The 123,234-nt window shown below is 44.2% G+C and overlaps 2 protein-coding genes and 1 pseudogene across 4 annotated transcripts; 1 reads left to right on the top strand and 2 right to left on the bottom strand.

The window, feature by feature from the left end:
* Positions 1-2,052: 2,052 nt before the first annotated feature.
* PTS (6-pyruvoyltetrahydropterin synthase) lies at positions 2,053-19,596 on the top strand. Of its 2 annotated transcripts, XM_049109974.1 has the most exons (7): positions 2,053-2,196; positions 3,593-3,672; positions 4,924-4,946; positions 5,324-5,380; positions 7,929-7,999; positions 17,258-17,404; positions 17,958-19,596. In XM_049109974.1, the coding sequence occupies exons 1-6, from the start codon at positions 2,093-2,095 to the stop codon at positions 17,382-17,384; spliced, it is 462 nt and encodes a 153-aa protein (XP_048965931.1). In that variant the 5' UTR covers positions 2,053-2,092; the 3' UTR covers positions 17,385-17,404; positions 17,958-19,596. The 2 variants fall into 2 exon arrangements, with proteins under 2 accessions (XP_048965931.1, XP_025321311.1); XM_025465526.3 differs by lacking the exons at positions 17,258-17,404; positions 17,958-19,596 and adding an exon at positions 8,189-9,173.
* On the bottom strand, positions 18,112-65,882 carry PLET1 (placenta expressed transcript 1). Of its 2 annotated transcripts, none has more exons than XR_007410687.1 (4): positions 64,708-65,882; positions 25,369-25,570; positions 22,983-23,044; positions 18,112-20,559 (listed from the first exon to the last, which is right to left on the bottom strand). XR_007410687.1 is itself a non-coding variant. In XM_025465524.3 (4 exons), exons 1-4 carry the CDS (start codon positions 30,347-30,349, stop codon positions 20,273-20,275), a joined length of 834 nt encoding a protein of 277 aa, XP_025321309.2. In that variant the 3' UTR covers positions 18,112-20,272. The 2 variants fall into 2 exon arrangements, 1 of the variants encoding a protein (XP_025321309.2); XM_025465524.3 differs by lacking the exon at positions 64,708-65,882 and adding an exon at positions 30,067-30,349.
* On the bottom strand, positions 31,611-32,513 carry LOC118354784 (folate receptor alpha-like; annotated as a pseudogene).
* Positions 65,883-123,234: the final 57,352 nt, after the last annotated feature.

Genomic DNA, 123,234 nt, shown 5'->3' with positions numbered 1-123,234 from the left:
TCTATAAACTCCATCCTAATCACAGGGAGTGAAGTTCAAGCATATAAAGGTTAGCAGTACAATCATAAGGTTTGGACCCAAAGGTGCCTAAATTCTGCCATGGTTCTGCCAGCTATGAGGTTCTTGATGGAGAAGACAAAAAAGGATCAATGACATTTTGTAATAGCCTATGCCTGATAATCCAGTGCAGAGAGTTTAGGTAAATTGAGTGAGCATTTGACTAGGCTTCAAAGCCTCTGCAGGGCCTCTTCCCCTCTCATCACTCAGCAGTGTCTAGAGACTCAAGGAAAGGGAGTATGTGATGTACAAGGAAGAAGGAAAGGGACCTCTCCAGTGACTTTCTGTTAACTAATTACATCTGCAAAGACCCTTTCCCAAATAAAGTCATATTTTGAGTTACTGGAGGCTCAACACATTAATCTGGGGGGGGGGGCATTACTGAGCTCATAACAGTATCACTAAGGGTGAATTTAGTACCTTTAATAAAAACATTTAGAGAAAGAGCTCTGCAAATGTAATGCCATACTACAGTAACTGAATAACAGCAATTTATCATAAGTTCTTTCAGGTTTGTATTTTTTATTCTTTTTTTTTTAATTTTTATTTATTTATGATCATCACACACACACACACAGAGGCAGAGGCAGAAGCAGAAGCAGGCTCCACACACCGGGAGCCTGACATTGGATTCGATCCCAGGTCTCCAGGATCATGCCCTGGGCCAAAGGCAGCGGCCAAACCACCGCGCCACCCAGGGACCCCTGTACTTTTCATTCTTAAGACTCCATTCAAAATGAGTCAAGTATTCTATCCTAGATGTGGTCAACGCCCAGGAAATACTGTTTTATTGTAGGATCTTGGATGAGTAATTCACTTATCTGGGCCCGTGTTTTCCCATTGGTGAGAGGACTGAACTAGGTAGTGTCTCTCTCAGATATTTCCGAAGTTCATCCCTCGAGGTGAACTCGAGGTGGGGGAGAGAATAAAAATATCTGAAAAGGTGTTAAGAAAGGTTGCTCCATGGCAATACTTTTTTTTTTTTTTTAAGATTTTATTTATTTATTCATGAGAGACGCAGAAAGAGAAAGGAGAGAGGCAGAGACACAGGGAAAGGGAGCAGCGGGCTCCATGCAGGGAGCCCAGTGTGGGACTCGATCTAGGGACTCCAGGGTCCCGCCCTGAGCTGAAGGCAGGCTTAACGGCGGAGCCACCCAGGTGTCCCATGCAGAGTATGTAGCAGCAGACAGGAAACATTTGAGAGAAATCACCTTTTGGAGGCTGTACGCCTGCCACTCTCATGATTTAATCTGTCCTTCCCAGTACCTGGACCCCTGCCAGCCTCATGGTTAGCTACTGGGTAAGTATTTAGTGAGGGAATGAATGGAGAAAACAGGGGGCCTAAGACTGGGAACTGCAGGTAGTGTGGATACTGCTCATAAGTAAGTGTGAGGAAACTGAGCTCCGTTCACTGCAGAGGTGTCCACAGAGGGCCGAGGATGGCTAGGGTGTGTGTGTGTGTGTGTGTGTGTTCATGACTGGGTGTGTTCACACACAAATGGCTTCATGTGTGTGGATGACCAGGAAAGCTCGAGAATTTCCCCTAGTAAGAAGAATCTTCACAAACAGTCCAAAGGTAGTATCATTCCCGAAAGCCAAGTGGTCCCACATGTGCCCTGAAATTCCCGCTCCCTTTATGCTGAGTAGTTTGGATCTGGGGCTCATCTCAGATTACGCAGCCAGTGGCGGTGATTGTAACGGGGCTTCCTGGAAGGCAGTGGCAAGAGCACCTCAGAGAGGCCCCTCCAGTGTCCAGAGTACCCAGGCTGACCCTCCTGGCCCCGAGTGGCCTAAAGCCGAGCAGTCCTAAGGAAAGCCATCCCTACCACCTCTTCTGACCTCGGGGAGGTTTGCCCGGCTGAGCCCGACTCCAGGGAGCCAACAGACGCTCGCTTTACTGCCTCCAGGCCAGCAGGGGGGGCCAGCTGCAGCGCCGAGCCGAGAGAGCGGCCCAGGGCGCCGGCCGCACTGCGCAGCCGCGGGCAGGCCGCCCCCCCTCTCCCCCCCTCCGCCGTCACCGCGGGAAGGCGAGGCGATGAGCGGGGAGGGCGGCGGCGGCGGCGGCGGCGGCGGCGGGGGGCGCCGCAGGGCGCGAGTGTCCCGCCTCGTCTCCTTCAGCGCCACCCACCGACTCCACAGGTGTGGGGCGGGGCCCGGGGGGGCGGGGCCCGTGGGCACCTGGAGGGCCGGCGACGGCGACGGCTGCGGGGCCGAGCGGAGGCGGCGGGGCGCGGCCGTCCCCGGGACCTCAGGGCCCCCGGGTCTGCGTCCCTCCCGGCACGGGTCCTTTCCGGAGGCAGCCCTGGGCGCAGGGAGCCCCAGACGAGCTGTTGCGAGGGCGCTGTGGCCTCTCGCTCGGCTCCCCGTCGCGGAACGAGGAGCATCCCCAGCAAGGCCCCCCGTTCCTTCCCTGGGCAGGTAGTGGTGCCCGGGGCGCGGCCGCCCCGCCTTGTGTGGGGGCGCGTCCTCCGCAGCTTCGGGAAGGGTTCGGCGAAGTCACGTGGTGCCGAAGCCTCTGAGCAGACGTGGGCGAGCCGGAGGGAGCGGGGGACCGGAGCAAGAGTCCCAGGAGGGCGTGCCAGAGCAGGGCCTTCCCACCTAGGCTTCACTGAGGATGCGTGGTTGATGGGACAGGTGCAGACATAAACATTCACTAGGAAGACTGTTTTCTGTGGGAATCCCTGGGTGCTCGGGCGTTTAGCGCCGCCTGCAGCCCGGGGCGTGACCCTGGAGACCTGGGATGAGTCCCGCGTCGGGCGCCCCACACGGAGCCTGCCTGCTTCTCCCTCCGCCTGTGTCTCTGCCTCTTTCTCTCTGTCCCTCTGAATAAATAAATGCCATCTTTAAAAAAGAAAATTGTTTTCTGTCCAGAACTACAGCTGAGTATTGTGATTTTTAAAAGTGTCCCCTAATTTGAATCCCGCTCTTGGGATTGGCGAAGTGGCCAACGGGCAGTGGTTAAGGCCTGATAGTGCGAGATGGTGAAAGAGGAGAGGTAGTGGGTCATGTGATTAGTTTTCAGGAGAAACGCGATTTTTAAAAAAGATTTTATTTATTCGTGAGAGAGGCAGAGAGACAGAGGGAGAAGCAGGCTCCTCGTGGCAGGGAGCCGCATGCAGGCAGGATTCGATTCCAGGACCCCGGGATGATGACCTGAGTCGAAGGCAGACGTTCAACCACTGAGCCGCCCAGGTGCCTCAATGCAAGGTTGTTAAAGAGGAGATGTAGTAGGTCACGGAACTATTTTTCAGGAGAGGGACTTGAGCATCTAGATGAGTTGGAGTCTTGCCATAGAACAAGGGTGTGGGCTTGGTTGATGCTCATTTGTGCTGTACAGTAGCCCAATTAGGGGGCATACACTGGTTCCTGACAGCTGAACAATGAAGTCCAGTTGATTTATGACTCTCCCTTTGGTGAGCTAAGGTAATAATAAATTGTGAAGCTTTTCAAAGGCAAGAGCAAATAAACATAGGGAACAGAGAAGGTGTCTGAACTTGTGTCATGTAAATTTTTTTTTCTTTTTTTTTTTGGTCAGCAAATCTCTGAGTAATGAAGAAAACTTGAAACTGTTTGGGAAATGCAACAATCCAAATGGCCATGGGCACAATTATAAAGGTGAGAGAAAAACTGATGAAATTTTAGCCCTTCCAATGAGGATGAAAGTATGATCAGCAAATACGGTTTTAATAAGTAAGAAACTTTACGGACAAAGCATATTTGAGCCTTAAATGAGAAGTTACCTGGAAGTTCAGAATGAAAAAAAAATCTGTTACCTTGGTTGGATGTGTCTTAAATTTTACCTTGCAAGTATCTGCTCTGTTAGAGATAATGAATGGTTTAAACAGGTTTTTCTTCCCCCTTGGCCTTAGTGTGCATAATGAGATTCTTTTGGCACCGTACTTCCTTCTAATTAGGTATTGCTGAGGCTAATGTTAAAATTAGATTGTATTAAAAAATTAGATTGTATTCTTTGAGTAAATAATGACTGACAAAAGGGAGATATTGGCTAGGAATAGCTGTATGGCAGGAAAATAGGTTGGATCTAATACTGGCAGCAGTGTTCCAAGAAAATAATTTATGCGACTATAAGAGACTTGATTCTTTGAGATAAAGCTGATATCTCAAAAGAACAGCCCTGTAAGCTATAGAGTATCAACAGCGTATAGTTCAGTAGAGTAAAAAGATTCAAAAGGTATCGGAAGATCAGAATTTCTAGTTTAGTTACTGCCTCTTACGTGATCTATGATATTTATCATTCTTAGTTTGCTCACTTATCACATAATACCTAATGGTGTTTGTATAAAGCTGGAAAGCATATATAAAGGTCACTAATTTGTAAAATGCTCCCATCATCATTTTTCAAGTGCTTCAGACAAGCACTTTGTTAACTTACAAAGCATCACCTTAAACGGTATATAGGTCCTGTGAGAAAAAGGATCAGAGTTTTAGGTCAGTCGTGGTTTTCCTTGCTGAGAAAGGTGTTGCCCACTATTGGGCCATCTCCGTGTGTTGCTAGATGTCTTCCTGTGCATTTTCTACTTTTGCAGGCAGTGATCAAGCAGCATCTCACTATCTAGTGGACATTCCTACGTAGTGCATCAAATTCATAAGCACAGTGTACACCCTTTCTGGCTTTGGCTGGGCTCCTCTGCCTAAACAAAGCTCCTGCTAAGCTTCTCTGTCTTGGCCAAGTCTTGCTTTGGTTGATAAAAAGATCTGAACCAAAGGAACTGCTGTTTTAGGGAAAATATAAATAGAACATTGCAGGGCAGAGATCTAATACTTAATTTATGTTGTTAACTTGTGTTTGGCTGTTTTCTGTTGAAAGTCATGTGGTTTTTTGGTATTCTGTTTTCTTTCCCATAGTTGTGGTGACAGTGCATGGAGAGGTACGTGCTGAAAATAGCTGTGTGATTTGTGCAGATTGCTGGGCTCTTTCAGCCAACGTGATGGATTCTGTGTTGAAAAATTCTGTTCAAATCAATATTGCTTCAGTGTTGGCCTTTGTGTGTGGTGAGCTGCTGGCATTCCAGGCCTTTCCTTTCCCAGAGGGTTATCTGTAATGTGCTATCTGTGGACAGGTTGAAGAGCAGCACCATGAAAGGGGCTCCTGGAGCACCAGGTGTTTCCATACTGAGATCAATGTCCCGGGAATGAAGGCAGATGTGGGCACAATTTCTGCACATTGTATAGCTTTTAATAATTTAACAGAGGTTTAAATATGAAGATAATATTAGATTAACATTCACCTTTGTTTATTCTTTAGATTGATCCTGTTACAGGAATGGTTATGAACTTGACCGACCTCAAAGAATATATGGAGGTAACGTCATGGTGGATGTTTATTATGTATGGTCCTCTAAGTATATTGGATGGCCCCCTTATCACTCCCCAACCAAGTATCTGCAGAGGTTCCATGACCTTGTGAGTGGAATTGGGTATGGGAGTAGGGAAGTAGTTGGAGGAACCATTCTCATGTTTTTCTAAAGGTGTTTGGGTGATTTAAAGGAAAGAAAAGTCCTGGAAAGTCCCAGTTGTATTGCAATGATGGGAATAGCAGTAACAGGCTCATCTTGTATTTCTTGCTGGCGTATCTCAATTTCCTCTGTGTAACAGATTCTGCCTTTCTTTCAAGACACAGCTTTTCCCTTGAAGCTTTCTTTTCCTTCTCTGGATTTTCCTTATGCCTTTGATCATAGATCTTTAACACTACCCTGTGTTATTCACTCTAGTTTTAAATTCACTGAGGCAGTTCACCATAGGGATGACATAGAAGAAGGAATTCAAAGACTTGCTGACTGTATCATAGAAATCCTGCCTGGTCAGAGACCTTAGAGATTATCTTTTTTTTTTTTTTTTTTCCTTAGAGATTATCTAAACCAATTTTTTCATTCCATAGATTAAGACTAAGAGAGGCGGAAGAGTTAACTGACTTGCCTTAGGTTGTGTGGTGAGTCTTTTACAAAGTTGGGAGTGGACTTCCTTCTGTCCAGCTCTGTTTTTATGATTCCATCATTTTACCTATTTGTTCATTTCTTCACTTTAACTCTATTCCTTTCTCTCTCTCTCTCTTTTTTTTTAAGATTTTATTTATTTTATATGACAGCACAAATGGGGAGCAGCAGGCAGAGGGAGAGGGAGAAGCAGGGCCCCATGAGGCAGGGAGCTAGATTCAGGGCTTGATCCCAGGACCCTGACCATGACCTGAGCCCAAGGCAGACCCTGAATTGACTGAGCCACCCAGGCATCCCCTCTGCTCCTTACTCTTGTTTTAGAATCTGACATTTGTCTCATAAAAATGCTATTAATGATCATTACTGCTTCCATGGTACTTATCATCTGTATATTCAGCAAGGTTGTCCACTCTGTATCAGTCTTCGGGCTAAGTATCAGGAGTACACAGATGAGTGTGACAAAGTCCTTCCCCACAGAGTGCTTTTTCTAAGAGGCAAACAGTAATAAATGGTCAGTAAGGTTCGGCTGAATAAATGAATAAGGAGGGCACCTGGGTGGCTCAGTCGGTTGGGTGAAATGACTCTTGATTTTAGCTCAGGTCGTGGTCTCAGGGAGCTGGGATTGGCCCTGCATTGGATTCTGCATTCAGCAGAGAGTCTGCTTCAGGATTCTCTCTCCCTTTGGTTCTTCCCCTGCTCACACACTCTTCTCTCACGTAATTAAATAAATCTTTAAAAAAAGAACAAATGAATAAAAGATTCAGTGTATTCCAAGTACTTTAGGAAAGCTATGAAGACAGAATTTTTACATTTATTGGGGACATAAAATATATATGGACACAGTGCTGTACAATACAAGACAACAGTATAGGAAGTATGAGGTGTCCCATGCATGCATATGACCACATGCTAGAGGAGAGGTTCTCTGGAGAGGACTCTTCCCCACTTTGTGTGTCTGAGGGACACCATGCAGCCCCATCAGTAACAGTGACTCATTGTGGCTTAGATAGTTAAATCAGAAGGAGCCTGTGAAAGAAGCATTGACAGAAAAGTTGGGACCCAAACTGGATTTGAAGAGAAAACAGGTATTTTCTTGATTTCCATGTAGAACAGCCTTTCATTTGATTTGTTTTACAGGCTATTTAAGACTTAACTCTTAAAAAAAAAAAAAAAAAAAAAAAAAAAAGACTTAACTCTTTTTATATGGTTCTGGTTTTGCTCAAAAAATGATTACCATTATTATTAATGTACCATTCTGGGATCAATACCACTGGAAAATTAGATTGTTTTTCAAATGTATAGATTTTGTACAATAGCTAAAAGTAAAAAGTTAGAATAAGGCAGTTACTGCCCTTGCCACTAACAAGGGAAAACACTGTGTTAATATATATAAGCATTAGGAAACAATGGTCTCCGCAGATTTACATTTTTTTCCTCCCAAGTGTCCAAGACCATTCTTAAATTACTCCTCATAGCAGAAATTTAGAACTGCTTACGTAATTTTACTTAGTCTGCTTTGTAAAATATACTACTCACTGGACCCTAATGACATTGTGGCTCTGTGCAGAAGGGAAGACTGTATGGAGAAGTGTTTTTGGTAACTTTTGGGACAGCCAGTCACAAGGTGTTAAACTCAGTTCTGAATCATAGTGGCTGGTTCCAAGAAAGCTCCAGTGAATCCTCCTGTACTTGTTAGTTTCTTACCTCTTTGCGTTTGTTAATAAAGAGAAGTAGTCATGGTGGACATCTGGGCCTTGCTTTATTTTTCAACTTTAAGCGTTGAGACAAGGAGGAAGTTCTTAAAAGTATTGAGTTAGTGGCTAACTGATGAGGTAAGGTTTAGGGGTGAAGATAGAACACTTTGGAATTTGAGTCTGAAAGGGAATGAGTGGTATCCTTCCTTTGTTTTATCTATAGGAGGCAATTATGAAGCCCCTTGATCACAAGAATCTGGATCTGGATGTACCATACTTTGCAGATGTGGTAAGGTGAGTCTGATCATCTTGCCTTATGTACATAGTAAGAAAGAAGAATTGCTGTTAACATTTTATCTGACTGCTGCATAATTTCTGAAGTTTTAATATTCTCTTTTAACATCTAGAATTTCTGTTCTCTATAAATATCAAAAGTGAAATTTTGTATATTTGTCTTTGATCTTCTTTCTTTTTTTCCTACAGCACAACAGAAAATGTAGCTGTATATATCTGGGAAAACCTCCAGAAATTTCTTCCTCTGGGAGTTCTTTATAAAGTAAAAGTATATGAAACTGACAATAATATTGTTGTCTATAAAGGAGAGTAGCTTTTAGGAGATAATACTGTAGAAAGACTAATTTCTTTCTATTTGAAAAAGGTCTTCATCCCCCTGGACTATTAAGTCATCACATACTTGTTATGCCTTCACAACTGTGTTCTAGAGTGCCCGATTGATTGAAATCATTGTGTGTAGGACCTGTTGTAATTGAAATCTATCTTAAAACCAAACTTGTAAAACATTCTGATTATCATTTAGAGAGTCTTTTATCTATAGATTAAAAATCACTTCATTTTCAGTAAAATGTTGTGGTGTGGAGTTTGAAAGCAAAATAGATCAATTTTTGTTTTTCCGTTATCTCATTTTTAATACTCATTTTTTTGGTATAATATAAATGGCAGAAATGTTTATAAGACTTATAGTAGGTGAAACTTAAAAATACAGGTGACCACAGAGTCCAGAAACTGACAACATATACTTCTTCCTTGATTACTTCTCAGATATGTAAGGGCACAAGTTTATTCAGTGAAAATGAGACACACAGATCACCTTGGCAATGTGTTGTAGGTGGATATACAAGGATTGATGAAAATACTGCTTTAAGTGAAATTGTTGACTGCAGTTTTGCATATCTTATTGAACTATGAATTGCTAGTGAGGAACAGCATGTTCATTGAACATTTGTTGGAATATCATTGGACTATTATGTATATTTGTGTATGTTTCCAGACCTTATGGCCACCTGAACAATTTTAATTCAGAAAACTGAAGAATAGTCACATATACTAAATCTTATTAAATAATGAAAAGGATATATTATACTGTAATGCATCTCTTATATACAGTTTTTCCTAATTGACCTCATTTTGTTCTGATCATTAAACTTCTACCTGCTTAAGTTGAACTGTATTCTTGGCATCTGGTATCTTTTCTTCATGAGTAAATCCACAAGAATATATTTGCTTGGTTTGCCCAAAGAATTGTTCCTTCCTGTGTACTCATTCGTATTCTAAACTTCTTAAACATAGGGTTTTATTTTTCTCTCCACATAGCAGCTAGTACACAATAGATTTTCAGAATGTTGCTGCCTGAAAATAGTAAAAAGACTTGTGCGGTGATTACTATACTAGAAAATTTTTCAAAGGAGTGTGCTGTAATTTTCGAGAGTTAGGGGGTGCCTGGGTGGCTCAGTTGGTTAAGCATCTGTTTTCAACAATGATTCATCATGATCCTGGAGTCCCTGGCTTACATCCCTTCTCTGAACCCTACGTTGTCTAGCTCCCTGCTTAGCAGGGAGTCTGCTTTTCCCTCTGCCCTTCACCCCACTTGTGCTTTCTCTCTTTCAAGTAAATAAGTAAAAAAAAATTTAAAAATTTAAAAAAATATTTTGGAGATTTAGTAATGCAGGAATTTTATAATAAATTTTGGTAATAGTGCAGTGGCCACTTAATTAAATTTGAATGTGTTTTAGTAGTCAGACACAACTTTTGTTATGTATGCATGTTTATTCTATATTGATTACTTAAAAGACAGGATTTTTAGTTCCCACAGATACCATGCAAGGTGCATATTATTCCCATTTTACAGATGAGAAAATTAAAATTAAGAGGGTTTAACCACTTGCCTAAGATCAGCCAGCAAATAAAGAGCAAACTGAGGGTTTGACACTCAGGGTCTGTCTGACTCCTAAACACAGACTCTAAACAAAGGGTAATAGGATAGTGTGTGTATATTTGAGGATTTTTTAAAAAAGATTTTTATTTATTTATATGACAGAGAGCACAAGCAGAGGGAGTAGCAGAGGGAGAGGGAAAAGCAGATTCCCCACTGAGCAGGGAGCCAGACATGGGGCTTTATCCCAGGACCCTGCGATCATGACCTGAGCTGAAGGCAGATGCTTCACCTACTGAGCTACCCAGGTGCCCCAAGGATTTTTTTTAATCTAATTTTGTAGATCTGATATAGAAATCATTAGAAAAACGTTATTTTTCTTAGTAGCATGGAAATTCCAGGTGTTTGCTGTTCATAAATTGCTTTGAGAGAACATTTTTTTTTTCTACTTGTTCTCCTTAGAAAAGTGAGAAATCTGTCTATCAAACGGAGAGAATGAGTAAAGATATTATGTAGGTGATTTTTTTTTTAAAGATTGTATTTATTTATTCATGAGACACACACACACACAGAGAGAGAGAGAGAGAGAGAGAGAGAAGCAGAGACACAGGCAGAGGGAGAAGCAGGCTCCATGCAGGGAGCCTGATGTGGGACTCGATCCTGGGTCCCCAGGATCAGGCCCTGGGCTGAAGGCAATGCTAAACCACTGAACCACCCAGGCTGCCGCTGTAGGTGATTTTTTATGTCTTCCTAGAACCTGCTGTCAGAGACCCTAATTGAGCTGTATTGATAACTATTGCTTTACCTTCTTGTGTTCTCACTACCCTAAATTTCTTGTGGGCAGAGTCTTTATTCTAAGCAGAGTATCCAGTAATTTTTTTTGTTGATTAAATAAATGAATGGCATATTGATAGAAACTGTTGAAATTTTGTGGTCCCCTATACATAATAGGCACTTGGTAAATGTTTCTAGAATAGAATAATGTGAGAGTTTCGAGGCTTGAATTCTGGTCCTCATAACTGTTCAGGTATTGTCCCTCTCGTCTTAGAGCCTTAGTTTCTTCATAAAATGAATGCTTGGACCTGATGCTTTCCAAAGTTGCTTCTGCCTGTTGTCAGATTTTATATCTTTGTGATTTTAAATACTAAAGGAGTACATATTAAATTAGACAAGGAAGAAGGTGGGGTATCATGGGGGTGATGAGGTTTGGAAAAGCTTAGTAGAGAAGGTCAGTCCTGAATGGTCCTTGAAGTGATGGGGTAGGGAGGGTGGCCTTGGGAGTTCAGGAGAAAGGAAGGAATACGTACTGGATGGGTACAGTTCCTTCATGAGGATGCTTGTGGGAATGGACCAAGTATATTTGGGGCAGAGCAAATAGATTTATTTTAATAGAAGGGTGATGAGATGCAAGCAGGCTAGGAAATATAGGATGGGGACAGTCTGGAGGCCTTGAGTATCAGTTTGGTTCTTAACCTCTGAGAAATAAGGAGCTGTTGAAATTTGTTTGCTTTTTAAGGAGGATCACTGGCTGGACCCAGGGAAGTAATGAAATCAGTTGCAAAGCCATTATGGGGATCCAGATGTGAGGTGATGGTGGCTAGAACTGTCAGGGCTCAGGCAGTGGAGCGGCAGGGAAGGAGGGCAGAGCTAACACGGCAGTGCCTGCAGTGGCCTCAGGCATTTTGCTCAGTACTTTTTATATTACCTCACGTTATCCTTATGGTCACTCTGCAAGGGGAGTGGGCTAGTTATCTACTGCTACACAGCATATTACCCCAACATCGTGGCTCAAAACTGCACATTTATCATTATTATCACAGTTGGAATGTGCCAGAAGTCTGGATGAGTCCCTGCTGGGACCTCTGGCCCAGGATCACTGACAGGCTGCAGTCATCTATCCCCAGGCTGGATTAGGAAGGGTCAGCTGCCAGCTCATGGGATTGTTGACAGGGTTCAGTTCCTTGTGGGGTTGTTGGTCTGAGCCCTCAGTTCCTCCCTCCCTTTCTTGCCACAGGGGCCCCTGCATAGAACAGCTTACAACAGGGCAGTTTGCTTCCTCAGAGTGAGCAGGCAAAGGGCAGGGAAAGGGAGTGATAGTGAGCACGCGCCCCAGCACTGCGGAGGCCACAGTCTTGTGACCTAATCACATTTCTAGATTTTGTCCCTTAGAAGCAACTCACTAAATCCACCCCACACTCTAGGGAAGGTGCAAAGTGTTGCGAGGACCGCAGGAGAGGTGGCTGGGGAGGTAAGTATGGGGAGGGGGCGCTGTCATGCCCTCCCCCCCCCCCCCCCCCCCCCCCCCCCCCCCCGCCACCACAGGGGATTAAAACTCATTTCCTTTTACAGGAGTGAAATATCCGAGCAGCAGTGGTTGTTTCCAATGAGCATGGTGGGTTTTGTGGGTAGATACACAGATCTTTAAAGCATGGCATTCTTGAAATTAAAACCCTCTCTAAGGTGAGAAATTGAGAAAAATTATATTGACCATATCACTGTGAACAGAATGACCAGAACTCAGCTGTCACTTAGTCTGAACTGGATGTAGTCACTACCAGTGGGTTATAGAAACGGCCAGAATACGATCAGTTGTATATGTGTGGCTACTCATAGACTAGATCTATGGTAAGTGTCCATTTTTTTTTTTTTTTTTTACATTCCAAACTTTTATATTCCTTCTGGAAATAGAATTATTTTAAAGGTGGGAAACAGATTGTGCTCGTTTCACTTTTGTTATGTCTGGGATATTTCTAGTCTCTCTTGCACACAGAAAAATCATTGTTAGTTTCACGCAGTTTAACTTTATAGCAAGATTCTGTTGCAAGACACTTTTGGAAACTGTCCCAGATAAACACTCTCTCCACATAGCTGCAGAGAGAACTGCTATCACCACAAAAGAAAAAGTAGGGGGGGTGGTTTGTGTGCTGGAAGGAGTTTCAAAGCGGCAGTTAGGCTTTCAAGTAGCTCATCAGTTGATTTGCTTCCTTCAGAATCTGTCCCCCAAATCCCACTGGCATTCTGTCACTATCAAGACAGGAATATTAATCATTAAAAAAAAAAACAAAAAAAAAAGCACTGACCTTTTTTTTTTTCTTTCTTTTTTCCTTTTTTTTTTTTTTTTCCCCCGGTTGGCTAAAGAAATGACATCCCAGGCTTGTATACTTCAAGATGCCCAAGAAACAAATCCTCAGCATGTCAGCCCAAGTTCACCTTCAAGCAGCCAGTTTATTAATGAAAACTCCCAATTTAGTGAAAGTATGAACTCAGTATAAAAATCCTTTTCACTTTTCACAAATATCACTGTGGCTGATGACAACCTGAAGAAATAGAAGGGCTAGTGTTGTGATTCACCTCTTAAAGGTTTACTTTGCCTGCAGAGAGAACCTTTGGGTAGCGAGGTGCTACACGGACATCTCAAAGTTAACATTTCCTAAAACGAAATCCCAATTTCCTCCTTTAGATTTTATTCTTTGCCAGTCTTCCCTGAAAATGCTGCTACCATCCATTTTTTTTTCAAGCCAGAAATCTGGGTATTGTCCTGGATTCCTACCAGTTATTTCTAATCATCAGAAAGTTCTATTGGTTCTGCTTCTAAATATGCAATGTTAGAGATGCCTGGGTGGCTCAGTGGTTGAGTGTCTGCCTTCAGTTCAGGTCCTGATCCCAGGTCTAGGGATCGAGTCTCGCATGGGGCTCCCTTCTATGCCCCTCCTAAGCACAAGGAATCCGCTTCTCCCTCTGCCTATGTCTCTGCTTCTCTCTCTCTGTGTCTCTCATGAATAAATAAATAAAATGTTTTAAAAAAATGCAGTGTTGGGGCACCTGGGTGGCTGAGTGGTTGAGTGTTTGCCTTTTGCTCAGGTTGTGATCCTGGGGTCTTGGGATCGAGTTTTACATTGGGCTCCCCACAGGGAGCCTGCTTCTCCCTTGCCTATGTCTCTGCCTCTCTCTCTCTCTCTCTGTGTGTCTCTCATGAATACATAAATAAAATCTTTTAAAAAATAAAATATGCAATGATTTTTGTCTATCTCTCCATTTTCAGTGTCATTGCCCCCAGCCAAACTGCCCTTGTTTCTTGCCTGGATTATTGACATGGCCTCTTTGCTGGTCTCCTGCTTGCCCTTTGGTTCTCTTCCATATTTCTTTAGTTCTCTCTTCCCTCCTATTACCGGTTGAAAGCTTTCTCTTGATTTTAAAACAGAACCGAAACTTTATGCTTCATATGACCCAGCCACTGGTTCTCCACAGCCTCCATCTGGAGAGCTGGTCACACTGGCCTTTTTTCAAGTCCTAAAGCACATCAGTTTCATTCCTACCTCAAGATCTATGTATTTTCTGCCCTTCTGCCTGGAATGCTGCCCCCTCACCCCCACCTCCCACCTCTTTATAAAACCGATCATTCTCAGATCCCAGCCAAAAGATCCCCCTCTTGCAGAAGCCTTCCTTGGCCACCTTGTTATTTTCTGTTGTAATTCCTATATACTCCCCTTTCTCGCAGTCTCAAAACTTTTACCTATATTTCCTTTTGTCTCATTTATTTGCTTACTGGTTTACTGTCTTTCCTGATCATGGAGATGTCACATTGCCTTATTACTCTCGTTTAGCCAGAACCTAGCCTAGAGCCCCACTACCCAGCAAGTGCTGAATAATTAGTTATTGAATGTGTGAAATCGCCTGCCATCTCCAAAGAACAGGTTGAACCTGGTTAGGTAAACATTTTGAGATTTAATACTGAAATTTCGAGGATACTTCCCATAGGTGTTATTCTTTATGTATTTCCATTTAGAAGACAACCACCACAAAATAAGAATAAAACCCCCTAAGTATTTCTCCAGACTTGGTTATATGACTGATTTTATCTTCCTGGAGATTTTCTATTTCCATTTGTGAGTAAGAATTACTTTAGTCCTCAACTACTACCTTAACTAAAGACAAGCCAGCTTTCTGAATCAAGGATCTTTTAGTAAATTTGTATCCTCATGGCCACACCATCATTTGGTAGCTGCCCTTAGGTGCTCACGGACAAGGTACTCCCTTTAATGGCAGGATAAACCATAAAGATTGGTGGGAAGATTAGTGGGGAGTAGGTTTGCCCCAGGCAGAGAGAGCCTCAGCTGGTATCACAAACAATGCTTTTTATCATTCCATCTGGTTGGCTCCTAAAAGCAGGATTTTTTGCAGAGTGTAGAACTAAATAGATCTGTGGCAACACTGGTCAAGGCTCCATTCTCCATTCTAGAAAACTATTTAGAAAAGGAAAAAAAAAAGTATGCAACTGAACCAGATTGTGGGGTATAATGTTTTCCATCCTCATGGAGATTGTGTTGTTAACCAAATTAAGGTTGTTGGTATTGATTGGCTTAACATTATGCTCACCACTCTGTGTCCAGCATCTCCATCACTATGGCTCTGTGAGGTGGGAGGAGGCTCCAGTCCACTGAGAAATCTGGGGTCTAAGGGGATGAAGGGTCTTATTCAAAGTTACTCATTAGGTGGAAGAGCTGGGATTTGAACCAAAATTTGTTTGGCTTGAAAAAAAAAAAAAAAAAGGAAAGGAAAGAAAAGAAATAGAGAAAGGAGAAAAAGACTCAATTAACAATTAAAAAATTTTCCCAAGCTCTTTAAATGTACTATCTACATATTTTGTTCCTTTAGCCAAAGGCTTTTTGAATTTGTTGAACTCAAGCATCTGAACCTAAAGTCTATTTTTACATACAGGTTTTATGCATATGCATATATAAATGTGTGGGTTTTTGCAGAAGTTATTCCCCACTTCTATCAGGTATATATATTTAACTTCATTCTATCTATATACACGGACATAATGTATATAAAAGCAGGGTGGGGGGGGGTGGTCCATATGTCCCAGTTTCACTGCTGAGCTGCAGTCAAAGAAATACATTTCAGCCATCAGAAGTAAAATAATTCTTATTTTCACTTGTATGCCTTGAAGGACATGAAGAGGTAACCGGTTTGTAACCTAGAGCAGCTCTTGGGAAATCCCTTAGCCTCCGCTCGGCCTGCAGAGGCTCCCTTCCATCTCAGCCCCCACAATACTCATCCCGAACTTGGCTTCTCTCTTTCTTCTCCACCCTCTCTCTTAACTATTATGTAGAAGAATTAAACCCCTCACCAACAGTTTAGTTTCTCTGTAGAAAGGAACAGACCCAGCACACAAGGAGGCATTTTACTTAGAAGCTTGAAGGGTGGCGATGGGGCTGTGGAGAAAGACTGGAAAGTTGGACATGAACCATTTCTTGTAAGAGTTACACGTTAGTGGGGACCTAGTGGGGCACCTGGGTGGCTCAGTAGTTGAGCATCTGCCTTTGGCTCAGGTTGTGATCCTGGGGTCCTGGGATTGAGTCCTGCATTGGGCTCCCTGTAGGAAGCCTTCTTCACCTTCTGCCTATGTCTCTGCCTCTTTCTGTGTGTCTCTCATGGATAAATAAAATATTAAAAAAAAAAAGAGTTACATGTTCGTACTTATAATCCTTGTAATAGGTACCATTTTATTTGCACATATTTATATGGGTACAATACTTGGCTTTCTTGCACATCAGTATATCATTTGTGATGCCCTTTTAGGCATTAGATAATTATATATGCTTAGTTTGTGCCAGGTACTGTTCCACATGCTTTTTTTTTTTAAATTAATAAATTATTTATTTATTTATTTTTTATTTATTTATGATAGTCACAGAGAGAGAGAGAGAGAGAGAGAGAGAGGGGAGAGGGAGGCAGACACAGGAAGAGGGAGAAGCAGGCTCCATGCACCGGGAGCCCGACGTGGGATTCGATCCTGGGTCTCCAGGATCGCGCCCTGGGCCAAAGGCAGGCGCTAAACTGCTGCGCCACCCAGGGATCCCCTCCACATGTTTTATATGTATTAACTGACTTAATCTCCACAAGGGCCTGTGGGTAGCTACTATATTTCTCCCTAATTTACAGATGGAGAAACTGAGTCGCACAGAAGGTAAGTAATGTGTACAAGGTCCCACAACTAATAAAGGGTAAAATTAAATGAATTAAACTCAGGTGGTCTGTCCTCAGAGTTTATTTTCTTTTTTTTTTTTTCAGAGTTTATTTTCTAAGACAATTGCCAAACTGCCCCTTGTGTGAAATAATAAAGTTTTTTTTTACTTCATTATTAATATTTTTAAACATTTATTTTCAAAACTAATGTGGAGGTTGATAGATAGTAAGATGACATCTGCGTGTTCTGCCTGTTGTGAACGTTTTCCCTGCTCTGCATGGTTGGTGTGATAGCTGGACCACTAGCTGGGCTCAGACTCCTTCTGCTGTGTGAAGGTCTTCAAGGTACCAGGATTTGGAAGACAGCAGTTTCCTTTCTTTTTTTTTTTTTTTTTTTTTTTTTTTTGCAGTTTCCTTTCCTACTTCCTCAGCACAGAAGCTCACTTCCCTTCAATGGATGGGCGGTTGCTGTTTCCAACTAAGGATAAGCCCACGTTGAATTTCACAAAACATGAAGCCGCAAACAAGAAAACGTAAAAGTGGAAGAACAAGGTTGGGTAAGTGAGTGTGGGAGTGGAAATAGTCCATCTTTTGTTCACCTCTTTCTTCTCTGCACCAGGTGCAGCCCTGTGAGTTTCCTTGAAGATCCTATATGTCTGTTTCCTTGTGGTTGGTCACCTTCTCATCAGTGAGGATCAGGATTAGCCTGTTCCTAGATGGTGAATGTCCATACTTGTCTATCCCTCTACTCTGGTTCTGCTGGCCACTCACTGGATTCTCTCAAGAAAGAGCAAGGACGGCAGATGCCAGGAAGCCCTGCCACTTCAGTCTGACCTCCTGAGCGCAGGGGAGATAACATTGTTGAATACGACACTGTTTCTTTTTTCTTTTTTTCTTTAAGATTTATTTATTTGAGAGAAAGAATGAGAGAGAGAGAAAGCATGAGTTGGCGGGGGAAGGAGAAGACTCCCCACTGAGCAGGGAGCCCAACGTGGGGCTCGATCCCAGGACCTGAGATCATAACCTGAGCTGAAGGCAGACACTTAACTGACTAAGCCATCCTGGCACCCAAACACTCTCTGAGCCTGGCTTTCACGTCTTCCTCCACAGGGCTCCCAGCAGCCTCTGCTCATCAATCACACATGGCATCGAGCCGCACTGCCTTACCACCTCTGACTCAACTTTGAGAACTAGGTGTGGATGTGACAGAGAAATCAAAATGGAGACCCACCCACAAGAGGGCTCAGATGCCACCTAGACCAACCCTGTATGGAACAGATGAGAAACCGGAGCAGAAGGTCCCCCTTCTTTCTGAGCAGGAGAGCTGGAACTTCACATGTTCCCCGCCTGTGAATCCAATGGCCTTGTGTAACTGCCTCTGTGCTGCATTGTCTGCATTCAGCTCCCCAGATTTCTTTGAGTCTCAAAGTTTCCAGCTTGAGAGTGTTTTTACTGAGGCCCCAATAGTTGTCCCAACTTCTACACTGAACCTGAGATGTAGCCAGGCTGAGCCATGATGGATAAATATGAAGCTTGTCCCTTGCTTTTGGGTCAGGGCTCACTGCAGCTTATCTCAGAGGTGGCAGCAGGGAGTGGGTGTGGAGGAGCACTGCTGGAGCTTGTGTCCATGAGTAACACCTGTACCCTGTCCTTATCATAGGACCCTGGGGGGCAGGTTTTCCTGGGGGGTGCTGGGGGATGCAGAAGCCACGCAGGGGGCCCTTCAGGTATCCTGGTTAATGCTGCAGGCTCTGAAGTGGTCACAACCCAGCCTCACCACTTACTGAGCAACTCTGGACAAATGATTTCTCTGTCTCTGCCTGAGTGTCCTCATCTGTAAAACAGCTATATCTTCTAGGATTGTCCTGACGATTAAATGGGATGATGCACTCAAAGCGCTTAGCACAGTGCCTGGCAGTACTAATAACAGCTACCAAATGATGTCATAGAAAATGGCAGGATGAGGCGCTCCAGGAATCTGTCACTCCACCGCAGCAACCTTTAAGCTGGTAAAGACTGTCAGAGTGAACTTTCTCAGCAGTCTAGGATCTAAGAAAAGAAAACTTCCAGCTATTAGAGGAATGCTTAATGAGGAAAGAAGCTGCTAAATTTTGAAATTTAAGAAAATCTGTCAGGCTTGCTACTGAGATAACAGAAAAGCGATGTCAATGACCACACTCAACAAGGAATGCAGTCTGCACGAAATAGTTGAGAAAAGTCAAGCAACAAGCAGCAGCATGTCCTGGAGAGGAGGCTGAGCCCGATTGCCAGAACCACCATGTTATAACCTTTAACACGTCCAGTTCTTAACAAAAATTAAAGACCCGCACGTAGGAAAGTGTGACCTATTCACAGGGAAGAAGAAGAAGTTGACAGAACCTGCCCCCAAAGAAGACTCGTTCCTGGATGTTGGCATCCTGGAATTCAGCATAATTATTAAAATAAAACTGTTGCCTATTACCAGGATATTACTGGAAATCTCACACTTCTGTTAGTTTTACATTGTATTATGAGTGCTCTAAATATTTTGCCCATTTCTTAGTGGGAATTACCATTAGGGGAAAAATGACCAGTTTATACTGAGGAAAAGTAAAATTGGTAAAACTCTACCCTTAGATCTGGCTTTGAAAATATACACTCCCACCATTCTTTTAATTTTTTTTAAATGTTCACATACATGAATAAAATTAGACACCAGGTTGTACTTTAAGTTAGAGTAATCACTCATTAAAGACATACTTGAATTTAACACATTCATTATTCTTGTTTGAAGTATAGCTTATTTGGTACGCCATAGGAAATAATCTATTTATACCATAATATTTCCCTATGGTTGGTTGCTCAGACATGGTACATTCCTGTTTTCTAGCCCTTCACATACTACTGGTATGACCAATAACATCAAGGCTAATCAAGGCTAATCATTTTTCCTTCCCTTGTTGGGTGACATGAGACACAGAAGGTCTGTGTAGCCTGAGTGGGGTTGGTCAGAAATCTGAGGTCATCTTGAAAGTGAAGAAAGGTTTTTTTTTTTTTTTTTTATCCCTCAGAGACTCAGGTGTAGAGGAATATTTGACAGTGAACAAAAGTTTACACTGACCATGGAATTGGCTGTCAGCTTGTGATACCGAGAGTCGGAATTCTGGGTTACACCCAGACCAGGTCTAAGTAGTTAACAAAAAGCCTAATTAATGTTCTGAGAGATCCAGTTGAACATCTGTGTGCCCTGAGTCCACCAGTGAGTGGACTAGCTACCCTCTCCACCAAGTGACCTCCAGGTCTCTGTTTTGGTCCAAAGCAGTGGCAGTAGAGTTGTACATTTGAGAATGTAGAGTCTTCATTTGCACACCTATCAGAGCACTGGCTTGAGACTGAACGTAGGAGGATGCAGTGGGCGCAGGACCAATTATTCTCCTAGCTTCCTTCTAGGAGAGGAGTTTGCTGGTGAGAAAGACTAGGAGGATCTGAATGGCACTTGTGATGGGGCAGAGGAAGGTTCTGTTGGCCAAGTTGGTTGTTCTTGGGATCGGGTGTGGGGTTGTCTTGGTTGTGGAGATGTGTTCTGTTGTTGGAGTTGATTGTAGGGTTGTCGTGGTTGTGGAGATGTGTTTTGTTATCGGGGTTGAGTGTGGGGTTGTTGTGGAGATATGTTTTGTTGTTGGGGTTGGATGTGAGGTTGTCCTGGTTGTTGAAATCTGGGAGGTGGTTGTGCCTGGAAAACAAAACAAAACAAAACACAATGGCATTAGGACCTCTTTTGGAGGGGGAGACACTAGAGAAAGGAGGCTAATCTGACAAAAGGCCAGAGCCAGAAATTCATGAGCAAACTTCAGTCAACACGTCTCAGTGGCCAAGTGTATGTAAAAGAGGAGGAAAACTAGGGAGTACAGAACGTCAAGGAAGAAAAAACAAATAAGAAACACTCTCTACCCTTAAGGTCTATCCAATCCTATGGGGGGGGGGAGGAGTTTATACAACTACTGAATTTATTGTTGGGTGGTTAGTCTGTCCTCAAATGTCTTCATGTCCTTAATGTTATATTAGATCAATCAGTGCAAATATGATCCAGAATGGCACAGATTTTTCCTTACTAATTTCAAAGGTTGCACATAAAGTTGATAAGAACTAGATATCATCCAGACCTGAGGACAGCTACCCCCACTCTAAAGCAGGTGCTTGGAGGCCCCATCCAGACCCCTGAATCTCTTTCTTTTTTTTTTTTTAAAGATTTTATTTATTTATTCATGAGAGACACAGAGAGAGAGAGAGAGAGAGGCAGAGACACAGGCAGAGGGAGAAGCAGGCTCCATGCAGGGAGCCTGACGTGGGACTCGATCCTGGGTCTCCAGGGTCATACCCTGGGCTGAAGGCGGCGTTAAACCGCTGAGCCACCCAGGCTGCCCCCTGAATCTCTTTCTATGGTTTCAGAGGCACTGCTTATTGTCCTGTGCAGGGGTCTGACCATCCTTTGGTTTTCTGAGGTTGCCTTGCAGAGAGTTGGAGAGAACCAGGCCAGGGGCTGATCCTGGAAAAACTGGAGCTTTGTTATGATGCCTCCAAGAGTATGTGGATCAAAGAGAACTATATGGAAAGAGGAGAGAGAAGTCCCATGATTTGCTCAGGCCCAGGCACTCTACCCTGGCGGGAGGGTGCCTACCAGTTACGAGGCATTGTTTTAACTCATTTAGTGTTTCCCAGGGCAGATGTTTCACCAATATCCCACTGAGCCACAGAGTCTGAACACAACTCCTTCCTTCCTTCCTTTTTTTTTTTTTTTAAACTGGATTTTATTAGTGTGGACCTAAGGAATCCTGATTGGAAACAAACATTTTTTTTTTTCTTTCTTAGCATTTACATGAGTATTCATCTTGAAAATGTCCTTCAGGAAGAAAATAACACCCCAGTCTTTTCACAGAGGGAAACCACCAAGGAAGCCATGAAGGCATTCACGTAATAGTTTCCTTAGGCAGAAACACTTTAAAATTTATTGTTGAAAATAGATATCCCTTGTGACTGTATTTGCAGTGTATGGCCAGCAGGAAGATGGGCAGCATGCTGCACGTATTTCAGTACTGGGGGGCTCCCAAGGAAGATCTGTTATCTGGACATTGAGAAAGACCAATGTTTCTTGTTCTTGATTGAACTTTGTATTTAAAAACTTCATTAAGAATAAAAGATTATTGGGGCACCTGGGTGGCCTAGTTGGTTACGTGTCTCCCTTGGCTCACGTCATGATCTCAGGGTCCTAGGATCGAGTCCTGCTTCAGGCTTCCCTGCTGAGTGGGGAGTCAGCTTCTCTGTCTACCCTTCTGCCCCTATTCCTACTCTCCTACTCTCTCTCTCTCTCTCTTTCTCCCCCCCTCAAGTAAATAAATGAATATTTAAAAATGATTGCCTTTATAATTTTGATGTAAGTCTAAGAAAAGTGAGAGGAAAGTGTAAGATGTGGGCTATGAGTCCTAGTTTCTCCATTTACTTTCTTTGTGGTTTCAGACGAGTTACCGGTCTTTCCTGGACCTCAGTTTCTTGAATTTGTTTCAGCTCCCTAGAAGGAGGCAAGAGAGAAGGAAGACAACAGAGAAGGGAGGAGAAGGACAAGGAACTTCAGGATAATTGGAAGTTGGGGACGACAACTTATGAAAGGTCAGTGGAAATCCCTTGTGGTAGTGGTGGTGGCCAGAGGCTACTCTGAGAACTAAGGAAAGTATGAGCATTTCTACACTATTAAGGCTTCTTTGTGCAAATCTCCCCTTCTTCCCCTTGAGCCCCTTGGTTAGAGTCTGCTATACCTAGGAAGGCTTTGTGCGAATGGGAATTCTTTGTGGAAATTAAAGGGCTGACTCTTTTATCCATCTATGTGGTATTGGACATAACGGCTCCTGAGGCAGCAGGAGTCTGGAGCCACAGGTGGCTGTGAGAATTAGAGGCCCCTAGGAATTGGCAAAAAATCTTGGGAATGGCTTTTGTTTCCTACAGGGTGTAGGATAAAGGGTCGAGCTGTCTTCTGTAGGTCTCAGGTATTAGGAAACTCAACTGACATCTGGATAACACATGATTAGAAGATTCTTCTGGGGCCCTCATCAAGTAATTTTCCAGGCTGACAGAAATGTGTAAATAGACCACAGAAGAACTTACCTTTTCTTTCTAGTTGCAGAGAAGAAAATGTAGCCACATCATAGAAATTAATAGCGAAGGCTCTGTGGAGGGTAAATCAATGAGAGATAATGGTGAGGCTCTCAGTTGTGGAACTCCCAAGTCTAGCTCCCTTTTCTGCCTTCCCAGAGGATCCCAACCTTAGTGTTCTCTCAAGCATAATCAACAGATCATTGTTGGTCTGGTCAATATTGTCTTGACTAAGATCCTCCGTGGTCTTGCTCCAGTCAAGCTCTTGTCCATCACCCACCCCCCACCATCTTCAGCATCTGAACTCCCCACAGGCTGGAACGCACACCTGGTCACTGTTCAAGCCAATTCCACCCATTGTCTCCGGCCTGGTCCCATCTGCCTATATACTCAACAGTGGCCTTTGTGAAGCCATATCTCCCTGTTGTCATTAACCCAGATGGAGCTCCATTAGAGAGACATGCCCCTCAACTGCACTGCCTTGCTGTGAGCCAATCCTGCCACAGCAGGAGGACAGGTTCTATTGTTAGCAATGCCTGATGCATAGGAGGTGCTTAATGTTCATTAAACAATCTGTACAGCTTTTTGTGCTGTTCTTAGATCAGTGGTTCTGTTATTATTTCAGTCTCTTGTTCATACTTTGAACAGTTGACTAATGAGAGTGCTCCAGCCACAAGTCAGTCACCGTGCTTGGTGCCGAGGGGACATGGGTGGAGGAGACAGGCAGGGTTCTCACCCTTGTGGCACTTTACCGTCTCTTCAGAGAGACAGACTTGAAACAAAACAATCAATAAACAAGTTAAATAATTAGATCCCAATTGTGATATGTGTTATGACAAAGCAGTGGAAGCTATGAGAGTGAAAACAGGAAGCTGGAACTTGACCTGGTTTTAGGGAATGCTTTCTTGAGGAGTGATGTTCAACATCTGCAATTATTTCCATAGAGACCCTGCCTACCCAAAACTCACTGTGGAGCCCTGTGGGCAGGAGCCTCTTCACATCCCATTGGGCCCCCCACCCCAGCACAGTGAGCTCCCTGCTCTCTGTTCTCCCATCGTACATGCTGCTCCCCTTTCCTCTTAGGCGTAGGGACCAAACCAGAGAGGCCAGTGCAGTTTAAGAGAGGTCTGGAGACTGCACTGTGGGTGGGAATGTGCTGTTTCTGTGGCAGGTTGTCACAGTTGGGCCTTTTATCTGTTGTAGCATGGAGTGTGAAGGCTTTAAGGAGGTAAGAGAAAGCAAAGTCATAGCCTGGACTAATTTTTGCTGGCTTCGAAGAGGCTGCTGTCCTCCTGAGTCTGGAATGTAGCAGCTCCCTTAGATTTCCACTTTCCGAAGTCACTGTGGGCAAAATTACCTCTCTAGGGCCAGCTATGTCCAACCAGGCCTTTGGCAGGAGAAGGCAGGATGGCTTGATAGCATCATCACCACCAGTGTCCACAGAGACCCAGGGGACACGACCAGGGTACATGGCTTGACCTGCCCTTTCAGTACAAAGTGGCAGTCTGAAAGTGTGAGGGCCTCTCAACATGGACACCTGAAGTAACCTGGATAACATTGCTAGCTGAGAGGAACGTCTTTTTGTTCAAGTGTAATGCAAGCCCCCAGGTGGCTTCACTTCACAATCTGAGCATGTCCATTTTGTATGACACTAGGAAGCCAGTTTTATGACACAATCATCACACTTGGTGTTTCCAAAATGAATCTGTATTTTAAAAAATGATTCTCCAGAATTTGAAGCAAGCAGCATGGCTAGTGACAAAGATCTTTGCTTAAACTTTTGTCAGGCTCTAGAACCTTCTCAAGCCTATCTGTGCACTTGCTTGTAAAATCCAGTTTTAGTAGGAACACTGCTAAGTTAGTTGAGCAAGTACCTTTCACCCTTTACCCCGAATACCTAGTCCTTCCTCCTCTACCACTCCCAGGGAATACCTGAGGGCCCTGGCCTGCTATCTGCAAGAATCCTGTTAGGTCAGTTTAGCCAGAATCCCCCTTATAAGGCCTTAACTGTCTCCTCTCAGTGACTCCCACCCTGCTTCTTGGCTATAATTCCCACTTGCCCACATTGTATTCAGAATTGAGCCTGGTCCTATCCTGAAGTCTCTTTCCCCAAATAAGTTTTGTTTTCATTTGTTTCTTTGCCTGTTTGGCTTTAACCACCGTACAGCTGTGACCAGAGCTTTCTGTCTATGATGAGTCTGCCTGGGGGTTTGTGCATGTGTGTGAACTCCTGTAGGTAGAAGGTAGGACAGAGAAAAGGCAGAAAAGGAATTCAGCTACTAAATTCTCTACATCATGTCTAGGGTGTTTTGAGTTGTCCAAGGTCAGTGTAAAACTGCATAAACCCCATCTGCAGTTGTAAAAGCCCAAAGTAAATCACATAGAGATAGATTCTTACTGTAGCGTGATTGTGGTTATGTTCGTGGAGTTAGGAGATACCCAGCTTGCTGTGAAGAGCTCGTCACTCGGGTTCTCCAGGTGATACAGGACACTGTTGTTGCAAAGCTCATCTACTTTTTCCCAGAGGCCTAGTGAGTTGTTGTTCTCATCCACTGCTCGCAGGACCACAGAGGTGATGTTGGCATTCACAGGAACCCACACTAGGGGGAAAGGGTAAGGAACCAATCAGCCATCTGTGCAGTCAGACAGGATGAGGATAGTGAAATCAAACATCAGTGTGAAAAAGGAAGTTACCAATAGCGTTGTACATATAGTATCCCATTTTATTTTATTTTATTAAAGATTTTATTTATTTATTCATTAGAGACACACACACAGAGGCAGAGACACAGGTAGAGGGAGAAGCAGGCTTCATGCAGGGAGCCCAACGTGGGACTTGATTATGGGTCTCCAGGATCATGCTCTGGGCATTGTATCCCATTTTAAATGAAGTTGAAGAAAAAAGTCTGGAAGGAAGTATAAGATCTTACTATGGTGATTTCTTGGTAGTGGGATTATCCATTATTTTTATTTTCTTCCTTGTGCATTTTTGTGTTCTCCAAATTTTCTCCAGTAAAAGGTAAACAAAAGAAGACATGTGCGCCTGCTCTGGTTTTGTTGTGTCACAGGGGTGAGATCCTGGCTGGCTCTTAACCTCCAGAGCCAGGTTCCTGTCTGCCAGATGAAGGGGACAGCCTGTTCTGCCCTTCTCTCAGGGGGAGTGGAGTATGGGAAGAGGTGGGCTCAATGCATGGGAAAGGATCAAGTGGGCCCCCCGGGAAGTGTGTCATGACATAAAGGGACCGATAGTGCCAAGTCAAAGCAGAGTCCATTTCCTGGTCCCAGAAACACTGATGCCCTTGGCCTCTGTTGTTGAGCATGAGGGAATGGGTGGGGTCTCTGAGCCTCAGTACCTGTCATATAATCCTAGGGCTTCCTGACCTTCCCCAGTCAGGTGAGTCTTTCTGCTGACTTAGCCTAGGGTATGGTCACAGAGACCTCATTCACACTGGCTGATTCCAGTATTCTGATGTGTAACACAGAGGGAACTTCAAGAGGACACTTCATTCAGTCTGTCCATTTCCTTCATTAGAAGATCCCTTCTGGAAGAATTTCTCAGTGCTAAAGGGTTATTCTCCAGGGCCCTGTCAGCCACCCAAAATTCATTCAAAGATTCTTTTTACAAAGCAAAGAAAATCGAGCAGGTAGCACAGTAGGATCAGCCAGTTCTAAATAAGAATTTTAGCTCTCCCACTTAGGAGAGGTCATTTCATCCCTCAGCTTTTGTTTCCTTATTGTTCATTACTCACTCCACAAGTGTATATCTAATGCCCACTCTGCAGCAGGTCTGGTCCTAGGTCTGGGGATGATGACATCCCTCATTATAAGGAGATCACACTACCTTATCTTACAGCATTCCTGGGAGGAGCACAGAGAAGAGTGTAAGACTTTAACACATGATGGGTGTCAGATGAATTGCGATTGTTATTTATCTATTTATTTTTTAGCACAAAACATTTCTGTTCTGTTTGTGCCAATCAAGGTAGGCTGAGCCAAACCCCACTGGCCCTGACTTGCCCAGTGAGAAGCTGACAGTTCTAGATGTGTGCACAATGGTGAGATGGATGGTGCTCAGTGGTGCTGGCCTGCAGAGAGCACCAAGTCTGTCAGTCCTCCCACGGGCAAACTCTTGTCTCGCCATTTTTTCTGCTCTCCTTCTTGCCTTCTGGATTCCAGCTTCCTCTTTTCCCTCCTAGGCATCTGTCACTTGGATTTCTGGCCTCTACCTTCTCTCTTCAGGACATAGCCAGATCAGATTCCATGCACAGCACTTCCATCAGGACACAGTACTCTCCAGAACTTTCAAAGTGCCTGTCTTTCTAAAGAATCTAGACATTTCTGCCTTGTTCACTTCTGTTGATTATAATACCCAACACATGGCTTTTATGACCCTCCTAGCCTAACGGACTGTGCTTTTCGCACTTCTGCTCTAGGGGCAGCCAGCCCTCCTCTGGTTCTGCAGATGTACCTGGCCCACACCAGCCAGCCCCTGGCCTTTTCATGTCTGGAATCCTGCCTTATCACACATTCCATCCCTGCTTGCTCTCCAGGACCCTGCCTATGTTCCACCTCTGGGCCAGTTCAGCCTCCCTTCCTCTCACTCCTGAAACATTTACATTTGTTATTGTAGAGTTGAGTACTTAATTACATTCTATCTGTACTATATACTGTGGTTTCATCCATGTCAATATGTGGCCAGCCAAACACTGGAGACCTGGAAGGCACTAAATAACTACTCATGGATTAATTTAAAAAGTTGTGTGCCCAGTATTATACAATGCCCTTAAAGATGAAGGTTCAAGAAAAAGGCAAGCAGGTTATAGCCATCTTGCCCACGGAGGCGGATGCTTGCCCAGCACAAGCTTAATATAAATGTCACTGTGTCGCGGGTTTCTTTCACTGATATCAAGACAGACCCAGGGAACCTCTTCTAAGATCCTGCCTGAGCTGCACTTGTGCCGTGGAATGTGACAAACCATTTATGCATGACTTACCAATGTAGACACAAACCCTGAAATTAAAAAAATTTCAAAATCAAAATAAAGAGAAGCAGTTGGTTTCTGTGGGTCTTTACCCAGTCTCTCCAAAAGTCTCGAGTCCCAGTGCTGTCCTGCAATGACACTCGTACGAGGCAATCATGAAGCCTGTTATGTAGTATAATCCTAGGTGTGGAGTCTGGCACTTCACATCTCCGTGAGTGTAGGATTTTGACTCTCAAATCACTCACACAGTGATTCAGTTTATCATAGAGCTTTAGCACATTTCTGTTCTGAGATGAAGTCAGATGAAGTTTGGAGAAGTGCCTGGCACGAAGTAGGCATTCAATGAACCAGAGTTGGTCTCCTCCTCCTTTCCCTTTCTCTCTACTCTACCCAACCCCTCTGTAAATGTTTGATTTTCCCCTCACCCAGCATGTTCCCTTTCAAGGAGTCTTATGGATCCTCTCTTGACTGTTCATTCTCCTATCTTGCTACTTTCAGAAGGCCCCCATTCTACATATCTCCCCCACAGCATCTTCACAAGATGGGTTTCTTTTCCTTCCATTTCAACAGCAAAATCCCTCACCTTGTGTTATGTTATCTTACGTCCCAAGTCTGTGATCTCTTTTGTAGCAGTCCCTCTGACAACCCCCAGGTCCTTCTTTGTGTGCGAGGTCACACCTATGCTTTTTTGTCCTCATCTTGAATTATAAGGTTATCCTCCCTGGCTTGGTAGGACAAGATCCACTGCCTGTGGAAGTGGGTGGGATACAGTGACCCAAGTCACAACTGAAGCCCTTAGTGACAGACCCCATGAAGAAAAGAAAGAAGGACAAGCTGGGACAAGTGTGTGAAAACAGACAATAGTTGTTCTCCTGCCCCAAGTCTGGAATCTATGGTTCATGGGTGTGGACATCACCCTGGTGCTCTAGGAGAACAAGATGACACAGTAGTGAGACAGCAGGCTCTGAAGCTAGACAGCCTGGCTGAACAGAGCTGGACAAATCTCAGCTGTTACTTAGGTTCAGATATTAACAATGCTACCCACTACGGCCTGGGTAGAACTTTAACTCCCTTATGCTGCAGTTCTCATCTGAGAAAACAATAGCATTTACCCAGAGAACAGCATCCAGCACGTAGTAAGGAGTCTCAGCTCCCATTACCATAAGTGAGGGGCATAGAGTATCTATGGGCCAGGTATCTGAAACTAGACAGCTCTGGTTCATATCCCAACTCCATCCCGTAAGGAACTCTGTGACCTGAGCAAGTGACTAGCACTTCTACCTCTGTTTTCTCATCTGTGAAACCGGAATAACCATGGTATGTTATATGCCTAACAGGTTATCACGAGACCTAAATGCATGAATACATGTAATCATATTAAATGTTATTATGAAAGTAATCAGAAAGCACCTGTCTTGACTTACAGGTGTGGCTGATCCCAGATGGGATATTCGTAAAATGTTCCGAGGCACTTCGAAGAAAAGCCTTGGATTGGGAAGAAAAGACCGAGATTTAGGAGCTAGCTCTGCCCCTTATTAGCAGGGGAACCCTGAGCCTAACTTCTAACCTAACTTCTAACCTAACCTAACTTCTAACCTAACTTCTCTCAGCTGCAGGGCTGCTCATAAACAAGGTGTGAGAGGAACACTTTCCCTCCCTAGCTCACTAGAGTTTCCACCCACACACTAAAGGCAAACAGTGCCTCCCCGTGTTGTGCAACATACCATCATCCATGGTGGCATTGTTTTATCACATGGATGTGAACAGACCACACACTTTGGTGGACTTATTATCCCTGAAAACAATAAAAATGCCCACTTTATTTAAGTGTGAGAATTTGCCGCAGGTGTGCTCTTACTGGGGCTCAGTTAACCTGGGTATCAGGACTTAATGACTCCCAGCTCAGATTTGCACAGAGAACAGAGCAGAAACAGTTCCACCCAGCAAACTCTCTCACACATATTCCCTTTCTTTGTTTCTATCTCCATTTCCCATCTGGGTCAAAAACATATGTTTTGTATGATTGAGAGCAGGAGTGGAGGGGGAGTGCTCTGAAATTCTAGTTAACTCCCCTCAGAAGACAAAGGACAACAAAGAGAATGGCTTCTCCTCACCTGTGTAGTTTGTGTTGCTTTCGTAGACATCTGAATTGGCCATGATGCCTTGGCCAGTGGTGGTGACCTCACTGAAGAGCATGCAGCTGTCAATGTCATCTGCAGAGCTGGCCGAAGAACACAACAGTCCGAAGCATAGAAACAGCCTGAGTGGCAGCAGCGTGGAGCTAAGGACTGCCATGGTCTTGACCTGTTTGGAAACTGCTGGGCCCGGTACTGGGTAATACCTGTGACTCTGCAGCTGTTTATATGCTCCAGGGCTGGAGCGTCTGTGTGAAGTCATACATGCAAATCTCCTTCCCACTCCTCCCTAAAATGAACTGGTGTCTGGAATTTGGTGCAGGATATCACCCAGGAGTGAATCTCATGGTACTCGTCAGCATGACCCTTTACAATTCCAGTTTTGCTCAAGAAGGGGAAGGTACTGATCATGGTTCTATTTTGCATCTCATTCATCTCAGCATCTGCTATTTGAAGAAAGCTGTTGAGAAAAGGCTTAGTGCTGGCAAAGTGAAATTCAGAGTTGAGTAATCACATACTTGGCCCATTTAGAAGCACCACACTACTCCCTGTAGGGAATTTAGGCATAAAAGCTCTATTTTCTTGGAATATTACGTATCCTTTTCTAGCTCTCCTTTATTGAACATGTCTCCAATCCCAGTTTCTTTTGTGACTAGCATAAAATGTAGGAAGACTGTGCCTTTGGATTTATATTTATTTTTTGGAAATAAACAGCTTTGATCCACCTTGCCCTTGACACATTCTTCCATAGCACCATAGTACAAGGAAACTACTTAAAGAATTAGAAAATATGTTTTCTTGTATCTCTCCTCTGATTTTTATGATTTACTCACTGAAGGAGTATTATGTGAGTAGAAAGGAAACCAAAACAATGGAGAATGGAATCAAGATGATATTTATAAATGTTTCCTCAAGAGAAGCACATACAGAATGGTAGAACAAGGGCCTCTGAAAAATCTCCTCCTCCAGAAAAGCAATGAGAACAAAAACAGTCAAAATAAACTTTTTCAGAACTCTGGAAATTAAGCAAAGGTTTACAAAAATCTGACAAGCATTTTTTAAAGAAAAATGGCTGAATCTCATTGAACACAATGAGCATGGTGGCATTGTAACTTGGCTTATTTACACCCCTCTCACTACACCTCTGCACTAGCCTTAGAAACCAACAGCCTTGCCACTATGGGAGCCATGCAGACTGGCAAACTAGCAGCAAAGGGAAGGGGTCAGAATGGGCTTGGAGTGCTCCAAAAAGCCTCATTTCCAAAGGATTGTCACTATGTGACGTGTCTGGAAATTGCCTATAAATCTGAATTCTCAGGTTTTATTAGCTGACTACCAAGTGGACTCAGCAGAGCCTTCAGTGCTCCACACATGGAAAAGAAGATAGACTTCTTTAGAATTATTATTATTTTTTTCATGGTGGGTGCCTGGTTTATTCAACTCTCAGAGCTCCATCCCTGGCCAACGAACAGAAGTAAATAGCTAGGAGCTGTGGGGCCCAAACAGAGCGGAGCTGTGCAGGTATCAGGAGATAAAAGGAGCTCAGCTAAGTAGCTAGAGCAGCATCAGGGCCAGGCGGAGCAGGAGAGGCCCAAGCACACAGTGCCCAGCCTCACTCATGGCCCCAGCATAGAACCTCACCACTTCCTCGTTGGGGTTGCCCTGGGCCAGGTCGAACCACATCTGGATGCAGCGGCCACTCCCTCAGCTGTAGTTGCTGACTTTGTAGGAGTGACTCCAGATTTCACTGCACAGAGCAGTAGATGTGGGGAAGTAGAAATGGAAGGGATGGCAGGCAGCTCTCTCTGGACACTGGTTATACCCTGAGGTCCAGTTCCAGCCCTTTTGCCAGTTGCTCTTGCTGGTGTAGGAGGTGCGGCAGTCCTGCCACCATTGCTTGCAGTCCTCTCTGCACAGGGTTATGTGCAGGATGTGCTCCTTGTGCCAGCCCTGGGTTCACCTTCTGAATCCAGAGCCCCAGGTTGGGGGAACACTCATATAGGCAGGTGTCCTGGATGAAGTCCTTTTTGCAGGCATTGATTTGCAATGGTTCCAGTTGAATCTGTACAGGTAGGAAATATCCTTATGGGCTTCCTGGCTGGTGTTGGTGAAGCAGCAGGAATTCTTCTTCCAGGGGCTGCACTGCTTATGCAGCTCGTCCTCTGGGCTTGGCTTTTCCTTGTGGTGCTTTGTGTCCATACAGACATTGAGAAGCTCAGTTCTGGGCCATGCTGTCCGTACTGCGGCCACCCCCACCAGAAGGAACAGCATCTGCGTTGTCACCAGGTGGCCCATGTCAGTCTCTGAAAGAAGAGCTGTGGTCTGGGAGAGGAAGTGGTTTCTGGTCTGGCTCAGGCTTCTGCTCCACTCTACAGTTCCCCTTGCCCTCCTCCAGGGCACAGCTGAGGTTTAGTGGCTTGAATCCTGTGACAGGCAGGGAGGGTTAAGGCCTCAGAAGACTTCAGCAGGTGAAGGGCCATCAGACCCCCTCAGGCCTCTCTTCTGGCTTTATCCTTTAGAATTAATTTATAAAAGTCACTAAACAGACAATAGCAGCAGCAGCAGTGGCCACCGCAGCAAACAATAATAACCAACAGAAACTACAATAAACCCTGGGAAGGAGAGGTATTGCACATCCAGAATGACTACATTATATTTTTTAAATGTCCAGTTTCAACAAAAGATTACAAGACATGCAAAGGAACAGGAAACTATGGTCAATACACAGGAAAACCTCCCAATCAATAGGAATCGTCCTCGAGGAAAACTGGATATTAGACCTAGTAGACAAAGATGTTATCTCAAATATTATAAATATATTCAAAGAAGTAAAAGAAAGCAGGTCTAAAGAGTAAAAAGAAAGTATGAGAATAATGTTTCACCCAATAAAGAATATTAATGAAGAGATAAAAATGATTTAAAAAAACAAATAGAAATTCTACTGTGGAAAAGTATGATGACTAAAATGAAAATTTCCGTAGAAGGGCTTAACAAAAGATTTTAGCCAGCAAGAGAAAGTATCAGCAAACTTGAAGATTTTCAATAAAAATATAGAATAAATTTATCAAAATAAATGTAAGACTTCTATACTGAAAACTATGACACAGGACCCAAAATAGCCAAAATGGTCTTGAAAAAACAACAATAACAACAAAGTTGGAAGGCTCACACTGACTGAAATTTCAGAACTTACTACTAAGCTGTAATAATCAAGATAGCATGGTACTGGTGTAAGGATAGACATATATAAATCAATGGACTAGAGTGAAGAGTCCAGAAATAAACTCATACGTTTAGAATTAATTGATTTTTTTGATAAGGCTGCCAAGACAATTTGATGGGGGGTGGGGAGAATAGTCTTTTCAACAAATGGTGCTGGAACAACTGGATATCCACATGCAGAGAAATGAAATTGAACCCCCAAATCATACTATGTAGAAAATTAACTCAAGGTGGGGTCAAAAACCTAAATGTAAGAGCTTAAACTATAAAACTCAGGGGAAAAAACAGGTAAAAAAAAAAAAAAAAAAAAAAAAAAAAAGAATGCCTGAAGTACAAGCAACCAAAGAAAAAATAGGTAAATTGGATTTCATCAAAACTAAAGCTTTCATTCTTCAAAGAACGCTATCAAGAAAGTAAAAAGACTACCCAAATAATGGGAGAAAATGTTTGCAAATCATCTGTCTGATAAGGGCCTACTACCCAGAATATATAAAGAACACTTACAATTCTTTTTTTTTTAACACTTACAATTCAACAATAAAAAGACAAGTATCATAATTTAAAAATGGGCAATGAATACTTTCTCCAAAGAAGATAAATACAAAAGATGCTCAGCATTATTAGTTATTAGGAAAATGCAAATAAAACCTCAAAGAGAATACCACTTCACAGCTACTAGGATGGCTAATTGACAGATAATAACTGTTGGTAAGGATATAGAAAAATTGTAACCTTCATGCATTGCTGGTGGGAAGGTAGCCAATTTGGAAAACAGTTTGGCAATCCTTCAAAAAATTAAACATAGAATTACTATTATAGGAACCAGCAACTCTACTCCTAGGTATATACTCAAGAGAATTGAAAATGTATGTCTGCACAAAAACTTGTACATAAATGTTTATAGGAGCATTATTCCTAAAGCCAATAGGTGGAAACAACCCAAGTATCCATTAATTCTTGAATGGATACAAAATTATGATATATCCAACAATGGACAGCTATAAAAAGGAACAAAGTATTGATAGATGCTACAACATGGATAAGCCTTGAAAACGTTATACTAAGTGAAAGAAGCTAGATACAAAGGATCACAAATGGTATGAAAGCACTTATATGAAATATCCAGAAGAGGCAAACTGACAGAGACCAAGTATTTTCCAGGGATGGGTGTACGTGTGTGTGTGTGTTTGTGTGTACATGCACGCACATGCGTGCAGATTTGTGGTTTCTTTTTGGGTTGATGGAAGTGCTCTGGAATTAGATAGTTGTGACAGTTCATAACTGTGTGACTATACTAAAAACCACTAAACAATTTTATGGTATGGGAATACATCTGAGTAAAAGTTTTTACTTATATACTATTATATGTAAGCAAGTTGGGGGTAGTAAAAGGAATGCAGCAAAACTTTAATATTAGATCCTGTTTAATTTGGGAGAGTTTTAACCTATCTGGCTTTTAGTTTCCACTTCTGAAAATTGGGGCATTAATACCAATCTTACATATTTTTATGTATGTTCAATGAGAAATACATGTAAACTGTTTTGGAGGATGAGATGGGTCTGGCACATAGTAGCTGTATAACACATGTTCACATGTTGATTTGTTCCCTCCCTTCTGACTTTCCTTCCTTCTTTCACACCAGATTAAGGCAGTAGGTCAGAAGAAGAGAAAATATAGGAGCTTTGCTGTTGATATGGACATCACAGTGTAAACCTCCTTGTGAACTGGGGGCAGAGGATTGGGACAGAAGAGAAAAGTGGTAAAGCAGAATTGTTCCATTCATTTACTGCATTGTGGAGCTCAGCCCTAAAGATGGCCCATATGAACTCACCAACGTTGCTTCTGGGAGGAGGGAGCTGCCAACAGGGACATATGTTGACAAAACAAAATTAATCTTTGATTGCTTCCAGAAAGGACTTCAGTTTTCTTGAGAATAGGAGACCACAAGAAAACTAGTTAAAAAAACAAACAAACATGTATTTGGACTTTGCAATATTCCTCTACCTGTTTCTCTCCAATTTTGGACTCTAGTTCCTGGAAATTCACACTCTTTGAAAACTGCATAGGTGATTCTAGGACAGTGCTTTTAAATCTTGAATGTGCATTCAAATCATGTGGAGCATCTTGCAAACATGCAGTTTCTGATTATTTTGATTCAGTGGGACCAATGTGGGGCCTGAGACTTCTCATTTATAACAGGATCCCAGAGGATACTAAGATGTAGCTAATCCCTGGAGCTCACCTTGCAAAGCTCACCTTGATCTGAGTAAACCAGGTTGGGACTGAATGTCAGACTAGTTACTAAAGTCAGAAAAGCTGGGCTCTGTGACTGTGCTGGGTACTCCGAAGTTTCCAGTTGGCCTAGAGCTTGTATGCTGAGACTTCATGATGCAGAAAGTGGTGGGCACTTCCAATCTCTGTCTCTCTAGGAAGTACAGCTTTCAGACAGCAGAGAGCAGCTGGTCTTCCTAAGGTCGGAGTCTAAAGAGAAGTTCCCTGAAATTCCCCAGGAGCAACCACTGGTGAATGCAGGGATCAGGAACCTGAGGCACCGTGGCTGGTTTTTGATCTAATCTCCCAAGTGTGTCAGAGGTGAGGGATGCAGCACTGCCACAGGTTTTAGAGTCACAGAAGCCCCCATTTGAATCCTGCCCCTCATGTCGTGACCTTGGACTGTCTTTAACCTGTTCTGAACCTCAATTCTTTAAGTCATATTATGGAGTTAACAATACAAACCTTGCAAGATTGTCTCAAGGTTTTTTTGTTTTGTTTTGTTTTGTTTTAGATTGTATCAAAGTTTAAGAGAGAACAAAGGTTACATGCCTGCCATCGTCTGCCTTCAGTAAATGGTGGTTCTTAGCAACCCCGGGCAGAGCAGGGTGCAAATCTAAGAGAAGGGGCCTCCAGGGAGAGGGAGAGGGCTGGAGAATGTTTACAGCATCTCCTTTGTTTGTCCATGGTGGATACTTACGACAACACGTTGACTTTGGGACTAATTGAGTTGTACTCTTTGCTTTTTTATATTTTTAATTTTTTATTATTATTTTTAATAATATTTTATTTACTTATTCATGAGAAACAGAGAGAGAGAGGCAGAGACACAGGCAGAGGGAGAAGCAGGCTCCATGCAGGGAGCCTGACGTGGGACTCAATCTCCGGTCTCCAGGATCAGGCTCTGGGCTGAAGGCGGTGCTAAACCACTGAGCCATCTGGGCTGCCCCTCTTTGCTTTCAACAGGGTGTTGGGTATTGCACTTTTGAGGATTCCATAGGGTGAATCCTTATGCCTTAGAGGACAATCAGGCAGCCAGCAGTTTAGAAGATATAGCTCATCTTTCTCATTCTCCAAGGCTTAGAAATTCTCAGGGAGATAACACACTATATTGTATATGACATTAAGAATTTTCAAACTGTGGGTGACGGGCACTGAGGGGGGCACTTGATGGGATGAGCACTGGGTGTCTGCTATATATTGGCAAATTGAACTCCAATAAAAAATAAAATAAAATAAAAAAAGAATTTTCAAACTGAACTGGCTCTAAGAGGTCACTTTATTTTATTTTCTAAAGATTTTATTTATTCGTGAAAGACAGAGAGAGAGGCAAAGACATAGGCAGAGGGAGAAGCAGGCTCCCTGTGGGGAGCCTGATGTGGGACTCAATCCCAGGACCCCGGGATCATGACCTGAGCCAAAGGCAGATGCTCAGCCACTGAGCCACCCAGGCATCCCTAAGAGATCACTTTAATCAAACTTCCTCATTTATGTCTGAGAAAACTGAATACAGAAAGGTGAAACTTTCCTAAGGCTATAGCCATACTTAGTGCCAGTGTCAGGGCTGAGACCACACTGCCCACCTCTTCGCCCCAGCCAGGTGTTTTCTTCACTGTACAGTTTTACTACCGATTACATGCCTGCACCTACTTAGCATTTGAGATTCAGAAGGACCAAAGTCAAGGTATAATACATTTTAATTTTAATATTTATTACATTATAATAATTAAAAACATTACCTAATTTTAATTTTAGTAGTAAATTAACATTAATAGGCATGTGTACTTTGTGATATATTTGGGACTCTTACTAGTCTGTTTGCATTTTATAGAACTATAGAGATAAATGTACTCTTGCCATAATTAATTGTTATCCTTTCCTTGTTGGTTACATTGGTAGCTTCATTTAGTCCTAAATTGTGTGTCGGTGGCACAGTTGGGTTAGCACAGTGCTTTACCCACATTGTCTCATTTGCATCTTTGATCAGGAAACTAGGATTGGGGGGCACTAAGTCAACCGTCTAATGTCACACAGCTTTAGGGGAAAATACCCTGTCTTATAGTCATTCATTGTGACTCCAGGCTGATGACAGTTCTTTTGTTTTCATGGAATAGGAGGATGAGAACAAAATGGTGAGATTTTGAAAGAGAATATAAAAATTTATCAATTTAAGGGCTCGCCTTTTCTTCCAACATTATAGTTTTCTGACATTTTGTTATTAAAATGTCCTTTCTGTTGTGAAATTATGGTCATTGTAGATTGTAGGTTGTAAATCCCTCCTTTCATCTATTTGTTTTTTTTAATGTCCTTATTTGGCAAATTTAAAAAATTAAAATTGGGATCCCTGGGTGGCGCAGCGGTTTGGCGCCTGCCTTTGGCCCAGGGCGCGATCCTGGAGACCCGGGATCGAATCCCACATCGGGCTCCCGGTGCATGGAGCCTGCTTCTCCCTCTGCCTGTGTCTCTGCCTCTCTCTCTCTCTCTCTATGTGACTATCATAAATAAATAAAATTTAAAAAAAAATTAAAATTAACACACTTTCTATGTCCCTGATATCCAGAATCTGGAGACCAGGGATCTACAAAGATTTACTTTGTGTAGGAACATCCAGAAATGTCTTGTGTTACTGTGGCAAGAAGCAGGGATTACTGGCATTTAAGTAGGAGCTGGTGTTCAAAGACCTCTTTCTCAATAAGTGTGATATTGAATCTTTTTTTTTTTCTGTTCTCTAATTAGGTTTCCAGAACTTACACACAACTGAATGTATGTACCCTTTGACCACCATCTTCCTTTTTCTTCTACCTCTGAGACCCTGGGAAACATCATTCTGATGTCTGCTACTATTTTTTTTAAAGATTTTATTTAAAAAAATAAAGATTTTATTTTATTTATTCATGAGAGACACAGAGAGAAAGAGAGAGGCAGAGACACAGGCAGAGGGAGAAGCAGGATCCATGTAGGGAGCCCGACATGGGACTTGATCCCGGGTCTTCAGGATCACACTCTGGGCTGAAGGCGGTGCTAAACTGCTGAGACACTGGGGCTGCCCTGTCTGCTACTATTAATTCAACTCTTATTTTATATTTAGATTCCACATATAAGTGAGATCATGAAGTCTTTATTTTTCTGTGGGTGGCTTATTTCATTTAGCATAATGTCCTCTAATTTTATTCATGTCACAAATGGCAGGATTTCCATCCTTTTTAAGGGCTGAATAATATTTCAGTGTTTGTCTATGTATGAGTATATGTGTATATATATACACATGAAATCCATATATTCATATGTATGTGTATATATCACAATTTCTTTACCCATTTATCCATTTCTTTATCCATTTTGCTGTTTCCCTATCTTGGTGACTCTGAATAATGAACATGGGAGTCCAGATATCTCAAGGAAAGTGATTTTATTTCCTTTGGATGTATACCCAGAAGTGGGATTGCTGGATCATTTGATAGCCATATTTTTAATGTTTTTGACAAACCTCCACATTGTCTCCTAATGGCTGTGTCAGTTTACCATTAGCATACATTTATTTATTTACTGACACACCTCCATGTTGTTTCTCCTGATGATTGTGTTGTTTACCATTAACATTTATTTATTTATAGGGATCCCTGGGTCCCTGTATAGGCACAGCGGTTTAGCGCCTGCCTTTGGCCTGGGGCGCAATCCTGGAGACCCGGGATCGAATCCCATGTAGGGCTCCCGATGCATGGAGCCTGCTTCTTCCTCTGCCTGTGTCTCTGCCTCTCTCTCTCTCTCTGTGTGACTATCATAAATTTAAAAAAAAAATTGTTTGTTTGTTTATTTATTTATTTATTTATTTATTTATTTATTTATTTAAAGGTGGGGGAAGAGCAGAGGGAGAGGGACAAGCAGACTCCATGCTGAGCACAGAGCCTGATGTAGGGCTTGATCCCTCAACCCCTTGAGATCATGAAATCAAGAGTTGGATGCTTAACCAGTGAGCCACCCAGGTGCCCCATCATTAACTTTTAAATGTTGCCAGGAGGTATTTTCTTTTTTCTTTCTTGTATTGAAGTGTAATTAATGTACAGTGTTATATTAATTTTAGGTGTACAATATAACAATTCAGCAATTCTGTATATTACTGAGTACTCATAAGGGAGTTGAACCTTTTAAACTCCTCCTTCTAACATTAACATTTGTAGTCACTCCAAAAATCCAAAATCAGTTACATTCATTTTTAGGCAGAAAAAGAAGTGTCGAGGATCCTCAGCATCTGGTCATAGAGTGGGTTGGTGGGTGAGGAAGTGAAATGAGACTAGAGAAGTCAGGGATCAGTGCTTCCCAATCCCCAAACAGAAGAGGAAGAGGAAAAGGGATCCCCAGGAGAGGGAGGAGGTGTGTTTGGACAGCCCCTTCACTGCCCAGCTAGTGGGAGTTCCTCCCTGGAGAGACAAGAGCTCTCTTCCTGAGAGGAAGTATCCTGCCAGGTGCCCTAGTCAGAAACCCCTGGAGACAAATGGCTTTCCTTAGTTCCTCTTAGCTACACTTTGGCACATCTTTGGAGGCTCTGGCATTTTACCAAGAAATTCAAATGCCGACTGTTTAACTGGACAGTTTAATTGTGAAAACATACAGGACACTTTAATCAGTGGGACATGAGCTGAACTCCCAGAAGGGGCAATGGACCAGTGTGGTGGGTGGACTGACAGGATGCAGCAGAGGCAGCTCTCCAGGGGCAAAGTCACTACTTATGGGAATCCCCTTACATCCAGTTCTTTAAAAGAAGATTGATTTTCTATTATCCTACTTTGTTCATGTAGGATTTAAGGTAACTTACAGAAATGCCTCTGCCTTTGCCTCGGGTCATGATCCTGGTGTCCTGGGGTCTTGGGGTCCTGGGATGGAGCCCCACGTCAGGCTCCCCACTCCATGGGGGCCGGCTTCTCCCTCTCCCTCTGCCTGCTGCTCCCCCTGCTTGTGCTCTCTCTATGTCAAATAAATAAATAAAATCCTTAAAAAGAAAATAATTGTTTCATTATTTGAGTCATAGAAGCGTCTTTTAATTCATTTAATTCCCTTAGATGCTATTGACTTCTGCCATTAATCATGAACAGTGATTTTGTTTCCTTTTGGTGTTGATTTGATAGAATGCACTAGCATTTAAATATCACTACTGTATACTATGGTGTCTTCTCTTTTCTAAAAACCAAACAAATGAACCTCCTGATAACAAATAGGCTCTATTTCTAGCCTTGTATACAAATATAATTTTGTCACTTATGTAATTTGTTGATACATTAATTTCAGAGTTCTTTGTAGCCCTGTTTCCTGAGACTATGAGAAATTCCAGCTTACTAAAGAATATGTCTTTCAGTTGAGAATTATCACTTCAAAGATTTTTAAAAAAATAACATGTAAAGGCTATTTTTTAAACTTTTTTTAGTTTTTTATTTTTATTTAAAAAATATTTTATTTATTTATTTATGAGAGACACAGAGAGAGAGAGAGAGAGAGAAGCAGAGACACAGGCAGAGGGAGAAGCAGGCTCATGCAGGAAGCCCGACGTGGGACTCGATCCTGGGTCTCCAGGATCATACCCTGGGCCAAAGGCAGGCACTAAAGCACTGAGCCACTCAGGCTGCCCTAAACTTTTTTTAAATAAAAGTTTTATTGTATAAAAATAGAACTACCATGTACACAGGGAAAAGAGCACAAAAATTTAACTGATACAGAACAACTGAAAGACATAATTATCCATTGTTGTTTGTAATTACTTTTCAATTTCTTAAACAGCTCCCCTCAACTCTTTTTTTTTTTTTTTTTTTTAGTATTTTTGCCAATTTTTCAGTTGAAACAGCATCAAGTTTTCAAAAAATTAAGAGCCTCAGGGAAGGGACCAGCTTTCAAGATAACAAAAGTGACACCGAGAGTCTCCTCCTAACAGGGACCAATTCTATATAAAAATTTCTTAAGCGTAACTATTGAGTCTTGTGGAGTAGTCTATGTATCTCAGAGACCATCAGGGATGAATTAGAACACTGACATAAATGGTCCATTTTGGAGAGAGGACAAACAAAATAGCTGCATTTCCTTGTCAGATGAACTCATGCAAGGAAACCAGGGAGAAGCTCAGAAAATATAGGCAATGGCTGCTCAAAAAGAATTAGGAAGGCATTCTAAATGCCACATATTGTTAACAGTGTGCAAGTTAATGCAATCAGAGGGAGAAAACAGGAAACTTTTTAATAATAGCTGGGTACAGGTCTTGAGAATTCAAGAAAACAATCAATAGTAGACAAAGGAGCCAAAAGTCTCCTCAGTTGACCTAGAGCCCAAGGACCTAGATAGTCTTCCTAATGGCTCCAAATAGTCAAGGAAATCTATTGTTGCCAAAAGCATCAAAGCAATCCTGATTTTTAAAAAGCCAGACAGAATTTTCTGCTTCTCCTCCAAGATCGATTACCTTTGAATGAAAAACACACCAGGAAGCAAGACAAAAACAAAAACAAAAAACCAAAAACCAAAAAACAAACCCAAGCACCAAACCCACAGAAACAAACAAACAAAACCCCCCACTGATGCTAAAGAGAAGCCGTTTTTTACTCACATTTCCAATTAGAGTAACAATACTTTTGCTTTTTTTCTACATATGAACAATCCTAGGACATTCCCCTGAAAAGTAGATGTGTAAAGGCTATTTTTAAGTGATCATTGAAATTCAAACAAAACAGGACACCTGGGTGGCTCAGTGGTTGAGCATCTGCCTTGGGCTCAGGGCGTGATTCTGTGATCCCGAGATCTGGGATCAAGGCCTTCATCAGGCTCCTGTAGGGAGTCTGCTTCTCTCTCTGCCTGTGTCTGCCTCTCTGTGTGTCTCTCATGAATAAGTAAATAAATCTTTAAAAAAAAGTCTTGAAATTCAAACATAAAATCTAAAAATTCTAATGGAACTTGTGGATCCTAAGAATACACTAGATGCCATTGGGAGATATACTTATTTATTTAAATTATTTATAATGTGTTGATTATTAATAAGTAATATCATATTTTAAGAACTGATACAAATACTACTGTTTTATTTTTTGGCACCAATAAAATTATATAAAAGGTAATATGTTAACTTTTTTATGAATACATTTTTGGGTATGCACAATATATATTCTCCAAGCCAGAGATTTTGATCCAGCTGGTATACAGTAGGGTCAGATATCTGCATTTTGAAAGTTCTGTAGGATTGAGAGGTGCTCTGCTGGATGGTGTGGAGAAAACAAAAATAAATCAGGTATCAGGGCCTGGTAAGAAGTAACTTTTTTTTTAAAAAAAAGATTTATTTATTTATTTTGAGCAGGAGACAGGGTGTGCACATGTGTGCAAGCAGGAGGAAGGGAGAGAGGAAGACACTCAAGACTCCCTACTGGGCCTCAATCCCAGGATACTGAGATCATCCCAAGCTGAAACCAAGAGTTGGATGCTTAACTGACAGAGCCAGCCAGGTGCCCCAGAAGTGACTATTTTTGAGCTCTCTTGAGACTTAACTTCGTGAGATAGTTTCTTTCTAACTGTTGTATTGAATTCTCACGACAATCCTGAGCAAGGAAACTTCACCTCCATTTGATAGAAACTAAGATTTGGCAATATTAAGTGAATTGACCAGAAGCTAGTAAGTAAATGAGCTGAGATATAAAAATATTTATGTCTACACCATCTTGTTACAAAAAGTGATTTGGGGCTATGAGCAGGGATTTGAACCCAGGCCTTTGTTTTGGCTGTGTATGGGTTCCCACCAGCCTATGACATCCCACTATGAAAGATTCTATAAGCAGAAAGTGATTTGGTTCAGGCATAACAGGAACATTGCCTTGATCTTCTGAAATTGATGCTCTGGTGCTTTTATTTTATAAGTAATTCTCAGGAACTCTCATATTTATTAACTATGAGTAATAAGGGTGCTCTTTTATTGTAGGTAGAACTATGCTTTCCAGCTGTTTTACTTTGAGGGAATAAGTACTATCATTTTTATTTGCTTACTCCAGAACAATAGTTGCCACCTGGGGGTGATTTTGCCACCTAGGGGCATTTGGTCATGTCTGGAGGCATTTTTGCTTGTCACAGCTGATGGTGGTGGGATTGCTACTTACATCTAGTGAGTAGAAGCTAGGGGTGTTGCAGAATACCTGTGATGCACAAGACAGCCACCATGATAAAGAATTATTCAGCCCCAGATGCCAGTAGTGGTGAGGTCATGAAACCCTGCTCTAGAGGAAAGGAATTATCTGGTATGTAGAATATTAATGGTTTTTTTTTAAAATTTTTTATTTATTTATGATAGTCACACAGAGAGAGAGAAGGAGAGGCAGAGACACAGGCAGAGGGAGAAGCAGGCTCCATGCACCGGGAGCCCGACGTGGGACTCGATCCCGGGTCTCCAGGATCACGCCCTGGGCCAGAGGCAGGAGCCAAACCGCTGCGCCACCCAGGGATCCCCTAGAATATTAATGGTTTTAATAATAACAAATAGATGCTATTTATTAAACATCCACGGTGTTCTTGGAATCACTTCCAAAGGAACCTTAAAAATGATTTCTAACCTCAGAAAGCTTCTACACCAATGGGAAATCAAGAGAGTTCTGAGAATTTGAGCTTCTACCAAAAGGGAAAAATCAGGGGCTCCTGGGTGGCTCAGTCAGTTGGGCATTCACCTCTTGATCTCAGCTGAGGTCTTGATCTTGTGGGTTGATGCCCACTCTGGGCATGGAGTCTACTAAAAAAAAATTAAAAAAAATTTTTTTTTGTAAAAGGAAAAATCATAGTCCAAACAATGAGAAGGAGGGAAGATGCCCCTTCTGTGTGGGCAGGTAAGAGCAGGATCTCTGAAGTCAGGAAGAAAGATCTGTGTTGTGTATCTGCTTCTCTGTTGGTTATCCACATGATCTCAAACCAATATATTGAACTGCTCTATTCTCTGGTTTATAAAATGGGGATAATGGTAGTACTTATTATAAGGTTGTTGGAAGCTTTTTAATGAGATGGTACATGTAAAGCGCAGTGTTTGGCATAGAGAAAGCACTCATTAAATTCTTATTTTACTTCTTATTTATTAGAGAGATTCCACTGAGGTGGTGCCTGGGAGCTGTTCACACCTCCTCCAAAGGGGAATTCCAAGGATCCCAGGCTTCACCGCCTCCTTGAGCAATGATAGGTGAGTCAGGGCTGCAAGAGCTTCACTCTGGCTCCAGGACACAGCCTGTCCAGCTGGTAATGAGCTGTCCATTGCAGCTGAGCTGAGATGAAGCTGGGCTTGGTTGGCTAAGGGGAAGCAAGAAAGGAAGATAACAAATTCTTTTTTCTTGTGAAACTTTATAAACTGAAGGCCTTTATCTGTAGAGGAGCAGCAGAGTATGGAGCAGATGTGTTAATGTCTCTATTTGTGAATAAAAACTATGATTTAGAGCTGCAGCTGCTCTAGCTTCCTTCCCCAGGCAGGAAATAAGCTCTCCTAGTCCTAGAACCCTTTAGGGGTGCGGGGAGGTTGGCTGGGCCCCCAGAGATTAGGGTGAAAACAGAGGGTGGGGGAGTTCTTGCCTTGGACACCTGCCAGATTCTCTACTAATGAGGTCATTCTGGCTCTTCACCTTTGTTTGACAGGGAGTTTACCAGAGAAGGGCACCCTATCTTTATCCTTTGTTACCTATACCCTTGCTGCCTTTTCCTGTGTTTTGTCAACACGGGATGGTATTTTTAGTTTTGTTTTGCTGATATCATTGCAACCCTGTGTCCTTGTGCCTTCCTTGTCTGGGGCAATCATCTTCTAGGTGAGGAGTTCCAGAGGAAGGTGTGCAGGGATCGCCATGTATGATGTGTGCAGGTGTGGTACCATTAGCTGGATCTAACAATCTCCTCTTTTGTTGTGCAGTGATTCTGTGGGTTCTGGGCTTGAGCTTTCCTTGGCTTGTCTTGTGTCTCTCTTGGCAGCTTTTGTTGACTGCCTTCTGTGTTTCAAGTTGTAGGGGAAGGCCGCTGGACAGTAGGTGGGTGAGACTAGGGACCTCCCAGGAGAGGCTGAGGGACATGGCAGCTCTATTTCACACAGATCCATATTGATTTGTCTTCTCATATCCTTTGGATAGTCCATGTCTTGTATACTAGGAACTTCCCGGAGGCTTGTTTCCAAGAGAGGGGCTTGTTTCTAAGAGAGGACTGACAAAATGGTTGCAAAGCACAGTTGTGAGTATTTGTGGGAACATCAGCTGCCTCAGGTGCAGCATGTAGAATTAGCTAGCAGGCTGCTCAGGCCTGGCACTGCCAGCAGTTTATAATATCAGGACTCCACATACAGCCAGCAATGCTAGGACTTTAAGTCCATAATCTTCTGCCTCCCAAAATCTTGCCCACCATCATTTCCTTAGATTGCTCATGTACACTGTCATCCTTAGGTGATGAACTGACATACCATTCTCATTTTTTAAAAGATTTTATTTATTTATTTGATAGAGAAAGAGAGGGAGAGAGAGGGCACAAGCAAGGGTAGTGCAGAGAGAGGGAGAAGCAGACTTCCTGCTGAGCAGAGAGCCTAACATGGGGCTTGATCCCAGGACCCCGAGATCATGACATGAGCCAAAGGCAGACACTTCACCGACTGAACCAGCCAGGTGCCCCTGACATGTCATTCTCATTTGTTTCTATGCTTAGCTTGTGTTATCCAGATTGTGTTTCAAAGAGCATAGGCCTTAGAATTGATTTAAAGTCACTACTCTCCCATCTACTAGTATATAACTTGCTGAGTCTGAGTTTCTTCATTTGTAATACTTGCCTTGTTGCCCTACTGTGGCAATCAATTCAATGATTATTTTCTGAGTGCTTACTATGTATCAGGCAATGTGCTCAGCACTGGGGCCTGGGGGAGGGGGCACAAAGCCTAGTACCCAGTACTTGATTCCTGTTTTTGAATTTGGTTTAGTGTTGGGGGGTAGGCCTATAAGCAGATAGTTTCAAGACAGTGGGCAAATGCTAAGACAGAGGTAGGCTTAGGTATGCATTGGAGTACAAAGGAAAGACAGGAGTGCTTTTTGGAGTAAATGGAGGACGAGACATTTTGAAGGATGAGGGGTGGTTGGGGTGGGAGTTTCTGGATGAGAGGAATGTGGAGGTAAGAAACAGCATGGAGGGAGCAGGGAATTATGGAAACGTAGTGCTCAGGACAAGGGGTGACACAGATGATGCTGGGGAGTGACTAGGAAGGAGTCAAGTCACCAAAGCCTTGTAGGTCATGTCAAGAATTTAAGACTCTATCCTACAGGCAATAGGGTTTTGAAGCAGGAGAGTGACGTGGCCAGATCTGAGTTTAGATCAGTCACTTTAGTGACTATGTGGGGAGTGCATGTGGGATTGAAAAATCTGGAATCAATCCAATCAGGAGGCTGTTGTAATAGTCCAGGTGAGTGATGATGAGCTATCACAAAGTAGTCATGAGGTGTAGGATATAGAAGGGAGGGGGCAGAATTTAAATATTAAGGCAATGAAAAGGGCAGATTTAGAGATAGTTTGCTGGGGAGAGGGTGGAGTTAGGATGACTCCAGGTGTCTGGCTTTACTGGATGGGAGGATGATGATCCCATTGACTAACATGGGGATCACTGGAGGAGCAGTTTTGGGGCGAGGGTGGAGATAGTGAGTTAGGTCTCATTTGAGATGCCTGTGGTGTATCCCAATGAAGACGTCTAGCATAGAGTTGTATATACAAACCTGATGTTGGGGGAAGAAAAGCCAGACTATGATAGAGACTCACTATCTGATGATAGCCAAAACACCAATGATGGAAGCTTTTGTCCAGGAGCATTGTGTGCAATGCAAAAAGCAGTAGTTTAAGGACTGATTGGCAGGGAATCCCAATGCTTAAGTGGTGGTTGGAAGAGGACTCCAAGATGGAGACCCATGCTGACAGAGAGAGAGAGAGAGAGGCATGACAGTCACAAAGGAGTAGATGGTTTCAAGAAAGATTAAGCACTAGGGTCAAATGAAGCAGTAAGAAAAGTCTAGAAATTGTCCACTGGATTTTGGCAATGGGAAGGAATTGGTTTTTTGCTGGAATGTGGTAAGTAGGGGATCAGAAGCTGCAATGGAATGAGTTGGGGAGAGGAGGAGAGGCAGTGATGAGAGCAAGTAGAGGTTTCAGTAGAGAAAAAAGGAGGGAGATAAGATTGGGTTGGAAAGACCCAGGGGAAGAAAGGTTTCTGTTTATTTTTAAACGTTGCAAAACTGGAGTGTATTTATAGGCTAAGAGGTAGGAAACAGTAGAGAAGGAGGTGTTGGAAGGTAAGGGTGAAAGCTGAGGGAGACAGGTGCCAAGGCTGGGGAACACAGATGGAGGGACTGGCCTGGGGCAGGAGGAATAACCCTCATCCTGGGAGACTGGAGACAAGGAAAAGGAGGAGTGTGGAGACTGATGAGGATGTAGTAGGGACAGGAAGGTAAAGCAGCTCTCATTTTATGGCTTCAGTTTTCTCATCAAGATAAGAAGAGGTGTTGTCCACCAAGACTGAGGGGGCTTTGGGGTTGGGTGGAGGGATTTGAAGAGGGATCTAGCAATTGGAACAGTTCCTAAGGAGAGTGGGGAGATGGCAGGCAAAGCACAAGTCTAAGGATTCTCAATTTGCAGCACTCTGAACCCAGTTGAGTGTGGAGACCATGGTGCTATGGTAGAATTGTGTGCTTTTCCGAAAAATGAGATTGAAGGTAGGTGCTTGCGAGGGTATGGTTCAGGTGGTCAGCTGTGAGGTCTGGGCTGGGCAGGCAGCAAATGAAGGACTCAGGGGACCAGGGATGCCTGTGATGCTGAGGAGCAAATAGAGTAGGAGTGAGAACAGGAAAGAGCCACACAGTAAATGGAATGCTGTTTGGGGCTGGACTATTAGACTTTGAGATTTCTTATAAGGGGCAGTTCTGACAACTGGATGTGGGGAACCCAGGGGGAATGGAGATGAGGAGGTTTGTGAGCTGTGAGACTGCAGCATGGAATGAGTTATGGACATCCAAGTTACTTAGCCAGGTGGTAGATGTAAGGGACAGAGGGAAGCTATTAGCCTTCAGTGATGGGGTTGGAGGCCGTTAGAGCCATGGGGCGGAGTCTCAATAGCAGAGACTTCAATTGGAAGGGGAAGAGTTAAGATTTTGAAATGGCACTGGGGAGTATAGAGGACAGCACTCCCTTGATCTGGTGCCAGTGGGGAGTGGGATATTGAACAATCTCCATGGAAGGTTATAAGGAAGCAGTCAGGCTGGAGTTGGTGTAGTTTGTGCTCTGTCTGGGGAGTGGTGGGGCTCAAATCTGAGCTTTCACCATACTTTAGGTCCTGGGGGGAGAGGGAGCACTTTTAACCAATGAGACCTCCACCTCCAGAGGGGCCACCTGTCTCTAATTTACCCAAGGTGCCAAGGAGGCTAGTGGTGGACTTGGGAATTGGTATCATAGGGTAAGGTTATAGGGAAAGGACTGAAGGTGTAAGGGAGCTTAGTAGGCTTTGGGGGCTTTGAGTGGCACAGAGGAAATGTTCTGAGAGAGGGAAGCAGAGAGATAGGGCAAGGGAAGGTGGAGGAGCACTGAGGTGTTGTGAGGAGGAGGGATGACTGGAGGGGCTTTCAATGCCAAGAGTGGATTGACTGCCTCTGAGGCATTAATAGACAGTGATTTCAAGGATCCAGATGGAAGCCACTAGCCTCCTGGGGCGAGGATGGAGCTTCCCAAGGATCTTGTCTGGATATACCACTGTGGTCTTTGGCATCTGCATCACTGTCACAGGATGCTTATAAAAATGCATGTTCCTGCAATTTTACTCAGCTCCAGATGCTTATTCTGAAGCATCTCCAGTTTGAAAACTCCCATCTGGGAGTCTTGGTGGTCTTGCATGCAGAGGGCCTGGTGGCACACAGTGACGTCTCAGAGATACAGCACCACACACAGGGCCTGTCTGGTCAATGAGTGTCACACATGCTTGGACCCCTGGGTGACCTCTGGAAGGGTGTGTGGGCACACAGAGTTTTGTTACTGGCTGATGTACATGCCAATATGCTGGGGCGAGGAGCAAATATGGCTTCAATTTTTCCTCCTAGTACCTCTCACTCACGCTTCTGGGAAACCCCAGGCCCCCTTCTTGCTCTGGTCTCCTCCTTTCTTCTTCCACTGGCCTCTAACTCTTACCTGTCCACCGGCCTCCCTCAGGGAGTTGTGGTATGTCTGAGGCTGGGATGGTGGTGAGAAGAGAGAAGGTGGCAGAGAGAAGGTGGTGCCAATGGCCACCCCTCACATCCTTCAAGTGCATTAACACTTTATTAACAGTCTACACCTTTTATCCATGTTGTTTTAGGAGTGGGTGGAGGGGACAAGGAAGGAAAGGTGTAAGGGGATGAAGAGCCCTGGCCACCTTGGCACCTGACTCTTCTTTACGCTTCAGGCTGATCCCAGTCCTACTGTGGGGGCCACCCCTCTCCAGCCCTCTGGCCCTCACTAATCCAAAACACTCTTGAAACTGGAATCAGAATCTGAGTTTGTTCAGGGAAGCAAATGTTCGTTTAGCTGAGCTGGCCTTAGATACTTTGGGCAACACAGAGAAGACACATGAGTGTACGGTCAAGGGGAACCTTGGGGATACGTCTGTAGTATTGGCGTTGTGCGATGTGCCTTAGAAGAAAAGAGAAGGGAGACAGACCAAGCAGGGGCTGAGTGTGGATCTGCAGTGAGCAGATTAAAGGGAAGAAGGGCCCAGAGGGCCCAGCAGAAGGGTAGTTAGTGGTAGAGGAATTGAGTCTCATGTGGACTCTTGTCGGTGGGGGGGCAGGTTCTCAAGCCAGGCACTCAGGTGTGCTGGGAGATGATCATGAGGTTTGCAGGGTCCCAGAAGGGCAGGAAGGGGATGTAAGCATCAGTAAGGTATGCGAAACTAGAAAACAAACAGACCCCAAACCCTTGAACCTCCCTACAGGTGGGGCCACGTCGATGAATCTGGCAGGTAAGAATCCTAGAATTCCGACAGTTGAAGGTGGTGTGGTGGTTTAGTTACTCAAACCAACATGTTGGTACAGTTCATGTAACTTTAACATCTAGTCCTATAACCTTGTACATGAGTGCCTGCCTGTATTTATGATACGCTCAGGTGTGTGTTGGACCAACTTGGGGGCAGGGGTGGGTAGTGGGCAGAGAGCTCGGCAGCCTGTGGCTGTTTTATAACACTGAATAATTGTGAAGGAATTATGAAATCCTTCATTGATGTGACATGACAGGCCTATGAGTAATCCACCATACCTGCCCTCCAGGGCTCTCAGGTGATCCAGGATATAAGGCTTGTGAACAAGTAACAATAGTTCAAGACTGACCCAAAAAGCCACACTGGATGTGGGAAAGCAGCCCCATGAAATAACAGGGGAGGGAGGCTAATAGCTTAATAGGCTTAATAGCCCAAACACCTTGTATGTTGGTTGTCTCCCTTCCCAGCTAGCTTGCAGGTTCTTGGAGGATAAATACTATACCTTCTTTTGTGTTTCCCACGACTCACTGTATGCCTTGGTACTCAATATCTGCTCGCTCTTATTAATTTTTATGCCTGCAGGGTTTGCAACATGCTCTGCATATGTTAGGTACATGGTTTTTTTTAAATGACTACAATTAATTTTCTCTGCCTTTCTTACCATTCCTCCACTTCTCTCCCATCTCCCAAGGGTTTATTTTTTTTCTTTCAAGGGTTTATATAATAAATGCTTATTAAAATGAATCACCAAATTGTCAATGACATTAGAAGTTCAACTTCACTGATAAGAAATTTCATTTATTACATCGGCAGAGATTAACAAAAGTAAGATAATTTTCCACATTAATGAGGTCTCAGGTAGACGACACTTTTATAAATTATTGCAGGGAGAACAATTGTTCAGTTTTGGTGTGTGTGTGGGGAAAGGCAACCTGATACTATTTGTCAATAGCTTTAAGAAGGCAGATATTCTTCCGTCTAGATGTTCAGTCTCTACAAATTTACCCTAAGGAGATAATTACCACTGAGTGGAAAGAAGATAATCATAGCATTTTTTGTGAGAGTGAACACTGAGAACTTCTGATAGGCTCACCAGTGAGGGACTGTGCGATTAGTGCCTCGAAGCAACTTATAATAACATGGCACAAAAGCATTTGAAAAATGAGATGAGAGCATGTTAAAACAGAATTAAGGGGGGGTGGGGGCGGGAAGAATCACACACACACAAAACCCAGCTCAGAGAGCTAGTTTGGTAGGATTTCTGGAATTCTGTTTTTTTTTTTTTTTCCTAGCTATATGACCCCAGGCAGCTCTCTTGACCTTTGTGTGTTCAGCCTTCTTTTCTGTAAAATGAGGACGATGCAGTCTGCCCTGTAAGGATGGGTGATGTGTATGGGGAGCACTTGTTTCTGAGCCTGTGTATCAGCCAGATGCTCAGTTAGTAGTGGATAGTATCACCCAATTTTTGTTGAAATAAATAAATAAAATGTATATTTGCACAGTAAAAGAAAGGCCAGTACTTTTCTTACATAGAAAAGTTAGCAGTATTGTCTTTAACTGGCAGTAGTGTGATTTTTCTTTTCTTCTTTAGACTTTGCCCTTTTGCCAAATTTTCTACAATGAACACTATAGGAATTATATTAATATGCTAATTAGAAGCGAAGCACTTAGAAAAGAAATGGTCCTGGGCTTCTATTTAAAAAAAAATTAAAGAATTAAAGAGATGAATTACTGATCCCATCTGTGTTAGAATTACAAGAGACCTGGGATCATTTGTTTAACCACATTTTACAGTAGAGGAAATGCAGAGAGGGAAAGGGAGTCATGCGAGGTAATACATAGATTCATAGTGGATTTCACATTTCCTGAGCCAGGGCTTTTAGAACTACACTAGTCTGTCTTTGAGGACACAAGGTCCAAGAGAGGTGCTGCTTAAGGCCTGGTTATCCCGCAAACCATCGGTGTCCCCAGTGGAATCCTGAATCCTCGGAATCCCTTCCTGAATCTCCCTGGAAAGACTTCTGCCTCCTTAACCTCTCCCCAGGCAGGATGGAGCCAGACAGCATCCACTACTTCAGTCCACTTTATTTCTACCAGACAAGTCTGAACAAGCCCCTTCTCCAAATTTCATTCTTCATTAAATGGAGACAGCGATGCCTCTGGAAATCCTCCACATTGTTTCCAGCCTACATGTCTCTCCTGGGTGCGACATCTATCTATTCATCCTCACGTGGATGTCCTGCAGGCACATCCAGTGCCTGGTGCCTAAAATGGAATTACTGTCTTCCCTCCCAAACCCGTTTCTCCTCCTGTTATTATGCCTTAGGAAATGGCAGGCCCAGAATCCAGGATGACATTCTCTACACCTCCTCCTTCTAACCCTTTATTGATTAGTTGTTAAGTCTCACTGATGCAACCCACGTCACCCAGTCAGGATTGATGAGCCTGAGTGCCCTCCGTCCGAAGAGTGGATAGCGGGTGGGTAGGAGAAAACCTGAGGATGAATCAGACCTATCCTCAAGGAGTTAATCCTTTGCTTCACCATAAGCAAAGAAGAGATGCTGGGCTCTGAGACTTTCAAAGAGGAAGGTATTTCTAGTGAGGGGTCAGTGGGAGGCCATTTTGGACCTTGAGGGCAGTGTAAGATTTGGACATGTGGGCAAGAGGAAGAGAATTTCAGACATGAGAGCGCAGTGGGGAACGCCCAGGGGATGGGGAAAGGTTCAGCCCTCTTGGAAGAAGGAAGGATGGTGGTGGAGACAAGGGGAAACGAAGGCTGGTGTGGACATGAGGAAGGACTTGACTTCCATACACAGGCTACCAGACCGCAAAGCCCAGGGGCAGAGGGGTCTAAGGCCAGGGCAGCAGGCCAGAGCATGTTCTGAGCACATCCTTTTCACTCTTCAGGGCTGGTGGTGCTGTACGGTGGACCCTTGGACAACATGGCTTTCTACTGTGTGGCTCTACTCATGAGTGGGTTGTTTTTGTTTTTTTCCCAATAAACCCAGTTTTGTAAATGTATTCTCTCTTCCTCATGACTTTCTTAATAATATTTTCTTCTGCTTACTTTTTTTGTGAGAACACAGTATGTGCTATATATAACATAAAAAATGTGTGTTAATCAACTTTGTGTTATTGGTAAGACTCTGGTCAACAGTAGGCTATTAGTAGTTAAGTTTTTAAGGAGTCAAAAGTTATATGTGGATTTTTGACTGCACAGGGGTTTGGAATCCCTATTCCCACCCCCCACGTTTTTCAAGGGTCAACTATTCAAATTATCAAGATTTGGTTTTTGCAAATCTGATGTGAATCGGTATCTCATTGTTTCAGGTATATTTCCTTTATGTTGGTGAATATAAGCTTTTATTTATTATTTATTTATTTATTTTAAAAGATTTTATTAATTTATTCATGAGAGACACAGAGAGAGGCAGAGACACAGGCAGAGGGAGAAGCAGGCCCCATGTGGGGAGCCTGATATGGGACTCGATCCTGGGACCCCAGGATCACACCCTGGGCCAAAGGCAGGCAACTAAACCGCTGAGCCACCCAGGGATCCCTGAACACGTATTTTTAATTTTAAAATAGTCACATTTATAACCTTTCGTGGGCACTGTTTTGTTTTTAAGCAGGCTTCAGGTCCAGCAAGGAGCCCAACATGGGGCTTGAACTCACAACCCTGAGATCAAGACCTGAGCTGAGATTAAGAAACCACCTAACCGACTGACCCATTCAGGCACCCACGGGCAGTGTTTTTTGTTTTTTTTTTTGTTTTTGTTTTTGTTTTTAATATTTTTGAAGAAATCCTCTCCTTTTATGAGATTTTAAAAAGATATCCCCCTATATTTTCTTTTAATGTTTGAAAGTTTTACATGTCACATTTAGGTCTTGAATTTACTATGGATTAATTTTTGTGATTGTTGGAGATAAAAATCCAATTTTTTTGGCATATGGATAACCAATTATACCAATATGTTTTACTGAAGAGGCCATTCTATCTCCATGAATCTATAATGCCAGTTATGGGGGCAGAGTGGGGGTGTTTAGAGAGAAGGATAGGGAAGTTCTCTGATGAGGGACATTTGAGCAGAGAGCTGAATGAATGAGGATAGTAAATGAACCATGCAATCATCTGGGGGATGCTTCCCCTAGGAAGAGGGAAAAGTGAATGCAAATGCCCTGCGGTAGAGTGTCCCCAGTGTTGGAAGAACAGCAGAGAGGTCAGTGCATGGAACAGACTGATTGAGGAGGCGGGGAGGAGAAGCAGCATTGGCGCATTTGCTGCAGCCAGATCTGAAGGAGCTTGTAGAACATAGTGCTTTGGACTTTGCTCTAAAGTGATTGGCAGCCACAGGAGGACTGTGAGCAGGGAACAGCATGACCGGATTCATGTTTTATGGATGATCACACTGGCTCTTGCATGGAGGCTAAGCTGCAAAGGAGCTAGTGATCAGTTAGAAGGCGAGAGGCAGTGGCAGCTTGGATGGTGGTGGTAGGGACAGGGAAGGCAGAAGTGTCAGGTTCAGAGTATTATTTGAAGGTCGAGAAAACGGAATCTGCTGATGGATTGGATGTGGGGTGTGAGAGAAAGAGAAGAACAAGGTAACACCTCCTCGCCATTTTCTTCATTCTCTTCTGAAGCTCCTACTGCATGTTTATTAAAGTCTATAAGTCCATCTACCATCTTAACTAATTTTTCCTATTTTCCATCTCTTTGTTCTCTGGCTACATTCTGGGTGAATTCTACAGTGCCTTCTTTCAATCACTCATTCCATCTCTGACTGTGCCCAGTTTCTTAGGGACTGTTGAGTTTTAAGTGTAATTGTTAAGTTTTTCACTTCCATGATTAAAAATTGTTCTTCATGTCTGGCTGTTTGGGTTTCTTTTCTTTTCTTTCTTTCTTTTTTTTTTTTTGGTGGTTTGTTTTTATTTTTGTTTGAAATAGATATGGAGAGATAAAGGTGGGTGTGTCTAGGTCTGATCCCTCCAGGCGGGCTTCCTGCAGGGATCCACAGGAACTGGCCCAGTGCATATGCCAGTCAGTGCTGACAACAGCAAGGACTGGGGATGAGCCCTGTGCCCTCACGCCCCCATCCTGCCAGGAGAGGACAGCTGGCACTTTCCCTACCGTAAGTCCCTGCCACAAGGTGGCTAGGTGGTATAGCTGCAAGCGCCAGGCTTGCACCTCCATCTGTATCATATGGGGGAGTGCTAGTGCAACCTCCCCCTGAGAATACAGCCCAGGATCTGGCACCCCAGCCTCTGATTGCTCCAGGAAGAGAGTGATACTTCCCTAGTCAACATCAAAGGCCCTTGGTCTAAGAGTCAGGCTTCCTCTCCTAGAGTCTGATGTCTGGCTGTGCTAGACCTTTGTGTGCTGCCACAGGAGAAAAGGGCCATGGGGACCTGCACACGTCCTCCTGCTCCTCTCTCTGAGTCTTCCCGGCTGCTGATGCTACTTGGCCATTTGCCCTTTTCAGTGGCCAGCATTATGTCTTAATTTGTTTCTCAACCATCCTCAACGTACTGATGTACGCCTTTTATTCTGCTTCCTAAAACTGATTTCATGTGGATTGATTTATTTCAGATTTTTGATGTTTTTAGCTGTTACGCTTAGCATTTGATTTCTGCATGTGTTTTATAATTTTGGATTTGCAGGCTCCTTTGGAAGGCGAAGCTCTTGGATTTTTTTTTTTTTTTTTCTATCTCTTTCTACATGTTCATGACTAGGTCTAGAGGTGCTGTAGCTTCTTCTTGGCCTCCTGAAACTCTGGTCCCCAAACAGGCCTTGTGCTGGTGGCTGGTGAGTGGAGATAGAGGGGATAGCACAGTGGGCAGCCTGGCTCAGGAAGGAATGCATTGTTCTCCAGCTTCCCAGGCCCACAGCTCCCTATGAAGCTGGCACCCTAGGCAGCACTCTGCAGCAGTTTTCTCCAGTGTCCTTTCTGGATGGGGTGGGGGGATCCCCAAAGCTGACTTGAAGTAGGGAAGCACTTTTAATTCTTTTGTTGTTGTTGTTGTTGTTGTTGACCAAGGCAGGGAAAGAAACCAATTGGCTCCTGAGAGGATGCCACCCAAAAGAGGAAGAAAGAGAGCTGGTTCTTCTGCATCCTGAAGTCAGTGAAGAATCCCCCCAGGTAGGTGGCTGGCCAGGACAGGTTTCATAAGGAAGCGTCTCCCTCTAGTGGCCCCACAGGTGTATTTCAATATGCGTTGCTCGCCTTTGTTCTTGGGGATTTCCTTACAGCTCTAAAAGATCTACCAACATATGGGTGGGAGAGCTGTAGAGTACAAAGCCCTCCCTCTGGCCTTGTGACTAAAATGAATGGATTCTGTAGTGACTGGTGAAAGAGAGCTCCCCTTCAATTTCCATGTTTCTCATAATTTTTCCCAGTCAAAATTTGCAAATGGCTACATATATATGTTAATTAGCGTTATTCCCAGGAACTCCAGAACCCTTGTACTTCTTCCAGGTAGCTTCCTTATTAAGGGGCCTCTTTCGTGATTTTCTCTGTCCGTCTCTACTTGCTAAGTGTCTTAGCTGAGTTATTTTAGTTGTTGTGAGCGGACTCCTCCACACCAATTGGCAGGAAATTGGGGAGGAATTTGAAAGGACAGAGGGGGAGCAGGGGGAGCCGATGTCCTTAGAGCCTGTGATCTGGTTGGAAGGTCACACTGGAGCAGGAGTCTGGCTTTTGCCCTGGTTGTCTGCAGGATGGTGGCCTCCCTTCTCTCACTCTCTCTTTGCTGCTGACCTTGCCCTGAGTCCCCCTGTTTCTTTCCTCTGCATCATAGCTTCTGCTTATTCAGAGCTGTGGTTTACCCTGAACTCATTGTGGTCCTCCTTGCATCTTTCCACTCTCTCCACCTCATGGTATTTCAATCTTAGCATGTACCAACAACTAACTTATTTTCTTGGCATTTCTCAGTTCTGTTTCCTGAGATAGAACTCTAATTGATGCCACCACCTGCCTTTTTTGGTGCTTGGGCACATCAAAGATCTCTGGCCAGCCCACTTTGCAATCAGCTGAGCAGGGGAGGATGGCCCTTTGCAATCAGCTGGGCAGGGGAGGATGTGGTACAGCAGAACTGGCTGGGGATGCCTTTGTAGCAGGGGCTGAGGAAGTTTCCTTTAGAAGGGCAAGATCATGGCACATCATAGGGCCATCCCATTTGGAAACTCACTTGTGGCTGCTGTGAAGCCTTGGTCTGGGAACTGAGTGATTTGGTCTACTTTGCAGGGGGGCTAGGAGCTCCCACAGGATGGAAATTTCAGGATATCACTTGATGGGATTCATCTCTCCATTTGTCCTGCTCTGTTTTCCATTCTCATTGTGTGACCAGCGTTGCAGAGGAGCACAATGAATGGCTTGTGTGTCTCTGAGGCAGGCATAATGACGATGTACCATGTGGGTGGGTTGATTGGCTGGTCAATGAAGGGAGATGTCACAATGGGGCAAGGAGACAGGGAATGGGGATGGTACTCTGCTGCTGGTTAATAGAGCAAGTTTGTTCAAATTTAGGAAGGGTATCGCTTTCTCAGGATACTTCACTGACATCTTCCAGAAAGCTATTGTAGTAACCAGTCAACACCATGAGGAGCACAGGGAAGAAGGGGTCCTTGGGAGTTGTGCAGTGCAAAACTCACTCTCCTGTTAGTGGCTGCCTTGCTGTGGCCACAGTGAGCATGATGTGCATCTTGGCCTGTGTCTACAGGTACCCTGGCAAGGATCTCACATGGTTATGGAATAGGGGCCTCCATCACTCAGGGAACACAGATACATAGATTTGGGGTTATAGAAAACTTTTTGGGGAAAAGTAGGAGAAAATGAACATTTATTGAGCACTTCCTGTATGCTGTGTTAAATCATTGTTCATAGTTTTGCACCATATCTGTGTTGTGGCTATCATTATTCCTATTTTACAGCTAAGGAAACTGGGCTCACAGATTCAGCCAGGGCTGCTGCAAGTTGTATATTTGTACTACTCCAGGAGATGCTCTTCACTTTGTAGTCAAAGTGGCCATGTTGGTTGGAGGTGGGGCCAATAAATCACTAGCCCAAGCCACGCAATGGGGGAGGGGCAGAGCCAGATTTAAACCCAGGTCTGAATGATTGGAAAACGTCAGGTCTTTCTGTTCAGAGACCCCATAGGAGTAAAATGCAACTGAATTTAGTTTTCTCTTCCTCTTTGGGAAAAGTTCTACTCACATATTCTGAAATCAAGTACAAGAAATATAGAATTTTATCCAAAATGACGGTAACCTCAGAAAGAATAACAAGCACCTGTGTGTGATACCTACTACTATCCTAGGTGCTGGGTCATCAACAAGACACGGAGCCCACTGAAGGCTGTGCTGGGCTGGATTGCGACCAGAACAACATGGCTCTAGGGTGTTATGAAGTCAATCTGAAAACTGGATTGACTTCCAAGTTGGAGGTTCTCTATTCCACAGAACTTTGGTTTTAATTGGCCTGGCACAGAACTCTTCATCTCAGTTTTTATTTTTTATTTTTAAAGATTTTATTTATGTATTTATTTATTTATTTATTTATTTGAGAGAGAGAGGCAAAGACACAGGCAGAGGGAGAAGCAGGCTCCATGCAGGGAGCCTGACGTGGGACTCAATCCCGGGACCCCAGGATCACACCCTGGGCCAAAGGCAGGCACTAAACTGCTGAGCCGCCCAGGGATCCCTTCATCTCAGTTTTTAAAGGCTCCCAGGAAGATTCTAGTGAGTGGCCAGGGTTGAGAAGCACCAGTAAAGTCCAGTCCTTCATCACAGAGGAGAGAAAAATGGACCTGAGAAGCCAAATACTTGCTCAGACTGCTCAGCTGGTTAGTGTGTGTTGGTTCTTATTGGATCCTCTGCTGTGTGCCTTGAAGGGGCAGGGAAAGGGGCGAAGGACAAAATGAAGCAGGAAAGAGGTAGATGGCCTGTTGCAAGAAAAGAGAGGCCATACTTATCTCTTAGCCTAGGTGATGCTGGGAGGCACTTAATTTTTCATCAGGAGTCTCAGTACCCAAACCTAACCACCACATTATATGAGGTTGGTCCTCAGAGGGCATTGTCACTATTGTGAGCTGAAACCAGGTGTGACTCATGCCAGGAAATTGCCTGCTCTTGTTATTCATTATGGTGAAAGGCAAAGCCATTGTAAGAAAAACACCCAGGAATACAAGTGGCTTGAAGAATATCAGGATTTATTTCTCTCTCATTTAATAGTCTGTGATGAGTAAATGGGCTCTTTTTTTCCCATCAGGGCATTTGGGAACGTGGCATTACCCCAGGGCATTAGTCAGCTCTGCTGACTGAAGCTGGGATGTGGCCTCTTCTGGGTTCTAGAAAGAACATGGAGGAGCATGTGGAGGGTCTTTTAAGGGACATGTGTCACTTTTGTTCATTTTCCAGTGGTGAGAATTTAGTCCCATGGAAGCAAGGGCATCAGGAAATGTAGTCTCTTCTTGGGAGCCAGTGCCCAGCTATAAATCTATTCCTATGGAAGGAGAAGGCAGATTCTGGTGACCAATGAGTGTCTCCACAGCAGTCCTCAAGGGAATTTATTCCTGGTGCCCTTTGCAACCATTCTTCCAGTCAAGAAACATTTTTGAGGGCCTCCAATGAGTCAGGAGGGTATAGAAGTGGAAGCACATGGCAGGGAGGTTCTAGGTTAGATGTTTTCCATCAGGGAACATTCCCCAGAGGCAGCAATGCCTGAGTTTTGAAGATGAGTAGGACACACAAGGCAGAAGACATAGCTGTGCAAAGGCTCGGTGATGGATGGGGCATGGGGAGGACTGAGTGTGACAAAGTAGTAGATAGAGGTAGGCTAGAGAGAAGAGCAGAGCCAGACCATGCAGATTCTCATGAGGCACGAGAGTACAGACTTTCAATTGATAGTTACAAGGAGAGAATCCACTAGCATCTCCAAGTGAAGGGGAACTTTGGTGGAATTGGACCCCCAAATTTTAACCCTTATTGAAAGAGAAGTAAGGACAGTAGAACAGATCAAGGAAACTAAGAGCTGGTCCTTTGAAAGAATTAATAAGATTGAAAACCCCTTGGCCCAGACTTATCAAAAAGAAGGGAGAAAGGACCCAAGTAAATAAAATCTTGAATGAAAGAGGAAAGATCACAACCAACATTGGAGAAATACAAACAATTATAAGAACATATTATGATCAACTATATGCCAACAAATTAGGCAATCTGGAAGAAATGGATGCATTCCTAGAAACACAGAAACTACCAAAACTGAAACAGGAAGAAATAGAAAAAGTCTGAACAGACCCATGACCAGCAAAGAAATTGAAGCAGTCATTAAAAACTTCCCAACAAACAAGAGTTGGGGTTGGATGGCTTCCCAGAGGAATTCTACCAAACATTTAGAGAAGAATTAATGCCTATTTTTCTGAAGCTGTCTCAAAAAATAGAAATGGAAGGAAAACTTCTAAACTCTTCCTATGAGGCCTTGACTCAAAACCAGACAAAGACCTACCTAACAGGAGAATTATAGACCAATATCCCTGATAAACATGGATGCAAAAATTCTCACCAAAATACTAGCCAGTAGGATCCAGCAGTACATCAAAAGGATTATTTACCACGACCAAGTGGGACTTACTCCTTGGCAGCAAGGGTGGTTCAACATCCACAAATCAATCAATCAATCAATCAATCAATCAATCAATGTGATACCCTACTTAATAAAAGAAAGGACAAGAACCATATGATCCTCTCAACAGATACTGAAAAAGCATTTGACAAAGTACAGCATCCTTTCTTGATTAAAACTATCCACAGTGTAGGGATAGAGAGAACAGACCTCAATATTCATAAAAGCCATATATGAAAAGCCCACAGAGAATATCTTTCTCAATGGGGAAAAACAGAGCTTTTCCCCTAAGGTCAGGAACACAGCAGGGATGTCCACTATCTCTACTCCTGTTCAACGTAGTACTAGAAGTCCTAGCCTCAGCAATCACACAACAGAAAAAGAAATAAAAGGCATCTGAATCAGCAAAGAAGAAGTCAAACTCTCCCTCTTTGCAGATGACATGATACTCTATGTGGAAAACCCAAAAGACTCCACCCCCCAAATTGCTAGAACTCATACAGGAATTCAGCAAAGTGGCAGGATACAAAATCAATGCACAAAAATCAATTGCATTTCTATACACTAACAATGAGATACAAGAAAGAGAAGTTAAGGAGTCAATCCCATTTACAATTGCACCCCAAAATATAATCTGCCTAGGAATAAATCTAACCAAAGACACAAAAAATCTGTACTCAGAAAACTATAGAACACTCATGAAAGAAATTGAGGAAGACACAAAGAAATAGAAAAAAGTCCCATGCTCATGGATTGGAAGAACAAATATTTTTAAAATGTTTATTCTACCTAAAGCAATCTATACATTCAATGCAATCCCTATCAAAATACCATCAATTTATTTCATAGAATTGGAACAAATAATCTTAAAATTTGTATGGAACCAGAAAAGACCCCTAATAGCCAAAGGAATGTTGAAAAAGAAAACCAAAGCTGGTGGCATCACAATTCCAGACTTCAAGCTGTATTACGAAGCTGTAATCATCAAGACAGTATGGAACTGGCACAAAAACAGATACATAGATCAATGGAACAGAATAGAGAACCCAGAAATGGATCCTCAACTCTATGGTCAACTAATCTTTGACAAAGCAGGAAAGAATATCCCATGGAAAAAGATAGTCTTTTCAACAGATGGTGTTGGGAAAATTGGACAGCCACATGCAGAAGAATGAAACTAGACCATTTCAGTACACCATACATAAAAATAGACTCAAAATGGATGAAAGGCCTAAACATGGGACAGGAATCCATCAACATAGGCAGCAACCTGTTGGCTGCAGCAACTTCTTGGCCACAGCAACTTCTTGCTAGACACGTCTCCAAAGGCAAGGGAAACAAAAGCAAAAATGAACTACTGGGACTTCATCAAGATAAAAAGCTTTTGCACAACAAAGGAAACAATTGACACCACCAAAAGACAACCGACAGAATGGGAGAAGATATTTGCAAATAACGTCAGGTAAAGGGCTAGTATCCAAAATCTATAAAGAACTTACCACACTTAACACCCAAAGAACAAATAATCCAATCAAGAAATGGGCAGAAGACATGAACAGACATTTCTCCAAAGGGAATACAACTCAAAATCACAGTGAGATACCACCTCATAACCAGTCGGAATGGCTAAAATCAACAAGTCAGGAAATGACAGATACTGGAAGGATGTGGAGAAAGAGGAATTCTCTTACACTGTTGGTGGGAAGGCAAGCTGGTACAGCCACTCTGGAAAACAGTATGGAGGATCCTCAAAAAAGCTGAAAATAGACCTACCTTAAGACCCAGAAATTGCACTACTGGGTATTTACCCCAAAGATACAAACATAGTGATTAGAAGGGGCACTTGTACCCCAATGTTTATAGCAGCCATGTCCACAATAGACAAACTATGGAAGGAGCCCAGATGTCCACTGACAGATGAAAAGATAAAGAAGATGTGAGATATATATATATATATATACACACACTACTAATATATATATATATATACTATATATACTACTACTACTACAACTACTACTCAGCCATCCCCCAAAGAAGAAATCTTGCCATTTGCAACGATGTGAATGGAACTAGAGGATATTATGCTGAGCAAAAAAAGTCAATCAGAGAAAGACAATTATCATATGATCTCACTCATATGAGGAATTTAAGAAACAAAACAGAGGATCATAGGGGAAGAGTGGAAAAAATAAAACAAGACAAAATCAGACAGGGAGACAAACCAGAAGAGACTCTTAAGCATAGGAAACAAACGGAGGTTCACTGGAGGGGAGGGGTTTGGGCAGATAGAGTAACTGAGTGATGGACATTAAGGCGGGCACACGATGTAATGAGCACTGGGTTTTATATAAGACTGATGAATTACTGAACTCTACTCTGAAACCAGTAATACATTATATGTTAATTAATTGAATTTAAATAAAGTTTAAAAAAAAGAAAGAGAAGAAAAATCTGGACTGAGCTTTTTTTTTTTTTTTTTTAAATATTTTTATTTATTTATTTAGGATAGTCACAGAGAGAGAGAGAGAGAGAGAGAGGCAGAGACACAGGCAGAGGGAGAAGCAGGCTCCATGCACCGGGAGCCCGACGTGGGATTCGATCCCGGGTCTCCAGGATCGCGCCCAGGGCCAAAGGCAGGCACCAAACTGCTGCGCCACCCAGGGATCCCTGGACTGAGCTTTTAAGCTTACCTGAGCTGAGCTTCTAATGTGCTCCACACGAAGTTATTTAAGAACAGAATCAGCCAGGCCTTGGGAAATGTGCCATCATATTTTATGAGGTGTTTTTGTTTGAGCCCATCTAGACAATAGCATAGTGGAAGGGGTGTCCTCTGGAAGGGAAGCGGTGTGGGAAGGGGCAATCCAGGGCAGATATTGGTTATGGGAGGTAGTCAGGTACCACCTCTGACAGCCCAGATCTTGGAGGTGAATGCCACATTTCTGGTGGTGGGAGATGAGAGGTACCTGACCATGACAGTGGGTGGGCATGACATAGGAGGCAGGTGGATGAGGGGCTTTTGGCTGCACTGGGGCCTATGGAGGTTCCCTCTGTTCCCCTAGTCCTCTGGGAAACTCATGGTAAAGGTAGCTGGTCTCAGGCATGCTGTGTGGTATTGGAGAAGGGTGGATGCCATAGTAAGGACTGAGAAGGAAGTGTCTGAGCAGGACCCTTTCCCTGGTGGCCAGAGTGGTAGTTGTGGTGGTGGCCCTGGTCGGGGGTGGGGGAGGGGGGACACGTTGTGCCTTGCAGAGCAAGGATTTCATAGGCCCCATGGTGGAGGCCAGAGTGGAAGGTCATACACTTCAGGGGCCTGTTCCCAAGTCCTGGCCCCTTTCAGAGACCCCTGCAGGACGTGGCGGCAGGTTGGTTGGTGGGGGCTTAGAACCTAAGCCTCAGGTGGTCACAGTTTGGGGATTGAAAATAAATATGACCTGGCTTTATAGTTACTGGTGAGGAGGTCTAGAACATTCTGGTTGTATTTTCATAACCTGCACCCCCCGCCCCCGCCCTCATACCTCTTGTGAATTGTAGAGTTCATTCTTCTGTAAGTTCTCCACTTCTGTTACTCAGTCTCTGTCTCTTCCTCCCTGCTTGTTCTCTCTGTGTCTCTGTGTCTCTCTCATTTCTCCCCATGACCTTGCCCACGGACAGACAGTTGGTCTCCTCATGCTTCCAGTGTTTCTTTTTCTCTCTGGCCTCTCCGGGCTCTGCTACAGACAAGGCACCATTTCTCTGTGGGCAGTGGGATGACCTGTCTGCCTTTCTCCTGAGCTGCTGCTGCCTTTTCTTCTCATCACTGGCTTTGGGAGGTCTCTGTAGGGCCCCGCCCAGACAAGCTTCCGGCTCATGATGAAAAGGGGGTGCTCTGCTCTCCTGAGATAAAGCATCAGGGGCAGAGCCTGATGAGTAAATCCTGAAGCCGTGGTCTCTGTTGTTGGCATCCCTGGGGCGGGCAATTGGAAACTTCGCTATTCAAAGCCATGTCCTTTGTTCCTCCACGTTGCAGTCCACGTTAATTGCTTTTCCAATGGTTTTTCTGGCAAGCTATTTTTGCTGTAAGGGTGCCTGGGGTTGCCGTTGCCTACGGAAGTGGTGTCACAAGCCCCAGAGGGTGCAATAATGGGGACCTGATGCAGACTCGGGAGGCTCTGCACAGAGTAGAAGATAATGAAGTAGAGTCACGAAGAGTGTTTTAAGCAGTCAGGCTTAAGAAATGACAGTAGCCTGTGGCCAAGCCTTTCCCAGGGTGTCATCCTCTTGGTGTTTGTGTTTTTAGCAGGCCCCCCTTCCAGAGCAGGGGCCTCAGGAGTCAAGTGCCCAGGTACTGGCCTAAATGACCTCTAGGTCTTTCCCAAGACCCTCTGGAGACTGGCAGCATAGAGACGGGCACTGGGGTGTTGCATCTTCCCAACCACAAGTCAGAACACATGGGCAGGGGATTCAGTATCTCATTCATCACAAATATTCACTGACCTCTTACTGTGAGGCAGGCACGGTGCTAGGGGCTGGGGACACAATCGTGACTCAATCACAGCTCCCACCTCAGAACAGCCCCCAGTCTGGCTGGCAGGGGGACACACCCACATACATGCAGTTAAATGCAGTGTGGGGAGCCCCAGTTGTATACGTGGGGCAGTCTGAGTACAGAGGAGAGGTAATTAGCTCAATGAGAACCAGGAAGGGCTTCCTGGAGGAACCAAGGGAAGTGAGTCTAAATGAGTAAGTAGGCGTCAGCAAGGCCAGGCAAAGGGGAGTGTAAAGGTGAGGAGAGGAAAGGCAAATTGTCTTCCTGCCTGCACCACTCCGCTTAATACTAATGCGGTAGAAGGAAGCCATACGAAGGAAGGGAAACGACAAACAGCAGTCTTTGGACTGTACGACCAAGTTCAATCGCCTCTCCTTCATGCGAGGGTCTCACACTGGGTGTCCAACTGCCCCCTGTATGAGCCATGTATCCCCTTCCAGTTCCTTCCCGCGCTCACGGGGAACTAAAATTCCTGCGACTGCAGATGAATGTGTCCTGATAGTCCTTGCCTCACTCAGGGACTGTCCAAAACGTGGGCCCCTCAGTACCCATCACAGTGCAGAGAGCACATGGGTGCTCATCAAATCCTTGCTTGTGGCAGCATGTGAGCTACCTACCTGTCAGGGTGACCAACAGGCACTTGGCAGTGAGAGGCAGCCAGCAGCTACACGTGTCGTTAAGTTTACAGCAGAACATGGGTCGGGCCAAGACATAAGGCTGCAAGAGGCCTCGCTGTGTCAGCCACCAGCCAGAGGAATAAGAGGGAGGGACATCTCTGCTGGTCTCAACTGGGGGTGGGGGAGCTGGAGCCTCTAGAGAGTGAATTCCAGCTTAGGCCAGTTTGTCTTTCCAGCACTCTGGGGACTAGCCCCGAGGGTCCATTTCCTTCCTTTGCTGCTGGTCTCTGCTTTTCGGCAGATAATGGGAAGTCCATGGGATGTAGTATGGTTTTATGAAAAGCAACCTTGGAGACAGCTAGACCTGAATTTGAATCTTAGCTCTGCCGCTTCAGCTGTGCAGCCTTGAATGCTTCATTTCTCTGAAAATTTTTTTAAAGGTTTTATTTAGTTATTCAAGAGACATATAAAGAGAGGCAGAGACATAGAGGGAGAAGCAGGCTCCCTCTGGGGAGCCTGATGTGAGACTTGATCCCAAGACTCCAGGATCATTACCTGAGCTGAAGGCAGACGCTAAACCACCAAGCCACGCAGGTGCCCCTACTTCTCTGAATTTTGATTTCCTCATCCACAAAATGGGGTGAATCACATCAATTTTTTTTAAAACAGCTGTTGAGAGGATCAAAGGATAGCACATCTAAAGCACGTTCTTCAAATCTTAATCTCTGGGCTGGGTACAGTGGCTGCATTCATTCATTAAACAATTATTGATTGCTTATTGCTAAGCATTTTTCTTGGTTCTGGGGAAACAGTAATGAACAGCATTCCCTGCTTTCATAAAACTCAGTGTATTCTGATAAGGAAGCTAGAAAATAAGGAAGCAAACCAATAAATAAACAGGATAATTTCAGATAGTGATAAGAGCTACAAAGACAAGGAAACAGGCTGGTAAAGCAGAGAGGGATTTGGTGGGAGGCCTGAGAAGGCTTCAGGAATGGGTGATATTTAAAACAAGATATGAAGGCTAAGAAGGAGTTTGCCTTTTGCCAGGACCTGGGAAAGAGCATTCCAGGCAGAGAAAACAGCAAGGATATGTGCTGAGGAGGGAGGGTGCCTGGTGCATGCAGGGAAGACAGGAGGTCCTTGTAGCAGAGTGTCATGTACCCTGAGGAATGTGGTATGAGATGAGCTGGTGAGCTGGGGCTAAGTCCTTGCATGCTTCCAAACTGTGCCCAGGTGGCCCGGGGCCCTGGAGTGAATTCACAGGAACTCCATGGGGTAGAGTAAATGTTTAAGGCGACAGCTGACATCTGTTGGACTTTATGTAAACTATTAACTAGTCAGGATGGTTTGCAGTTTCACCATCAGATTGCCTTACCTGCTTTTGGATGACACCGTATCTTCACGAAGCTGGCTTTTTAGTGATTGCTGTGATAAAAAGCAAGCACCATGGGAATATCAATGTAGACTCAGAAATAAGTGTGGCAGTGTCTAATCTGATCCCAAGGTCTGAGGTGCTGTGCAGTGCCCAATTAGCACATACATCCCATTAGTAAGTAGGTGGTTAAGAATGCGATAAAAATATCGTTCCCCCTCAATTTATATGTATTATTTTTTCTAGTGGCTATTCAGTTATTAAGACATAAATATTTATTGCATTGTTTGGGCCTAATTACTTAATGAACAGACCCTTCGGTGTTTCTTCTGGCCCCGGGGGACAGTAAAAATACTTACTGAGCCACGAAGGGCAGGATGAACTGAGAAGGTTGGAAACCCACCCCTGGACTAGGGCTGCACGCTTAGGGAAGTCTTTCTCATTTTAAGCCCTTGGCCTGATAGGAGGTGTTTGTCTTTGTACAGACTCAGGAGTGTGTGACTGTGTGTCTGCAGGCAGCGGGAAAAGATCCTGTAGGTTTTCTAACTCCGTGGGCGCCCGGCCTGCAGGACCATTAGGATCACCTAGGGAACTCTGCAAAATAATAGTTTACTGTCCTCAGCCCTGGATATTCTAATTCGGTGTGTCTGACAGAGTCTGAGTTTAAAAACCTGTGCAATAGTCCGCTTTCGTTCAGGCAGCCAGGATAGCTCAGATTTGGGGGTCCTGGTTGTTATCCGGTGTACCTGGGGGCCGGGCTGTGGCCTCGGCCAACTGTTTGGTCTTTCCTGATCTGGTGGGGAAGGGGTGCAGGCATGTTCCCCGCAGAATCCTAGGCGAGGTGGACGCTGGCAGCACTCATCCCCACATCCCCCCCCGCCCCCCCCCCGGGGGCGCGCAGCATCAGTGACCCCGAGAGGAAGCCGCTCCGTCCGTAGGAAGTCCCTGTGGGGAATGTCCTCGCCCTCCCAGGCCCACTGATCACGCACCTCCTCCGCTCGAGCGCCCACCTGACCGGAGACGCCAGAGAGGGTTTGGGTGCGGGGTGGGAGGTTAGGGTGGGGGGCGACTGGGTGCGGCTGGGAGAGGGGCCGCCGAGAGGTGGCAGCAGCTGCCCGCCCGCTGCCGCCGCCAGCACGGAGCCTTCCAGCCGGGACCGGACGCGCGGGGGTTGGGGACGCGCGGGGGGTTCGGGACGCGCGGGGGCTTCGGGGACGCGGGGGGTTCGGGGACGCGCGGGGGGTTCGGGGACGCGCGGGGGTTGGGGACGCGCGGGGGGTTCGGGGACGCGCGGGGGTTCGGGGACGCGCGGGGGGTTGGGGGACGCGCGGGGGTTGGGGGACGCGCGGGGGGCTCGGGGACGCGCGGGGGGTTCGGGGACGCGCGGGGGTTGGGGACGCGCGGGGGGTTCGGGGACGCGCGGGGGTTGGGGACGCGCGGGGGGCTCGGGGACGCGCGGGGGTTGGGGACGCGCGGGGTTTCGGGGACGCGCGGGGGTTGGGGACGCGCGGGGGGTTCGGGGACGCGCGGGGCGTTCGGGGACGTGCGGGGTGGTTCGGGGAGTCACAGGTGGCTCCGGGACACCGCAGCTCAGGGACCCGGGAGAGGAGTCAAGGAAGCGGCGGCCTCAGTGCTTGTTATGCCCTTGCTTGGTCTCTTCACATGATTTGTGGGGGAACAAGAGGTTGTGTTAGGGAACATGGACATGGATGAGCCAAGACCCTCGGTACACAGATGGGGAACCATGGTCTCAATGTGGTGTGATGTGAAGAATTCTTCTCCTCCGCCTCCTCCTCCCTCCTCCTCCCTCCTCCTCCCTCTTCCTCCTCCTCCTCTCCTCCCTCTCCTCTCCTCCCCTCCTCTCCTCCTCCTCCTCCTCCTCCTTCTTCTTCTTCTTCGGTGGCAGTGGTGATACGGGGTGGAGGGTTTGAAAATCACTCCCTTGCTGGTGTCTAAAATTTCGCTATTACAGGTGCATTCTCTTAAGTATTGTTCTCCTCAATAATGGGGAAGGAGCAGTGCATTAGACTTCGAACTCTTTAGGGTAAATCAGTGACTTAATATCTCTTCTTTCCTGGCAAGAGAAGGGTTAGCTCAGAATACTCAAGAAACAAAGAGACTGAAGGCTCAGTGGTACTTGCTACTCAAGCCTCAAGAGACCAGGGCAGGCGCTGGGATCTCTCAGAACCATTTATGTTGGAGACAAAGCAGCCCCATATCCACTTTGTGGATGTTTTAGAGAGGATTAATGAGGTTCACAGTGTGATTAATACAGTGAATTGCATTATTGTTATTATTATTATTTTGTAAAAGAGAAAGCACTTGTGCTAATACTTTGATACATTATGAAATTCGTCTCTCTCCTCCCTTTCCTTCCACCTTCTCTCTTTGAATTAGGGAAACGGTGTGGTATGGCATAATGAACTTTTAAGCCAGAAATCTGGCTTGGAGATCCCTCCTTCCCACCCCCTTATTGACTGTGTAATTCTGGAAAACAATCTTTCAGTTCTGGAAAAACAAGCCTCGGTGTTCTCATCTGTAATATCAACAAAATGGTGCCTATGGATGGTTGTTGTATCAAATTAGATAATGGGTGGAAAACACTTGGTGTAGGTATTGTCTTCAGGCCTATAGGCTGTGTAACAATAGTACCTTGGGGAGCTTCCCCCTGGTTGAGTGTGTGCATCTTCTGGGTGCCACCAGCAACTCTGTTGAACAAGGCCGTCCAGCCTGAGGACTTCCCATCTTACACTGATGAGGGGGGGTGGGGTGGGAACACTGACATCACATATAGAGGGCACCACCTTGATGCAGAATTCTGCATCTTTTCACCCCAGACTTTAGGAATCTTTTACCAGAAGAAATAGAAAATATCAGTAGGCAGTAAGATACACATATCCTTTGAAGCCTGGTTCTCCACAGGCTTCTTCAAGGAATTTAACATTTGTTTATTTTTATAAAAAAGTAAAATTCACCCTGTGTGTTGTCTAGGGGTCTTCAAACCAAATATCTGGAGGCAGGGGTGAAGTTTTATTTGTCTTTTTTTAAGTCTACTCTCCTATGTAATGTGTTTCTAAAAATGTATGTGAACACCAATCAATATTTCTCTGATTGTTTAGTCAAGAATAAAATGGTATTTTGGGGCTCACAACTGTATAGGAGGAAGACTTTTGTATATTTTTATTTCCCTCTGTTCCCCCTTCCTACCTGAAAGTTTATTAGTTAAATATGGGCTTGGGATCTGGGTTATTATTAAATATTTTTTGGTTTTGGATGTCCCCTGGTTTCAGAGTATTTTTGACACATAGTCTTGTAACCGCATTTAAACAATTATTTTAAACCCATCTCTATGTTTAATTGGTTTCACTGCTCACTGCTAGTCCTTTTATATTCTGATTTTCCCAATTCTGAGCTCCTAATTTTAATTCGTCACTTGTGCAGTTGGAATATATTTTAAAGTGATTTAAAGAAGGCTATGTGAGTGGCAGCCATTTTGAGCTCTTATGAACGTCTTTTTGTTGTCTCCTCTCAAAAACTAAAATTTTCCTGTGAGGAGAACTATTGAGTCTAAATCTTCTTCATGTCAGAATGGTAGACATTGCTCTATCATTGTAGAAGAGAAGACCAAGATCAGCATGATTTCATTCCTATATATATATAGGAATGAATATATATATATTCATATATTCAAAAAATATATATATATTTTTTGTCTGGATGTATATGGGAAAACATGCTTTTTATTTGTTTGTAACTTAAAAGCTTGTCAGGGTATTTCTAGGTATGAGTGTCTCTTGGTTACTTTTACCTGGAACCTGGTGAACCCACTACATTCCTACCGGGTCCCACTCTTCCTATCCTTGTTTGGAAAGTTTTCTTTAATTATATCTTTGATGATTGCTTCTCTTTTGACTGTTCTGGATTTTTCTTTGGCAATATAATTCTTAGGCTGAATCTCTATTCTTGGTCTTCCATAGCTATCATTTTCTTTTTAAATATCTGTGTGTTTTTTTAAATCTAAGGTAGTACTGACTGTAAGAAGCACTATTATTTTACGTACAACAGAGGGAAAAAATGCTGCCAATTAAACTGTGACATAGTGCTATAATTATAATCTTGTGAAATTGGTAAATTGATCACACAAGGCCCTTTCCTGTTTTGAAATGTTTCATCTATTTTGGGAAATTTGGCAGTTTCTCCTGCCTTCAATTGCATTGCTTGGCATGTGACAGGCAGTCCATTTTGCATGCATCTCAGTTACAAAACATCACAGAATTCGTACTTCAAGGGAAGTTTCCTATTTCTTAGGTCCTGTAAGTACTTGGTTTTTCTTAAAAAAAAGAAAAAAAAGTTGTAGTCATTGCTCCAATAGCAGATATTTGCTTCAGTAATATCGAATTACCTCCTGCTGCTTTAATCCCATGCCTTTCTGCATACACAATAACTTCTTGTTTCAATGCCAAATCATAATGTAATCTTTTAAAAGACATTTCAAATGGCAGTTAAACTCACATGTAATCACAACAATGTACATAACTCAATTAAAGTGCTTACAACATGAACAGCTGAGACCAAGTTTGCCCATGGCCAGTACTTGCCAACCTTGCCATGCCAGCTCCCTGATCCAAAAGATTGTACAATGCCACTGATTATAAGACGTAACATGATTTCCAAAGTGTTAACATGTGGCAAAAAGGATGTCTTAGAATCAATGAAACAGGGTAGTTTAATTCTTTGTTCTTTCTCTGCATTTTGAAAGCTTTTCTCAAGTCTGCTATACGTAATACTTATTTGACTTTCTGCCGTGTGAGTTCCACTCATTTATTGCTTTATATATGGCATTTAATTATTATTTAATACTTTTATTTTCCTAGAAATTTTTTTGAAAGCCAAAAGCAACTTCCTTTCCATCTGTTCATGGGAGACCATTGGTCAAATTCTCCTTTATAGACTTGAGGCCCCATGATTTTTACCATGCAACTGAGTTCTAGTCAATAGAATGGAAACCCAAGTGATGTGTGTAATTTATAGGACTTCCCTATAAGAACGTTCAATAAGCTCTTGCCCATGCTTCCCCCAACCCCCACTCCAGCTGAGTGCCAGGAGGTAACAAGGATGAAGGACCATGTAACCTTGGAGGCTACATGATGAAGACAGCAGAACTTTTGTTAGCTCGGCTGCCCAGGAGTAGAGAGCTGCTCTTAAAAACTGGGAACATTTGCCTTGGGCTGTTTTGTAAGTGACAGATCAACTTTTATTATATTGCATCCAGTATACAAATATTGAGTGTGTTTATACAGCAGCTGAAGTTATTGTGATAACACATATTCTGAAATCACCAAGTATCTTTTCTAAAAGATTTCTATAAGAACTGCTCCAAATGGTGCCTTCTTAATTATTTACTGCTGCTGTAAAAAGAAGAGCAACTTTGACAATGAAACTATCTCAAATGAGGTAATGAAGTTATTATCGGATTTTAACACTCCCATCATTTCTGCCAAAAAAACATTTCAGAATACAGTCTTTCCTGTGGGTGTGTGGTGTTCTGATTTGCTGAGATATTTGATAAAAGAGAAGAAATCTCACAAGCAAGGGGCTGAAACTTGGATGGATAATAATGGAATAGTGCTTAATATTGTTTTAGGTGAACTATTTTAAAAACTCCACTCTTAAAATTTTAACTAACTGCTGTTTCTTGTGTTCTAAAAGTTCCCGTTGTTTATTTTGAAAGGATCACAATTAGGCTTAGTGTAAGCAAAGGACCCTTCCCCTGCCATTACATTTTCATAAGAACCTAAGATGTAATCTGTGGTGGCAGTCTTTTAAACTTATCTCCATTTATTTCAGCTTGTTTTCCATAGGATTTTCAGTTTCAACTTCATAGGGCCACATTATGTTTTCATATTATAGAAGCCAATTTCCTACAATTTTCTTCTGGTTCCTAAAGCAAATCATCTTCAGAGGTGTGCTCTTTCTCTTGATCTTCTGGGTGATACTCTCTTTCTTGAATGTGGTATTGTTTTTCTGTAGGCCCCAGGAGGGTCCTCCCTCCCCCTCACTCCCTTCACCTACCTTTAAGCAAGTAGAGAGCTCTATGGAGACTTGGTGCTTGCTAACAGAGAAGAAGTGCAAATTGTCCTTGGCTTTGCTCACTACCCTATTTTTTAGGTCTGTAGCTGTAGAGGCAGTTGAGGTACATAGCACCTCTGTAGTTTGAAGAATGGTTGGGATTCATCTTGTGTAGCCCTCCTGAACCAATGTGGGATCTCCTCCTACTTCTGCCCATAACATTCAGAACTGGTAGAGTATGTAAAAATCTTACTCGCCAGCACATATTGCCTTTATCCTGCCTACAAAGCATCATATGTAGAAAAATTACCTTCCAAAATAAGATGGTGCCTTTGCTAGTTCTCTTCTACTTCCTGCTCCATGCCTTCCCAGGAATTGAATTCTGTGAAAGATGTGAGTATATTGGGAAGATGCAGTAGTTCTCTGGCGCATTCCCAAAGTAGCACCCAGAGTAAAGAGCCAGATTTTTGTTTGCTTTGGTCTTGGGTCTCTGACTGGGGGTGGAAAGTAGGAGAGTGCAAAATCTTATCATTTTTCAGGTGGATGAGGCTCTCGTTTGTCTCAATGCAGCTCAGCTTCATTATCTTTATTTAGCTAATAGAAATTCCTTCTAATTCTGGTAACAGATTGTTGATTATTCTTCCTCTTCAGTGTTGTGAACTTTGTGTTTTTTTTTCTGTATCATAAGTAATTTAGGGAGAAGTTTAGAGATACTTCATCAGGAGTGTCTAGCCGGATGCCATTTTAAACTCTAAGTGGACCGGATTTTATTTTTTAAAATTAGGTCTATAGATTAGTTCAGTTTACTCATCTGTCATGTTCTGTTTGTCTTACAGCACTTCATGAAGCATTCACTGGGTCCCAAGTTATCTTCAGATACTTTTCTAAATTCTGTCATATGGGCCTTTGGAGGAGGCAGGGGGTGAACTTCTTTGGTAGCATGTAGCCACATCAAACAGTCATCAAAGGGTGGGTTATTTGTCTGACCTGGGGTCTTATTCAAAGTTCTTTTGGCTGTTAATAACAGAAACCAACTACAGCCAATTGTGGGATGGTGGGGGAGAAAGCAGAAAGAAAAGAATAGAGTACATTGGGATGCAGGAGGATCTTACAGAATCTAAGCACAGTTGGGCCATTTAAGAGCTGGGATGAGGAACTCTTGAAGCTGTTAGGATCCCAGGCCAATCATTCACTCTCTTCTTCTGCTTTCCTCCAAAAGAAACATTAATTGTAAACAAAGTACTGTTCAGGATGTACCTGTGAGTTTGCTTCTCCATATGCATGGAATGACATGGATGCTTTATAGTTTCTGAGTTTTCCTCTTCCCCACTCAGGTAACTGAGGTCAGATGGATGGGTGCTTCTCCCTGGAGCCTGCCAGACTCCAGGGAAAGAGAGACTTTGATAAGCCTGACCTGAGTCATGTGACCACATTGGTTCAGTCAACAGTGGTTGGGTCTATGAAGACAAGCCCATATGTACATAAAGTTATAAGCATGACTACTGGCTTCACCTGAGGGTGGGAGACAGTTCCCAGAAAGAGAAGCTCTTTGTGATCAGGGCAGATTCCCTAAAGGTGTCTACCACTTTTGGCGTTTGGAATAAAGCCCATTAGGTCCTGTTCTGAGGGGAAGTGGAATTCTCAGCCATGATCCTCTTCTTTGGCCCTTGAGTTTCTTGGGTGGAATGGAGCACCAGTCTCTCCATTGAGCTGTGGGTCTCAGGGCTCCTGTGAAGAGTTGTGAGTAATTTATAAGGCTGCACACCTGCACCTCCAGCTGTCTCCCATTACATTTTCCCTGGCATTGTTCCCACTTCCCTCCAATCAGAATGACTCTTTAACATGAAATCCACATTTTGCAAACTTTCTTTCTAGCAGTGACTCTATTTGGAAACTAAACTCTCTCTTTGGTGTGAAATCAGGACCAGTCACAACAGGACACAGCACGCCTGCCACTATTGCTTTTTCCGTGGAGGTAGAAGTGAAAAAGTAGTGTATCTCATGGACACTTTCAGTGGAATTCAGCTGCAGTTAGCAGCGTAGGAGAATACTGAGCTAAGAGAAGTTCTGGGTGTTAGTCTTGAATACCATGTTTTACATAAAACTTCAAGACTTTGGGCAATCTTATCAGTGGAGCCAAATCTCATTTAAAAATTTTTTTGAATAAGGGTAATAATACTTTATAATTTATCAAATGCTTTAAATATGATCAAATATCTGTAACTATAAGGCATTCTTTATTAATTGACCTTATATGGACTATTCATAACTTTCCAACAATATTCCAATGGTTAATTGAAATTTATAGCATGACCTCAGGAGGAGAGGTGAGATCTTAGAGCAGTTCAGCAATTCATCTGACAGCATCTGACTGCTGCTCTTTCTCCTCTTCCTTCAAAGTGCACATACTGTGGGGTGTCACAAAGAAGACAGGGACCAGGGTAGGCAGAGGGCTCAGTAAACACTAAGAAAGGACAATTTTTTCTCTCTGTGCCTTCCAGGGACTTTGTGAGGCTGAATTGGGGTTAAATTAAATGACAAAACCTAAAGAAATGAGGCCTCGCTTCCTTTGCTTGGGTTTATGCTGCAGAGGGAATGTGACACGAAAAGCAAAAGCATAGGTACCAATATTATAGCACTTTACAGCTTGCAAGGTCATTCATGATTTTTAGGTCACGCATCCTTACAAGCAGCCCTGTAGGCTAGATACTGTTATTGTCACTGCTATACGGTTGAGGGCTCTGGAGCTCAGTGATGTGAGCCTGAGGTGACATGGTTAGTAAATGGAGTCAGAATTTGAACCTGACTCCAAATTTCTTCCTCTTAATAAGCACATTCTCGGGGAGCCTGGTTGGTTCAATAGGTTAAGTGTTTGACTCTTGATTTTGGCTCAGGTCATGATCTCAGGGTCATGAGATGGAGCCCTACACTGGGCTCTGTGTTGAGTGTGGAGCCTGCTTGAGATTCTCTCTCTCCTTCTCCCTCTGCCCCTCCCTGCTTGTGTTCTCTTTCTCTAAAAAGATGAAAACAAAAACAAAAAACCAAACAAGCACATTCTCATGCCTACCTGAGGAGTTTTAGAACAATGATATAGCTGCATCCTGCCCTCACAGAATCTGATTTAAGTGATCTGGAATTGGCCCTGGCTTTGGGATTTTTAGAAGCTCCAGAGTGAACCAATGTCCAGCCAAGTTTGAGAACCACTGCTATATGTTTTCCCCAATTTAGTGGGTGAAGACCAGCCACATTCTGATCCCATGCTTCTCAGACTTTAATGCACATAATAAACACCTGTGAATATTGTTAAACCTCTGATTCAGGAGGTTTAAGAAAGCCTGAGGTTCTGCATTTCTAACAAGCTCCCGGTGATGCTGCTGGTCCCAGATCACACTTTGAATAGCAAGGTAGCCCAGCCAGCGTAAGTCCTTCATACCAACTGTGTGGTGCTCTGAGTGCATCTGCCCAGGCTCCACAGCAGGGCTCAGGCAGCCAGATGGACTTGCTACTCCTGCCCCCCAAGGCTCCCTAACCCAGCTGGTATGAGACACCATCAGTTTGGTTGTACTTGGAGCTGTACAACTCCTTCCCTCCCACCACAGGGTCTGCTGCTGTGCATCCTGGACTGGGCTGCCTTCCTGTCCTTGCTTCTGGTTCTGAGATCTGGTGCCTCCCAGTTGCCCTGTTTGTTGATGTCAGCTCAGTCCTGATGTATGACAAAGTAGGGGGCGCCCATGCTGTGAAGACCAGAAAGCCTGGTGTTTAGGATCAGAAGGATTGAGTCTTGGCTCTGCCACTTCCTGCCTGTATGACCTTGAGCAAGTTACTTGACCTGTAAGGGAATGAAGAATGCTACCTCATGGGTTTATGAAGAGATTACATGAGACGGTGTAGGTGAAGTGCCCACACCAGAGACTGCTATGCTCAATTAACAATGATTATATTATTAAAGAGGTTGGGACTTAACATTTATTGTCTAGTGTGTGCAATACCTTGCACTAGGTGTTTTGTAGACATCCTCTTGTTTGAGCCTCAGAACAACCTTATAAGGTACATATCATCTTCTCTAGGTACAAATGAGGTGATTGAAATCAGGAAGGGTTAGTGACTCAGCCAAGGATTCACAGATGACAGTTCTGACTTGTCTGACATTGAAGATTCTTGTAGATTGCTTTTGATAGGTGTGGCTTATTTGACGACAGGAGGGGCTCCATGAATACTCGTTGTCTTACCTGTTTGGGAATGAGGGAGAACAGCACCCAGAGGGCTGGGAAGCAGCCTCCCACTCTCCAATTGCCCTCGCAGGGCAGGCTGGGATAGGAGCAGGGGTTCAGAGATAAAATGGCCAGTCAGAAAGTGACTTTGATGGGCAGACATTACCAAATGCTGCCTGCCTGTCCCCTGCCTTGTGAAGCAGGCAATGCAAGGTCTAGAGGAGCTGTAGACTCGATGCCCTCCTCAAGAGTGAAAAGCGACTTTTTTTGTGCTCTAGTAGATTGAAAATGAGCTAGCAGCAGCAGGTGTGAGTACAGTGGATAGGGAATGAATGAGATCTTTTCATGGCTGAGTGTGGAATGGGGGCTCCCAGCCTAGTCTCCATGAAAGAGCTTGGTAGGACCCAAGTCCCCCAGTCTCCTTGTCTCCTGCCAGGCCCAGGCACCCACCTGCCACAGATCTCTGCCTTTGCCACATGTGGCTCCAGGGCGTCGAGGTAAAATGTAAATCCTGCCTTTAATACAGCAGTAGTGGGGAGCACACTGATGAGAAAGTGGGGTTGGATTGGAGTTGCTGCAGGGAGCTAGCTCAAAGTCCCAAATGACATGACTGTGGTGGTAACATGAGTGTGGGGCTAGTCTCTCCCTTGTTGGGGACCCTCACCATCCCAGGCTTTGCTCAGCAGGGTGAGGAAACCCTAGAGGAGGTGTGAAGACCGGGGCCGGCGATTTTATTTATTTATTTTAAAGATTCATTCATTCATTTATTCATTTATTTGAGCAGGGACGGGGTTGTGGGAAGGGCAGAGGGAGAGGATCTCCAGCAGACTCTCTGCTGAATGAGGAGTCTGGGCTGGGATCCCACAACCTTGAAATCATGACCTGAACTGAAATCAAGAGTCAAATGCTTGATCAGATTGAGCCACCAGGTGCCCTGAGGCTAGAGAAAGTAGGAGTAGCTGCTCTGGGAGCTGTCGCTTCCAGCCAGGTGAGCTGCAGCCCAGTGGCCTGAGATGCCCCCAGTATAGCCGTGGCATTGCCAAGCCCCGCTCTGCAGGAGAACGGTGATGCTCTGTTTGTACCCTTCCATATCTCTCAGCATCAGCACTAAGATGGATCCTTTTTATGTGGGAGGAGATGGAGCCAAGAGAAACCCTGCCAAAGTCCCTGGTGTCTGAGCGGCTGTGTTGGCCAGCCTTGTTTTGCTCTGTGGGAAAACAAGGAGCCACTCCACCTTACTTCACACTGGCTCTTCTAGCTTCAAAGCTCACGTTGTCCATCTTGATGAAAAATTTTCAGATTTTACACAGTTACAGGAAAAGAGAAACCCATGACATACACTTCATTGTTTATATAGCTGGTTTCATATATTTTGAAAACTATTAAGTTTTCAGCAGGTACTGAAATTCTTTTTTTTTTTTTTCTTTTTTTCTGGGACTGGGGAAAGGGGCTTTGCAGAAAAGGGCCCCTTTATCCATCTTTTAATTTGTCTTTCATGACCTTTTCACTATTAAAAAGTATTTGCTAGTTATCTTCTAGAATGTTCTTAATTTGGGCTTATATGAGGTCTCCTTGTGGTTTAGATACAGGTTATGCATTTCTGGCAAAAAAACCCCAAAACCTGAATGTGATGTGTCCTTCTAAGAGCATCCTGCAGAAGGCACATGACCTCTCTCTGTTCTCCTGTGACATTAACTGTGATCTCTCGTGCCAGGTAGCGACTGACAGGTTTCTCTACTGTGAGGTTACTATTTTTACCTTTTTGATTAATAAGTATTTTGTGGGAGGAGATTCTTTAAATAATCCTGTTTCTCATCTCTTGCCCACTGGTTTGGGGATTTGGTAATGATCCCGCCTGAAACAATTATTGCTGGGGAGTTTAATTTGCCTACAAATGTGAAGATGGTACAATTACAAAGCAAAAATAAAAGAGTCTTCTAGGCACATGGGCAGGACCAGATCACTTCTTACACCTCTAAGTCTGTTTGCTTGTTTTCAAAGTCTTATCTCATTTAGTATACCTTAGTCAACTATTAAGTACATAAAATGTTGAATGCCAGGTCCACACACCAGGTTTGCTTTTAGGAATAATGATATTTCAATGATGTTTCTACCTTTCTATCTGATTCATTCTTGTGTTTCAGAGCAAACAGTCCCTTTGGAGCTCAGAGCTACCTTCTAAATTTGATCTGAACTTATGTTCCGTCTCCCTCTATTTAGACTGAAGATATGTGGTATTACTCTGTGTGCCCCGGTGATTCTAATTTCTACTCAGGACCAGCTTCTTCCTTGGTGAATGACTCAGCAGTTTACAATCTGACATTTTAAGAGAACCACTTTGCTATTAAACTGAAGCCATATATTAAAGTTAAACCCCGAAGCCAGCATGGGTCCAACAAAGGTTAGACAAAGATAAGACAATTTGTCATACCTACCAGCCTACGAAGTGCACAGCAGAAATGAAATGAGATCCCAGAGCCAGAGCAGGCTGGGCCCTTTGACTACAAATTCTAAAGAGACAAATGCTTTTCCCGCGACAGCAGCTCTGGCCTCCTCCGACACAACCTTGTTGATGGACTATGTGGAAGGATTCTGTGCTCCAGACCTGAGGCCCGAGTTAGAACAGCGTATTTAAAGGAGGCTTAAGAGTTGAACTTCTAAATTGGGAAAGTTGTAAATTTGAAGTGAGTTATTGATTTTTATTTTGTACCAAAGAAGAATTGATGAAATAGAAAAGAAAGCCTTCCTGTATGAGCACCTAGCAGGCAGGTTGTCAATTGGGTGATTGTCCTTCCCTCATCATTTATTTCAGCTGCACAGAAATGCCGGCCAGGAGGGGCAGCTGAATGCAGCAGCAGGAACGTGTCGGTATACGCCTTCTCTGTCTGCGATTGATCGACCTGGCCCATGCAGCAGTACTTACCCATCCCCCTTTCCTGGTAGGCTTGCTCTACCTTGCTTTTCCTGAGGATGGGAGGCGAGGAGGAGGCTGGAGAAAGGGGAAAGAGAGGAGAGGGTTGTGAATGCAGAGCAGGAAGGAAGGGGATGGAGAAGACAGCTCTTTCTGTCTCCATCCCTTCCCCGGGGGCCTACCATCTTAATCCTGAGGCCTTCTGGACCATAATACCTGCAGCGAGGCCCCGGCACCCAGCCTTTCCTGGCCCACTGCACACTCAGTTGCCCCTTACCAAGCAGCGTGAAAACTGACACCCCCCCCCAGCCCCTCAGGGCCCTCTCTTCCACAGACTTCCAGAGGACCATGCTGACTTACAATCTATATCATTCATTCATTCATTCATTCATTCATCCATCCATCAGTCATTTACTGATGCCTCTGCTAAGCCAGACTGGGAGTTGTGCGAAGTTGTGCTAGATATGTAAAAATAAACACAATTCTTACTCTCAGAGAGCTCCTGGTTTAGTGAGAAGTTTTTAAGTAGATAATCATAATGCAGTCATAAGATATAATTTACTACATGCCATGTATCCTTTTGAATACTTTACATGCTCTACATATTTAACCCTCATGACACCCCTATGGAGTAAGTGCTGTCATATCCCTTTTATGGTAGATGAAGCACAGAGAGGTTAAATAATTTACCTAAGTTCACACAATTAATAAGATGAAGCACAGGGGCACTGGGTGGCTCAGTCTGTTAAGCGTCTGCCTTTGGCTCAGGTCATGATTGGGTCCTAGGATTGAGCCCCACATCAGGCTCCCTGCTCAATGGGGAGCCTGCTTCTCCTTCTCTTCCCAGCTTGTGTTCTCTGTTGCTATCTCTGTTTCTTTCAAATAAATGGATGGAATATTAAAAAAAAGATGAAGCATAGAAAAGTTAAATTATTTAACTTTTCTTTTTATTATTTATCCCAGGTCACACAGTTAATAAATGGCAGAGCCAGGATTTGAATTCAGAGGCACTGGCTTCAGAGGTCGGGCTTGTCAATAGTATATTTCCCTGCCTCTCTGTGAGTTAAGTATGGTAGTGGGGTCTCTGAGTGTTACAGGCACACGTGGTGGGGCTGGTGGAGGTGGCAGGGGTAAGGCTGGGACAGGACTTGGTTTGGAGTTGTGTAGGAAGTAGCTTAGTGATCTGGGCAGCCTGAGGTTCCTTCCCTCCCTCCTTTTTTTCTACCTTCCGTATTCAGTAAGTGAGTACTGTGTGCGAGGCATTGTGCTAGGTACTGCAGATACAAAGATGGGCCTAGTCTAGCCTAGGATGTGCCAGTACGCAGTGTGGCCAGAGCTCTCCCAGCAGAATGGACGTGAGGCTGTGGCAGGAGCAGTGGCGGAAGGCTTCACAGAGGGATGGAGGCACATCATGTGGACAAGGGGAGCAGGAAGATCTGGTGTGAGTGGCTCGGTGACACACAAGTGCAAGGATATAATCATATCAGTTCTACTTCCGAGTCCCTTCCCAAGGATCTAAAATCCAGTCATCGACTGGGGCAACACTCACCTTCAGCTGATCTTCCAGGACCCTGGACCAGATGCGGATCTCGGTCTGTGGTTTCCACTCTGTAGGGACCTGAGGCTGTTCTCACAGCCCGACATCCACTATCAGTGTGGCACTGTCCCCAGCTTCCAGTGAAGGCTGCCCTGGTCCCCTGGACCAGCATTGCAGGTGGCAGCAGTCTTGTCACACCCTACAGCTCTCATGGCTGTGGCTTGGTGCCCGAATTTCCCGCTGGCACCACAGGGCCACTGGCCCTCACCAACAGGCTGCCATTGAGCCAACCCCTCTGTCTTTCTCCTTGGAACCCAAACTTAAAACTGTGTTGACTGCCCTCTGGTGGTAGGGGAGCCCTAGAATTTAGGAATGATGGCTCAACTTCTCAGAGGGGGAGACATTGTCTCTTTCTTTACCTTGATTCTGGAGAAGCATGGCCATCAAGTATACCAATAAGAGTTACAAGAGCATTCCAGGCAGAGCAGAGGATGTGAGCAACGACACAGATGTGTCACTGTGTTGGGTCTATTGAGAGTCTGCGCACAGCGTGGGATGTCAGTGGGAGATAGGGGCAGGAGGATGGAATCTGGGCTAGGTGGTAAGGGGCCTTGAAAGCCCAGCTAGTAAGAAAAAACCAGCTTTCACCTAAAGTGGAGTAGTGATGTGACCAGGTCTGGAGTTTAGAAAGATCCTGGTAATTCTGTGCATGCGTGTGTATGTGTCTGTGTGTGTCTGTGTGCAGTCGAAGGCTGTTAAGAACAACTTAACCTACTGCATAATCCTCCCAGAGTGGCCTGGGCCTGGTGCTGTCCTGTTCCCTCATTTGATGATGTGTGGTGTGGGGCTGTATCGCTCACAGGCACACAGCTAGATGCTTGTCCCACTTCACCTTGGCTCTTAATCCAGGCAAAGTATGAGCAGGGTGGGGAGATTATAGCCCATGTCCCCTGAGATAGGTGGGTAGCAGTCAGAGCGGTGACAGAATTAATTTTGTATCCTGTCCTTGGGAAATAAAAAAGAATGGGCCCTAGAAGACTCTTGCAACCAGGCTCGTTAGCAGAAGTGAGGGAAAGATTAGACCAAAGGTTTCTCATTTCCCCACAATCCCAGCCAGATCCAGTTTCAAGGACTCGGAGCTTCCTCCCTGAGCCAAGAAGACACCCCCGTTCCCCTAGTCCTCAAATGACTCCAGAGCCAGAGGCACTGCAAATGACTCAAGCATCAGGAAAGCCAGAGCCAGGTAATGAGGTGCGAGAGGAAAGTGCCTAGCCGTGACATTAAGTGGGATTTATTTTCTTCATCTCGGGTTCCCTATTGTATGGCACGCTCCTTCCCCACCTGCAAACACAGCCATATTTTAGGATACAACTCTGAGGGTTTCAGGGCTGAGAAATAATGGCTCCGGGTGCTGTCACTGCATAGATGTGCCCTTTCCAAATATACAAAACAGGAAGGTGACCTGCTGATTCAGTGGAAGGCAATAAACCACACATTCAATTAGAATGACATAGATTTAATCACAATTGTCTAATGGTATTTGAGATTTCTTATTTAATCAGTAATGAGACGACCCAGCAATTAATGTTCCTCGAATCACGGCCGCCCTTACCAGTACAGTGTTGATTTTAAACTAATCTTTCTATTTCATATCCTCTTTATTTCTGGAGCTAATAAAGGTGCTCTAATGAGTTGTATTAAAACATCAAATTCTTCTTTTGTTGCACCCACAAGTTTATCATGATTTTTAATCAGAATACTGAGTCAATTTGCAGGAAGGAGTTTTGGACATCATGGTTTGCCTGGATGGGGAAGCCATGGTGAACTTGGCTCATTTCCCTGTAACTCTCCCAGATGTTTTAGGTCCCCTATGGAGAGGTTTGAGAACTGGGACAGCTAGCTTTATGGGTGTGTGATATATGTGGTCACACAGGACCCCATGCTCAGAAGGGCCCTGTGCTTGGTTTAACGTGATGCTGGCACAGTCTCGAAAATCTTAATTCCTTTTGTAAAAGGGGCCCCACATTTTCATTTTGCACTGAGCCCTGCAAATTAGGTAGCCAATCCTGTTTGAGGATCTATCAGATCCTCTTCTTGGGTTAGTGCTTCAGAGTCTAGGCTAAGAAGGGCAATGTATGGAGTAGGCAAAAATTGAGTTTGGGGTGTAGTGAGACTAAATCTGCCCCTGGGTTTCCCACATGGCTTTTCATGAAAATCCCTTCTTATTTGCAGTCCTAAAGCTCAGGCTATAGGATAACTAGATAAAAGTACGTGTCAATGAAAGACTAGAAATTCTTTTTTGGAGGCGAAAATTTTTTAATCCATTTGAAAAAAATTATAATAATGGCTATTATATATTATATTATTCCTACCATGGTCCAGGAACTTTCCTAAGCACTTTATGTATATTATCTCATTTGATACAACAGCCCTGTGAGGTAGGTACTATGATTAATCCCAACTTGGAAACTGAGGCAAGAGAGGTTAAGCAAATTGCCTAAGCCATAGAGTCAATAAATGGTGCAGCCAAGCTTAAATCCAAGAATATGTTCTGGCATGGTAGAAAGAGATATGTTTTTGAAAGAGCTGGATCTGGGTTTGTTGTTGTTCCTGCCATTTGTTAGCTGTGTGAACTTGAGCAAATCACTTAACCCCTCTGACCCAGTTTCCTTATTTGTGGGAATAATAGCACCTGCCATGTAGGGCAGATTTGAATTAAACAAAATAACACATGTACAGCATTTAGCTTGGTGCCTGGCATGGTACCCAATTAAATGCGAGGTCATTTCTCTGCCTCCTTGCAAATTCATGCATAGGCTGTCCTACAGAAAGCCTTTCTTGTCTGCTATAAACTTATACTCCATACTCATTTGTTCTATTATTTCCTTAAGAATTTTATTCATACCATTATATTGGTATATGCTTATTTTATATTAGTTTATTCATCAATAATTTGTTGAATGCTTGGTATATTATTAATTTAGTAGCTACTGTGTTCCAACCATGAGCAACGCACTATGCTAGACATCATACTATGTTTAAGGCATATTGTGTTATGACTGCAAGGAGTACTGGTCACATGTTTCAAGGGACTCATAATCTTGGGAGATGTGATCCATAAACATGTCAAATATGAAAATAACTAACAAAACATTCTATGATTGTGTCAAAATGAGTCTACAGAGGAGGATAAGAGTGTATAAATTAATTTAATCCTCCATTAATTCATTTAAATATTAAATGTTTGTACTGCCAGGAGCTGAGAGCATAATGATGAATAAAACCAATAGGATTCCTGTCCTAGAGTTTATATTCTAATAAGTATGATAGACAGTAAATAGATACACACATAATTAAAGTCGTAATAAGTGATGTGAAAGAGAATATGGGGGTGATTAGTGCTCAGAGAATGGGGACTGAATGCTATAGGCTGGGGTTATTAGTAGTGTGTGGCAGAGTCAGAATGAAGGGTAGTGGATGTGGGTAGCTGGAGAGGAGAGATGGGGTCAAAGGTCAGGATGTAGGAACAATGAATGTTCAGGTAGTAATGGAAATGCTTTACATTTGGATTATACTTTAAAATTCCACAGTGTGGGGCACCTGCGTGGCTCAGTGGTTGAGCATCTGCCTTTGGCTCAGGTTGCGATCCCGGGGTACTAGGATTGAGTCCCACATCAGGCTCCCCACAGGGAGCCTGCTTGTCCTTCTGGCTATGTCTTTGTCTCTCTCTGTGTCTCTCATGAGTAAATAAATAAAATCTTAAAAAACAAATTCCACAGTGCTTTCACGTATGTCATGCATTTGTCAGGATAGACTAAGTTGTGCTGCAATAACAACCCAAATAGATAATGATTTACATCTTGTTCACTCTCCTTGTTCAGTGTGGGTTGGTTGGAGGTTCTGTTCATCATAGCTGCTCAAGGATGAAGTCCATCTCAACCTGTGCTTTTAGGATCATCCAGCAAGGGAAAGTGGTTCTATGTTGGATATCTATTGCTGTCTGACAAATTACCCCAAAAGTTAGCATCTTAAAACAACATGCATTTATTATGTCACTGTTTCTGTAGGTCTTAGCTGGGTTCTTTGGCTTAGTCTCTTATAACACAGCAGCCAAGGAGTCAGCTGGGGCTGCAGTTATCTCAAGGTCTAACAGGGTCAGGATCCACTTCCAGGCTCACTCACATGGTTGCTCACAGGATTTTTTTCCTTGAGGGCTGTTAGACTGAAAGACAGAGGCCACCTTTAGTTTCTTGCTAGGTAGCCTCCTCTATGAGGGCAAGAGCATGCAGAGAGCCAGGGAGAGGGAGCATAGCAAGACAGAAGCCACAGTCTTTTATTTTATTTTTTAATTTAAATTAATTAACTGGTTAAATAACATATAGTGTATTATTAGTTTCAGAGGTAGAATTCAGTGATTCATCAGTTGCATATAACACCCAGTGCTCATTACATCACATGCCCTCCTTAATGCCCATCACCCAAACCACAGTCTTTTATTACCTAATCTCCTAAGTGACATCCCATTATTTTTGCTATAGTCTATTCATTAGAAGCAAGTCATTAGGTTCAGCCCACACTCAAGGGGAGGAGACAATACAAGTGAGTAAATGTCAGGAAGTGGGGGTCATTGGAGCCATTTTAGAACGTGCCTACCACACTTCCATTTTTTATCCCTGCCCATTAGGGGAATGACATGTGACAACCTCTAATTTAGAGGGGGCAGGGAAATACAGTCTTACCACGTGCCTGGAAAAAGAACTGGCATATTTGTGAACAGCTCTGACAATTTACAGAAACAGTCCCATCATGGGGCACCTGAGTGGCTCATGGTTGAGTGTCTGCCTTTGTGATCCTGGGGTCCTGGGATTGAGTCCTGCATCAGGCTTCCTGTAGGGAGCCCTTCTCCCTCTGCCTATGTCTCTGCCTATCTCTGTGTCTCTTGTGAATAAATAAATAAAATCTTTCAAAAAAAAGAAATGATCCTATCATGTAGAAACTAGCTCACTAGTGAGAGGTTCTGCAGAGGGCTTTAATCAGGCACAGATTAGAAAGTCAGGCTGAGGTTTATGAGATTAACTGACGTGAAGGAAATAGGTGGTCAATAAATATTTTTCAGTAGGAGAGTAATTTAGCCAGTGATGCTTAAAATTATTATTCGCTGACTTTTTAAACTGACAAAAGTAGAAATACACGCACAAAGGTAAAAAAATTCAGAGTCCAGAGGGATATGTAAGCTTCTAGCTCTCCCCCACCCCTGAGTCAACCATTTTTTAATATTCTTGTCTCTAGTGGAAATACTTAGGAATATATAAACCATTTATGTACATGTTCCTCTTTTCCTTTTATTTATTTATTTTAATTTTTAAAGATTTTATTTATTCATGAGAAACAGAGAAAGAGAGAGAGAGAGAGAGAGAGAGAGAGAGAGAGAGAGAGAGAGGCAGAGACACAAGCAGGCTCCATGCAGGGAGCCCAATGTGGAACTCAATCCTGGGTCTCCAGGATCACGCCCTGGGCCAAAGGCAGTGCTAAACTGCTAAGCCACCTGGGCTGCCTGCCTCTTTTCCTTTTAAATCAATTATACATGTATTATACATGCCTCGTTCTGAGTCTGCCCTTTTTCACTTCACTGTGGAGATAATTTCACAGCACCTATAGGTCTGTTTCATTGAAAGTTTCAGAGGGATTGAAACTGGTGGCCATGTGGAAGGGAACAAAGAGAATGGAAGAAGCTAGATCAATTGAGAGACTCTTCCAATAATTCTGATTATTTTTGTTCATTCATTCATCAAACGTTTATTTTAAGTCTTTGCTGGGCTCTGTGATATTAAGTCACATTATCCTTGAAATTATCCTTGCCTTCAAAGAGCTCAAGGGTGCCAAGTAAACAAATAAATCATAATGCAATGTGCTAAAATGTAACTGGAGTGAAGTGACAAGTATCTGGACCAGGATGTCTCCACGAGATAAAACAGAGGGGGTGGCTGGAATACTTTTTCTTTAGAACAAAGATGTCAACAGTTACAGTCTGATAAAAGGTAGCTGCAGGCCTTCCTAAAAGGGTAAACTGATGCATTTTCCATTTATTTTATACCCCCCCCCCATCCTCACCCTCGTGCCATACATACACTGACATGGTGTCTGATGTAGACTAATGTTACCTGACTTCTGGAGGACAAGGTTCAGGAGAAGCCCACGATGGCATTGATGGTTTTCTTTTGTTGCTCAACCAATGTCGATGGCATCTCCAACTCCCGCCTGGCTGTAGTATAACCAGTGAGCAAATTCTTGATTATGCAGGAAGATGAGCCTCTGATTCATTTTTGATGTTCAATGTTATGAGGCAAGCTCCCCGGCCATCTGTTCAAAGGAGGAATGTGTTACGTATTTTGATTATTTTATTTTTATCTTAATCAAGTGGCAACTTTCCATCTTGATGGATCTTAACCTGAGCAGTTGTGGCTGGAAGGCAATGGGCTTGAACAGACTGATGTGAGGTGGGGGAGAATGATATGCCACCTGGTGTAATGCTGGTGTCAGATGCAGGAGCAGAGTCTCCCCTGTACAGCCCTCTCACCTCCCTAATTAGTGAAGAAATTGCAAGCCCTACAGGGGGCACCAAAGTGCTTAGAGCGCCTGCCTCCTGGGGCTCATTACACAAATAGAGCAGAAGACCAAAACGACCAGGATCTGTTGCTTACAACCAGGGATTCCGGGTGGGGGGGGGGTGGCAAGAGGCCCAGGCAGCTCCCCGAAATAGTTAAAGACACCTGAGAGCAGGGGAGGCAGCTGCAGCTTCCTCATTAGAGACAGCCAAACATCTTAGTCTGTTTACTGAGGTTAAGAGATTTAGGTTTTCCCCAGCCACTGGCATTTGATGGAAATGTGCAATTATGTTCTAGGAGCTGGCTTTAGGGCCTCATAGAATGAGTGAGATGGAGCAGAGTGATAATCTAGGCAATTGTCTTAGTTTGGGTTTTCCTAAAAGATGAGCCTGAAACGGAGATTGGGGAGGAGTTAGTTTGTCAGTGATCCAAAGAAAAGGGGTGAGGGAGACATGCGAGGAGAGAAAACCAGTAGTGAGCTGGTTGCCCCAGTGGGCAGCTGGGCTTGATCCTGATGAGGACCTGCTGGAACTGTCCCTCTGGTGCATTTTTTTCAGACTTCTAACTCCACTGAGTGTTGCCCTTGGGGGTATTAATCCCTCACCTTCAGGCTGCTCTTACACCTGGGATTTAGAGGAAAAAAGCCCTGAGGGAGACAAGTGGAGCGTCAAGACAGGTGGTTGAGCTTGTTTCCATGCATGGGAACCCTTAGTCCCTGCTCTCCCAAGTGGGCAGAAAGGAAGTGGTGTGTGACAGGCAGCATCCCCCTCACTTGTGGAGAAAAGGAGTGGGGAAGTGGGGAGGAAGGAATACTACTTAGTCATTGACAGTGACCCATGTGTGAATTTTGTCTGCATGGTAGGCACCAATCTTAGCCTCAAACTCAGATAGGAAAGAAATCTCAAATTCTGTACTTGTCCATAAATTAACCTAATCTTGACTCTGTGTTCTCATCATACTGTGCTGGTGGGAAATTTAACCTCATTCTGGAACTCTTCTCCCTGTGTACCAACATCCTCCCCAGCTCCATGGTTGGTTCCAAGTTTCTGAGAAGCCTCCAGGCATTGGAAGCCTCCAGGCAGGAAGCTTTGTGCTTGCACAGGTATCTGCTGAGACTAGATTGTGCATAGGGTTTTTGTGGTTTTTTTTTTTTTGTGGTTGTAACTTTTCTGGTTAACTAGTCAGGTGGAGCTAGCCTAGCATTTTCTTTTTCTCTTCCGCAAGCTGCCTTATTTTGCACACTTTGGGGTTTCCTTCCTGTGAATCACTGTGCCCAGAGAATGCCTCTTGGTAAGAAGATGTAATAGCTTTTGTGCATAGTTTGTTCTACTGCCCTTCCACCAGTGACTTGACCCCTTGTGACCTAAAAGTTCATCCTTGCAGCCATTTCCACATTAAACAATGACCTCTAGGTGTGAAGTACAGCCTGAGACTGGCACCTGAGTGCTGGCAGTCTAAACACATTCATTGTTAGTTTCTTAATAAACTAGCCTGTGGGTCTGCTTATTTTTTAACTACTTAGAAAAGGCCTTTTAAAATTTAAATTAATTAAAAAGCTATCATTCAGTGAGTTTTCTTTTCTTTTCTTTTTTTTTTTTATCTGTAGTTCAATGAGTTTTAACACATATATAAATTTGTGGAACCACCACCAACACGAATCAAGATACAGAACAGTCGTCACCCTATAAAACTCTCTCCTACTGCTCCTCAGCAATCACCTGCTCTGCCCCTTCAGAACCCCTGAGAACAATATGTTCTCCATTGCTATAGTTTTGTTTTTGAGAATAAGATCTTTGTATTTAAAACACTGAAATTAAGTCCACTATTCAAAGTCATTCTGGTCTTATATTAGCACACATGGGTTTGCTTGTCTTCTGGTTGGTCAAAGCAAGGTGTAGACAACCCTTGCATAGTCATGTGTGTCAAGGTAGCCACGAAAAAGCCACCAGAAAGGCGCTCCTGAGAGGGCAACCAACTTTGCCAATATCATCAACCTTGCAGTGTTTCAGAACAGACAGCTCTGCCATCTTTCTCTTACGCTTATTCTTCTTGGGAGTATGTGGGATGACTTATTTTTCTTAATAGCACCATGAAGTCTCAACAGCAAAAGTGATCTCTTTTTGAATGTTGTAATCAGACATTGGTACATCCATCTTCTGGTTGCTTTCCCAGCAAAATGAGCCCCTGCTGATTGGGAGGGATCTTGGCTTTCATATTTTTTATTGCACCCCTGGGTTCAACCTTGAGAATGACGGACTTTCCTGTTAGGGCTTTTCATGAAAATCTGCTTCTTGGCAGTTGTTCTACCTGAGATAGTGAATTGGAAAAGAAGAATCGGTTCTGATTAAATGTTGCTTAAATTTGGGCAATCCTCTTGGGTCCCCTCCCTCTTTAGGAGCTTTGTACTATCACTTTGCTATCGTTCAATAAACCTTGCTTTGCTGCCCCACCCAAAAATCAATGTTGCTTAAATTTGGCTTAAGCTGGGCTAAATATGGGTTATGGGAGGAAAAAAGAATAAGGATTCCAGTATCACCATTGGAGTTCTTATCTGAAGACTCAGGGGAGCACTGGTCACCGGTCACTGTAATTAGACATCCTGACCCAGCCACTTGCATTGTTAAAGGAATTAATTAAAGCTGCTCTGAAATAAAACAGAAACTCTGAGAAAGCCTCCTTCTCACCTACTGTCCACACATTCTACAGCCTGGCAAGTGATCCCAGGGTAGGCTGGAGAAAAAGGAATGGAGGGAATAGAGTCTCTAGGACTGCTACAGGAATGAGATTTTTCTAGGGAAATAGAGGAAGAGGCACATGACCCATTTCTGGAACCTTCTTTGGTCATCTTATTTTTAGTTCCATGCAACATAAAATGGCTGCAGAGCTATTTTAGGACTCTGAAAAAATTTATACACATATCTGATAAAGGTCTTGGATTCTTTTAAGGCAGAAGACCAGACCTCAGAAAATTTTCTCTCTCTATTAGCCAGGTTTAAGCTTGGCTATGGGTGATAGAAAATCTAACACAACAGTGGCTTAAACTTAATTCAAGTTTATTTCTCAAATACACATAATCTGTCCTGAAGTGGTGTAGTGGATCTACAGTTATTAGGAACTCAGGATCCTTGTCTGTTGTTCCCTTCCATCTTCAACATGAAGCTTCCACCTAGTGGAAAGTCCAAAATTGTTTTTCCTGCTCCAGCCATTAGGTTCACATTCCAGCCAGCAGAAAACACGGAGGAGGAGGAGTCAGAATCTTTCTCTTTACGAGTTCTGCCCATGCACCCCGATGTTTCTAGCAGCAATGTCCACAATAGCCAAACTGTGGAAGGAGCCTCGGTGTCCACTGACAGATGAATGGATAAAGAAGCTGTGGTCTATGTATACAATAGAATATTCCTCAGCCATCAGAAACGACAAATACCCACCATTTGCTTCGACATGGATGGAACTGGAGGGTATTATGCTGAGTGAAATAAGTAAATCGGAGAAGGACAAACATGATATGGTCTCATTCATTCAGGGAATATAAAAAATAGTGAAAGGGATTATAGGGGAAAGGAGAGAAAATGAGTGGGAAATATCAGAGAGGGAGACAGGACATGAGAGACTCCTAACTCTGAGAAACAAACAAGGGGTAGTGGAAGGGGAGATGGGTGGGGGGGATGGGGTGCCTGGGTGACGGGCATTGAGGGGGGCATTTGACGGGATGAGCACTGGGTATGATGCTATATGTTGGCAAATTGAACTCCAATAAAAAAATATACAAAAAAAAAAAAAAAGAGTTCTGCTCATGGGACGCCTGGGTGGCTCAGCAGTTGAACGTCTGCCTTCGGCTCAGAGCGTGATCCTGGAGTTTGGGGATCAAGTCCCACATTGGGCTCCCTGAGAGGAGCCTGCTTCTTCCTCTGCCTGTGTCTCTGCCTCTCTCTCTCTGTCTCTCATGAATAAATAAATAAAATCTTAAGAAAAAAAAAAAAAAAAAGAGCTCTGCCCAAAGGGCAGCTGGTTAGGTGTCTGCCTTTGGCTCAAGTCATGATCCTGGAATCCTAGGATCAAGTGTTGCACCAGGCTCCCTGCAGGGAGCCTGCGTCTTCCTCTGCTTCTGTCACTTTCTCTCTTTCTTTCTGTGTCTCTCATGAATAAATAATTAAAATCTTAAAAAAAAAAAAAAGAGCTCTGCCCCCAAATCCCACTTACCATGGTACTGACCATACCCTCTTACTTTTCTTTGCCCAGGACTTAGGTAAATGGCCACAGTGGGCAAAGGAACTTGGAAAGTGTCACCTTTATCCCACACAATCATTTGCCCAGCCAGGGATCAGAGAATATGTGGAGACATGGCAGCTCCTGCCACATCCTCCTAAGGCAACCTCAAAACTTTCAGTAGAGAAGAGTTATGAAAAGAAGATATCCAGATGGGAGTGTGGGAGTGTGATGGGAAGGAACCCATCCCCTTGAGGTTCACCTCGCATTCAATGCCGTCATACCCTCACTTGCCCTACCTGAGGGCACACAATTTCCCCCCCAGCAATCCCAGACCTCCTCTCCTTCTTTGTCCCTGGCACGAGGGGGTCTCTTGGCAATTTCAAAGACCTTGAAATGCTCCGGTGTGAAAGAAGAAAATCAACAAAGAATGCTGAATGCTTAGAAACTTATAACTTAGAGGTTTGGATCTTAAGGTAACTGCTTTCCATCCCCAAGAGGCAGGGATAAATATGCAAAAAAATCATGCCTGACTTTGTTCCTTTCAGTTGCTGTCAGGTCTCCACATAGAAGAGAATAGCTTTACTTTTTCCTGGAACAAGGCACAAGACCATTTTCAAACTCCATCCTTCCTGTGCTCAACCATTTAGGTCTGGCTTTCCGCTGAGGCTTTGTCAGGGATCCCTCTGGTGACTAACAAGCAAGACTTCCTGTCTCTGCAGGGAATGAATTTGTCCCTTTAGGCCCACAGGACTGGACTTTCACCACACTGTAAATAGTATATATTCGAGATCATTCATAGCAGCCTCATGAATCTACTCTATCCTTTTTAACAGCTACATAGGTATTCCATTGTCTGAATAATGCCAATTTATTTAACCAGATTCCTATAGTTGAGTGCTTTAGGAATTGATGTTTTTATAGCAGAATTGAGTTTTTATTGATTGTTTTTTGAGCAGGGGAACAGTCTGAGTTTAGAGGATGGACTTGTCAGGAAAAAGAACTGTTGGGCTGGTGAGTTGGGAAGGCCAATGTCTCCCTTTTCACAGTATTTTGAAGGATGGCCTCATTTGAGAAGCTTGATGGTTCAATAATGGACAAGAATTGAGGTCTCCTAAATCTGCTGGAGGCTGACAGCAGATCCTTGGGATCAGAGAAAAGAGCAGACTCATTGACTTAACAACTGAGTCCATTGAAACCGCAGGTGGGCAGCCCACCAACTTCTACAGTTCATACCTCAGTGTCACACTTTGGCGTCTAACACTCAAGTAGGTTGATACGGAAAGCAGAGGTGGATGACAGCAAAGAGGAGACTGCTTTAGAAATCCCCCATGCTGAGAGCAAGTGGCTGGTCAGTATCTCCACCAAACTGCCAATCCCGATGTGACCTTTCTTAAACAGGAGGACCTCCTGCAGTTTGCAAAGTAGGCACCCTTCCCTGTGTTTAGGGACCCCAGGCCCCAAATATCTTTGCTTCTCTTTCCCGTGTATACCCCAGCTCTTGGCCTTCTGAGAGTTCAGTTGCCTTTCTATTCTTTTATTCTCAGAACCTGCTCTCAAAAAAATACAAGAACAAAATAACATTCTCATTACAATGTAAATTGCTGATAACTGAAGTGATACCAGGTTGGGAGGGACACTGGGAAGGTATATATATGCGTGTGTGTGTACATATATACTTATATATATGTATGCGTGTGTGTACATACATACATATGTACATACACATATATGTACACACATATATTTTCATTAAAATTAAAATTACAGAATTTTCACCACACCAAAGTAGAGAGAGAAGTATAATGAACCCACACATGGTGACAGCTTCAGCATTTTTCGGCAATCTGTTACTTTTGTTTCCAACTATTGTCTGTTTTCCCTTAGCATACTTTTTTGTTCTGCATGACTCTCAATTATTTCAAATCTTTTAATGTAACCCACAAATATGGGAAAGGAAGATACATTGGGATGAAAACCCCATGGGAAGTTCAGTAGGGCTGTGGCCGTCCGGGGGGTGAAGGAGCAGGTGCGCAGGTTAGGGTTCAGCAGGGAGGAGTTCCAGGTCGCCGAGGATGCCCTGCAGCACGCAGAGGAGGGAGCAGGAGGTACCATGTACCTCCCTCTTGCTGTCCCTGCCTTCAGCCAAGGGAATGAAACTCTGACTCTAATATTTTAGACACTTACAGCTGGTGGGAGAGAATGTTCTAGAGGGAAGATAACTTCTCGTGAGCCAGTCACCCCCAGTGGGCAGTGGCCCTTCTGTGTTGTATTGCTTTTCCAAATGCTTGATGTGGTTTGAACAGAGTGGGGTGTGAATGTCAGGCAGAACCCAAGCCTGGCTGCCAGCGAGTGTCTGTGCTGGGGAACAAAGCCAGGCAGGGCTTCAGGTGACAGCCTGCATGCTGCCGAGTGGGAGGAGGGAGCAACAGAACTTGCCATTTGGAGGGACTATGGGCTTCAGGCCTCCCGCAGGAGGACCAGCAGCTGTCAGTGTCATCCCGGTTCTACTTTCTATTCAAAATGAAGATGTCATGGAGACAGGAGGAGATGCCAGTCATGCCCTTTGATTTGCAGGTTTCCTCCAGCGGCAGCAGTTTTGTCTCTAAAACTCTTTTTTTTTTTTGGCAAGCCAGTATGTCCCAAGGATAGCTTTTTTGGCATGCGTGATTAGCCAAGAGGTAGCTGTGTGTGAGTGGTGTGTGTGATGGGTGGATAGGGAGTGAGGCAGAGCGACTGAGGGCACTTGGGGTTGAGTGAATCCCCTGACATCTTTAGAAGCTGCTGCCATAAAAAAAAAAAAAAAGAAAAAGAAAAAAAAAAGAAGAAGAAGCTGCTGCCGTACATCTGGCTTTGTGGTAGGCTCTAGAAATGTCTGTAGCATTCATTCGTCAGCTGCTTGAGGAGCAGGTGTTCTTGGGGTGAATTTCCTAGCTTTGGTTAGACCAAAGGATATGGTGGTTCAGATTCATTGTTGAGCCCTACATAATGACACAAGCCAAGAGGGGTCTGTTCTTGTCCGTGCTACTCCCTCAGCAGGGGTACACAGGCTGTAGAAATGGTTGCTGGGCTCAGATGGGTTCTGCTGCCAATTGTGTGCCACCCACAGAATGTTAAGGGCTTTTAGAAGAGAATCTGGTTGTTCACTGTGAGGTCTGCAGTTGGCCACATGGCCTTGCTCAAGTCTAGTGAGCTATTTTTAGTGTGAGGGGAGTCATGAAGACTATTAACTCGGGCTTGAGCTAAGCAGAATCAGCAAGCCCTCTGCTTCAGCATTTTCTAAAATGTGTTCTGCTAAGTGCTAACTCAGTAGAATTATGGTGGACAGGGGCTGCTCAGATGGGCTAGGGCCAAAAGTGGGTGGAAGGTTTCCATGATGACGTAAGTTGGGAAATTGTGGGTTGAGTCAGTCTGTTTGCTGCAGGACTTCTCAGGGCATTTGTTATACTATCATGCATTGTAACTTTCCAAGAGACAGCTGTAATATACTGTGGATTTTCCCCCCACTTATTTGGCTCCTATTAAAGGAGAAGTAATTTGACATTTGTATCATTATAAGCTCCTCCCAAAGGGTTTTGGAGCTCTTAATTGACTTTACATTTCTGTTTTATAAAAAAAGGAAAAATACACTCCATTTTACATCTGTGTAACCGCCCTTGGGAGTCTGGATCCGTTCTTACTCTTACAGCAACCGTGAAAGGTAGCTTCCCCCTTTTAAAGACAGGGTCACTGAGGCTCGAGGCTCGGAGAGGTTTAGTCATTGGCTCAGGGTGTTATCATTCAGAACAGAAATGCTGACTTAGGTTTCTCTAGCTCCAAAGGTGGTGTTTTTTTTCCCTCAGGTGAAGGGGGGTGGGGCAGGTTTTCCTTGTTTGGTGTCTGTCTTGCCTACAAGAATTTAAATACTTTCCCTGAGGGTGGGGATTTTGTTTTGTTCACTCCTGAATCCCAGGGCCTAGCACACAGTAGGTGTTTTGTAAATATTTATTGGAGGAAGGAATCACTATCTTCTTATCTATGTAATAAACATGTATTAAATATCTTTTCTAGGTCTCCCAGGAGGTAAATTTGAGAAAGTGTAGCCAAAGTACAACTTTGGTAAGGCTGGGTCAAATAGAAAGACCATGGTTGTTTGGGGGGACAGAGAAAAAAGTTAGCTCTGTGGAGGTGCTTGAGTGTTGTCTCTGAATCCTGATTTCTTTTAAATCGAAAAGAAAGAAAGGAATATTAATCACACATGCCCCAGGAAATAACAATTAAAATAGTCCAGAAGGGTGTGGCATGAAAAGTCAGCCTCTCCCTGCACCTCCATTACTGATCCCGCTCTTCACTTGACTTTTTTTCGGGGGGAGGTTGGTGGTGGTGATGGTTTTGTCCATAACTCAAATTATGTACTTATATTTCTATTCCTGCAGTCATCAATTTGATGACTATTGACTCCCCACTATGATAAATGAGGCATGCATCTTCCCCTAACTTCTTCTTGCCAATTTTTGTTTTATTTTTATTCTTTTATTTATTTCCTCTATGATTTAAAATAAGGTCCTTAAACCTTCATTCCTTGATTCATTAACTTAGTGTCTCTTATTTCTCTACCATGTAACATGAGGCAATTAGTTCCTCATTTCCTTCTTCCTCCTCCTCCCAATATTGGTTAGTACTAACTGTACTTATACTATGTCAAATTTTAGAACATTTATATTTGACACAGTCACCATAATTAGTCCCCTCATGCTTTGTTTACATATCAGTTGATGTTGACCAATGAAAATCTATAACTTTAACAATATTGTGATTTTGTAAATACTATTCAACCTTAGAATTGGTAGAATGTTTGGATCAATAGAAGAGATGCAATCTTGTTTCACTAAATTTTTTTTTTTTTTTTCGCGTCACTTTCACTAAATTTTGGCTGCTCAAAGGAAGTTGTTACAAACATTATGGTCAAATGAATTCCTTCTGTACTCTATCAGTTCTCCAACATAATAACTGATTTTGGTTCTCATCCTGGAATTTCTAATTGCATGTGTTTCTTGTTGCCTGAGGTAACACATACTATCTTCACCATATTATTAAGAATGTTCAAATTCTTCATCATACTGTTCATAGAATGGTCAATTTTGGAACACTTTTTCTTCTGTGCCATTCTAAGCACTCCTGAATTAGTTCCACTGTTTGTTGGATCTCATACAGTCTTTTATGTTTGAGAGACTGAATATACAAATAAGACAATGGCCAGATGATACAAAAAAAATAGAACCCTGACCCACAATCTGTAGCAATCAGGGTAAGATGCCAATCTATTCTCTATAGTAACCAGCCCAGGGAGCCAGCCTGTTGTCTGTAAGTCAGACTTGTAGGAAGTCAGACCATTATCTCTAGCAACCAGTCCAGAAAGACAAATGGTAAACTCTAATAATGGGCCCCAAATGGGCAGGACTTGATGGATATCTGACAATTTCCCTATTTTTTGCCCTTCTTCTAATGTAAGATCCACCAGGAAAAGCCAAACATGTATCCCTAACCAGTCACATGGGATACCCGACTTCTAGTTAGCCTGCTCACAGCTTCCCCACACCAGCAGCCTCCAAGCAGGGCACATCTGAAGTCTTCCCTTTTTCCATGATAGAGCTTTTACACTCCTCTGCCTGCCTTTGAGTCTCTGCCAGAACATACATGATGGTGGTTGACTCCCTTGTGAGCTCTGCATACATAATCTTTGCCTGTTCCTATTTGGTTGGTCTTTGTTTATTTCTACAGATTCCTTTTTTGTTTGTTTGCTTTTCTGAAGTATATCCCCAGGTAAATTTTTCAAGTAAAATGTCTGGCTCTTTGCAGGTCTGAAAATATCTTTGTTTTGTCCTCTCACTTGGCTGGCTTCTAGGTTCAAAATAACTTTACTCAAAATTTTGGAGGAGTTACCCCACTGTCTTCTACTTGCTGCTGAAAGGTTTATTAATCCTTTGTAGATAAACCTTCCCATGCAGTTTTAGAAATTTTTCTTAATCCATGTTCTGAAAGTACATGAGGATAAATTTAGGAATTGGTCTTTTTACAATCACCTTGCTTAGTATGTGGTGGCTTTTCAGCAATAAAGACCTCAGAAATATTTATTAACTCCTTTCCTCCCTTCCTTTTCTTCTTCTTCTTCTTCTTCTTCTTCTTCTTCTTCTTCTTCTTCTTCTTCTTCTTCTTCTTCTTCATTCTCTCTCTGGACTTCTGTAAGATGGATGTTGGCTGTTATGAATCTTCTGCATCTCTCAATTTTTCTCTCATGTTGTATCTGTCTCTTTGTCTTTTTGTTTTCCATGTTGGCGTATTTACTTGTATTTCCTCTTCAACAATTTTATTTTCCTAGCACTCTATTCTTTATGGATGCAGTTTCTTCTCAAAATCTCTTTGGAGTTACTAAATTGAATTTTTTTGAGTTCTATGGTATTTCTTCTATTCTGTTTCTCCAGGCGCCTGTTTGCTCCTCCAAGCTGTTTGTTCCTTTGTGTTCTCTTAAAGGGTGTACTGGTCCTTGACTGTCTCTACATATTTATGAGGCTAGAACCAGGTTGATTAGGGTAGGTAGCCTGGATGTGGATTTCCTGGCCAGCATCCTTCTGCTAACGGAAAGGGCTACAGGCAATGGGTGGGCCATCTGTACCAGCATGCTGCATTTTAGTGTGTGAGTGGGGAGCAGTCAGCAAAATTGAGATGGCCCTATTTTGGAATGCCCGTTCCACTGTGATATCCCACCCATTTCCAGAAAGAACCCCCAATGTATTCTGACTTTTTTAGTTTCGGTGGAGTGCTAGGGAGACCGATCCGTGAGGATCGACGACTTTAACCAGGGACTTCTTGGCATCTCCTCTCCTACTACTGATTTTTGGGTGGGGGTTGGTGAGGAGGGGTCCCTGTTTTGAAGAATTGCTCTTGTCTCATTGTGGTCATCTGTTACTGTTGCTTGCAACCAGTGGGATTTAATTCACTTCATAACTTCTTTGGTCCTTTCCTACCCTGTCTTCTGGTCTGAGTACTTCTATGAATTGATTCCCTTTTGTATCTTTATAAATTGTCATTTTGTTTGGATCTTGGAGTGGTCTGCTTTTTTTCTTTTAAGATTTTATTTATTTATTCATGACACACACACACACACACACAGAGAGAGAGAGAGAGAGAGAGAGAGAGAGAGCAGAGACATAGGCAGAAGGAGAAGCAGGCTATATGCAGGGAGCTTGATGCAGGACTTGATCCCTGCATTCCAGGATCATGACCTGGGCTGAAGGTGGCGCTAAACCGCTGAGCCACCTGGGCTGCCCTGGTCTGCTTTTTCAATCACATTTTAATGGACTCAAGTGCTTTTTGTTTGGCTTAGGACTGAGGGAGTTAGAACAAAGATTCTGTGACCAAAGGCAAATCAATTTGATTTTACACGTTACCACCATCACCCCAAAGCACCCTCCAAGCCACAAAGAGACAGAGAACTCCAGATAAAGAGGCATTGACAAACCAGGGCGGGAGTCCTTTTGTTCTTTACCATTTGCCAGGGGTAAACAGCAGACCCTGTGGGATCATGCCAGTGGCCCCGAGGAGATTTGCTGGGCTCTCACACCCTCGCTGCTATAAGGATGGTCAAGTAATATTGTGCAAAACTAGAAGAATTTGTCTGAAAGGGCATCCAGAATCTATTTCACTCTTTCCTAGATTTTTCCCAGAAGAATCAAAATTATGGTAGAAGTCAGTTATGGTAACCCAGCTTTGGAATAACAGGATATATATGTTTCCCAGGACAACTGAAAAATATACTCATAAACAACTTTGTGGAGAATGGGAAAAAAAGAACTCTGTGAAAAAGCTGGCTCATATGTGGTGCACAGATTTTGAGGAGAGAGTAGAAGTCATTGTCTGGCATCTCGAGAATGGCTGCCTGGCACCTGCCTAAGATATTCCTTAGCTTCTACCCTGACAAGCTGGGAGACAGTGATCCTAAAATGTCACAGAGCATCAGTGGCATGTTCCAGCAGAAGCCAGTGGTCCTCACACTGAAAGAGCATTGGTTCTGCCTGGGTACCACGTCTTGTCTTGTAGTGAGATTGAGTACTTGCCCAGATCCCACAGCCAGCAAGAGACAGGGCTAGGATTTGAACCTAGGACTCTCTGACCTCACAGCCTGCGTTCTTTCTTCCACAAAATTGCCTTGTGTCATTTCTCTAAAAAGTTAGCATCAGAGGGCAAGAATGACACGTGGCTGGGCATGAACACTGGTGGTAATGCACAGTTGTGGTCCAAGGAGGGAGTGATGGGAGGGCTGACTGAAGTGTGGGGAGGGCAGGGATGAGTCTGTCTTATCCACACGCCATCCCAGCCTCGGGGAGACCCGGGGTCCATCCTAGCACTGAAGCTCAGCTGATATTTGCTGTTGAAGGAGTGAGCTAGAGCATCCAGATGTATTTTGTGGGGAAGGCAGGGTTTAGCCACGCTTTGTAAAGCAGTAGGTGTGGGATGGTGGAGAGGGCAGAAAGAGTTGTCTGGGTCACAAGAGCCAGGATAGAGCATATCATGCAGGTGGGGATGAGGAATGAGTATTGAAAACCCCAGGCAGGTCAGCTTGAGGAAGCAGCAAAGACCATGTGATGGCAAGCCCTAAACATCAGAAAGAGAGACTGGGGAGAAAAGGATGAAGAAATAGGTTATGTGGAAGTTGTTTTGTCTTTAAATATGGGCTATGAGCTATACTTTGATTTTTGATTCTCAGAAATAAAATCATCTAATTTAAAATCTAATCATCTAATTTAATCATCTAATTTTTTTTTATTGGTGTTCAATTTACCAACATACAGAATAACCCCCAGTGCCCATCACCCAATCAGTCCCACCCCCCGCCCTCCTCCCCTTCTACCACCCCTAGTTCGTTTCCCAGAGTTACCAGTCTTTACGTTCTGTCTCCCTTTCTGATATACTCTGGTTTCTCTTCAGATCGAATAAATCTTTCGCCTTTTAATCATCTAATTTAAATTAATAATAATAGTTATTTTATGGAGTCCTCATGATGAGCCATAGATTTTGCTAAGAGCTTTACATATATCAACAGGGCTAATCTTCAAGTTTGGGAGGTAGACATCATTATCCCTTTTTCTAGAGAGGAGGGAAACTCAGAGAGGTTTAGAAACTTGCCCTGGATCACACAGCTGACCAGGGCAGGGCAGGGGCTTGAAGCAAGGAGTGTCTGGTCCTGAGGTTCTCTGAATGGCCATGTTTACTGCTTTCCAGAACAGGTGCACAGCTCATGCTGTGACAATGGGAGACCCTGGGTGAGTTGGAGGTGAGTCTGGCTGCCGTGTCATCCAGAGGCCGAACTGGGGAGGCTTGTTGGAAGTGCAGGCGCACTTTGCTAAGGGCCAGGCTGGCACAGTTCGACCACTGCTGTGCTATAGCCAGACATTGAGCCAGTGCCCTCAAGGTCAATCTCAGTTACATTTCTCTATGCTTCTATTGCTCAAAGACTTGAAAACAACCTTGAAGGAATAAATAAATGAGGGAGTAAAGTATATGCTCTCCCCCATTAAGCTTGGCTGGGAGTCTCTCTTCCACACTCCTCACATGCAGAATGTAGTTTGAGGGAGCAGATTAACATTTCAAACTGGTTCGTGCAATTAGACCGGAACACCTGGTTTTGCAATAACTTTCATTTTCTGTGTGTGCTGAGGGGGTTCTTGAAATTCCCATGCTTGGTGGATTACCCTAATGACTGGTCACCAGCTGTTATGTTGGCATGTTGTACGACAATTGATTGCAGCTCCCCACTGGCATTTGGCAGCGGCCCCAGCAGAAGCAGGTAGCAGGCTGGTGCTGACACCTTCTCTTCCTCATGTCACGCGGGGCACAGGCTCCTCTTCAGCAATAAGTGGCTCAGGCTTAAGAGAAGAGTGTCAGGCTGGCAAGCACCCTCCTTGTCTCAGCATCTGGGCTGATTAATCAAAGCCAAATGTGTGGGCAGGGGGCAGTGTGAGGGAAGGAGGCTATGAGATGCAGCATTCTTCAATCTGTATGCTGCTTTGTGCAGTCCTGAGGCACATATAATCATTTTTGGGTTTTATAACAACTATGTTGGCTGATAGAGCAAGTTTTAGAATCTCGATGCACAACAACAAACCTTGTGATATAATATTGTATAAGAAACATGCATTTAGTCATTCAGATACATTTCCTTTTCATCCACGGTTTCTGAAAACACACCAGAGCTATAAAAGTGAAAGAGGCGTTTTGTTATACAGGAAGGTGACTTTTGGGACCCCACCCAAGGGCAAGGCCTGGTTGCCAGGAAGACCAACCATGTGATTAAAGAGTTGGACATTTAGTCCCGTCCCTGACCTCTGGGGAAGAAAGAGGGGTTAGAGGTTGAATCAACCAATGGCCAAAGACTTAGTCATGCACAACTATCTAATGAAGCCTCTGTAAAAAACCCGAGAGGATAGCTTTTTGGTCCTTTTTGTTGAGCTTCCATTCTTAGGGAACCAGAATGCTCCCAAGTACCACTGAGATAGTCCCTAAGCTCCACGAGAACAGAAGCTCTTTTATTCAAGACTTTGCCCTATGTATATCTCTTCACTTGGCTATTAATTTATAGTCTTTATCATACCTTTTAATATACTGGTAACCACAGGTAAGTGTTTCGCTGAGTTCTGTGAGCTACTCTAGCGCTTAAAAGAATCTAAGGAAGAGGTCCTAGGAAACTCCAGTCTGTACTGTTGGGTCAGAGGCATAGGTAATAGCCTGGGGCTTGTGATGATGGCTGAAGTAGGGGGTGGGGATGGGGGAATCTTGTTGGACTGAGCCCCTAACCTACAGTACCTAATACTATCTCTGAGTAGATAGTGTCAGAATTGAGTTGAAATCTTGGACACCTTGCTGGTGTCCAAGAATTGGTTGGTGGTGTGTGTGTGTGTGGGGGAGGGCGGGGAACCACCTCTACCACATTGGAATTGGGTCTGGAAACCAAAAAAGAGACCCAGTCCACCCCAAACAAAGACAAAAATCTGGAGTCTACACAGAAAGATATAAAAGACATTTATCATTCTTCCTGACTGCCTAACATCAGCCTCTCTTCCCCACTGTGTGTAATAGAGCCCTGCCTTTCTCCTCAGAAAACAACACAGGCAGACTTTTCTTCTCTTCAGCGTTAACCACTGTAGGGGAGAAAAAAATGTTTCCTACCCTCCTAGGTTCTTTGCTGGTCTAATAATTAAATTGACATAAGACAGATTAGTAGGAAAAAAACAAATTTAATTTTATATGTATAGGAATGCCATAAAAATATGAGACCCAAGGATAGTTGAGGCTTATGTGCCATCCTGAGCTAAGGAATGGGATAAGGGGCCTGAGGCTTCAAAGGGAAGGAGGGTAATTCACAGGACAATAGAATAGCAGGTATTTGGTAATTAGATGTTTGTAGGGCCATACCTATGAGATAATTTATCTCTGATTATCTTGAGAGGCCCCTTATCTAAAATTTTTTTTAGGTAGTTAAGGGAGAAGTGAAAGTTCTTATTGAGTCTTCTGGGTCTTTATTGCCTTCAGCTCAAAATAATCCACATGTCAAAGGGCCGTATTTTGAAGTTCTGTCTTCTGCTCCTTTTCACAGAACACAAGTGTGGAACTTGAGCCAATCAGACACTCCCAAGCAGGACTTTGAATCTGGTAACAAGGCCTCAAAGATGGCGGTAAAAAGGGGCGGGAATGGAAGCTCAGAATCCATCCATCCATCCATCCATCCATCCATCTATCCATGGTCACAATAGTATCCAACACCAGTGATGTCTTGGAAGAACAGTGAGGTCCTGACAAAGATTTTACTAAAATATAAACATATTATCTGTTCGTAATTACTTGGTTCTTGGACACTTGCTAAGACTAGAGAGCCATCCATCTATATATTTATTTACTTATTTACATTTTATTTATTCGTGAGAGATACAGAGAGAGAGAGGCAGAGACATAGGCAAGGGAGAAGCTTGGAACTTGATCCTAGGACCCCAGGAAGAGAGTTGTTGCATCTGAGAACTCCTTAGAGTCTTCCCATGCCCAGTGTCAGTCACTGTTGCTTGTAATTGTCAACTGAAAAACAAACCCAGACTTAGTAAGTTAAGAGACTTCATTTGAAAGGATCATTCCAAGGGATGGGAGTGGAGAGTCTATTGCAATAGGAAGAAGCTCTGACCATAATGTCTGGAAGTGTCTGAAAAGTTAGGGGAGGGAGTTTTTCTTTTATAGGGAGGACTGAACAGTGCTAGAAAGAACCAGGAATGAGGAAGCGCAATGAAGTGATCAGGGCAGGAGATCAGACAATGGTTTTTCCTGAGGCCAGCCCAGCTCAGGCTGTGAGTGGGCCTAAACTCAGGCCCCTGGAGGAATGAGAGAAACCTAACTACTTGCTTAACAAGCATTTTATTTCAGTTGTTCCTAGTGAACTACTGGGGACAAAACAAATCAGCTAATCATTTATGAGGCAAAGAATGGGAACTGGGAAGGTCTGTGCCTGGCTTTGTCCTAGATAAACAAGACTGGCTTCTGTGAGTCTTATCTGTATGCTACTGGGAAAGGAGGATCTTTGTAATAAACCATTTCTTGGAACACAAAAGGTTAGGGGGACTTTTTAACCACTGTTTCCAGGAGCACAGAGCTCAGGTACAAGCAAGACTGTTACCACAATCCTGGCTGATAAGAAGGGAACATGTTTATAGACCTCTGCTACTGCCAGGCATTCTTACCTACATTATCTCCATTAGATCCCACAAGGTAGGTTATTAATATTACCACCATGTTTCAGGGAGGTGCAGTGCAGAGCAGAGATAGACATTTTCAAGGTATTTTACCAAGAAATGGAGCTGGAGCTGAGGCCTGAACCCTGGTTTCTTAGGTTCTGAACGTGTACCTGTTCCTTTGCAAAATGCTGCCTCTCCACATGGCCTCAGTGACTTCCCTAATGCCACGAACCTGGTTTGTGCTTAAGACACGAGCACACTTATTTGACACATAAGTGATCCATATGTATTTGTGGACTTTTTCACAATAATTATGTTACATCAATATCTAACAGAATATGAAAATGGGGATCAATTACAATCTCAATTTTCTAGCCTGAGATTTTCCTCTATAATTTCTAGGCAGTCATCAGCACTTCCCCTGGTTTACAGGCCTGTCTTTGAATGCAAAAGGACTGCATTAGCACAGCCATCAACCCTGTCCGCCTCCAGCATTGCAATCAATGCTGCTGTAATCTTTCTTTACCAAAATAACAATTCTTCTTAAAGAGGAAAAAAAGAGATGAAAATCTGACATCTTTTTTTTTGTACGTTTTCAGATTCCCTATCAGATAACCCCCCAAAACAACAACAACAAAAAGTGAAGATGAAGTATTTTATACGATATCAGGATGGAATCTAAAACAGGACTTGTTTGGGTTCTGAAAAAGTCATAGCCCTGAAAAGGCTCTGGTCACACCAGATAACAATATTCAAGGGGAACCTTCCTGCTGGAAGATGAGACGGCAGCGTTTAAGCTTCTTGAAACTAGGATGCTCCAGATATGTATTGAAAGGGCCCCAGCTTCTGTCCATCCTGCAGGTGGTGCTGGTCCTTCCAGTGCCTCAGAGCTAGGGGCTAGTGCCTGCGTGCTGCTTTCTTCATCCTAATCCTACTCTGTTCCCCAGAGACTCCCTAGGGTTGATAACTGCCTAGGGTTGATACCTGACCACTCCTGTTTACAAAGGCTTGCTCTTCCAGCCTCTTTAGGCGCACCACACCCTAACATCTTGGGCTTGTATTGGGATGTTAGATGTATTGTATTGGGTATTGTATTGGATGTATTGTATTGGATGTATTGTATTGGGATGTTAGAGCCCAAACCCAGAGCCTCTCAGGGTGATGGCCTGCTGTGGTCATTGCTATAGCTCAGATTCCAGACGTGGACAGTCATGGGTTTTGTTCTGGCTTTTCCCAATGGAATCTCGATGAGCAACTTGGTTAAAGTGTTACAGCTCTCTGTGCCTTAGTGTCCTCATCTGTTAGGAGGAGGTGATAACACCCATCTCATTGGATTGTTGTGAGGATTAAAAGAGATAATGTAACCGAGTAGGTAGCCTCAAAGAAGCACTCAGTAAATGCTGGTTAATGGTGAGGGTGATACTAAACCACATATACTAATGTGAGATCATGGGAAAGGAGAAGCAATCTGCCAGACTCTTCTCCCCTTTCTTGCAGGAACAGATGGTCTCATAATGGGCATCCAGATCTTCTTCTCCCTCAGTGCTCAGTTTGGGCTGTAGTGTCATATGCTTCCCCTGCTCACCTCCCAGACCTGCTATTGGCCAGGAAGCACTCAACTTATATTTTAGCTAAACTCTCCTTTGTGTAGGGTCTTGCTGCTTTATTTTAGGGAACAGCAAGGCATAGAGGGAAAATACACAACTTCAGTGAAAACCTAGGTGGATTCAGATCCTTGCTCTGTTACTTCCTGTCTGTAAGGCTCTAGGCACAGATTGGGAAAGATGCTTAATCTCCAGGCCTCAGTTTTCTATTTGGGGAAAATAGGAACAATAGTGACAGTTATGGTGAGTATTAATTAAGCAAGATAAGAGGTACACAGTGCCTGGCATATTACTAGTAAGAGCTCAGTCAATGAAGATACTTTTTTGAAAGGATTATGATAAAAAGTCACTTCAGTTTTCTTGTTCCCCTGTGTGCAGAGAATAGTTAAGAGTGGTGTGTAGGATATAAGGTAGGAAATGGGGAAAAGCCCTGAAGCAACCTGTTACTGAGGCTCACAAAGGCGTGGAAGAGGAGGGCTATGGGAAAAGGTTTTGGCTTCAGCTGGGGGTCTCCAGTCCCACCATGTGTCCCTGGGGTTGATCTTGAGGCAGCTGCTGTCTTGATGTGGGGGTTTTGGTTGTGTGCATTCACACCCTGACAGGACTCACTTTCCAAGATCCTGCCCTGCAGCCTTCAGCTCTGCTTTGCACCTGATCCCTGCTCAGACCTTTCCAAAGGGCTTAGAGTCATTCATGCAACAGCACATTTTAATTCGTGCTTGGAAGTGAGTGGTGGGCCTTGGAGCTCCTGACACCTGCCACTTTCAGGGAGGCAGTTAGAGGCCTGCAGGGAACAAGTGTGGATGCTGGCTTATTACTTTTCCTGTTTCAGGCAGGCAGGCAGTTACATTTATTAAGTGTCTATAGTGTGGAAAGTACTGCATCAGGTGCTGGGGGTGGTAGTGGTGGTAGATATAAAATGCGCCCAGTCTCCTTTGCAGAAGAGCTTACAGACCATCAGGAAGTTAGGACACACACCCAAAAAAACATAACTGAATTCATGTTGCTGAGTATATTTTTATGAACTACGTCTCTAGAGGGAAGGGGAAGCTGAGCCAAGGCTGGGGCTGCTGTTTAGAGTTGGATGAGGCTTATCAGGGAAGGCTTTCCAGGGAAAATTAAATTGAGCAGGGTTTGGAGCCACGCAGGAAGGAGCCTAGGGTGGAGAGGAGGAGCCTAGGGCGTAGTAGAACAAAGGTGTAGTAGAATTTGTAGGACTGATGATAAGCCCATTGGTGTGGCAGGCAATACAGGGTGATGTCTGTTGAATCATTTTAGGATGATGGGGGACAGGGCTGTAGGCAGCTGTGAGGGCAAGTTTAATGATAGACACATAGAGCGTTCGTGGACATCTGGCAGAGACAAACCTTTATAGGGGCTTGAGATCAAGTATCCTCTGCATATTGTAGGTTTGTTGTGTGTGTGTGTGTTGGTTTGGTTGGTGACTAACTTAGGACTCCGCAAGTGACAGAAGCCAAAGTGAGGTACCTCAAAACAAAGTCTTGTAGGGCTAAGAGACTATCAAAGCTTTTTACATGGTCAGCCCGGTTTTTACTCAGATTACATCTTTCTTTGGGGGTCGACTAGGGACACTGATGGGAATAATAGTAGAGATGAAGCTACTAGTCCCTCCCTGTCCCCCATTCCCCCAAAACCTCAACCCTTCGACCCCCATCGGGGTGGAGCTTCAGGAAGGATCTAGAACCAGGGACAGGCAGCCACTATGCTCTGTGTCTGAGTCACTCAGTAGCACCTCCTTTTCACCTTAGACCACAGGGTAGGCAGCAGGAGACTAGAGCAGACTGAATTAGAATTTCCTTATCGCTAATACTACATATTGGGAAGAAACAACGTGATTGTCCTGACAAGGGAGGTGGCTGTTCCTAATCCAGTGACTCCTTCCCAAGAGGGGAGTGTGGCCACAGCACTCCTGCTGGTCTGCCCACATGGTGGGATGGGTGAGGAGAGGGACCCTGTGGATAGGCAAACAGCCCAATGAGTATGGAGGAAAGTGGTTATGAGGGAAGGCGAAAGGGGTTGGGCTTCTCTCCTGGCCTTTGCCCATGGTGCTGTGGGGAGGCAGGGGCAGACCACAACTGTGAGCTTGGACATGTGTCCCTCCTGCCTAAGCCTTTGTTTCCTGGTCCTCCACAGGAAGGGTTGGGTTGACTAATCCTTCCCAGTTCCAAAGCGCATCCCTCCTGACCATGTACGAGATGATGAGGGCCCAATGTGGGGTGAGGGCAGTGGGAATGAGTGATATGAGAAAAATATCACAGGAAAAACTGGCAGGAGTTGGTGCAGGACTGGCTGTGGGGTGTGAAGCAACAGGAGGGTTCAGAATGATCTGGAAGCTGGGGGGATGATGGTGTTCCTCATGGTGATAAGAATAACAGGAAAGGGGGGCCATCTACAGAAAGATGAAGAGTCCAGCCTTAGGTGGGAGGGAGTGTCCAGTCTGAGAGACCCAGAGATAACCAGGGATGGCTGCTCACCACAAGCCATGTGGTCAGAGTTACACATGAGGGTCTGAGAGCCATTTTCATAGGTGTGGTGTATCTGCAACTAGGCTGGGCCTGGGCTGAGTTGTGCCAAATGCAGAGCTGTTGCCCCCATGTGAGGGCCCTGGCCACATCTGAGAACAGTGGGCATGGGCGTCCAAGGCAAGATGTTTAGAAAGGAGAAGCAGCTGAGGTGGAAAAGGTAGCCCAGTTTTGAAAAAATGAACTGGACAAGGAAGGTAAGAAAGAAAAAAACAGGGTAGTAGCTAGAGGGACAGATGGATCAGTGGATTCAAGAGAACTCTCTCCATCCCCCTGTCTCGCTCCTTTCCTTTCACTCTTTCCCTCTGCTCTAAACTAAATAGTCATGTCCTTCTAACATTCGTTCACTCGTGTGTTGAAATCCTGACCCCCAGTGTGATGGTGTTAGGAGGTGGAGGTGAATGGTAATGGGGAGCTGGTACAGCTTCACAAGTGGCCTTAATGCTCTTATCAGGAAGACCCCAGAGAGCTCTGTTGCTGGTCTCCTCTGCCATGCACCCTTGTTGATCCTGACAGTCCAGTGGGGGAAGTTTAGGGAGTGGTGGGCCATTCAAGTGAAGGATGTTTTCTCACAGCCCTCGGCTTCAGCTCACTGCCACTGGGAGGCTGAGCAACGTCTAAGAGACTCAGAGGATGTCTCACTCTTGGTGACTTATTTTCTTCTTTCTAGGCGCTGGCCACCAGGTGTCTCCATGGAGGCTGTGGGCAGTGTCTGGGAGTGTTTGGGGAACAGGAGCTCCTGAGAGCAGAGCTCCTTGTTGCCTGTACCACGTCCCCGAGTTCTGTGCCAGGCCAGCTTGTAGTCTTCATGGGTCCTTCTAGAGCCTGTCCCTGGGTGCCGCCCCATCAGGAGCAAAGAACCACCTTGGCTTCTAAACCTGCTGCATTTCAAGGTGTGCAGGCCACAAGGGTAGGGCCCTCAGGTGTTTGGGGGCCAGAGTCTTTAAACTCCTGCCCCTAGAATGGCTAAGCAGTGCTGGTTGTTCCCATGGCCCATCACCTCATGACTCTTAATTTTCCATGTAACCAAACTCTCCAAAGAGTTGCCGGGAGCCTCCCAGAGGCTGTGGTGTCTCCCAAGAACTCGCAGGAACATTCTGTTCATCTTGCATCTTGTTGCACCCCTTCTCCCTTGATGTTTCTCAAGCAGTGGTTTTAAAAATACAGGACCTCCTCTGGCTTGTGGTTCCCTTCTAAAACACCTCTGCCTTGAACAGAGCCAGGCTCCAGGTCTCCCCCTCTTCACTGGCAGCACTGCCACAGGCAGCTGCTAATGAGGCGCCTTTCCTGCTGTGAAGGCGTCCCAGGGCTCCACTGCCGCCTTCACTTTCCTGTCCCTGAGGGGCCGGGAGAGGATTTAAGTTCCCCAGATCAGACTTGTCCCTTGGATCCATCTACCCTTCAGGTCCCCTCAGGAATGGGCTCCTGATGGAGGCTGGAGTGGATTCTGCACCGGAGTCCTGAGGCAGCTCATAGGCCGCAGCATCTGGCAGACATCTGCCCATGGCAAGGTGAACACTCCTGCCAGCCAGACCCCCGGGCTTGTTGCTGGCCCATGTTCGAGACAGACTGGCTTGTGGTTGGCCTGAGTGCTCTGTGGCTCCTTCTCAGCCTGGCCATGCTCTGGAGATGGCAAGAGGGCAGCTGGCTCTGAGGTGACCTGAGTCCCTGTGGGGTTTTGCCTCCCTGCAGTAAGAGCCAGGGCATTCGCAGGAGGAGGCAGGCCCTTGAGAAGGCCGGCCTGAGCCCAGCTCCCAGGGAGCCTGCACCACTGAGTGGGAAGTGAGAGCCGTGTACCCTCCAGCACCGGGCACCTTCCTTTTCGCTCACAGATACAGGGACTTTTTAGAAACAACCATGTTCCTGCCGCTCCTGCATGTTGACCTACTCACAGGATTGATTTTCTAATGAAATCCTCCTACTGCATGATTTAAGTTCATTTATATAAATTATACAGTGATTTATTTAATGACCTACTTGGAGCACTATAAATTCTACAGCATCCATGCAATTTATTATTTAAACCCCAGATAAATCCTGCAAGATGAGGAGACAGAGTTGTGTGTAAAGACCATGGGACTGGGTCAAATTGCCTTGTGGGAGCCCAAAGTGGGCTTTGTTTCGAGCATGGAAAACACACAAATACGCTAACACATCAGCTCTTGTGTATGTGTGTGTGTGTGTGTGGGGGGGGGGGCTGTGTACCAGCAACCTTAATTTCTTTGCTCAAACCCCCCATGGGATTCCCTGTTGCTCCACTGTGGACTATAGAATGACCCGTGCGTAAGCTGGCTGTGCTGTCAGAAGGGGCCTGTGGGCTCTGCATGGTCAGGGACTGCGGACTCAGTACTTTGACATTTCTGAGCTTCCAGAAAGGAGCCATGCTTCATGCAGCAGTGAAAGAACAGGCCCTCAGGCTCTTGTCTGAGCCCTAGCACCTTTGCTTAAAAAATATCCTCTCTTGGGTGAAACTACCCACCTCTTCGTCTTCCTCAGGGGGTTACTTCCTTCTCTGTATTCCCCTCCAGGCAGCAGGGGGAAAAGGGAGCCTCTGGCTGTTTGTAGGGAGGGCTCTTCTCCTGCCCTCCGCAGGTCTGGAAACAGAATGCGTATGACCTGGACGTACAATGTTCAGTAGAACCGTGAATGTGGCAGGGACATCATGCAGTCGCTCATTCACTCACTCCTTCATCCAGATCATCCTGAATTCCAGGGTGTGTGTGTGTGTGTGTGTGTGTGTGTGTGTGTGTGAGAGAGAGAGAGAGAGAGAGAGAGAGAGAGAGAGGGAGAGAGAGAAAGAGAGAGAGAGGTGCTATGCATACTGGTTAAGGCAACCTTGAAGTCATCAGAGCTGGAGTGGAGTCGTCTTAGAATCCACTCCCCCAGCACAGAGTGAGGCGGCCTAAAGAAAGTTTTATTTTAATTTTTTAATTTTTAATTTTTTATTGGTGTTCAATTTGCCAACACTGTTATAGAATAACACCCAGTGCTCATCTCATCAAGTGCCCCCCTCAGTGCCTGTCACCCAGTCACCCTCACCCCCTGCCCACCTCCCTCTCTACCACCCCCTGTTCGTTTCCCAGAGTTAGGAGTCTCTCATGTTCTGTCTCCCTTTCTGATATTTCCAACTCGTTTTTTCTCCTTTCCCCTTTATTCCCTTTCACTATTTTTTATATTCCCCAAATGAATGAGACCATATAATATCTGTCCTTCTCCGATTGACTTATTTCACTCAGCATGATACCCTCCAGTTCCATCCACATCGAAGCAAATGATGGGTATTTGTCGTTTCTAATGGCTGAGGAATATTCCATTGTATACATAGACCACATCTTCTTTATCCATTCATCTAAAGAAAGTTTTAACCCTCCTGCTGGACTCTTGGTTTTCGTCAGCTGTAAAATGAGAATAATAGTACCTATTATCAGAGGTCATTATAGAAAAATAAGTGAGATAATGCATATAAATCATGGAGAATAGGGCTTGGCAAATAACAAATGCTCAAAAATGTTAGATATCATTTGGCATGAGTTTTACCCTCTCAAATCAAAATATGGAAGATTTGCAAAACTTGTATATAAATAATGATGACATAAGATAGAAGAATATATGTACCATTAAGAAAGGTATAGATGGAGTGCTAAGGTAAGCTTTTCTTTTTTATCATTTGAATATTTCCTAATAAGTAAATAATACACACGGTGCAAATTCAAAAGGCACAAAAAGAAATACAACAAAACGTAATTCTCTCTCCGACAGCTGTCCCCAGCCACACAGATTCCCTCCCTGGATGCAGCTACTATTGGTAGTCTCTTCTGTATCCTGCCAGAAAGTCTTTGCACATTGAACATATGTGTCTTTGTGCTCCTTCTCTTCTCACAAATAGCACACCACCGCTGTTCTGGACAGCTTTCTTTTTTCATTTAGCAACATATGTTGGAGACCACTCCATGTACTGGTTCATGTAGACCTGTCCTGTACCATTGTCTTCTGTGGGAGGACATTGCAGAGCTAACCAGCTCTACAGTGGTTGACTGTTAGGCTGTTTCCACTATTTTGCTATTACAAAAAAAAAAAAGCCATGATAAATACTGTTTCTTGTTAAAATATTTCTCCAGATTAAATAACTAGATGTAGAATTGTTGGGACAAGGAGTATATGTACTTGTAATTTTTATAGCTGTTGCCAAATCATGCTTCATAGAGCTTATACCATCTTCACTGCCACGAGCAATGGATGAGAGTCCTGCTTTGCACAATAAGCCATCAGTGTGATACCAGACTTTCAGCCTTGGAGACTGAATATCTTTTCATCTTTAGGAGCTATTCATGTTCTTTTAAATGGACTATCTACTCATTTTCTTTTTTTATTGAGCAGCTGATTTTTTTTTCTCATTGATTTGAGGGAGTTCTTTGTATATTAAGGAAATTAGCCCATTGTCATAGTAAGTCAACAAGAGTGCCCTGGCCCCACTCTGGCTTTCTATGTATGTTATTTCCCCACAGGGTGAGAAATCTGTAGCATTAAGGGAAAGCTTCCCCTTCTAGACCTTTTGATGTGTACATGGGACTCTGGGATTTCCTGCTCAAACAGCCCCAAGCTCATTACCAGTCCTCTTTTCCAGAGGTCTGTCTTTAGAGAGTGGGGCTGTGCTGCTGATGTACAAGCCCCTGGGCTCAAGGGTGTGTGTGTGTGTGCGCACATGTGTGCATGCATACGTGCACAGAGTGTGGACACGCAGGCTGAGTTGTTCACGAGCATGACTGGGAGGCCCCTTGCAGTGTGAGATAGATCCAGGAGTGGGAAGAAGAGTGGGAGCCTGGGTTAGCTCTTCCTATTGGCACATTATGGTGTGAAACTCTGAGGACTTCAAGAGTTCTTAAAGTCCAACCTGGCCTTCCAGGTCATTTTGAAGGCATATTTGTCAGGGAAGGGGAACAAAACATATTCTATTTAGCAGTTTATTAGCTTGATTTATAACTGCTGAAAAATATGACATATGCTATGTGGGCCTCCATTTGTAATCTTGTCCTGAGCCCTGCAAATGTCAGGGCAGGGCCTGAGCACATATCCCGGAGTGAGCAGGAGCCACACTGGCATTTATCTACATATTATTTTGGCATGAAACCTTAGGCCTCTGGTTTGTTATGAATTTCAGGGCTTGAAGGAGGTACAAGAAAGTCAACCTCACTCTGGGCAGTTGATGTCTTATTACCCCCATTTTATAGATGGGAAGCTGAGGCCCAGTGAGGCCCAGTGACTTGCCCTATGTTGGTCTGCACCTTTCCCCTTCCAGGCCCCGTGATACCTCCACTGAGTGTTTTTGTGAAAACTGCTTAAACATCCAGGTTTTCATTTTGTAATCAAATCAGATAGTGACAAATTCTCAAGCAAGAGTGAATAAATATAGTTCCAAATAGAAGGATCAGACCAGATTTCACACCAGACTGGAACTGTCTGTCTTCAAGATGCAGCCTCCTGACTGCATATTTCATAACAGAGGATCCTTGCCTTTCATTTTCTCCCGTGTGATCATCTGGAAGCGCGTGCACCAGATAGCTGGAATGACGCCACGGAAAATATTTATATTGGTGTGGAGTTGTTTGCATCTTAGCCTGTGCGCTACTCTAATAGCACCATGGCAAACATGACATTTCCCCAAGTAATTATAGAAGCCAGCAGACTAAAAGAGGGGATTGGCTGTTCATTGACATGGGAAGCACAGCCTCACAGACGGGGGGTTCTGGAATCATGGCAGTGTGGCTTTTTAACCCAATTTGTGTGCCTTCTGTTAATGAGCAGAGGCTCTGCAGAGAGCTGAGCACTAGCCTCAGGACTGGGCAGCACCCCCAGGTGAGAGACTCTCCCAGCTTCACCAGGTAAATCAAGAGCAGTGTATTGCTCATCCCCTGTGCTGAATGAAGTCTGGAGGCCTCTCTCTCTCTTTCTCTCTCTCTGTGTAGGGCAGAGAAGGGGGCTCTCAGCAGGTGTTGCCCTCCTGCCCAGGAAATCAGTCACTGGTCAGTGCCATAGACCAGAACTTCTACAACTTCTGAAGTTCCCTGCTGCTCCAAAACGTCAAGGGACAATGTCCATGAGGACACTGCAATGTGGGAGATGAAGACAGCTTCAGACCAGGGCTGACCAGGGGACATCTTGACCCGTCTATGCTGCCTGCTGGTTTACCACTTCCAGTGTCATTTAGGGTAGAGATGGTCTCTGCTAAGGAACTCCCCAGGGGGGTGTGAGGTTAGATTTCTCTCAACGCCCTCTTAGTCTTGTGCCTAAGAGGAGAAACTGCATCACATTTGAATCCAGTTAGCTTTCATGGTGGTGTGGTGGAAAGCATGCAGAGTCCAGAGTCACACACCTGGTTTGAGCCTGGCTCTCCTTCCATTAACCTGTTGGCCTCATCAGCCAATCATTTAACTTCTCTGAGCCTTGAGTTTCTTCTCTGTGAAAGGAAATAACTGAGCCTGGGTGGCTCAGTGGTTGACCATCTACCTTTAGCTCAGGGTGTGATACCAGGGTCCTGGGATCAAGTCCACATCAGGCTTTCCACAGGGAGCCTGCTTCTCCCTCTGCCTATGTCTCTGCCTCTCTCTCTGTGTCTCTCATGAATGAACGAATAGGATCTTAAAAAAAAAAAAAAGGGGAATAACGATACCAATTTCCAAGAGTTAGGAATTTTAAAGGGAGATGATACAGGCAGAATATGCTGATCACAGTTTGCCTTGCTTAGTAGCTACTATTTTGAGAATTTTACGTAGCTAAAATGTTTTTAACTTTATAAATACTATCACTTCACTTCTCATTAATCCTCAAGGTGCTGCTATAGGAGAAGGGTATTGGGATGTCTGGGTGGCTCAGTGGTTGAGTGTCTGCCTTTGGCTTAGGGTGTGATCCTGGAGTCCCAAGATTGAGTTCCACATTCAGCTCCCTGCATGGAGCCTGCTTCTCCCTCTGCTTCTCTCTCTCTGTGTCTCTCATGAATAAGTAAATAAAATCTTTGAAAGAGAGAGAGAGAGAGAGAGAAGGGTATTATTCCCCTTTAATGGGTGAGTAGAGGAAGGCACAGAGAGGTTTTTACAATTTAATTGAGCAGATGTTCTTGACCAGGGCACTAAACATTCTGTCATTCCTGTTCTTGAGAAGTTTATAAGCCAACATGTGCAGTGAAATATAAACTCGCCGAGGGGAGGAAGTTGGGCTATGTTGTTTGCTGCCGTACCCCCAGGGTTTCCTACAAAGTGTGTTGACTGTGTGAAGATGTGATTCTACTGTAGGACACAGGGAATGATAATAGCATATCTACAAAGTCCTCTGGAAATTCAAAAGTGAGAGAGGAGTTCAGGCCAGGAAGCATGAGGAGTGCTCCCAGGTCACATTTGACCTGGGCTTTGAAGAGGCTGTTGGATCCTGATAGGTTGAGATGAGAGGGGAGGGTGTCCCCAGAAGCAGGGACAGTGGGGAGCAAAGGCACCCACTTGCATGGAGGCAGTCACACGGAGGAAACACGAACCATGTGGGCTGGCTGGAGATTGGGCTGTGTGATGCCCTAGCTGGGGTCCATGGTTTGGGCAACCATACACCCAGGTTTGCCAGGGAAAGCCCCAGTTTATGCCTGTTGTGGATTAATGAGCACTTGTTACTTTTGGTACTCCTTTTCACTTTCAAAAGTGTCCTAGGGATGATGCATCACATGCTCAATCTGTCTACAGTGAGAAATGAAGCTTTAAGGAAAGCTTGGGGCAGGAGTGAGGAAAGGAGACCAAAGGATTTAGACTTGAATCTCTTGGCTAGGGTCTCCCACTCCAGTGTCTACAGGGCCATGGTGTGAGCAAACAAGTGAAGCTGGTGAAGTGGCAGATGCTGTGAACCAGCTCTGGTCAGTAGCTGCTGTGATAACATGTGCACTTGGGTTCTTAGTTTATATTCTCCAGAGGGAGAGAACCAGTAGGATGTACAAAGATATAGACAGGAGGAGATTATGGGAATTGGCTCATGTTTATGGAGACCGAGAAGTCCCTCATTCACTGTCTGCAAGCTGGAGAACCAGGAAAGCTGGTGATATAATTCCGTCTGAGTCTGAAGTCTAAGAATAGGGATGGGGTGGGGGCAATGGTGTGTATCCCAGTTTAAAAACTCAGCGGACCAGGGAGCGTTGATGTCTGAGTGTGGGAGAAGATGGATGTCTCTCAAGCCGGGAGAATGATTTTGCCCATTTTCCTCCTCCTTGTTCTGTCAGGCCCTCAACAGATTGGATGGTGCCCACCCAGACTGGTGAGGGAGATCGTCTTTACTCAGTCTACCAACTGAAATGCTAATCTCTTTTGGAAACACCCTCACAGACACATCCAGAAATAATGTTTAACCAGCTATCTGGGCATCTCTTAGCCCAGTCAAATTAACACATAAAATTAACCATCGCACTTGGGCTTGCCAGATCTCCTGGTGTTCGAGACAAGCCAGAAATCTGAATTTTTATGTGCAACTCCTGATTTTAAAATATTGGTTCAAAATTTTGAAAACACTGTCAATTATATAAAACCTGTCTACACACTGTGACTGGCCTGAGGCCACTAGTCTGCCCCTCCACTGGGAAGTGGGGGCAGGGGAAGATTTTCAACGAGGGGTCAGCTTGGTTAGAGCTGAAGATTGCTAGGACCTTGATGTCAAGGAGGCGTCAGGTGAGATGAAGGTAGAGGTGAGACTTATGGTTGGGAGTCCCTTGCCATTGTCCAGTTAGGCCACAAAGCAGATTTGAACAAGGCTGGGACATTAGGGGTGCAGACAAAGACAGGATTCTAGACACTTTGCAGAGACCTGGAAGGTCTAGGCCTGGGAGGTTGGGTGGTGGGGAGTGCAGTGAAGTGAGGCTAAGACACTCAGCAGGTCTGTGGGTTTCACACATGGACATGACAGTCTCCACAGTATGCCAGAGGGTCCAGGAACACAAGCCCCATGAGGCTTTGCTTCTTCCTTTGTAGGTCCTGCTTGGAATTCATCATCATCTTTGACGAGATGGGAACGTCCCAGGGTTCTGGTGATACAAGCACTGGTGACCAGCTCCTCTGGATGTAGAAACCCAGCTCCTTGTGGGCTGAGTTAGTGGCCGAGCCTTCTCAAGGAGTGGAACATGGTTAAGTCCTGGGGAGGTGCACTGACTACTCATCCAGCCTCTGGTGGTGTGTGAGAAACCCATCATAAGCTTGGTTAACTCATTTGAGGGACCTATGCTAATTCTGTGTTATCACCAGTAGCTTTTATGATTCATAAAAGTTTTGGTGGGTGGGGGGATGGGCTGGTATTTCAGATAGCCACAAACACAACCATTTCCTCACTGTGCTGTTTCCTGCTCCAGGAACATGACTTGCTGATGCTGGAAGCCAAGTGGGAATCTGAGCTATTATAATCAGAGGTGGACTTCCATGGTGGGGTGTTAACCATGGTGCAGGTCAGCCAAGCCAAAGCCATATGTAGCTCTACAGATGATCGCTAATTCTCACAGTGGCCCTGCACAATGGATCTGATATATCCCCATATTATAAATGAGGATACTGAGGCTCCCAAGAGAGAAGAGATAAGACAGCGAAACAAAAACAAACAAACAAAAAAACTCCATCAAATCAAATTGAGACCTATTGATCAGATTGAGACCTACTATGGGCAGGATGTGTTTAACCAGTAGGTGGTACCGCCTGTGAGTGTGTGAAGGACATTATGAAGAATAGGGGGGAAGGAAGCAAGATTAGATAGAGAGAGGCTCTGGGTTATGATGAAGAAGGAGAAAGGAAGAAATGGGGAGGAAGACTCTCAGCCTTCAGTGTGATGCTGAGTAAGTCTGGGCGAGAGTAGCTAGACCCCCACTGGTCCCTGGCTACTGGCCTAGAAAGGTTGCCCATTGGAAGAGTCCCCTGGCAGGCAGGAACAGCCCAGTCCTAGCACCCTGCTGCACTTGGCCTTGGGAGTCACCCTGGGAAGTGCAACATTGTTGCAGATGTGCTGGTGGGTCCCCAGGGTGGCACCTGGGCTGTCAGACACCTGCTCTTTACCGTAGGTTCTCCTGAAGGAGGTTTGAGTAGTCCCCTCCACAGCCACCACAGGCCCCACCTCTGCTCACTCCCCAACACTCACACACACTGCAGAGAGCCCACATGCAGCAGAGCCCCGATAGGCAGTGGAGAACCTTCTAACTTCAAGTCAAGGTTCAAGCTTTGGTTATTGCAAGGGATCTGACCATTGTAAGTGCTGAATTGGGACTGCTTGCGTTTTAAAGTGATTGTAGGACTTTTTTATTACCTTTGAGTGACCAGAAGGACCGTGCAAACTATTTCAGTTTTCATGCATGAAGGACCACCCCCACTGAGGATGTGCAAGTGAACTATGGGACTCAAAGTAAAAATACCTTTATGACACCATTTCCTGAGTCCTGCTGGTTTAATGTCGTGGTTACTCTATAAAGTGCTCAGAGCAGTGGCCGGCTATGGTAACCGCTAAATAATAGAGCTTCAGGCAACCTTGAGGTCCTAGAAAGGAGAGAGAGGAGATTGGGGACAGGAAAGAAAGGGGAGGAAACAGAAAGGACAGTGGCAAATGTATCAGGGTGGATATCCAGCCCTGCTACTAGATGCTGAGCTCTACGGGCACCCTGCCCAAGCATGAGGGCTGCAAGGCGATTACTGGACATTCATCTCTGCAATTAATTAGTTCATAAAGCCACTGGATTTGGAGGAGGACAATTTGCTGAAATGCGCGTACTTCCCTTAGAGCAGTGGATATGTCTTTGTTATTCAGAGAATAACCCCCAGCTTGGCTTTAAAATATCAACCATCACTACTGAGCCTTACCAGTAGCTATGAAGGGATTGGACCAAGAGAAAAACTCATTCTTGATTGTAAGATTCTGAAAATATAGTTGGGGAGAAAAGACACATGAATAGTAAATTGATAATAAAGTCTTAACAGCTCAAAGTAAAAGCTCCAGGTGATAGCGAAGAGTTAGCATCAGAACATTGCAGGCTTAACTGCCAGATGACTGCTTCAGGCCAGAATTGCTATAGTTTAGGGCAAGGAGACCAGTGGACTTGGAGTCAATCACACAAGTTGGGGTAGAGTCACATTCTGCCTTCACTTGCTGAGTGACCCTAGACACTTTTAACCACTCTGAGCTCCTATTTCCTAACTTGTCAGGGGGTGTAGGAATATGGGAGAATAGAATGATAATGTGCCAGTGAAAACACACCTTAAGTGTGCAACTGCTAATTTTTTTTTCTTCCTTTCAGATGACGGGGGTAGAGAGAAAGGGCAGGGCTAATGGGGCCTGAGCTGAGACTTGCACCGAGAGGAAGATTTTGGTAACTGTGTCATCACAGGGAGATTACAGTATTGAAAGGCCCAGGGCAGGGGAATCTCAAGGTGCTTTGGTTAACAGTGACTTCAGAGAGTGCTTGGTGTGGGGGTCAGGGACATAGAGATGGGTGGAAAGGCAAGTTGAGATTGTGGGGTCCTTGAACTCCAGGATCATAGTAATGGCCATGTTCATTTAGGTGGTGTTATAGGCTGAGTTGTGTCTCCTGAAACTCATATGTTGAAGTCTTAATCCTTAGTAGTTCTGAATGTGACTGTATTTGGAGACTGGGTCTTCATAAAGATAATTAAGGTAAAATGAGATTGTTAGGGTGGACTCTAATCCAGTATGACTGATATCCTTATAAGAAGAGATTTGGACAGATCTACATACAGAGGGATGATGATGTGAAGACCCAGGGGACGATGGGCATCTACAAGCTAAGAAGAGAGGTCTGGAAGAGATTCTTCTCAATGGCCCTTGGAAGGAACCAACCCTGTTGACACCTTGATTTCTGGCTTCCAGCCTCCAGAACTATGAGAAAATAAATTTCTGTTGTTTAAGTTCCCCCAGCTGTGGTATCTTGTTACAATAGCAGTCCTTGCAAAGAATATAGCTAGGGTAAGCATGTTTCATGTGTTGTCTTGTCAATAGGTGATGGGAGTATTTTCACCATGGAGTGGTTACAACTTTGGGGTGGCTGCTTGGGTTTAAAGCCCAGCTCCATCATTCAAGCTTGGACATCACATGCTCATGATAATAACAGTGGAGGTGGAGTTGAGAAGATGGGATATAAGTGGTATGGAGATTCACTTAGGACATTAACAGGATTAAGCCATATGTAGTCTAAAGCGCCATTCCCTGGATGTGTTCTCAGGAGGCCATCTATAAGCCCTTGATTATTGGCAAACACCCTAACCCGTTTTACCTGGATTTTGAACCAGAGCTATCTTATAATGTGCCATAGAAGCATTTTTGTTGCTGACTAGGTCCTGCCTGTGATGGCTGCACCTCAATGGCTCTTCAATTTAGCCCAAATTCTCTGTTCTCCCACTCTCAGCTCCCTTCCCTGGCTGCCCTGATCAACTTCCTTATGCCTAACAAGGTCTTGGGCATTGTTACGGACTCAGTGTTTGTCCTCCTCTTTCTAGTTCACCTGTAGCAATCCTAACTCCCCGTGTGATGGTATCAGGAGGTGGGGCCTTTGGGAGGTGATCAGGTCATGAGTGAGTCTGGTGCCCATATAAAGAAGACCCCAGAGCACTCACTCACCCTCTTTCCTCCATGTGAGGACACAATCAGAAGCCAGCAGTCTGAAACCCAGAAGAGGGTTCTCACCAGAACTTGGCCACACTGGCACCCTGGTCTTAGATGTCCAGCCTCCAGAGTTTATTGTTTAAGCTATCCCATCTATGATAATTCTAGCAGTCTGAACTAAGTCACCTTTTGGGTGCTAGTAGTTGGTAAAGAACTGAATGTAAGCAGAAAGTGAAGATTAGGTAACTTCATTTGTCTTCTTTTTTTTAAAGGTATATTTTATATTTTTCCTCACTTAAAAGTAACATTTATTAGGGAGCCTGGGTGGCCCAGTTGGTTAACAATCTGACTCTTCCTTTCGGCTCAGGTGGTGATCTCAGGATCATAGGAAAGAGCCCCGAGTTGGGCTCCGTGCTCAGTGCAGAATCTGCTTGATGTTCTTTTCCTCTCCCTCTTCCTCCTCCTTTGCCCCTCCCCACACTCA

This window comes from Canis lupus, chromosome 5, assembly GCF_003254725.2.
Source record: "Canis lupus dingo isolate Sandy chromosome 5, ASM325472v2, whole genome shotgun sequence".
In the NCBI taxonomy this organism is placed as follows: Eukaryota; Metazoa; Chordata; class Mammalia; order Carnivora; family Canidae; genus Canis; species Canis lupus.
Note: the sequence above shows the minus strand (reverse complement) of the source record. Positions and strands in the feature narration are given on the sequence as shown.

What these genes read in the sequence shown, in the direction of transcription:
- PLET1 (XM_025465524.3), bottom strand. Translation starts at nt 30,349, where the DNA reads ATGACTTCACACAGACGCTCCAGCCCTGGAGCATATAAACAGCTGCAG. An exon ending in ATAACCACAATCACGCTACA is followed by an intron (nt 23,045 to 25,368) that starts GTAAGAATCTAT and finishes TACCCTCCACAG; the next exon opens with AGCCTTCGCTATTAATTTCT. An exon ending in TCTGCAACTAGAAAGAAAAG is followed by an intron (nt 20,560 to 22,982) that starts GTAAGTTCTTCT and finishes TTTGTTTTCCAG; the next exon opens with GCACAACCACCTCCCAGATT.
- PTS (XM_049109974.1), top strand. Translation starts at nt 2,093, where the DNA reads ATGAGCGGGGAGGGCGGCGGCGGCGGCGGCGGCGGCGGCGGGGGGCGC. An exon ending in TGGTGACAGTGCATGGAGAG is followed by an intron (nt 4,947 to 5,323) that starts GTACGTGCTGAA and finishes TTTATTCTTTAG; the next exon opens with ATTGATCCTGTTACAGGAAT. An exon ending in ACCTCAAAGAATATATGGAG is followed by an intron (nt 5,381 to 7,928) that starts GTAACGTCATGG and finishes TTTTATCTATAG; the next exon opens with GAGGCAATTATGAAGCCCCT.